General features: G+C 35.6%; 16 protein-coding genes, 1 long non-coding RNA gene and 1 pseudogene across 22 annotated transcripts in view; 7 read left to right on the forward strand and 11 right to left on the reverse strand.

Moving 5' to 3' along the window:
• Positions 1 to 5,699: 5,699 nt before the first annotated feature.
• On the forward strand, positions 5,700 to 14,304 carry LOC133700719 (uncharacterized). Its single transcript, XM_062124357.1, has 20 exons — positions 5,700 to 7,146; positions 7,717 to 7,920; positions 8,398 to 8,502; positions 8,613 to 8,678; positions 8,758 to 8,922; positions 9,172 to 9,246; positions 9,344 to 9,498; positions 9,730 to 9,865; positions 9,960 to 10,029; positions 10,114 to 10,241; positions 10,346 to 10,402; positions 10,752 to 10,937; positions 11,025 to 11,117; positions 11,783 to 11,868; positions 11,964 to 12,030; positions 12,109 to 12,175; positions 12,289 to 12,425; positions 12,734 to 12,825; positions 12,943 to 13,009; positions 13,664 to 14,304. Exons 1-20 carry the CDS (start codon positions 5,920 to 5,922, stop codon positions 13,823 to 13,825), a joined length of 3,345 nt encoding a protein of 1,114 aa, XP_061980341.1. The 5' UTR covers positions 5,700 to 5,919; the 3' UTR covers positions 13,826 to 14,304.
• A 654-nt stretch (positions 14,305 to 14,958) lies between these two features.
• On the forward strand, positions 14,959 to 16,116 carry LOC133700437 (ethylene-responsive transcription factor ERN1-like). Its single transcript, XM_062123966.1, has one exon. It carries the CDS (start codon positions 15,157 to 15,159, stop codon positions 15,988 to 15,990), a length of 834 nt encoding a protein of 277 aa, XP_061979950.1. The 5' UTR covers positions 14,959 to 15,156; the 3' UTR covers positions 15,991 to 16,116.
• Positions 16,117 to 18,215: 2,099 nt separating this feature from the next.
• LOC133701680 (tubulin alpha-3 chain) lies at positions 18,216 to 21,237 on the reverse strand. The gene is made up of 5 exons (XM_062125699.1): positions 20,985 to 21,237; positions 20,148 to 20,362; positions 19,869 to 20,068; positions 19,022 to 19,530; positions 18,216 to 18,756 (listed from the first exon to the last, which is right to left on the reverse strand). The coding sequence occupies exons 1-5, from the start codon at positions 21,095 to 21,097 to the stop codon at positions 18,441 to 18,443; spliced, it is 1,353 nt and encodes a 450-aa protein (XP_061981683.1). The 5' UTR covers positions 21,098 to 21,237; the 3' UTR covers positions 18,216 to 18,440.
• Positions 21,238 to 28,237: 7,000 nt separating this feature from the next.
• Positions 28,238 to 31,028, forward strand: LOC133701857 (mitochondrial dicarboxylate/tricarboxylate transporter DTC-like). The gene is made up of 6 exons (XM_062125996.1): positions 28,238 to 28,580; positions 28,806 to 28,889; positions 29,344 to 29,405; positions 29,507 to 29,868; positions 30,222 to 30,436; positions 30,582 to 31,028. Exons 1-6 carry the CDS (start codon positions 28,461 to 28,463, stop codon positions 30,636 to 30,638), a joined length of 900 nt encoding a protein of 299 aa, XP_061981980.1. The 5' UTR covers positions 28,238 to 28,460; the 3' UTR covers positions 30,639 to 31,028.
• A 1,940-nt stretch (positions 31,029 to 32,968) lies between these two features.
• LOC133702044 (putative disease resistance protein At1g50180) lies at positions 32,969 to 34,986 on the reverse strand. Its single transcript, XM_062126218.1, has 5 exons — positions 34,473 to 34,986; positions 34,306 to 34,368; positions 34,082 to 34,174; positions 33,681 to 34,016; positions 32,969 to 33,402 (listed from the first exon to the last, which is right to left on the reverse strand). The coding sequence occupies exons 1-5, from the start codon at positions 34,984 to 34,986 to the stop codon at positions 32,969 to 32,971; spliced, it is 1,440 nt and encodes a 479-aa protein (XP_061982202.1).
• Positions 34,987 to 38,358: 3,372 nt separating this feature from the next.
• On the forward strand, positions 38,359 to 53,958 carry LOC133700821 (mediator of RNA polymerase II transcription subunit 13-like). Of its 2 annotated transcripts, none has more exons than XM_062124502.1 (23): positions 38,359 to 38,490; positions 38,616 to 38,730; positions 39,957 to 40,030; positions 40,156 to 40,295; positions 40,450 to 40,536; positions 40,751 to 40,838; positions 40,928 to 41,008; positions 41,291 to 41,368; positions 41,442 to 41,521; positions 42,545 to 42,623; positions 42,727 to 43,056; positions 43,233 to 43,292; positions 44,357 to 44,597; positions 46,154 to 46,405; positions 46,862 to 48,214; positions 48,336 to 48,600; positions 48,689 to 48,821; positions 49,007 to 49,094; positions 49,236 to 49,314; positions 49,771 to 50,066; positions 50,537 to 51,611; positions 52,019 to 52,390; positions 52,954 to 53,958. In XM_062124502.1, the coding sequence occupies exons 2-23, from the start codon at positions 38,707 to 38,709 to the stop codon at positions 53,556 to 53,558; spliced, it is 5,880 nt and encodes a 1,959-aa protein (XP_061980486.1). In that variant the 5' UTR covers positions 38,359 to 38,490; positions 38,616 to 38,706; the 3' UTR covers positions 53,559 to 53,958. The 2 variants fall into 2 exon arrangements, with proteins under 2 accessions (XP_061980486.1, XP_061980488.1); XM_062124504.1 differs by having other exon boundaries at positions 42,545 to 42,608.
• A 2,257-nt stretch (positions 53,959 to 56,215) lies between these two features.
• On the reverse strand, positions 56,216 to 56,685 carry LOC133702226 (arabinogalactan protein 13-like). The gene has a single exon (XM_062126513.1). The coding sequence runs from the start codon at positions 56,543 to 56,545 to the stop codon at positions 56,366 to 56,368; it is 180 nt and encodes a 59-aa protein (XP_061982497.1). The 5' UTR covers positions 56,546 to 56,685; the 3' UTR covers positions 56,216 to 56,365.
• Positions 56,686 to 60,088: 3,403 nt separating this feature from the next.
• LOC133700683 (uncharacterized) lies at positions 60,089 to 62,500 on the forward strand. 2 transcript variants are annotated; one of them, XM_062124294.1, is made up of 6 exons: positions 60,089 to 60,354; positions 60,559 to 60,612; positions 60,886 to 61,117; positions 61,551 to 61,818; positions 61,950 to 62,027; positions 62,248 to 62,500. In XM_062124294.1, the coding sequence occupies exons 3-6, from the start codon at positions 60,900 to 60,902 to the stop codon at positions 62,296 to 62,298; spliced, it is 615 nt and encodes a 204-aa protein (XP_061980278.1). In that variant the 5' UTR covers positions 60,089 to 60,354; positions 60,559 to 60,612; positions 60,886 to 60,899; the 3' UTR covers positions 62,299 to 62,500. The 2 variants fall into 2 exon arrangements, with proteins under 2 accessions (XP_061980278.1, XP_061980279.1); XM_062124295.1 differs by lacking the exons at positions 60,089 to 60,354; positions 60,559 to 60,612 and having other exon boundaries at positions 60,867 to 61,117.
• A 435-nt stretch (positions 62,501 to 62,935) lies between these two features.
• Positions 62,936 to 79,093, reverse strand: LOC133701840 (calpain-type cysteine protease DEK1-like). Of its 2 annotated transcripts, XM_062125963.1 has the most exons (32): positions 78,696 to 79,087; positions 78,285 to 78,425; positions 77,242 to 77,492; positions 75,020 to 75,202; positions 74,690 to 74,825; positions 74,255 to 74,385; positions 74,031 to 74,145; positions 72,916 to 73,939; positions 72,724 to 72,834; positions 72,320 to 72,378; positions 71,988 to 72,147; positions 71,508 to 71,781; positions 71,249 to 71,399; positions 71,008 to 71,119; positions 70,747 to 70,912; positions 70,557 to 70,627; positions 70,330 to 70,421; positions 70,003 to 70,165; positions 69,761 to 69,832; positions 69,034 to 69,408; positions 68,839 to 68,954; positions 68,447 to 68,744; positions 67,563 to 67,882; positions 66,975 to 67,326; positions 66,535 to 66,855; positions 66,346 to 66,450; positions 66,094 to 66,222; positions 64,750 to 65,130; positions 64,525 to 64,662; positions 64,116 to 64,352; positions 63,565 to 64,014; positions 62,936 to 63,385 (listed from the first exon to the last, which is right to left on the reverse strand). In XM_062125963.1, exons 2-31 carry the CDS (start codon positions 78,407 to 78,409, stop codon positions 63,709 to 63,711), a joined length of 6,474 nt encoding a protein of 2,157 aa, XP_061981947.1. In that variant the 5' UTR covers positions 78,410 to 78,425; positions 78,696 to 79,087; the 3' UTR covers positions 62,936 to 63,385; positions 63,565 to 63,708. The 2 variants fall into 2 exon arrangements, with proteins under 2 accessions (XP_061981947.1, XP_061981948.1); XM_062125964.1 differs by lacking the exons at positions 62,936 to 63,385; positions 63,565 to 64,014; positions 64,116 to 64,352; positions 64,525 to 64,662 and having other exon boundaries at positions 64,923 to 65,130; positions 66,094 to 66,212; positions 78,696 to 79,093.
• Positions 79,094 to 83,730: 4,637 nt separating this feature from the next.
• Positions 83,731 to 87,306, reverse strand: LOC133701705 (protein neprosin-like). The gene is made up of 7 exons (XM_062125737.1): positions 86,757 to 87,306; positions 86,004 to 86,090; positions 85,641 to 85,901; positions 85,326 to 85,490; positions 85,155 to 85,208; positions 84,906 to 85,052; positions 83,731 to 84,441 (listed from the first exon to the last, which is right to left on the reverse strand). The coding sequence occupies exons 1-7, from the start codon at positions 86,937 to 86,939 to the stop codon at positions 84,064 to 84,066; spliced, it is 1,275 nt and encodes a 424-aa protein (XP_061981721.1). The 5' UTR covers positions 86,940 to 87,306; the 3' UTR covers positions 83,731 to 84,063.
• Positions 87,307 to 98,235: 10,929 nt separating this feature from the next.
• LOC133702045 (uncharacterized) lies at positions 98,236 to 99,681 on the reverse strand (annotated as a pseudogene).
• Positions 99,482 to 101,533, reverse strand: LOC133700622 (uncharacterized). 2 transcript variants are annotated; one of them, XM_062124199.1, is made up of 2 exons: positions 101,378 to 101,533; positions 99,482 to 100,800 (listed from the first exon to the last, which is right to left on the reverse strand). In XM_062124199.1, the coding sequence occupies exon 2, from the start codon at positions 100,776 to 100,778 to the stop codon at positions 99,696 to 99,698; it is 1,083 nt and encodes a 360-aa protein (XP_061980183.1). In that variant the 5' UTR covers positions 100,779 to 100,800; positions 101,378 to 101,533; the 3' UTR covers positions 99,482 to 99,695. The 2 variants fall into 2 exon arrangements, with proteins under 2 accessions (XP_061980183.1, XP_061980184.1); XM_062124200.1 differs by having other exon boundaries at positions 99,482 to 100,816; positions 101,378 to 101,520.
• Positions 101,534 to 103,223: 1,690 nt separating this feature from the next.
• LOC133702055 (uncharacterized) lies at positions 103,224 to 105,575 on the reverse strand. Its single transcript, XR_009843648.1, has 2 exons — positions 104,617 to 105,575; positions 103,224 to 103,741 (listed from the first exon to the last, which is right to left on the reverse strand). It is a non-coding gene; the product is annotated as an uncharacterized LOC133702055 (long non-coding RNA).
• Positions 105,576 to 107,428: 1,853 nt separating this feature from the next.
• Positions 107,429 to 113,439, forward strand: LOC133702054 (lysine--tRNA ligase, chloroplastic/mitochondrial). The gene is made up of 14 exons (XM_062126230.1): positions 107,429 to 107,793; positions 108,140 to 108,358; positions 108,458 to 108,569; positions 108,723 to 108,831; positions 109,135 to 109,192; positions 109,455 to 109,523; positions 110,569 to 110,676; positions 111,001 to 111,093; positions 111,213 to 111,317; positions 111,478 to 111,684; positions 111,925 to 112,019; positions 112,378 to 112,468; positions 112,749 to 112,925; positions 113,011 to 113,439. Exons 1-14 carry the CDS (start codon positions 107,554 to 107,556, stop codon positions 113,101 to 113,103), a joined length of 1,776 nt encoding a protein of 591 aa, XP_061982214.1. The 5' UTR covers positions 107,429 to 107,553; the 3' UTR covers positions 113,104 to 113,439.
• A 4,934-nt stretch (positions 113,440 to 118,373) lies between these two features.
• LOC133702201 (uncharacterized) lies at positions 118,374 to 121,362 on the forward strand. The gene is made up of 2 exons (XM_062126471.1): positions 118,374 to 119,417; positions 120,887 to 121,362. The coding sequence occupies exons 1-2, from the start codon at positions 119,065 to 119,067 to the stop codon at positions 120,948 to 120,950; spliced, it is 417 nt and encodes a 138-aa protein (XP_061982455.1). The 5' UTR covers positions 118,374 to 119,064; the 3' UTR covers positions 120,951 to 121,362.
• Positions 121,363 to 124,811: 3,449 nt separating this feature from the next.
• LOC133700373 (protein MET1, chloroplastic) lies at positions 124,812 to 127,126 on the reverse strand. The gene is made up of 7 exons (XM_062123877.1): positions 126,555 to 127,126; positions 126,239 to 126,345; positions 126,030 to 126,124; positions 125,828 to 125,904; positions 125,471 to 125,591; positions 125,314 to 125,373; positions 124,812 to 125,236 (listed from the first exon to the last, which is right to left on the reverse strand). The coding sequence occupies exons 1-7, from the start codon at positions 126,980 to 126,982 to the stop codon at positions 125,096 to 125,098; spliced, it is 1,029 nt and encodes a 342-aa protein (XP_061979861.1). The 5' UTR covers positions 126,983 to 127,126; the 3' UTR covers positions 124,812 to 125,095.
• Positions 127,127 to 127,711: 585 nt separating this feature from the next.
• LOC133701138 (pumilio homolog 12-like) lies at positions 127,712 to 133,552 on the reverse strand. Of its 2 annotated transcripts, none has more exons than XM_062124956.1 (7): positions 133,230 to 133,552; positions 130,935 to 132,600; positions 130,653 to 130,815; positions 129,583 to 129,746; positions 128,650 to 128,908; positions 128,279 to 128,393; positions 127,712 to 128,199 (listed from the first exon to the last, which is right to left on the reverse strand). In XM_062124956.1, the coding sequence occupies exons 2-6, from the start codon at positions 132,506 to 132,508 to the stop codon at positions 128,286 to 128,288; spliced, it is 2,268 nt and encodes a 755-aa protein (XP_061980940.1). In that variant the 5' UTR covers positions 132,509 to 132,600; positions 133,230 to 133,552; the 3' UTR covers positions 127,712 to 128,199; positions 128,279 to 128,285. The 2 variants fall into 2 exon arrangements, with proteins under 2 accessions (XP_061980940.1, XP_061980941.1); XM_062124957.1 differs by having other exon boundaries at positions 128,274 to 128,393.
• Positions 133,553 to 137,829: 4,277 nt separating this feature from the next.
• The window catches only part of LOC133701824 (chaperonin 60 subunit beta 2, chloroplastic-like), a 4,453-nt gene continuing 3,179 nt past the window's right edge, over positions 137,830 to 139,103 (reverse strand). Inside the window, exons 10-15 of the mRNA XM_062125935.1 lie at position 139,103; positions 138,901 to 139,005; positions 138,656 to 138,748; positions 138,479 to 138,571; positions 138,206 to 138,329; positions 137,830 to 138,084 (exon numbers count right to left, since the gene is read on the reverse strand). The exon at position 139,103 is cut by the window's right edge and continues 71 nt beyond it. Coding sequence (XP_061981919.1) covers positions 138,071 to 138,084; positions 138,206 to 138,329; positions 138,479 to 138,571; positions 138,656 to 138,748; positions 138,901 to 139,005; position 139,103 — 430 coding nt within the window. The 3' untranslated portion in view covers positions 137,830 to 138,070. The remainder of the gene's footprint in view (positions 138,085 to 138,205; positions 138,330 to 138,478; positions 138,572 to 138,655; positions 138,749 to 138,900; positions 139,006 to 139,102) is intronic.

Below are 139,103 nucleotides of genomic sequence, written 5' to 3' on the forward strand. Positions count from 1 at the left end.
AATCATTACATTGGATATGAATAACTCGTATAATTGTTTTAGATAGAAATTGGCATGACGGTTTATCATGCCGTAGAGTAGGTCCCTTAAGATATATTTTGTATATTTATGAGAATATGAAAATCATTACATTGGATATGAATAACTCGTATAATTGTTTTAGATAGAAATTGGCATGACAGTTTATCATGCCTACAATACTTTTAATTTAGGGGATCGTCTTGGATCAAACATATAGCTTTAAAACCTAATAATGGTTGAATCCAAATGCTCTAGGTCTAGCATGTTTTCCAGACTCTTTTAGGCTTAGTTGACCATCAAACCTAAGTTCTTTTGGCATGACATGTTTTTTAAACCAATGTTATCCCAAGCTTAACTAATTGTCAAACTCAAATACTTTAAATTTGATATGTTTGTCAGATCCGTAATATCTTAGGTTTGACCAATTGTCGAATCCAAGTCCTTTAATTTAAGCTTGTTATTTTTGTTAAACCTACATCATCTTGGGTTTGGTTAACTACCACTCTCAAGTTATATGACCCCGACATGTTTGTTAGACTCATATTATTTTTAAGATGTTTTTTTTATTTATAAAAATCTATAACTAAAAATGTTTGTTTATAAGAAAGTTATTGATTTATTGTAATCAATGTTGGCAATATAAGATGTCGAGTCTTTGGAAATGCTAATGTGAGTATATATATAAAACAACTTTGATGTCATTTTTGTTTTCCACTAATCTCATATTTTTCGATAATAAGGGAAATCTGTTTTGTATCCCCGTGGGATGAAATTAATACCTTCTTTCAAGACAACAGAGGGAATATCCAAAAACTTACAATGGTGCCGGATACTCAGAAACAGGAGTCAAAGATGCTGTGCATAGAATACAAAAATTAATTAAATCAAGGTATCCGACACTTTAATAAGACAAAGACAATGATAATTTGGAAACAATATCCTGTGTCTTAAAAAAAAAGAGGATTTAATGTAATAATTCAATGAATCTTGATGCAATAATATTATTTTGAATTATAATTTCATTGGCTTTTATTGATCCTTCTTAAGTATTTTTAGAATTTTAGCGATAAGACAAAATATGAATAACTGCATGGGTTAAAATTTATTTAGAAATCTAAATTAACGTATTTCTTTAAGAATTGATAGCTTTTAAAAATAAAATATTTTTCTTTCCTGGATCACCTCAGCATGATTTTTCATACTAATATCTAGAATAATAGTATATGATTTCAATATCATATTGAAAATACAGTATAATTTTGAAGAAAGGCTAATCACAACAGGTAGCTTTCTTTGTCCCTTTCAAGAGGGATTGCGGGGGCGGGGCTCGCAGAGGATTCAAGAATTAAATTGGTCTACAGGAACATATCTTAACCCCATTTCTTTGCTGAAAAGTAAATTTTTTTAAAAATAAATTATATTTTAATATTTAATAGTGTAATGAAAAATAAGTTAGAAAACACTTTCCAGTATTTGATTATGTCACAGAAAATAAGCTAAAAAATAACTTATTAATATTTTATTTTTTCAAGTTTATTAAAATAATGAGAAACAAATCTTACAAATTAAAAAGTTGAATAAGAATGAAATTGAAAAAAAATATAATTTTATAAATTATCTCAAATAAAATAAATAATAGAGATCAAATCTAAAAAATAAAAAAAAATTGAAAGATGAAAAAATTAAAATAATAATAATTAACATTTTATAAATTATTTTAAATAAAATAAGTAACAATCAAAAGAATAAAGACCAAATTTGATAGATAAAAAATTTTAATTAAAAAATAATAAGGGAAAAGCAAATAATAATTATAAAAATAAAGACCAAAATTAATATAAAAATTAAATTCTAAGAAATGAAATTGAAAAACAAATATTAAAAACAAAATATATATAGCAATAAAAAGTTTGAGGATTAAATTTGATATAATCAGCAAATAATATAACATTTTAAAATTTTTCATAATTTTTAGAAAGTGTTTTCCATTCAAAATAAAAGAAAAACACTTTTTTGGAAGCCAAGCCAAAATTTTCTTTAACTGAAAAATATTTTTTATTGATCAATTTTTTTAAAGATAAATAAATACAAAAAAATTTAGAAATAATCTTTTTAAAATTATTTTTTTGGTTGATAAATTTTTTTAATGATAAATAAATAAAAAAAATTAATTTCTTTTTTAAAAAATAACTTTTCAAACAATATAGCTTCTCATTAATAAGGACACGACTCAAGAAAGACATTACCCATAAGGACAAGACTCGAGAAGAGACGCTATCCGTGAGGACAAGAAAAGACGCGACGCCGTCGATGAGGACAATTTTCTATATGCATGAGGACAAATTGAGCCGTACCTTCTTTGGAATCGGGCGACAGATAGGTGGAGGAGGGCATAGAAATGGGCGGTGTTTCCATGGAAATAGATAAAACAAAATCATTGTAGATGCGTGCGTGCTGCGTGCGTGGGTGTGTGTGGCCGTGTTAAGGGGCGCGCAGATGCTAGATAATTAATAGAAGCTGCTCCTCCCTGCCCCTCCACTCTCCGTCGCGTGCTACTTCCTGCCTGACTGCTCCAACGGAGGTGGCATTGACGAAATGCAAAAGCCAGAGAAAACGGAAATGCAGAAGCAAAAGAAGCGGGAAATTGACAGACGTTATCGACAGAAGAAGAAGGTAAATACCAAGGACTACTCCATTGTTACTATTGACAACTTTTAATCAACTCCACTGCTAATTAATGGAGGTTTTCAATTGAGACCTTAAAATATTTCACAATTAACTCCTCAAAGATTCATAATATTTTCAATTAAGTCCTCGGGGACTAATTTGAGGTCTGTCCCTTTTTTAATTTTCCTTGGAACAAATCAGCTGCTGTAAATACCTAGTTCGAGATCAGACATGGAGTCGACTCTGTAAACGAGGCAGACTTTGCGCCTAACAATCTACTCTGTTTTCTTTATTAACCATGCAGAAAGCAGTGGTACAAACCAAAATAAAGCTGGCCATGACCATGATTGAAAATGAAAATTTAAAGTCCACTGTCCAAAAACTCCAGCAAGAAATCATCCAACTTACAAAGCAGCTGAATTCGATGGAACCAAGGGTAAATTTTCTTTTTCTTTTTCTTTTCTTTTGTTTTTATCAACTGTTGTTCATATGGATTTCAGTATAGAGAAGGAACCGAGCCCATAAAATTAATTCTTCAATTCTTTCTCTGTGTTTTTCTTTCTGGCAGCCAGATCAGACCACATATGATGAGCTGCAGCAAGAAATCAAATACCTGAGGGTTGAAAATGAAGTGACCAAGTGTCTATTGAAAGATACCGACGCCAGTTACATCTCAGACATGATTAAGGTTCTAAAAGAAAATGAAGACATGAAAAGAGCTATAGAACACTACGAGAGGCTCTCGTCGCAGGGTGTGCCTGAAAAAGCTTGAAACATGATCACAGGGCCCTTTCAAGTGGGATTCTCTTATAAGTTGTAGGTGGAAAATAATTCACAACTGGGCTGTGCTACAATAATAAATCTTGTTGATATAATTTTGCTGGTAAGGATCAGGGCATGTACGTACGTAGATGCTCAGCGTGCCTTTCGCTGTAACCGTAAGCAGTATGTATATATGTATATATATATACTGTGCTGGAGCGCTGTGTGTGCGTGGAGTTAATAAAAAACTTTTGAATATATTTTATTCTGAGCTCGATTGATTTCTGATGGGAATTAAGCACTTGCGCGTCTTTTTGTATAAATAGAAAGGAGACCCTGTATTTGTGCGTGTAACCTCTAACCCTTGCCTCTCCTGTGATCACCCCTTGAGTTTAGAAAACCCTACCTATCATCAATTACTGTGCGCGCAGATTGTGATACAACTGCATTATTACTCGTCGTCTTGTGCTCCTTCTTCTCTCCCAGTACCTGACTGCTCTAACGGAGTCGACATTGACGAGATGCATGCAAAAGTCGAAGAAAACGGAACTGCAGGAGCAAAAGAAGCGGGAAATCGACAGACGTTATCGACAAAACACAAGATGGTAAATACTAAGTAGTAAGTACTGCTCCGTTGTTACTATTGGCCAAACTTCTGATCAACAACACATCTAATGTTTTGGTTCTTAATAATTAACGTATTTATCTTCTCCGGACAAGCCCTCACTTGTGTTTTGGTTCTTACTCGTTCACAATTTATATATTACGTTTTCAAAGAGGAGGAGAGAGAGGCAGTCGTGTGCTTGTTGAATTGCCATTAATCCACCACTTTCATTGTTTGTATTACTTTTTTCATCGAAAGGGAAGCTAATGTTAATCCAGTATGTAAATCGTTTTAATATTAAATAGAATATATTGTCTTAAAATAATTTTTTAAAAGTCCAAAAATGTTTTTAACTGTTATTTGGTTACTTCTTGGATCTGTCAAATTAATTTTACTGGTTAAGCTATCATTTAATAAACTATTATTTTAATACTAAAAAAATTATAATATTAAACCCATACTTCTACAACCTATCAAGATTATTTTTGCACACACCAAGTATAAGGTAACTTTCATTTAATTTATTTAAAATTCAATCTAGCCATAAAATTATACGATTTATTTTAAATGTTTATTTGAAAGTGTGATTATTTTAAAATATTTTTCATTTAAAAATATATTAAAATAATATTTTATTATTATTTAAAAATTATTTTTGATATCAATACATCAAAATAATTTAAAAACATCAAAAAAATATTTATTTAAAATAAATAAAAAAATAAAAATATTTTTAAAATATAAAAATAAACATGGTTTTAATTAAGGTACTGAGCTATCAATATTAAAAAGAGTTACTTGATTATTTTTTTCAAATTAATTTTTCCTGCTCACGACACAGCGCGTTATAATATTAGTAAGCACACATGATCGACCTGTGAAAGCTAAAACGACGAGAGAATAAACGTGCGTCATGGATATGAAATCCATGGCGGCCTCCCTGGGCTGGACAAGCACGTACATGGCCATTCCTCAGTTAATCTAATCCCCTCTCTAATACTGTATTGTATTCTCTTACAGTACACACCAACGCCCTAAAGACAAGGACCCGCAAATAATTCAGATTAGATCTCCTCACTATAATACTGCTGCTATACGCTATACATACCATGTATGTATTCTTCCTCTTTTTATACACTTGTATAATTGAGAGTTAAGTGTTTTTAATTATTAAGTGGATATACTACTACTATTATTATTAATCCAGCTATGATTTTTGTCCTCACTACCCATCTTATTCTTTTATCATTCTTAATTAACAGTATTTATTCCTGAAATGCTTTAGAATCTCCTATAAAATATTCTTGAATTAAAAATTAAATTAATTGTGAAATCTTTTTTAATAATACTTAAAACCAACAAATATCAAAGTTTTATTTTTTTAAAGCAAATCATCCAAATGACCGAGCTCATCAAGAAGTAATTTAATTTGATTTAATATAATTTAATAGAAATACCCTAGTGGCTAGTGGTTAAAATCATCTTCATCTTTCCCTCCAAAATCTAACTTAAAAATGAAATAATAAAAAAAACAATCTCACAAAAATAAAATAAAATAAAATAAAATGGGGCAGCCCATTAATCATTTAACCCAAATTCCAGCTAATCCCCTTCCCACCATTCTTTCTCTCTCCTACTTTGCCCTAGTCCCCTCCCCTCCCTTTCTTATTATCCCCTCTCCCTTTCCCCCTCCTTTCCTCCCACCCTCTCTATCTCCCCACATATACCCGTAGAGAGAACACACACACACACACACAATACACTCTCCCTGTCCCCCCCTCCCTCTACAATCCCTAAACCCCAAAAAACCTAGCCGCCACAACCAGCGCCGCAGCCGCAGCAACAAAATCTAATCTTCGGCCACCATGGACGAGTCAACTCAACTCCAGCAAGCGCAACTCGCGGCAGTCCTTGGGGGCGATCCTTCGCAATTCGAAACCCTAATCTCTTCGCTCATGTCATCATCCAACGAAACTCGATCTCAAGCGGAGCTCATCTTCAACCTCGCCAAGCAACACGATCCAAACTCGCTCTGTCTAAAACTCGCTCACCTCCTTCAGTTCTCTCCTCACCTCGACGCTCGTGCTATGTCCGCCGTCCTCCTCCGTAAACTCCTCACTCGCGATGACTCGTACCTATGGCCGCGCCTCTCTCCGCAAACTCAGTCCTCTCTCAAATCGATCCTCCTCGCCTGTCTACAGCAAGAGTCTGTTAAATCGAACACCAAGAAGTTGTGCGACACCGTTTCTGAGCTTGCTTCCGGGATTTTGCCCGAGAATGGCTGGCCTGAGCTTTTGCCGTTTATGTTTCAATGTGTGACGTCAGATTCCGTCAAGTTGCAGGAATCTGCGTTTTTGATCTTCGCGCAGCTGTCTCAGTATATCGGAGAGAGTTTGATTCCCTTTATCAAGGAGTTGCACGGGGTTTTTCTGCAGTGTTTGGGGTCGAGCACGAATTTCGATGTCAAAATCGCGGCCTTGAATGCTGTGATTAATTTTATTCAGTGTTTGGATAATTCGTCCGATAGAGATCGATTTCAGGATTTGTTGCCGTCGATGATAAGGACTTTAACGGAGGCTTTAAATAATGGGAATGAGGCGACTGCTCAGGAGGCGTTAGAGTTGTTGATTGAGTTGGCGGGGACGGAGCCCAGGTTTTTGAGGAGGCAGTTGGTGGATGTCGTGGGTTCAATGTTGCAAATTGCGGAGGCGGAGAGTTTGGAGGAAGGAACTAGGCATTTGGCTATTGAGTTTGTGATTACATTGGCGGAAGCTAGGGAGAGGGCACCGGGGATGATGAGAAAGTTACCGCAGTTTATCAGTAGATTGTTCGGGATACTGATGAGGATGTTGTTGGATATTGAGGATGATCCGGCATGGCATAGTGCGGAGAATGAGGATGAAGATGCGGGGGAAACAAGTAATTATAGCGTGGGGCAAGAGTGTTTGGATAGGTTGGCCATTTCTTTGGGTGGGAATACTATTGTTCCTGTTGCTTCGGAACAATTGCCTGCGTATTTGGCTGCTCCTGAGTGGCAGAAACATCACGCTGCTCTTATTGCATTGGCTCAGATTGCTGAAGGGTGCTCTAAGGTACATAGAATTGATGACTATATTCTCTTGTCTGTGACTTGTGATTAATGTCTCAATGTTATGCTGTTTGATTTTTACTTTATATATACGCATTTGAATTTGAAGGATGTTCCAAGATACAAGAATGATTTTGTTTCTTTCTATTTGAGTTATTTGTAGCTATATAGTACATCACTACAAGTTTTTTTTTTTTTTATAATGTTAACCATTGAATTTGTACATTTGGTTTTGTTGTGTTGAATTTGAAGGAATTAATTGCATTTGCCGATGTTATCCAGTTTTTTTTTTCCAGTAATGTATAGTCGTATTGCCAATGGCCAGTTATTTAAGTTTTATTATGCAATTCAGTACTATTATTTGTATGCATTTGTTTTCCTTGTGTTTTGTGCATTGGATGTTGGTAAGAACCACTCAGTTAACAGCACTTAATGCTCTGATTATTTGATGTGGGAAAATTTGAAGTGGAATTATATTGGGTTTTTAGTTTGTACTATAAACATATGTAGTTCTTTTTTCTTAGAAAGAATTGGGTCTCTTGGTGTTATTATGTTTTGTGTTTTGTTGATGTAGGTAATGCTAAAAAACTTGGAACAAGTAGTTACAATGGTCCTAAATTCATTTTATGACCCCCATCCCCGTGTGAGATGGGCAGCTATTAATGCAATTGGGCAGTTGTCCACGGATTTGGGTCCAGATTTGCAAAATCAATACCATCAGAGAGTTTTGCCTGCATTAGCAGCTGCCATGGATGATTTTCAGAATCCTCGTGTTCAGGTTAGCTATGGTCATTGCTTTGTGTCTTTTCAAGTTATTAATTCTAAATTTTGTATGCAGGATCTTGACTAGAATAGATATGCTTCAGATGATTTCATTAAAGTCCATTCTTTGTTACAATAGCTCTTGTTGCAAGGTCCTTTCAACTTGAGCAACAGTAATTATGAAATATACTTACAAATAGCTTTTAATGGTGAACTTATGGTCAAGTTAAGCTCATGTCACTTTCCCAGCAGCTATACAGTTATATGTATATATAGTTCAGTTCTGTGTATCGTGTGCATGCACAGCTTCATGTTTTTCATGCATGCACTTCAGTATGCACTCCATATTTTTTATTTTCGCTTTTTGTTGGGTGGGGGAGGGGTTTCCTTTGGATCCATTAACATTTAATTTTATATGGAAGAACACAGTCAAAGATTATGCCGTTGTTCTTTACAGTTACTGATTAGTCATCGTATTCTTCTTTTCTGACAGGCACATGCTGCTTCGGCTGTGCTTAACTTCAGTGAGAATTGTACTCCAGAAATTTTAACACCGTACCTAGATGGAGTAGTGAGCAAATTGCTTGTTCTTCTACAGGTATATTCATGGAAGAATATAAAATAAAATTTCAAAATATTTATGCGAATTCACTTTTTTGCAAAACACAAATTTCTTTTATGTCTTTATATTCCATGTATGTGCTGCAGAATGGAAAACAAATGGTGCAAGAGGGAGCGTTGACTGCTTTGGCATCAGTTGCTGATTCCTCTCAGGTAATGTATTATATCCGCTTGGATTCTTAGTTTCATTCACACAATGGAAGATTTGGTCTAATAGTCTCTGGTTTCATAGGAGCACTTCCAAAAATACTATGATGCAGTCATGCCTTACTTGAAGACTATCTTGGTGAATGCAAATGACAAAGCTAACCGCATGCTTCGTGCCAAATCCATGGAGTGCATCAGTCTAGTTGGGATGGCAGTGGGGAAAGAGAAGTTTAGGGATGATGCCAAGCAGGTAGGTTTCTTTACATACATACAACTCTTCCTTTTCTTGGGAACCTGGAAGTGTTTCCTTGGATGAATCCCATTGTCTTTCATGGAGTAGCCTTACAGTCGACCATGGGATAGGGGAGAATGTGTCAATGGTTTGCTCTTGGTTTCTTTTATCACCTGTTTTGTTACCACAGTATACTAAAGTATCCACCCATATCCGGGTCTGGTTCTTATATTTTGGCATGCCTTTCTATATTTATGTTTTTGCCAGGTTATGGATGTACTTCTGTCATTGCAAGTATCTCAGATGGAGTCAGATGATCCAACAACAAGTTACATGCTACAAGTATGCTTCGATCGCCAAAAATTGTGTTGAATATATCTTAAATTTCATCTTTTTTTGAACTTTGTTGTCTCACGATCTTTACTCTATACTGTTTTAGGCATGGGCCAGACTTTGCAAGTGTTTAGGACAAGATTTTCTTCCTTACATGAGTGTTGTCATGCCACCTTTGCTTCAGTCTGCTCAACTCAAGCCTGATGTAACCATTACATCTGCGGATTCAGATAATGACATTGATGATTCTGATGATGAAAGGTGTAAAAATTTTCCTTGAACCTGATCTCATTGAAAGTGTTATATATGAATTTCTTGGTGGTACTCTGCCCAATTGCTTAGATCAATAGTGAAAGATCATTTCAAGCACAGCAGTTGCCAAATTCTTATGAATGTAGCTTCTGTGCTTTCTCTTGTGATCGCATGCATTTAGACACCCAAACACGCATGCAGTCATATTCACATCTTGCTAAAAATTTGTTTCTGTTATAGCATGGAGACTATCACCCTTGGTGACAAAAGAATTGGGATCAAGACTAGTGTTCTGGAAGAAAAAGCTACTGCTTGTAACATGTTATGTTGCTACGCTGATGAGCTGAAGGAAGGATTCTTTCCATGGATTGATCAGGTTTGTTGGTGCAACATATTATCAATTGTTCTATTCTTTACTTATTACAACTTTCAAGTGCCATGACACTAATATAATGATGTTCTACATGCAGGTTGCCCCAACCTTGGTACCTCTTCTTAAATTTTATTTTCATGAAGAGGTTAGGAAAGCAGCTGTTTCAGGTATTGAATTGATGATGCACATTTCTTTTCCTTTGGTTCCTGGTGTCGGTAATACTCACTGGAATCTTTGAATTTCTTTGCCAGCCATGCCAGAACTTCTGCGTTCTGCAAAATTAGCTGTCGAGAAAGGGCTTGCTCAGGGTCGCAATGAGTCTTATGTAAAGCAGCTGTCTGACTATATTATTCCAGCCCTGGTTGAAGCACTGCACAAGGTCACCTGTGTTTCTTTTCATTTGTCTAGTGTCTGTAGAACTGTACATTTATAATTATCTCTATTTAAAGCGATGAGATTCTTGACTCTTAAAATTGATTGCAGGAACCCGATACTGAGATCTGTGCAAGCATGCTGGATGCCTTAAATGAATGCTTGCAGGTTTGTTGTAATCATTATTGACTTTAGTAATGTCACTTTCTTTGCTTTTTCACTGGGTCATGGTTTGTAACTCATCCAGTCATCCTGAATCAAATTCTGGATAAAAATCAGAATTCTTCTGCATAGGTGTGGCATCTTAACAGAGTGATCAATGGTTTTGTGGTTTGCGAAGAAATCTGTCATATAAAATCGTTTGATACCTGTGAAGGGGAAATTGGGAAATGTGTTTTTTTTAATCTTGTGGTGTCCATTTCTCTGCTGCAATCCATGTGAAATCCCCTGCAATCCATGTATGTTAAAATAGGTTCATTGCTGAATGTATTTTTCAATTTTCTGTTTCTTCTTCCAGATATCTGGAGTGCTTGTTGATGAAGGTCAAGTGCGATCTGTTGTGGATGAGATAAAACTGGTCATTACTGCCAGCTCAAGTCGCAAGAGAGAGAGAGCAGAAAGAGCCAAAGCTGAAGACTTTGATGCAGAGGAGGGAGAGTTGATCAAGGAGGAAAATGAGCAAGAGGAGGAAGTTTTCGACCAAGTCAGTATATATCACTATAAGTCAACTGATTTTCCTCTATAATCCCTAAATTTTATTTTCCTTAGTTGGATAACATTTTATTTCCAGGTTGGTGAAATCTTGGGAACTCTGATTAAAACATTCAAAGCTTCTTTCTTGCCTTTCTTTGATGAGCTATCATCCTATCTTACTCCCATGTGGGTAAGTCTTCTGCCATGATCAGCTTCCCTTGCCTTTGGGAATCTTATATTTGCTACTATATTTTCCTCAAGATCTTTTTTCTATGAGAAGGTGATTGTGTGCCGGTAGCTCCTGATACTTTATCTCTTTTGGTTCTTTGTTTGTATTACTTTTTATAAGTTGCCCAAAATATTGGTATGTGAGATCTCTTTGTAGTTCCTTCCATCAGCTATAGTTTAGAAAATATAGAAAGGCTAAATGTTATGCATATCATGTTTCTGTGTTCAATATGAGAATTGGAATGGTGAAGATTATTCCCTTTCTTACTGTAGCTGTTTAGTGGATGATAATGGGGTTGAAAAGAGCTCTAATATTTTGGCTTGAAACTTGGTTGTATTTCAAAGTGCAAAACGCTGAATGTTTATGTTTCTATAACCAATCAGTACTAATTAACACCACCCGCTCTGCATGATGAAAGGTGACATGATCTTGTTGAAACCTGTGCTTATGACAGATTGAAATTTCTATTTCACAAAGGCATAAATTCTAAAGATGATTGCTTTCTCTTGGTGTGCAGCTGTATGAACAAAAATTTATACCTTAAGCAACTGACTAACAACAATGCTGTGAATAGTTCTGCTATTTTAATTCTTGAGTTATTAGGCTGATATGTTTAGTGAATGTAGGGCAAGGATAAGACTGCTGAAGAGAGAAGGATTGCAATTTGCATTTTTGATGATGTTGCGGAGCAATGTCGCGAGGCGGCTCTTAAGTAAGTTTCTAGAACACACACGCACACTCCTATGGACTGGTTATCATTATCTAGAATTTTTTGTTTGATGCAACTGTTACAATGTGAATGGACAGATATTATGATACATATCTTCCTTTCTTGCTGGAGGCTTGCAATGATGACAACCCGGATGTTCGGCAGGTCTGCACTAACTATGATCTGGTAATTGTTTGCTTTAGATTGGCTATATTCTCATCCATATTGTGTGGTTGTTTTCAGGCAGCTGTATACGGGCTTGGTGTTTGTGCAGAAGTTGGTGGTTCTGTGTTTAAACATCTAGTTGGAGGTAAATTTTGTCTGTATCCTTAAGGAGTCAATTTTTTTTACTCTAGCAGAAGTAAATGCGTTGATTTTCTTTTGTATTTCATGAAAGTGATATTTGCCAGTTGTTTTCTCCAGAGGCGTTATCAAGACTTAATGTTGTAATACGGCATCCTAATGCTAAGCAGCCAGACAATGTCATGGCATATGATAATGCTGTTTCAGCTTTAGGGAAAATTTGCCAGTTTCATCGTGACAGTATAGATTCAGCTCAGGTATTCAATCATCTGTCTTGTCATTAAGCATATTGCATTGCCTAGGCATATCCCCTTCCATCATCTGTATGTGATGAGCTGCTGAGGATGCTGTCTGTTTCTAATAGAAAGTGAAGGACAGTCCTACCTATGAATTGATTTTTTGCAACAAAGCTCACTGAAACCCTTATGGCTGTGTTGTGTAGACAAAGGGCTTGTTTTATTGGATCATTAAAAATCAATGTAGAGGTTTTCCATTATGTGATTTGCTTTTGAGTTTGGTGTTTTTTCCAGCATTCTTCTTGATTGACACGCGTCTTGTTTGGCAGGTTGTTCCTGCATGGTTAAACTGTTTGCCAATAACAGGAGACTTGATTGAAGCAAAAGCTGTTCATGAACAACTTTGTTCAATGGTGGAGAGGTAATGACTGGCATTCTCTATCTATCCCCCTAAATTTTTGGTTTTGGTTTATCCATGCTTGTGTGCTTTTACCAATTGCCAACCATTAATAATGAACTCCTTATCATCCATCTACAGGTCAGATAGAGAACTTTTGGGACCCAACAATCAGTATCTTCCTAAGATTGTTTCAGTATTTGCTGAGGTTAGTTTCTGATTTTATGCATCTACCTTGCTATTGTAGAACTTGAATAAATTTCAAAATTTTTGTTTTGATCTCATTGCTATTCCTCAAAAGGTATAGATTTCATGATGCTTTGTCGATCTGATCCAATAGTCAAGTTTGTAGCCATTTGACAAGTATTGAAATGAAGTGAAACAATAACCTGCTAAATCAAATACATTTATTTATGCAAGAATGTCCCCCAAATTTTGCTTCCAGCTTGACTCGGGAACTGCTATCCTTCTTGAATACCAGAGTTTGACATCTGGCAACCTTGGCCTAAGGTTATCTACTTTAATGCAACATTTTGTGGACTCGGATTAATTTATGCACAAAGATATTTACCCTGTCTCAACTCTGGGCTTCCTATATTGTCATTAATTTTACTATACGGTAATTAGCAATCAATTTTCCCATCTGACTCGTACTTTATTTATGTCAAGTCCCTTCACCTAACATGCCAACTCTCAATAAGTACGTGAGGTTTGGTTTATAATTTCCCTGTGATCTTGAAAGGAATTTGTATAATCAATAGATAAGATCAATGCTGGAAATTATCAAATGTTCTTGCATGTTAAATGTGGGTTATGTTTGCAATTTGTTTTTCTCATTGAGGGAATGTTACTGTTCCTGTAGGTTCTATGTGGTAAGGATCTAGCAACCGAACAAACTCTAAGCCGAATGGTTAATCTTCTGAGACAACTACAACAAACCTTACCACCAGCTACCTGGGCCTCGACCTTGTCGGTGTTGCATCCACAACAACAGATGGCATTGCAATCCATCCTCTCATCATAATATCTTGGCTGGCGAGCCCAACTGGCTATGGTGAAGATGCAATCTCCAGTTTGTTGTTAAAATATATTTATAACCCATTCTTTGGATGAGATGTTTCCAATCGTTTGCTTTCTGCAAGGCGTTCTACAACAACCTGGCGTCGGTTTGAATGAGTGAGAGTCGTTGCCATTGAAAATGAATCCGTTTTTGTAGAATGTGTATATTCATTTATAAGTGTTATTTATACTCCAGATTGAGTGGCGGGGGGGAAAGAAAAAGGAAGTGTAGGTATCGTTTGTCCCTTTTTTTTCTTGTTTTATTTTTTGGTGGTGGTTGAAGGTTTGAGGGTTGTCAGTGAAGCAATTCTTGTCGCAGTTTTGTCCCCATTGTGTTGCTATTTTTGGGTTCAAGACAAACAAACACCTTGATTGTGATCATGTATGCACTGAAATCTTGAATTGGTTATTCTTTCATTATAATTGCAATTTTGATTCCGATAAGTAGCTGATATAAATAAATCGATTATGCTATTGATCCCTGTTGACCTGGCAATCTACCATCTTCAGGAGGATTGCTATGAACGGATTTTAAGTTTGGATTTTATTATATTAGCGAATGAAGATATAGTTTGTTTTCAATCTTTATATTTCCCCCTCTTTTTCTTTTTTTTTTTTAGAAGAAAGAAACCTCTAGCTGGGTTGAGTTCTGAATTAACATGCTGGTCTGGTTTAATAACGCTTTCTCATCTAATTCGATGGCTTATTGATGAATTTAGATGTTCTGACTTGCGAGGTTAAGCAAAATCAACTTCCATAGGAAGCTGTTGTATTTTCGTAGTGGAAGAAGATTCCACAGAGTTGTGTCTTTGTTCGATAATGCGAGTAAAGATTCCTCAGAGTTGTGTCTTTGTTTGGTGTGGAAACTCAGATTCCCACCAAGATGGTCTCTCTCTCTCTCTGGAAGGGCCCAATCATGCTCTTCTTTGAAGGCTAGGGCTCCAAGTGTCTTGCCTTCGTGCCTTGCACGATTCTTGCTTTGTCTTTAGGTTGACCAGCTGAAGGAGAGGGACTCCAGCTTCAACCTTGAAACAATTAGAAAAATCGCTTTGACTTGTTGTTTTCCAGGTCTTGATGGCTTGCATGTCCCTGGAAGAGATACTTGGAGTTAAAAATGGCCAAGTCTTGGCTTCAACCTTGATAAATCAGCCATGCTTAAAACAGAACAAATTCAAGGGAAAATGCTGACAAGAAAGAAAGACGAGACCCCCACTAAGATTAAACAACTGGGAAACCACTTGCTATCCCTATATAAATCACCCTTTCTCTCTCTCTCCTCTTCAAAACATTTGCTTAATGGAATATCATCAGTTCCAAAAGCAACCTAAAGGGGTCTCACCTAGCAAACCAAGCAAATTCAAGGAGAGATGCTTAAGCAACAACTCCAAAAACAAGTTCGTTGGAGTTAGACAAAGGCCTTCAGGGAAATGGATTGCAGAGATCAAAGACACTACTCAGAAGATCAGAATGTGGCTTGGGACCTTTGAGACAGCTGAGGAAGCTGCTCGAGCTTATGATGAAGCTGCCTGTCTTCTTCGTGGCTCGAATACTCGAACCAACTTCAACACTCATGTTTCTTCCAACTCTCCTATTTCTACGAAAATTAGAAACCTTCTCAATCGCAAAAGGAGTTTGAAACAAAACTCTTCCACAACTCCCCCCGCGAAATCTACTATTAGAGCCAGCACCATAGTTAGTACCACGAGTGCTTTCAATAGTAGCGTTGATAGTTTTCCATCATCTATTGCTAGCCATGCTACTTATTTCAATGGCATCAAACAAGAAAACCAAATGTTTGACAATGCTTATAGACCAGACTTGAGTGGCTGCTTTGGAGGGCTTGAACCGGTCACTTCTCAGTTCCATCCCTCGTGCTCATTCCCATCTGGGTTTGATCCTCACATTCCATATATTCAAGAAAGAATGGAGCTCCCAAGGGATGTTGGTTTGTTGTCTGATGCATCATCCTGCGTAGAATTAGCCGAATTCGAACGCATGAAGGTGGAAAGGCAGATCTCAGCATCGTTATATGACATGAATGGAGTGAATGAGTACTTTGAGAATGCTAATGATTCAAGTGAGGCTTTCTGGGATCTCCCTACACTCTGTCAATTGTTCTGTCCTAGTTAGTTCTCTCGATTTTTTTGAAATTTGATGCAAGATTCGAGAAAGATATAGACAGCAGCTGTGTTTTGATATCATATACTATATGAATTTGATTCATTCATAGATGAATGAATTCCTTGAGATTTTGCTTTTAATGATGTTACAAGGCATGAACACAGTTATTCATACAAGTAATGTTTCACGCTTCTTACCCATGTTTTATGCCATCTTCTCCCCAATTCTCCCAAAATATATTTGACGAGCACTTATTCAATGTTTCTAGAATATCTCCTTAATAAAATCTAGTGCAATTTATGGCAAATTATTATAACTTAATTTTAATGGATACGAGAGCTCATGTATAGAGTTTTCATCCATTCATATAATCCAAGATATTGGCAATATTGGATTTTAGATAGTAATTACTCATGCTATATTGAGGGGTTGGATCATATTTTTTTATATATATAAAAATATATTTTGATGTTGTTAATGTGATTTTTAGTATAATAAAAAAATTAAACTATATACATATTGAATTGATATTACCTGGTTGATTTCGTAGATTCAAAAATAACTTGAATAACCAATAAAAATATAATTTAACTTAAAAAACCAAGACAACATTTTCTTTTTTAATATTAAAATGATAATATATTAGATCAACTCAGGTTAATTTGCTAAATTCATTACCTAAGTGATGAGACTTTGACAACTCTATAGAAAACAAATAAAAAAATTTATTAAACTCAATTCTCAATTAACTCAATATTAAAGGATGAAATTAAAAATAAAATTCAACTAAAAAAATAACAATCCTCAAACCTTTTTTGCAGGGACAAAATCATCATTTAATAATGGTTTATTAACAATATCTATTTGATCTTTGGCTAATTGTCTTTTGACACAAAAAACAAAAAGGTGTTAACGCGTGCGTGTTAGCCACTCTGTCGCCTTTGGGCGACGCATGTAGATGACTATAGTGGTATAAAAAATTATTATGTCGTGTCATTTGATGCGTCCCAACATTTTTTTTTTTGGGCAGCGCATGTATGATGATGATGTCCAGTTTAGCGTTGATTTATTCTTTTTTTTTGCCTCATTTTTCTCTCATATGCCTTGATTTTCACACTGCATATGAAGAATATCACGACAGCCTTTAAACTTCTTTTCTTTTCAAGTGCATACCCTTTTTTATTTGAAAAAATCACTTTGAATTAGAATTATTTTTTTTAATTTGTCTTGAAGTTTTTCATCTCTTAAATTTGGCCCAACTTTTGATTTTTTTTTTTGTTTTGGATGAACTATAGATTTTATTTGTTTTTTGCAATTTCCTCCTCATTCTTTTTTATTTTCATGTTTGGTCCTGCTTTCTTTTATTGCTGTTTTTTTTTAATTCTATCATTCAAAATTAAAGTGGTTGGGGATTGAGCTTCGTACTTTAACCCGAGTTTGGGACTTCACAGGTTGTGGTTTTTAAAGATTAACCCTGATTTAGAGAATATTCCCGAGTTTGTTTGTTTTTTCATGTTATTAAATTGGGGTTATTTTATATATATATATATATATATATATATATATATATATATATATATATCAAATTTATTAAACTCAATCGACTAATTGACCGGGTCTCAAATTTCTTTTACTTATTTGAAAATCCTAGCATTGTCTTATTTTATTTTCTTTTAAGGTTGAAAAATTTATCCCACCCTAAAGTGTTGCACTAATCACTAGTATAGGTTTACAAGTTTTGTTTTTTTCTTCTAAATATTTGTTTTCACTTCGTTTTGTTGTAATTGGATTTTTTTTATTTTGTTTTGCTGAGTTACATTATTTTTTTCACTATCTGATTCCCACATTAATTGTTCTGAGTGAGTTGATCTATCTCAGTAGCTTGAAAAAAATATTCCGTGTAAATTGTCACCAAGAAAAATGTTTCAGCGGGTATGAATTAAAAAATACTTGTAATAGACTACATTTTGGAGGCAACCATTACTAAGATATCATGTCTCAAATAAGAGTTTTTCTAAGCCCAATAAGCAAATTTATCCACCCGACAAGCATAAGGGAGCGGAGCAGCGCATTCGGCGAGCACAGATGGCTGGGACATTCATACCCTTCGCTTTCAAAAGGGGTGCAGCAGCAGGCACGGACACTAGGAAAGTACCTAGGATTTTATCGAATGCCAATCTGCTCGACATGAGGCAGCAAGAAAGGAAAAGAGTACGCAGAAATAAGAGAAGGCAAACGCAGAAATGACGAATACCTTCATTCTGAAATGTCGAACTCTTTCAACAACCAAAAAAATGTCGAACTCGAAACCATAAAAACACATTAAATAAGAAATATTGTTAACTGTTTTACTGAAGGATAGCGGTGCCACAAATCACAAACATAACAGCTGCGAAGCAAGAAGGGGAGGGTTGGTGGCCAAACCCTCACGGTCCTTCTCGATTGCTGGTGGTAGTAACTTATTCGTAATCTTCATTGTCTTCTTCATCATCTACACCTTCAGCACCAACTTCCTCGTAATCCTTCTCAAGGGCAGCCAAATCTTCACGAGCTTCTGAGAATTCCCCCTCTTCCATGCCTTCACCAACATACCAGTGAACAAATGCCCTCTTGGAGTACATGAGATCAAATTTGTGGTCAATGCGAGAGAACACCTCAGCCACAGCTGTGTTGTTGCTGATCATGCAAACAGCACGCTGAACCTTGGCGAGATCACCCCCAGGTACTACAGTAGGTGGCTGATAGTTGATACCACATTTGAAGCCAGTTGGACACCTGTGGATTACAAGTAAAACCACATTTCAGATTAATGATAAGTCGAAGTCGACCAATGGGAGAATGCCAGTTTAATGTTTCAAACTATCAAAGCATCAAGAAAACAAAAACTGAGAAGTGGAAAATTCGAGATTATCAGTGAAAATAATGTCAAGAATTGTTTTCAATTATAGAAACAGTTTCCCAAAGATGAGATGAACTAGTGGTGCTCACGTATTTTAAACATGACCTTTCCTTAGTTTTCAGCAGTTTGTTTTTTTCTTACCAGTCAACAAACTGAACAGTCCTTTTGGTTTTGATAGTGGCCACAGCAGCATTGACATCCTTTGGAACAACATCTCCTCGGTACATCAAACAGCAGGCCATGTATTTCCCATGCCTAGGATCACACTTAGCCATCATGCTTGCAGGCTCAAAGACAGCATTTGTGATCTCTGGAACTGACAACTGCTCATGGTATGCCTTTTCGGCTGATATGACAGGGGCATATGAAGAAAGCATGAAATGGATACGGGGATAAGGAACAAGATTGGTCTGGAACTCTGTAATGTCTACGTTTATGGCTCCATCAAACCTCAACGAAGTTGTCAAGGATGATATGATTTGAGATATCAATCGGTTCAAATTTGTGTATGTGGGTCTTTCAATATCCAAGGATCTTCGGCAAATGTCATATATAGCTTCATTATCCAAAAGCACTGTCACGTCTGTGTGCTCAAGAAGGGCATGAGTAGAGAGTACACTGTTGTAAGGCTCCACGACTGCCGTTGAAACCTGCAATCAAAGAGAAACCCGTTAAAACTGAGTTCCCTAAGAGCAACTTGTTTTGCCTACCTGAATTCAAATTTGTAATTGTTCTAACACTTGCACACTTACAATGAAGGCAACATATTAATTGACCACAAAAAAGTCCTCGACGTGACAAATAGCAAAAGGGTGTTGCACGCACTATGGGATAACACCCATAATATTTAAGTTATTTTGGCCATAAATTATATGATGCCCTTGAAATATGAACAAGCAGCCATTATTAGAATCATTCTTCCTTCAGCATTGCCTCATAGTGTCCTGGAACAAGGAAGCCAGGGTTTACATTATTTACAAGTACGTACCTGAGGAGAAGGATAAATGGTGAATCCAAGCTTTGACTTCTTTCCGTAATCAACAGACAAGCGTTCTAACAGCAAAGACCCCAAACCAGAACCTGTTCCACCGCCAACAGCACTAAACACTAAAAACCCTTGTAAGCCAGTGCAGTTATCAGCCAACTTCCTCACTCGATCAAGGCAGAGATCCACAATTTCCTTCCCAACTACAAACCACAACTACATCAGTTTAATCCAACAACAATTTAAAAGGCAAAATAGTTAACTAGCAACAATTTCCTTTACCTGTATAGTGTCCTCTAGCAAAATTATTAGCAGCATCTTCTTTTCCAGAAATAAGCTGTTCAGGGTGGAAAAGTTGCCGATAAGTTCCAGTCCTAACTTCATCAATAACAGTTGGTTCCAAGTCAAGGAAAATAGCTCTAGGCACATGTTTTCCAGAACCAGTCTCACTGAAGAAAGTATTGAATGCATCGTGTGCAACACCCACTGAAGCGTCACTGCAAAAAGGCATCACCTATTTTCGGTCAGCAACCGCACCATGAATCCAATCGAAATAACAAACAGGGCAAAAACACACACAATACCATAACTACAACTTTGAATGTCAAAAGATTCACCGATTTAACAAAATACACTAGCTTTCAGTGAATCTCTCTTGAAATGCCAAATCATTACTGATCTTGGAAAAAATATTATGGTTTTTCTACAGTTGATATGTTCGAATAACGTAAAATCAAAATCAATGAAGATCAAACATGTAATTATTCTTAAAATAGAAGAAGAAGAAGAAGAAGAAGAAGAAGAAGAAGAAGAAGATGATGATGATTGATTTGGTGATTTCAACACTTAAAATTATACAAGAGTTTAAGAGCAAAACGATCTTGATCCCATCAAAACTCATGCTTCAATACATGAGTACAAAAAGCAAACATATATAAAAACAAAATACCAATAATCCTATCAACATAAACATACAAAAACAGTAAAAGGTAAAAGAAAACAGAAACAGTATAGAACAGTAAAGAAAGAAAGAAAGAACCACTTGGCTGGTTGATCATCAAACACTAAAAAGCTTAAAACTTGATGAACAGAATTGAAAACCCAGAAAAATAAAGACACCTAGGCATCACTCCATCTGGCTGGATGCCATGTTCAAGACAGTAAAGCTCCCAACAAGCATTGCCTACTTGAATCCCTGCTTGCCCTATGTGTATGCTAATTATTTCTCTCATCTTCTTTCCTCCACTCTAAACACTCAAATTCTCTTTCTTTCTCTCTGTTCAGACACACACAAAAACGCTCTCTCTTTCTCTTTGTTTCTTCGACGTTGTTGTTATAGATCGAAGAAAAAGAAAGGCAGGCTGCAAATGATGAAAAAAGATTTTTATTAGGTTAGTATCTCTATGCAGAGTTGCTTTTTTGGGTAAACTATACTTCGATCCCTATAGATTCCGAAACATTTCATTCCGTTTTTAATTGTTTAAAATTTTAATTAGTCCATTAGATGTCGTTTAATTACTGTTCGCATAAATGATTAACATAGTCTTTCTTTATATTTCAAAATAATAAAAATTTACTTTAAAATTATTCAAATTATAGTTTTAATCATTATAGATTTAAAAATATTTTATTCTTCACCATACATTGTTATAAAACAAAAAAAAACAATTAAAACAATCTATTCATCGTGTTTTGAAATAATAAAAATTTATTTTATATTTTTATTTTTCTAGGCAAATATATTTATCTTCTTCTGTGTTTATCACATTTATTTGTGCTATTTGAGTTCGATCATATTTTTATGAAAACATGAATAGTTATGTTTAAGTTTTTACTATTGATTTTGATTACAAGATGTTAGATTAGATGAGTGATGTCAAATGACAAAGGTTAAATTGTTTTTATTTTTATTATGTGTTAAATCATGATAATTCAACTTGAATTTGATGATTTAGTTTTAATAAACATGACAAGTGTTAAAAACACTATTTTTAAATAATCTCTAAAATTAAAAAAAAATGATTATTTTTGCTAAAAATCCATCACAAGAATCAATATTATTTTTTCAGATCAAAATAAGATATTGTGATACATAAAAGGGAATTTAGAAAGAAAACTTGGAAAAAATGAAAGGAATATAAGGAAATAATGGAGATTCCTTTGGTTTCCATTAACTATTTAATGGGTAGGGACTAAAGTAGACTTTTTAGAAGCTAAAGTTAATGTCGGAGAATTTAAATGGGATGAAAGTGGAAATACTTTTAATTCATAGTACCAAATTATATTTCTTCCACTCTTTCCTTTTTTGCTATTTTATTTTTGAATTGGGCAAGATGACTTGAAGTAGAAACAAATGAAATTTGATAAAATATTTGAAATCCGATTAAAGAAAGAAAAATGGGGGCCATGCCATTTGGCGCGTACTTGGGACCCACGCCGACCTTGCCGGCCTACCCATGACGGCCCATTTGACCTAGAATTTTGTTGGGATTAAGGGACAAAAATGGGAGATAAGGGAAGTTTCTTAGGGTAATATTGGGCATGGGAGAAAAATGGAGGACCGTTTGGGAGGTGGGTGCCGTGTTCATTTCAAGAGATCATGAGCTTTTGTTTCACTTGTTGTTCATGTGATCTTGTTTGTTGCTTTTAGTGTTTTTTTTTATGGTTTTCCTCTTCTGTATCTTACTCCACAATGATTTCTCTTGTATTTTAATCTTTGAATCTTCTACTACAAGAGTTAGTTGTTGTGTGGCATCCAACATCTCACAATCGAAAGAAAGTTGCTAGATTTCTAATTGCATTTTTTGTATCTTATAATTTTGTTTTTGGTTTTAATGTTTCTGATATTTTCTGAACTTTTTTTGTATGATAAAAATAGATTTATTCATAATTGATTTTTAATGCAGCAGCCATGATCATGATCATGGTCACCTGCAAATCTCGAGATGAAGCTTCGAAATCAAGAGCTAGCTTTGGTTTCTTGCAGGGGGTTGGACCAACAGAGCTGCTTTTATTAAAGATGTAACACATATAGTTACAAGTAGCAAAACAATATATATGTGCCGGCTAAATTACAAGGAAAAACACCCTTCTGCCTACATCTCTTTCAATGAATCTGGTTGTTCTTCTCCCCTCTCATTCATATCAGGAACGACAAAATCCCAAGAACAAAGAGTATACTATAAGCTTTGTTTAAATCTGCAGATGGGAATTGATCACAATCAGAAATGGAAGAGCGACAGGGCATCTAAGTCCCAACAATTTGCTGGCATTACAACAACCCTGTGTGTCCAAGTTTGTAGTAGACGAGGACAATGACAGAACATGGACAGTTCATTTTATTTGTCCCCTCCTCTACATATCTCTCTGGTAGTAAAATGAACGAGAGCTAGCTTCTTTCCTTTTTCGCTGTCAAGTGATGGCAAACCACCCTAGATGTATTGTCCTTTTCATTAAGCTTTTGCATGCAATTAGTTACCATCAATTTGATATATATACGATGCAGACTTGATTTAAGGTGAATGGGGTCTTGGGTAAATTTATTAATGAGGTATTTTAAAATATTTAATTTTATTTTTTTTATGCATGGTGTGACATGCAAGTGAGTCTTGGACAATTTTTATTTTGTTAAATTAAATAGGAATAATTTTTATTTTATAAAACATGATAGATAAATACATCTTATTTATTTTTAGAGTTTTTATTGAGTGAATATTATCTTGAACTACTTTTCAAGTGGTTACGGGGCTCTTGCCGGCTCTGACAATAGAAATAAGACCTCAACCTGGAGTAACAGGTAAAACAAGAATATTTACCTACACAAACGCGCAAACACATGGAAGACTAGCACGAAATCTTGAGCAAAATCTTTTCTAAATAAAATCTGAAGCCACTCATACAATTTAAAAAATTCAGGGGATAGAATCGAAGAAGCCACACCATGATATATACACTTGCAATAGTATTCGCACACATTAGCTGCTACTATGTCATCACAAGTGAGACTAGCACGAAGCCTTCATCTTTGAATATGTTTAGAATGATTTTTTAATGGCCTTTTGAATCTCCTACACTACACATCTTGCCTATTTATAGCTTTTCATTTGAGTTTTAAATGCTCAATATTAATTAATTAATTAAGATAATCCTGATCTATGTTAAAAGATGAATTAAAATAGGTGTAATAAATTGGAACTCAGTTTGAACCAAAGCCTCCTGGTTCGAGGAGTTGTCTTTAGCGGTGTTTAAAATTTATAAATTAATAAAATATTAATTTATTTTTTGAATAATATTCTTATATTAATTTAAAATAATTATAAAAATTAACTCAATTAAATCTTTATTTAATTTTTATATGTTTAGGAATATAATTCATGTATTGATTCTATTCTAAATTTTAATTTCTAAAATATATTTTAATCAAATCATACTTAATTAAATCATCCTAGTTTAATTTTTGATTGTTGGTTCTTAGTATGTGTGACCCATTAAATTTTTAATATACTGGTCCAAATATAGATTCTAATTCTAATTAAATCATTTAATTTAGTAATAATTTAACAATTGATTAATTTATATTTAAAGATGATGTGCATCATCTAATAATGTGTTATAATCCCTTAAATATTAGAAAAGTCATTGATAGTTTGACTTAACCTTTTAGTGACCGGTTTCGCAATGTAATTAATTTCATTTCATCAATAATATTCTGATTGAAGTATATCTACCATATTAAATCATATGGTAAACATGCTTAGTGATTTCAATATGGACATAAATGATATCTCCATATAAAATTCTTATGCAGGTCAGTTCAGTATATATATATATATATATATATATATATATATATATATATATATATATATATATCTTATGACAAGCATGCACGTATTAGTTTTGAGCATCCCTTATATCTCAACTTGTGAGAACAATTATTTCTTTCACACAAAAAATAAACATAATATGTATTAGCCTCTACGGCTCTAATAAAAATTTAATATTTAAGAAAGCATCGATCAAAAATATTTTAGGAACAACGTTTTGATGTAATAAAAATTTCATAATTAAAATAACTTTATAATTTTCTTTACAAAATAGCATTGTCTCATGAATTTTATCTTTATTTTAGATTTATAATTAATCTAATATTATATAAATATTAAAAATAAATTAAAATTTTACTAATAATAAATATAATATCCTCGGTAATTTCTCTCCTCACATGTATAATTAAGAAGGTAATTTAATTTATTAACATGACCGTGACCAGTCTAGAAATTTTATGGTTTTGCCGGAGTAACTATTTATATACGAGACATGCACAAAAAGGGGAGACAAAACATTCCAGGATGCCACAATAAAATACCATAATTAGCTGGAAGTCTCTAACTTTATAGGTGCAACTTTTTATTTTTATTTACACCATGGATATTCATCCTTGACCAAATTGCAAAAGAATGAATGAGCACACAAACTAATGCATGTTACAGGGCAAATTAATGTGATGAAAGATTTGGTATAATTAAATCACCATGAGAAACATGTAACGCAAACTCCCTTGTGTGGGAAACTTGCTTGATCATCATGGGTTTGTCAGCCCATCCTGCAGAGACAGACAACAGCCTCCTGGGAGCTGGGACCATCGACAAATTAAGGCACTGCCATGTGCACAGGCAATCTTCACGTCCTGTCCTGGCAACTTTGCTTTTCACCGCTCACCGCTCACCAAAGAACAAGGCCTCTGAACAAATATACGCATGTAAAAGACGCCTGTATATATGCTATCAACCTGCCCAAGATTACATTTGTTTAAAGGCATTAATTAAGCCGATATAAGAGATACGACTTAGAATTACTCATATAAGAGATACGACTTTACATTTGTTTGAAAATGGAGCAAATTGGTTTATATATAATTAAAAAAGAAGGAAGATAAAATATATAGAGCAAATTAAAGCCTAACAGATTGCTGTGGGATGTAAGAGTTTTTTTGAAGGAAAATACTATAAAAAAAACTGTGAATGTGAATTAAGATGCTAGTTGGACATGGGAATCAGCTGGAGATCAAAATAAACAATGAGGTATGCCATGTCCCTTTTGATGGATCGCAACAGCACCTGCATGGGCGCATGCAGCAGCCACAAATCCCTTTTTTTTTAAAAAAAAATTATTATTATTATTTCACGTACGTGTTGCAATCCTAAGCATATTTCTGTTGATACATTTGCATGTTACCTAGTTAAGATTACACCGTGCCTCTGAGCAATTTGTGCAGATCTTAGACATGAAAATTAAATCTTACTGGTTCTAACCTTGAATAAAAGAGTGGATCTAGCAACCCTCTTAATTACATTAAAAAAACACCATATATATAGCTTCAAGCAATCAAGCCAAGATTGTCAAGCATCGATGGTGTTTTGAGGAATATTTTAATCATATTGTATGTATTTTTCTCATGTGTTGCGAGGAGCTGGGAATGCAGTGGCAGATGCAAAACAAATTTATTTTAGACAATGAATCTAAATTTATTTCTTGGTTGTAATTTATCTTTTGCTCTTGTTTTATTTCCTAGCTACGTGTTTCTAGCTGGCCTTTTATCTTTAAATAAAATCTTCACCTGTTGTCATAAAAAAAACACCATAAGAAGCTAGCTCTAAAAAAACCTTAAAGATGTATGATGAAACCAAAGTTATTAAACATGATTTAATATTTATTATCTAATTTAAAAATACAGTTATAGGTTAGATATATTCATTTAAATTGACTCGGGTTGATTTAAAAGCATACTATTTTAATTTTTTTAAAAATCAAATTGAATTTTGATTGGGCAGCCAAGTCATTCATTCATGATTAATTTATATTTAATTTAATTTAAAATCTGATCTAGATTATAAATAAAATTAAAAAGTTATTTATTGATTTATTAGAATACACCGAGTTTAATAATACAGGAGACAATTGCATAGGTTAAGCCCTGCGAATCAAACAATTTTGCAACTAATTTCTTGTATTGTTTTCTCTTCGAGTGTCCCTGTCGTCCTCCTTGTTATGCATTCCCGAAATACCAAGTCCACCAATGAGACAGCTAATCTTTGTCTTAAAATCCCAAGTTATTTTTTCCTCTCCTCGTTACGAAGACAATGGCGAGAATATCGAGAGGGATATGGCTGCATCCAAGGAAAACATTCAAGGACATTATCGTAATTCGAATATTTAAGAAGCTGACGATCCTGGGTGGCTGGGCAAGCTGGGATTCTCGTGCATCGTGGAGCATTAGTTTTATGACAGAAACTTACCGAACTAACCTCACAATACCTTTTGATTTACGCTTGAGACATATTCACTGAAAACGTCGCCCATTCTTTAGAACTTCAGATCTTTGAAATGAAAAAAAAATAAAAAAACCTTGAAATGGATTAAAACAAATCCCAAAAAATCCTAATAATATAAAAGAAATATCCCAAATGATAGCTTATTTATGTGGTGTACAAAATTAGTGCAAATAAAATAGATATTTTTCTATGTTATTCCTGTTTTGAAAAAAAACATAAATTCACTCTAAGAATATTTTATGTTTTTATTTTAATATTTTTTTATCGAATATGTTTATGTCTATATTTATTTTCTCTCGGCTAGAAACATGCCCTCAAGTATTTGTGAATGAAATTACTTATTTATCCTTGCTAATTTGTTAAGGTTAGGTGATACATGAGGGGCTCTGTTGTGTTTTGAGTCCAAGGCAAGTAAAGGTTTGCCTTTCCTCTAACAGGAAGCCTTGTCGAGTCTTTTTTATGCATTATTGAACTAACCATGTCCAATTTGTTGCTGCTGCTGCAAGTTGGACCGACCCTTTTTCTACAATTCAACAAATAAAAGCAACTACTCTAAGGTGGTCAAAATGACTGTCTGGTGCATTCCACCATGTTTTTAATGATCCCCGTGACCTTTTCTCTTTGAAAAAAGAAGAAGGAAAAAAGAGTCCATGGAAAATGATGGGAGTCTTGGGAGTTTGGTTCTTGTGTCCATTTATACTTGCTTTTCAAGAAGCTTTAGAACTATATTATTCTTCCTAAATTAAATTAAATGGAGGATTGTGCTTGTCTAATGCAGCAGAAAACATTTATAGAATATTCAAATTCAAAACACTTTCTCATCAACTAATTCATTTAAAATCTATCCAGTTAATTACAAGTACATGTAAAATCAAATTCAAGAAAGGGCAATATTGTCAATCAATCTCACCAATTCTTGAATTTTTTATGATGAATATTGCTACTTGCTTTGTTCCCACAAATAATCTCATGTCACCCTCCTACACATCCAAAATAGAAAATAAATAAATAAACAGAGAGAGTGATAAATGCCTCCAAAATATTTCATCCTCAACAATATATATTAAAATAAAAATAAAAATCAGGGAGGGTTTTCTTTCTTCCAAGCTTTGTGTAGTCCTATATACTGCCTCCTTTACTTCTCAGTTCTTATATCCCCCCCCTCTCTCTCTCTCTCTCTCTCTCTCTATTTCTTTGCTTCTTTTTGGCAAATCCCAGATTCCCCTTGAGGAGTTTTTGAATCCAAAAAAGAAGGGAAGAAATGGGGGAGGAGAAGAAACCACAATCACTCGGTGTGTGGCCTACTGTTAAACCTTTTGTTAATGGTGGTGCATCTGGTATGCTTGCCACCTGTGTTATCCAGCCAATTGATATGATTAAGGTACAAAAAAGGATGTTTCTTTGGATTTTGGGGGTTTGTGGTTGATTATTTTATGTTTTTGTGCTCTTTGTGATTTGAAGTTTGAATCTTTTTTTAGCTAAAATGGCCTTTTAGATCTGGGATTTGAGGGTTTTTTTTTAAGGTTTTGTTTGGTTTGATGGTGTAAGGTGGTTTGTTGAAGTCTGTGTTTTGATGGGTTTTTTTTTGTTTTTGCGTTTTGTGTAGGTGAGGATTCAATTGGGTCAAGGATCAGCTGGTGAGGTGACAAGGAATATGATAAAGAATGAGGGTTTTGGTGCTTTATACAAGGTTTGAACAATTTACTTTAAATATTGGATTTTTGGTTGCGTGATTTTGATTTAGTTTCTCATTTATAAGATCTGTGCTAAAGGATGGATCTTCATTGCTGTTTAATTTGGAGCTCAGCTATCATTTCACTGGGAAAGGAATTAAACTTTCCAATTTGAATGCTTTAAGAGGAGGTGTGGGTTGTGCTCGTTCGATAGAAAATTGATAGATTAGATCTAATATAATATGTCCTCTAATTTGTGAGATTAATACAAATTTGTAAGATTTGATATTGGTTTCTTGTTTGTGTCTTAATTTTTGGAGATCACCTCAGAAATGCCATCAACGAGAAGCATTTAACTTGACCAATTGAATTCCTAGTGTCCTTTGAATTAAGACGTGTTTTGTTGTTGTTAAATTTAAATCTGGTTCGTGTTGTGTGTGCTCTGTGTCTCATTACCATATTAATGATCAGGGGCTTTCTGCTGGACTATTGAGGCAAGCCACTTATACAACTGCCCGGCTCGGAACATTCAAGTGAGTGTTTGAAAATATTTGTTATCAAACTATAATGTTGTTGTCCATCTTCTAACTTCTAATTAAATCAAGCTTGCTGAATTCCTTTCTGTCTTTGTAAGGATTTTGACTAGCAAAGCAATTGAAGCCAATGATGGGAAGCCCTTACCTCTATATCAGAAGGCTTTGTGTGGGCTAACAGCTGGTGCGATTGGAGCATCTGTGGGCAGCCCAGCGGATTTAGCACTTATCCGGATGCAGGCTGATGCCACTTTACCTGCTGCTCAGCGCAGAAACTACTCAAATGCTTTCAATGCCCTCTACCGAATTGTTGCTGATGAAGGGGTTTTGGCACTCTGGAAAGGTGCTGGCCCTACTGTTGTAAGGGCAATGGCTTTGAACATGGGGATGCTTGCTTCTTATGACCAAAGTGTTGAGTTTTGCAAGGATTCTCTTGGTTTTGGTGAAGCTGCTACAGTGTTAGGTAAGATTCTTTGCATGCATGATATTTATATACTTGTATCAATGAGTATTAATTTTTCAAAACTATTCCATTGTTAGTCATGCACGCATCAGTTGAGCATGGCATGAACAATCACTGGGTGTACATATTACATAGATTTAGTCAGATTTGAAAAGTGAATCTTAGTCTAGCATGGTTTTTTTTTCTGTTTGTTTCTAAAATGTATGCATTTTGTTTTTTACGCCATCTATATTAGGCATGTTCATTGATTGAATCTGACATTCGAATCACCATGTGGCTAATATTTCATCTGAACACAGTAAGCATGATGTGTTTCAATGGCTAACAGCTCCCTTTATGCTCTTTATTTCCAGGTGCAAGTAGTGTTTCTGGATTTTTTGCAGCAGCTTGTAGTCTTCCATTTGATTATGTCAAAACTCAAATTCAGAAAATGCAACCTGATGCCCAAGGAAAGTATCCATACACTGGCTCCATGGATTGTGCCTTAAAGACACTCAAGTCAGGAGGACCGTTCAAATTTTACACTGGATTCCCTGTTTATTGTGTCAGAATTGCTCCTCATGTCATGGTACTTATCTTCCCCCCTCCCTCCTTCCCTCCATGCATTTCTTTGCTCATCTTTCATGACTTTGTCTGCTTAGCTATGGCTGATTGCTTAACTGTTTTTAGATCACCACATAGAGTTCTTATTGCTGAATGTTTTGCATATGCAGATGACCTGGATATTCCTTAACCAAATTCAAAAGCTGGAGAAATCAGTCGGGTTGTAGTTTCCTGCAGAGACGGATTTCGCGATGAGTCAAGCTATCAAAATAACAGCATTTGGTTGTGTACTTTTGTTGTAGTTTCTGGCTGGTTTTGGCGGTTGACACCCTGTTTGACTTTCAAGTCAAACCAATTATTTTTGAAATTCTTACTGTCGAATTTTAAGTAGGATTTCTGAATTTTATGCTTATCAGCACCTACAATTTATAGGGTGTGGAAGGATTTGAATTTTTCATAAAACCCCATTTGAAATCAATAGAGCTCCTCCTCATTTCAATCCTTGAGAAGAGAGAATTAAAAATACATTTTGTACTTGATAAACAGGTATTATGGATCAACTTTTGTATTCTTAAAACCTCGTAATTTGACCTTGGATCTCAGCATGTTCTTCTTCATCCTGCCTTGTGTTTGTTTTCTCTGGATGTTCAGCACCTTAGAAGTTACAAGCCATGATGTAAACAGCCATGAATTGGGTCTAGATAAAGCTAGATTCGGTTCTCGCTGCGAAGTGGCAATATATCAGGCGCTAGTTCAAGTCTCTTTCAGACTTTTCCCAGGTGAGAGTGATTTTAGGCTGTGATGTGTTCGATCCTTTTACTACACATTATGCGGCAGGAGGATGGAGATTGATGACGGGATGAGTTTCTTACCAGGATATATTGAAGGAATATAATATCACCATTATAGTTTGAAAAGAATATCAATATAATTTATATTAATATTTTTTTAAAAAATGTAGAGGTTAATGTGTGTTTTTAAAAATATGGATAACAAAAAGAAAATGGAGATTGTCGATTGCTCTTAAAATGAGTTTCAACTTTATAAATAATATATCAAGATTGAGGTAACCATGCCAAAAATGCTTCTCCCCATAACATTTCAACAGTAAACCTAATTCATATTTTATCTCCTCGTTTATTTAAACCTAATTCAGACAAACCCAATTTATATTTTGGAGGTTTTTAAGAACAAATTGAATGTGAAAATTAAAAATCATAAAAATATTTTAAAAGAAGAATTTAACATGAATTTTAATATTCTCCAATATTTCAATTAAATTTTATGGCATTATTTTTTTAATCTATTAATATTCTACCTATCCTATAATGCTATTACTTATATTATAAAAAATAAGAAAAATAAATACAAGAGAATATAATAAAGAGTAAATTATTATTTAATCCCTTAATTTCCTATAAAACAAATCAAAATAAAACAAAAGAAGATGATGTCAAAATTACCCTCCAGATCCCTTTTCAGTGAAATCAAGACTTTATCCCTAGATGATTTTTTAGTATATTTTTTTGAATAATTTTGATTTATTGATGTATATTTTATTTTATTTTAATATATTTTAAAATAAAATTATTTAAAAAAAACATTCTAACATTACAATACTAAACACGGAAACAGTATTGGGTTGCTGCGACGCCCGCATCAGCCAACATTTGGATTAGTCTATTCTTTACCTTTAATTCTTGCAATTATTATTACAGGCAAGATTAATACACTCCTCGGTCCAAGATAACGCAGCCTATCAAGGCCAGAAACCTGATGCGTTAATTAATTGTCAGCTCTCAGAAAAGGTGGAATCAACACTGGTTTCCTTTAGGCCCTCTTTTCTTCTGGTTCATTAACTCACCGGACCACACTGGCTAACTGCTCTCGGATTTTGTAAACTGGACCCTGCAGGATATATCAGCCCTGTTCAGGGCTCGTGTGGCAGTCAAGAGAAAGGAATCTTCTTGAAGGAAAGTTAAAACGATACCTCCACCACCCGGATAAGCAAGTCCCTCTCAATCAGATTATCAAATTGCAACACTTAATGGGCTACTTGAGACCAGATCCATCACCAATGCCAGTTAATACATGAATATATAGCATAATAAAATCAAAGAAAAATGCCTAAATGTGAACATTAACACAAAATAACATAACCAATGCCAGCAATAGCAGTTGCAGTTGTCACATTAATTCTCAGAAATTTATAACAACACAACCGGCTCATTGATGTTGAGAGAAGAGACAGATTCACAGAAGCAAGAATCTAGTTGTGCAGCAGGTAGAATCTCACATGGAGGCTACTACAAGAAACAGCAAGTGCTGGAACGGAACATATTTGAGAATGGCAGTACCGTGAAGTGCTTGAGTACTACAATCCATGCCACCTATCAAGAAAATGAGTGATTACAGGAACGTGGTATGTTAGAAAGGAGAAATAAGTAAAGCTGAATGTATTGACTAATTCAATTTATCAATACCTAGATTTGGTGCTCGTGTTAATCATCCAAAATATCTTTTCACCTCTGCTGCATAAGATGTTTCATCATTGGGATCATAAATCCCGTCGTATTGGAGACATGGTACATTCTTGACCATCCAGTAGTCTTTCCCCTCCATTGCATGGCAATCTTTGGGTGGAGTCATCTGGCATCCCTGCAAATGACAATTCTTTGAGGTTTTTCAAGTGTTGGATTGCTGAAGGCACCTGTCTCTGTTGCGGGCAAGCTCCTATAGCTAGCTCTTGAAGAAGGGGCAAAGCTCCTTTTTCTATTATAATGGAATTCAATCCAGAAAGAGAAAGCCACTTGAGCTTAAGAAACCCTCCTTCAAAATGCACTTCCTCTTCATCGTATCCACAAAAGAGCCCAAGAGATTTTAAACTGGGCAAAGCTTGAAAGATGTGAGCGAGTTTGAGACTTGGTGGTGCTGCTCTCCTCGAAATGTTACTAATCACTTGTTTGCTTATGGAGAGTCGCCGTGCTATGCCTTCAATAGATGAGCAATTCTTGGAAATGTGGGGAAACTCAACTCCTCTGACTTGGAAAGAATGATGTCACGCACTAAATCATGAACTCAACATGTTCTAAGAATTCCTTTCAAACCAGCTTCATTCAGCTGAACCAAACTTCGATGGGTAAGGTCAGTTAAGTATTCTTCTGCTGTCTCTTCTAACGTCATGCCTTGCTATTATTGTATAAATCCCTCAGCAATCCATAGTTTGATTAGTTTACTACGCCTGATGGAGAAATCCTCTAGAAACATACCGAAGTATAAGAAACAAGATTTGAGGTGGTAAGGCAGATCATTGTAACTAAGGAAGAGAATTTTTGTGACATTCTCAACATGCGGATCACAAACCAGTGCTGAACCGAGGTTATCAAGCAACCTTTTCCATTCGAGAACCACCTTTTCCTTGGTTGCTAGAAGTCCACCAACAGCCACAATTGCTAATCGCAATCCTCCACACCTTCTAACAATGTTATGAGATAATGCCTCCAAATCTTTAGGACATTTCCCTTGAAAGTCAAACTTGAATGCCTTCTTGCAAAAGAGTTCCCGTGCCTCTTGTTGAGGCAGAGGTTCCATCTGATAGACATGAACTAATGAAGATCGTTTGCAAAAGTTAGAGCAACATCCTTGTTTCTTGTTGTGGCCAATAATCTACTTCCGTTATCATTGTTGAACAAAGCATGCTCCACATCTCCCCAGAAGCCAATTTCCCATTCATTGTCAAATACAATGAGATAGTAGATATTCTCTAAGCTCATATATCAAGGATGAGACATACATGGCAACAATGGTTTTAGGGACAAGCTGTTTTTTGCCTTCATAGAGTTTCTTTAGTATGCTCCTCCTTATCATATGATTGAGACACAGTGATCCACGCACGACATCCAAAGTGCTTCTTCACTTTGTGATTGTCATACACCTTCTTAGCCAGAGTGGTCTTCCCTACACGCCCATACCAACCAAGGAAATCATAGTCCTTTGGGATGCTCCGCCTACCAAGTAGAGTATCAAGTCATCTCTTGGAGATTCAATGCCAACAAGCTCACCTTCTTCAATGAAAAGAGATTCTTCTCGGGGATCATGCAATAAGACTGTTGTCGCATTGCAACTTGACGTGACATGCTCTGAAGAAATGAACCGGAATCTTTCACTTCTATCTTTCATTTCTTGAAGTCTTGCTATGATATCTTGAATCCCTGATACCATCTCATGACGCGGTTTCAATTTGCTAACCAAGGAACAGATGCTATACAGGATGGAGCCCATTAATCCACGTTGTTGATCACGATGTTGTGCCGCACAGGCTTCAACCATGTACGTATCAATGACATCTTCAATGCAGTAAGCTACTTCTCTTACTTGTTTTACCCATGCTTTCACACCTTCACTGATTCCTTCTTTATCTGCCTTTGAATCCGCATCTTTTAGGAAAGCCCTGATGATTTCCAGATCGTCTTTGATACAAGCAACTTTTTTATGGACTCCTTTCAGTAGTTTCACTTTGTGAGTTAGCAAATGAACCAACTTGTCAATAGCAAGACTCATTGCTGCATCTGCCATCTCCTTTACTCTTTATCAACTTCGATCCTTTTCTAATACCTCCCTGTCCTGTGACCATCCATATAATCCAAAGTTAGGTTCGTAGCTAGTAACACTATATATATAAACCAACCATGTCCTAATTCTCAAGAAATGAAAGTTTTAAGCTCAAAATGATTTAATCAATAAATTTATATATAAGAGAAGATAAATTTAGTGATTCTTTTATTAACCAGCTGCTGCTACACCTCTTATATAGCCACCCGTGGAGTTGAAGAAGCTTGACAAAAGCAGCAGGCCACTGCCCCACTGATGCAATGAAAATCAGACCAACAGCTTGTGTTGACTAGCTAGCGGTCTGTTGACTTATGGTAGAAAAAGTTCATTAGTGATGTGCAGCCTTGAATCAATAGCTGACATTTATTTTCTCATTTTTTGGATGACTTTAACGAGCATGCTAAGCTTGAAGACTTGAACCCTGCCAACCACGTTGGCTTGCAGAAGATCTGTGTTAATTTAGTTTAATACCCCATTTTGCCCTTGCTTAACTTGATTCTTTGCCCTCTTTTGAGTTAATTACAGCTTAATTTCATGAATTTAATTAATTTAGCGGATTTGTCAATTCCACATTGCTAGGGTGCTGAGCTCTTGTCAATATCCACTGATCGATTTTTTCCCCTAAAATATGTACCCTTTATTTTTTTTAGCCTAATGTTTTTAATTTGGTAAATTGGCCCTGAATTTTTGTATCAAACACAGATCAATGAGAGTCATTAACGATATCTGTTTTTTGTTTGTGTTTTCAAATTTCTGGAAACAATCCAAGTTCTAACGACTTTAAGAATTCCCGTGGTTATGATGAAATTGGAGAACAAGTGAGCTAGTATTCTTTGATTTTCTCTATAAAACTTTGTCATGCAACACCGGCAGGCTGTAAGGATTTTGATGAACTTCACTTCCATTGCTCTTGACTTTCTTACCACAGATGATGAGTAAGATGGAGGACTCGAGGAAAATAAATTTGAATCTTCGAGGTTGGATCTCTGACTTAAGGAATTCTGAGTTTCGGAGAAGCAATAAAAAAATACCAAACACCTTCATAAACTTTTCTGAAAGAAATCCTGAAGAAATTTCTTCGACTGTAATTTTGGAGCAAAAGAAGTGTTGGAATGCATCCTGCTCCAGTGTCACTGTGCTAATTAAGGCAGAGAAGAAGCCAAGAGCCGAGAAGAGAAAATAGGAGCAGCCAAGCTTGCCCTTGAAAAGAATGGTTTTGCTCTTCCTCGTTACAGAGGTAGTATTCGACCATTCAACGGGAGACACAATATGTTCAGAGTGTGGTCTTGTCTTGGAATCTCACTCGATCGATGAAACATCAGAGTGAAAAACTTCTGCGAATGAATCAGGAGACAACGATCCAGTTCGTGTTGATGGATCCACCAATCCTTTATTAACAGATGGTGGTTCGATTTTTGGATGCTTTGATCTAATTCCAGACCTGGACCAAAATGCAGTAATGACATTGATGGTGACATCAACTCTATGCAAGCTGTTGAACTGGCTCATCCGACTAATGAAACTGCCATGGAAACTTCCGTTCTGATCAACAAGAGTCTCCTCTGTGCTTGAAAAAGTATCATTATCAGAGGGCAACGTTGCACCTTGTGCAGACTCGAAAAGATACGCAGCGGCTTTGCCAAACAAGCTTGGCGGCACTTCGAGTTGCTCAAATTTCTCAAGAAGGCTAACATTATAAAAACGTTTTTTTATCAATCTCTGCCCGCGCTATGCTGAGGGTGGAGACTGGAGAGATCTAAATTTTTTTAAAGTAAAAATCATCGATATAAGTTTTCTGTTTATTTTAGCTATCACATTAACTGTAATCATTATTCTATTTAATTTTTTTTATGATAATTAAAGTAAGTTAATAAAAAAATATTATACCTGTTTTTGTGCCATTAAAAGCTAAGAAAATCATAAATTTGATAAAATAATGTTTAAAAATTTAATAATAAAAAACTGATTTATAATAATATTTCAAAATTAAAAAGAAAGTGAATCTAGTAAAAACAATTAATTAAAGTAGGTTAATAAAAAAATATCATATCTATTTTTGTGCCATTAAAAGCTAAGAAAATCATAAATTTGATAAAATAATGTTTAAAATATATTTAAAAATTTAATAATAAAAAAACTGATTTAAAATAATATTTCAAAATTAAAAAGAAAGTGAATCTAGTAAAAACAAAATTATAGACCCAATATAAACACAAATTCCTTAACATGTCTTACATGCTAATCAACTTAGCTACAACGCATTGTAGTTATAAAACTATTAAAATAAGATACTAAGCCTATCCCAGTTCTTTATAATAATATATATCCCAATAAATATTAAAAAATAAAATTGTAAGAATATAAATGAATTTATATGGTAATAATAATAATAATGATGTTAATATATTTAGGTTTTGTTTATTAGCTGGAAAGTATTTTTTTTTTGAAAAGTGGTTTTCTTAAAAAGTAAACTCCTGTAAAGTAAATTATTTTTTTGATATTTGGTAGTGTCATGAAAAATAAGTTGGAAAACACTTTCTAGTATTTGGTTATACTATGAAAAATAGCTTATTAATATATATATTTTTAAGTTTATTAAAATAGTAAGGAACAAATCTTACAAATTTAAAAGTTGAATGAGAATAAAATTGAAAAAAAAATTTAATTTCATAAATTATCTTAAAAAAATAAATAATAATCAAAATAATAGATATTAAATCTAACAAATAAAAAATTAAAAGATGATGAAATTAAAATAACAATAATTATAATTTCATAAATTATTTCAAATAAAATAAGTAATAATTAAAAGAATAAGGACCAAATTTGACAGGTAAAAAATTTCAATTAAAAAAATAATAAAAGGAAAACAAATAGTAATCATAAAAATGAGGATCAAAGTTAATTTAAAAATCAAATTAAATCAAATTTTAAGGGATGAAATTAAAAATAAAAGATTCAAATAAAATATATATCAATCAAAAGTTTGAGAATCAAATTTGATATAATTAACAAATAATATGATATTTTTAAAATTTTCACAACTTCTGAAAAATATTTTTCGTATGAAATAAATGAAAACACTTTCCTGAAAATAAAGTTAAATTTTTTTTTAATTGAAAAATATTTTTTGTTGACTAATTTTTCTAATAAAAAATAACACAGAAAAAATTAGAAAAATATTTTACTGAAAATCATGTTAAATTTTGTTAAAACTAAAAAATATTTTTTTGTTAGTCAACTTTTTACTAATAAATAAATATAAAAAAATTTGGAAAATAATCAACACAAAACAGACGTGGGCTTGACTGAGTTGGCTTGGCTTGAGCTCTGGCTGGGCCTTTCCCTTTCCCTGGAGTGGCGAGGAATCCATCTTGTGCAAAACCTCATTTCAATTCCTTCCAGTATGTTTATTTATTTCTTCAGCTTCTGCTGCTGCTCCTCCTCCTCCTCCTCCTTCTTCATAAGGTAAGCCAATCAAATCACGTCTCTCTCTTCCGATTTTGTTGATTAGGGTTTTTCGTTTTCGAATTCACTAAACGGCGTTGAGTTGTTGACTATATCACTGCTTCACCGTTTGATTTCTTTTGCAGGTTGGAGAGAGAGAGATGTAATTTGTGGAGTAATTTTCTTTTTTGAGCAAAAAACAAAGAAAGCTTTTACAGGTTGGAGAAGGAGGAGAAAATGTGGACCAATGTATTCAAAATTGTATGTATTTTTAATGATTTTTTTCTTACTTTTTTTTTCCAGCTCTGTTATTATTTATTACCGAATGCTCTCTCGTGGTAGTTAGTTAATGAATTGTTTGTTATTGAGTAGTGCAAAGGATTCTTCGGGTTTTGTGCCTGGATGAATAATTGAAATTCAAGTTTATTATTTAGAGAAATGCTAAGTTTTATCGGATGTTCGAGTTAGATTGTTTGTTTGAGGTTGTTATTTGATCCAATTTAATGATGGGATCAAGGTTTTAAAGTTTCAGATGAATTAACTGAAAAGTCATGTGGCATTAAATGTAGTACTTGATTTGTGTTAGTGGTGGCGTATTAGCTGCTTAATTTAAAAAGGAATGCGTTTTGTGTAAATGGATTGCTATGTATGGAGTTCTTCGGGATGTGGTTTTTTCTAGGCAGTGATTGAGAGGGATTTTGTTAGGGGAGAAAACATGTAATGCATGGCGGAAATGAGACATTCTTCTAGAGATCATGAAACTTGACCAAATGAAATGAGAGTTGCATGTATAGTAAAGATACTCCTGTAATGATGCACATGGCAGAATGCTAAAGTGATGGCATCTGAGCTTCTTTATCCAAAATTAGATGAATAGGTAAGTGCTGGTATTGATTCTAGAATTATGCTCCTTCCAAATACACCATTCCTTTGAGCATGTCAAGCTATTCCAAATTACTTTATTTCACTTCGCTTTCTCAAAATCCTTTTCATGCATTAATAACAATTCTTTTCTGTTATCTGGACAAACTTAATGCTTTTTAGATATGAAAAGAAAAAAAAACCTAATTGGCTTTAACAACAGCTTCATGGTTCAGATCCTCTGTTTTCCCTTCTGTTCTTAAGTTTGCCTTGGTCCTTATATGGAAGACTTGTTTTCCCAAAATGGTAGTAAAATATCAAAAGATCTTGGCACATTTGTGGCTAACAACATTTTTTAAGGGTTTTTTTTTTCTTCTTATTGGCTTCAATCTTTGTTATAGCTTTTTTATTTTACATTTGCTCCTGCACATAATGTTCTTATGAATATGAGAATTTCTTTTTCTGCCTGAATGCCTGATCAAACTTGCCACAGAATTTTATTTCCATTTTATAACAATTTGATCTGAATATTTAGTTTTTGTGCATGTCATCTTTGTGTAGTTTGTTAATAACTATCCTTATTTTGCTCCATTTTCCTTTCTTAACTTAATCAACCATTTCTACAGGGTGGTCTGCATCATGTATCATGGTTCCAGTTTCTCCCTAGTGAATCTGATTTGAACTCTTTACCTGATAAGAGGCAAGAATCATTTGCATCCCTTATCTTTGCCTGTGATTTGAACTCAAGAGCATCTATATATTAGAGATGGTACTCACAGTTAGGTGCTAAAAGATCATTAAAAGATATTTTTTATGGTTGGACAGTGTAAAAGTAGAGCAGAAAAACTTTGCTACATGGCTTGTGCTCTCAGCTCATTTTCAGTTGCAGAAGGAGGGGTTTCTAAGCACATGGACCAATTCCTTTGTTGGACCTTGGGATCCATCACAGGGTCTACATAATCCTGGTAAGAATTGCAATCAGCAACCATCTACCAACCACATGGTCCTTGTTTCCATGCATGAAAGAGAAAAACAAACGAATGAATCTGATCTTGTGATCATGCATGGGTTAGGCTGTGTTTGAGGTCTGACTGTGTTGGTTATATAACTTCCTAACAGATGAGAAAATAAAGCTCTGGCTTTTCCTTCCTGGACGTTGCTCATCTGTTGTTGATAAGGCACAGGCTGCAGTGTCTAGATTAAGAGGTAACATTTGTTCATGAGTCTCTGTCGCTGCCACTCCCTTTATTTTATTTTTTTTCTGAAATTCATATTTTAACGATTCAGGCAGGTTATGAATGTTTGTTATCGTCATTACCTTCTCTGCTGTTCGCTTTTTGCAACATTTGTATGGAACTTGAGCTAATGGTGGATAATTATATTATCATGAGTTTAATCTCTTTGTATCTTTCTTTTGTAGTTGTTGCATCTGGAGTTTGGGTGGCTCCTGGGGACTCTGAAGAGGTTGCAGCAGCCCTTTCTCAGTCTTTGAGGAATTGTATAGAGAGGTAAACTTTTGTTGCTTTTTCTGGATATTAAGCATCCAGTATATTTTCTGTTTGAATTATTTAAACTAAAATTATATTGGTATTTACAGAGCATTGACCGGGCATTCATACATGAGGTTTGGAGATGTATTTTTAAAGTACCATCCATCTCAAAGTGAAGGACTTTCCAGGTTGAACATAAATATTTCTTGATTAATAGTAGTATAATTATAATGATGGCAATTTTCATCACCAAAAAGATGATATCAAACAATTTAATGATTTTAGGGCCTCTGCATTCTTTTGGTCCTTGCTGTTGCTTTTCCCCACCTGCCATTCGTTTTCAATCCAATTCATGACTAAACCTCCTAGTAAAAAGGTGTAATATTGTGTTAGGCAGTCAAACTTACGTTTCTTTTTAATAATGTAATTTGGTTGTATTCAGTAGTTTATTTTTGGTGGATGTTTTGCAGGAAAGGACGGCCCACAGTTGAATTCATCTTTTCTGCCTCTGAGGAGGCGATCTTTGTGCACGCGATAATATCTGCAAAGTTGGTGAAATTTCATGACTTAATTGTTTCTAGTTATGATATTGCATTATAACTTTCCCTAATATGTTTTCAGGCATATCCGTGCACTTTCAAATGGTGATGTGGAAAGAGTTTTAAAACAGTCTTCTTCTAATTCCAGTTATAGGCTTCCAGGTTGGTGCACATTATATTTTGGGATTTCTTAGAAATGATCTTATCACATATTTTACAAGAATATTAGGACATCTTCATGGTGATTACAGAATCAGAAAGCCTTTTTATTTTTGTTATGTTTATTATGTCTAGGTAATTCATAATTTCTGGAATGGTATGCAACAATGGTGCTTGAAGATTGGATTGAGCTATGGAACCAATTTCAATTTTTTTCCCTTGTTGTTTAGGGCTTAAGCTTTGATTTACCCTTACTCCAAGCATCCAGGAAAGGGTTTTGTAAGTTAACACAAGTATAATAAGATAAGAAACGCCTCATCTAGTTGAATCATAGCTTCTGGATGGTGTTTGAAACAAGAAAGAGATATGAAAAGGAGTGTCATCACATGTGGATACTGGTTTGAGAAACATAAGAGAAAAAAATTATTGTCTGAGTTTGAACGACTACTTTAAAATACCTACAAGACAGAGCAATCACTGGAAGGAAATATAAATAAACATAAAAGTGCAATTGACTGTGGCTCAGGTAGACATCACTTTTCCTTGTGGAGTGTGGAGAAGGTAGTTCGTTGATGCATGAACATGTTGGGATGTTGTGATTTGTATCATGAAGGCATTCGAAGGATGCCCTGCTAAGGTTTCAGTGTTTTCAACATTCAAGCAATTTTGTTCTTATTGCAAGTATTCAAGGTTGTGCCACATGGTCAACTAGGAATATCTTGGCCATGTTACTGGGAATATCATTTCTGAGTTCTAGACAGCAACATATGTATTTGCAAAGCATATGGTTATGATTTATTTGAGCAATTATTTATCCAGTATTTCTACACTTGCTTAACCTGTAAAATATTCCACATCCCCCTAACCACCTATATTGGTGGTGGAAGGGTCTATCTATGGGCATTTTTTTCACCCACCCTTCCTTCTTTATGAATAGCTGAATATCTTGTCATGTGACAATGTCAATTATGCGTATCTTTTCTATATCAGAATCTCTAAATTGTGTCTTTTGTTTTCATCTTGTAGTGATTGCTTCTCCCCATGGAATTCGTGGTTCACTGACAGGATGTTGTCCAAATGATCTTGTCAGGCAAGTGTTCATGAGGTAATTTTATGTTTTATGTCGAATGCCGTATGTTCACACTTCTTCCTTTCTTTTGGAGTTTGGGCTAATATTTTCTATTGGCAACTTATGTTTTCCTCAACAGTTCTGGCAAGTCTAAGACATTGAATGGATTTATTGGCCAGCCATATCATGTTTCTCAAGGGCCTGGCTGCCAGCTGATGGAGCAAAATTGCTATGTTGAAATTACACTAGGTTGCCCAAGGTCAGAGAGTGACAAGGAATTGGAAACAAACTTGCAGTCAACTAAGAATTCATCCAAGAATCATATTGCAGAATCTCCTGCAGTAAGAAGAGGTGATCAGAAGGTATCACCAGATCACTTATCAGCTTATGAGAAAGCATTTATTTATCCAGTTGAAGCAATTGTTGTCCCAGTCTTGCCAAAATCTTTTGCCAGGTCTTCTTTGAAAAGGTAAATTGAATTATGTTGTCGTTATTTTCTAGTTTTGGAGAGAGGGTTATACTTTTCAAGGTTGGGGGTATATTTATTCTCTAGTTTAATAGATGGGATGATCACAAAACTTGTTTCTGTTTGTTCATAAATGTTGTTATATGTGGCTTAAGCTAATATTGATTTTGTACTTGCAGATTTTGGCTACAAAATTGGATAGGGCCATCACTGCCTGGTTCATCATTCTTTATGCACTGGTTAGTTATGATCATTTTTGGAAGAAAAATCGCTGATACTACTTGAGAAATTATGCTGTTAAAGTTCCCAATTTTTTTCAAGTTAATAAACCCAGTCCATCACTTGCTTTATCTTTTGACAATTATCTATATGCCTGGGTCTTTTTTTAGGTCATGTATGTGCCACCTTAGGTTGTGTTTGCCATGCTTTCAAATCACGATCCCAATGACAGCTTGATTGCCTTGGTCATCTTCATCATGCAGCATTAGCAACTTTTAGCAAATTTTTAGTAACTAGCCTTTTTAATACTGTATCTTAATGGAACACAATAGCAACACTATGACTGGTTAAATATCATAAAAATACCCTATGCTTCAATGTCATAAAATGTTTGTCTACAAAACAATCCTTTTACTGAGATATTTATCTCAAATCTTCAAAAAAGGATAGTTGGATCTTGACTTTTGAAGCAAATGTTTCAAGTTTAATGCTTGATCCAGGTGAAAATGATATATATATATATATATATATATATATATATATATATATATATAATTGAAGAAAATGGTGTGGGGTATGGGGTGCTTAGAAAAAGTGCAAAAACACAAAGTATGAAAGAAATGGGATAGAGATCAAAACTGTTGGTGGGGATTTTTAAAACTGTTGGCATACACTAACAGTATGTAATTTATGGTTGTGATCTGAGAAAGTGCTGTTATAACAGTGAAAAATGGTAATGGGAAGTGATAATCCCATTATTAATGGTGTTACAAAACATTGAATGATTAAATTTCATGGTAATTTTTATGACTGGTTAAATGTGGTTTAGTAGAACAAGCAAGACTTGAATAGATACTGCCTGTCTTGTAATTATGGACCCAGCACATCCTTATTTTTAAGTCCTTGTCATCAACATGAATAATGTTTAAAAAATTATATTGACTTCTCATTTAGTTATACATTCACTTTGATTTTTTCTCTACTTCAATAATTAGTAAAAAGGTTTGGAAACAAAAAAGACTCCTTTCAGCAATTATGGTCTTTAATCTTCAGTTTGGCTCTTACATTTTTCTTCTTTCTTCAGTGGTGGTGATACAGATTTTCTGGAAGGATCTTGGATTGAATCTAATGGATTACGTATGCAGCACAGCTATAACAGTAGTAGCAATAGTAATAGTAGCAGCATCAGCTCCATAATTAGCGGCTCTAGTGATAGTGATTACAAGATGACCACCGGTGAGCTTGAGGCTGATGGTGATTCCTTGTCATGCAGACAATCTGGTTTATCTTCCAATGATCAGATGGAAATTGATGACCTCAAATTGGTACTTCTTTTCATCCATATTCATAGTATTGACTTCTACATTCCTTGAGTTTATTCATTATCTGTAGACAAGGATACCTATGTTTCAGCTGAAGATGAAGATGGTGTTGTACACACTAAAGTTCACAAAAGTCTACATATAATGACATGTCCACAAAATCTAAACACAAGGGACAAGCATCTTTTCCTGTTTTTGAGTTTATCTTATTGGCATGGGTTTTTCTTTTTAAGTGTGCACAAACTAGATAGAAGAATGGTATATGATCGTTTTAGAATGGCACCAAAGGATCCATATAGCTGACCCTAACTAGTTTGGAATTGAGGCTTTCTTGTTGTATAAACTAAATAGAATAAACAATTGTGAATACAGAAATCTCATAGAAGCCTTGAGTACTATAGCCTTTGTCAGCCTAATATTTCACAAGATTATGCCATTTAGTAACTCCTACAGGGTAGTCGTTTCTTGTGCAGAAATTGCCAGTACATAGCTCAATGTATTCTTCACATAGTTGAATTTAGCAAAGTAGATTATGTAATTGCCATTTCATGTTGGCAACTGTCCAGCAGGAATGTATTGTTACATGCATGCACATATACTGCAATCTAACAAAATTATACTTATTGCAAGTTCTATAGTGAGTTGGATCATTTTGTTGTTTCATTCTTGTATTATGTTTCATCAATAGAAGCAGGCTACTTGCCATTCATATACACTGAATCCTTGGATCCTTAGATTCTTGATCTTATTCTTATATCTTTTGTGATTTGTAAAAGGGATGTCTAGGACCTTAATGGTACTTCAGCAATCCTAACAATCCATGATTCTGCCTAAATGCATATCAGCCCATTTTCAACCCTACTTCCAAAGTGATAGAGACCAGGGAGGGTTAGACATGGGTTACTGCTTTTATGTTGCCTGTGGCCTCTAGCAGGGATTTCTGTATGATTGCTACTGTTTTGATTAATATTAAAAATTCTCATTCCTGGAGGTCCCCTCAATATGATTGAGGTGTGAACATTTGATGCTGTTGCCTAAGTTTCCCCTACAACTAAACTATCAATTGCCCAAACTGTGGATTCTGAGTTGGGGTTGAATATGCACTTCCATGGTCTGCTTACTAGATTGCTCTCTTAATTAACTCTCATGTGGTCTCCTCTTGAGCAATATGTGTCTTGATTGAGTTTTATCCTGCAAAGAAGGTATACAGGGGTAAAGAAACCACTCCCTTTAGTTGACTATGGCTGCACTTAATTACTCCTCATTAGAAGTTGTAGGTGATTATGTTCATTTCTTTCATATGTATCTTGTCAATATGATCTAGGCATGAGCCTTTGATGCTGTTGCCTTACATTTTTTGTTAGGCAAGATGGGTTCCTTTTTCATGATTTTCTGGATATGGTTTGAATGGGTTGTGACTAATTAAGGGACACTGGAAAGTGGAAACTTGTCTTTATGGATGATGAATTTAAACAGCACTTGAACCTGTCTTTATGTGTGTTTGTTTTAGACATTTTGTGGGATTCAGACAGATGACTATGCTGGAATTTCTTATGCAGGGTTCTAAGCGTCCTCGAACAGGAATGACTGAGCCATATGGTCCAGTGGGCACGGTTAAAAATGCTCCTTTGCAAGAGTTTGGTTCAGTTGAAGTTAATGCTTCAGCTATAACAGGAATGGCAAATGAGCAGATTGGATCTCGTTGGGATTGGGATGATGACAGGGGTGCAGGAATGGATATCCAAGCTCTTCTCTCTGAATTTGGTGATTTTGGCGACTTCTTTGAGAATGATGATCTGCCTTTTGGAGAGGTAATCTCTTATAAACTGCAAGCGTAACACAGTGCACAACTACGGGAGATATTCATTTGTAAGCATGCTTTTACTAGTGCACACAAATTTTTATTGAATGTTTATCCGTTGAAAGGAATGTATAAGAATTGTAGATATGTCAATGGGAAAACATTTTGTGACACGGGAAATAAAATACTCCATACAAAGCAATGGAATATTTGACACTCAATACAGATTATTATTGTCCTTATGAACCTAGAAGGCATTTCTTTCTGCTGATAGACCTTGATGTTGCATTCTATCAATTGCCAAGTAGCACTAGAATCTAGATGTTTTATTTGAATTGAAGTTCAAGAATTTCTTATCAATTTCCCCCCTGGGAAGGTCTATAATTGCTTTATTGCCTTGTTATAGTAAAACAAAATAAAGTTTTAAGCTTTTCTGGAACTAATTCCAGCCCTTTGTTTTGTGAAGCCTCCTGGAACAGCAGAGTCACAGGCTCTTATGTTTTCTGGTCAAGATTGTGGTGAAGTTGCTAACACTCCTATAGGAGTAATGGATGTTGTGGATCAGATGCTTCCGCCAGCAGCTTTCCCATCTTTCGAAAGTTTTAATCCATCTCCTGCAGTAGCCATAGATGAAAGTGCCAGCAAAAGCCAAGAAGCCACTCACGGTGCTCTGGCATTAGTTCCAGTGAACTGCACTCCACCATCTTCTTCAGGTGAGTTTGATTATTTAATCAAAGCCGAAGCTTTGTTGACACTTGCCCCAGAATATGGTGCAGTTGAAACCCCTACAAGCGAATTCTCCTCATCAATTTTCAGACGCCCATATTGTCCAAAATCTCGCCAAGTGGAGAGCTCAAATCCAAGTTCAAATAAGTATGCATATGGTGCAACACCACCACCTTCTCCTTTCTTTGAAGGATCAAATGAGAAAACAGGTATGCAGGTGAATCTGAAAACAGGTGCTGGAAGGAATGACACAAAAAAATATTACACTCTTGTGGAAAGTGGGAAAGTGCATCTTGATAGAAGAACTTTCATATTTAATGAAAGTCATCCTACAAGTGAGGCGATGGTGCCATCTCCATTATTGACTTCCAATTCCTCAAATACTGCCCAGAGGAATATGAGTGATGGCATACTAGGAGCTGAAAATTTCTTATTTTCTATGAAGACTGTTCTGGCAACTGAAGTAGAATGCATTATGTTTCAAGCTTCCATGTGCAGTATGCGACACATGCTGTTGTCTTATGGTAACCCTACACCTGTAAATTTGAGTAGGTTAAGTGGAAGCACTGTTTTGAATCAGCTGCACGGTGATGCAAGTACCATGACAGACAGCATATCTGGCAGGTATGAAGTGAAGAAAAAAGAATCTATACCAGTTAGAATAGCTGGGGATATGGATGGGGGATTGCTAGATGGACACCTCAATGCACCTGTAGGTGTTTGGCGCTCTGTTGGAGTTCCTAAATTAACAAAACATACTAGTTCATCACCAAATATTGAAGTTAGTGCATCCTTGCCACACCATTCATTCAGCGAGGAAGGAATTCTCTCTTATAGGCAAAGGCAGCAGCCGCTGCAGGAGCTTTTGGATGGCATGGCATTGCTTGTCCAACAAGCTACTTCCTTCGTTGATGTGGCTCTGGATGCAGATTGTGGTGATGGTCCTTATGGTTGGCTTGCATTACAAGAACATTGGAGGCGTGGATTTTCTTGTGGGCCTTCCATGGTCCATGCAGGTTGTGGGGGGGCTTTGGCTGCTTGTCATTCTCTGGACATTGCTGGCGTAGAACTAGTTGATCCACTTTCTGCTGATGTAAGCTTTTGTTTTTCATTTAGTACAATTTATTGTGGGATAATGGTCAAACAGTTACTATATTTCTCCATCTAAGCATCTTTTTCTGTATTATGATGAGAACCACTTTCCTGTTCCTCAGATTCATTCTTCTGCAGTGATTAGCTTGCTGCAGTCTGAAATTAAAACAGCCTTAAAATCTGCATTTGGGAATTTGGACGGTCCATTATGTGTCACTGATTGGTGCAAAGGCCGCTTTCAGTCAGGTGATGGAGCAACCACATGCGATGGACCCATTGGGGAGTCCACTTTTACTGGATGCAAAGATTCAAGCATTGTAACACTGCCTGTTGGAGAACCAATGAGCCCAGCCCTCTCTTGTGCTGCTGGATCATCGTCCCTCAAAGGTATGATAATGCTGTGTTCACGTGCACATCCCATGGCATGTTTGGTTTTTGAATTTACAGGTACTTAACATTTTCTCAATTGCTGCAGCATCCAGTACATTGGATGGAGCTAAAGTGGATGAGACATCCCAAAGGAGATCAAACCAGGAAATAGAGCCAGAGCTGCGTTTCAGGATAAAGCCGACAGTGTTTGTTCTTCCCTCACCTGCTATTCTTGTTGGGTATGTATTGTGATTGGTTTTGATTCCACGTCAACACCTGATAAATTAAGAAACAAATTTAATATCTTTAGATGAGCATTGTGAAGGGAATGTTTGGGATAGCTCTGTGAGTTCAGTTTTTTCATTCAGCTTTAATATTCGGTATCATTGTGTATGATATGTGCTTTTTTTTTTTTGTCTAATAGGTACCAGGATGATTGGCTTAAGACATCGGCAAGCTCTTTACAACTCTGGGAAAAGGCTCCTTTTGAACCATATGCTTCACCAAAACCAGTAAGAGCCTTGCAACCAGTGCATTCTAAGGATACTCCTGCTGTCTGTTTTGTATCCCTGGTTTTTTTGTCTCTGAAAGAGATCTTTTGTGGATTTCATTGTAGATGATAATGCAACTTTATTGTTCGTTAACTTTTGCAGATTAGTTATTATGTTGTATGTCCAGACATCGATCCCCTTACTTCTGCTGCTGCAGATTTTTTCCAACAACTTGGAACTGGTGAGTGTATATTCTTGCCCTGGTGATGTGTCAATTCATCCTGTTCATAAAATACACCCAACCATTCCAATGAGGGGAAGGGTCCCACATACTTTTCTCTTGGAGGAAGAAAGTGATTTCTAGGTTTTGTTCAAGTTCTGCTAACAACTATGTGAGAATTTTGCTGCTTAAAATTTTGTGATCCCAATCTTTTAGGGTTGTTTTTCTTTTGTTAAAGAAATTCCTAGCCTTAGAGGAAAAAAGCCTCTGCTATTGACTTATTCTTTTCACTTGTGTTTCTATATCTAACTTATAAAACACATGTTTCATGAAATTTTCCTGGATTTATCAATGTGTGTGCAATCATGTGTTTTTCTATTGCATATCCTATTTGAGTAATTCATTTAAGTTCAATGGCTCCATGTCATCATGTAAAAATTGGTTCAGTATTGTAAGTGACTCTTTTTTTCCCTTCAGTTTATGAAACTTGCAAACTGGGAACTCATTCACCTCAGAGTTTGGGAAACCATATGGAGATGGATGCTGGGAAATCTTTGTATACTGGTTTCGTACTACTTGATTGCCCTCAATCAATGAAGATAGAAAGCAGTAATGCATCTCTTGTGGGATCGATAAGTGATTATTTTCTCTCTCTCTCCAATGGTTGGGACCTGGCGAGCTATCTTAAGTCTCTCTCAAAAGCTGTCAAGGCTTTGAAAATAGGTCCATCATTATTGGCAAACCCAAAAGAAGGAAGTAGCAGTTCTTGTATGGTAAGTAGCAACTTCTATTTTCCTTTTCTGAAGGATGTGTTGGATTTTTTCTCTCCAATTGCTTTGCCTTTTGTATCCCAAAATGGCATTATTAGTATGGTGTTTTCCAATTCTTTCACTTTTAGCCACCACTGTTGGTGAGAAATGCTCTCCGTGTTTGATGGATGATGTCATTAACTTATGATTTTACTTGTGATATCTTGTATGATTGGAAACTGCTTCCTGAAATCATGTTTTTTATGTGCTTTCGGGTAATCTAGATGGTTTTGTTACTTTCTGCTAGTTTTAAGCTCCATAATCGGTAGAATTCAAATCATGCTGTGTACTATTATGTTGCGTTTCTGTTTCTTGAGCAGGAAATAATATGTTTTTTCGTGGCCACAGTATGCTTGTCTGCATCTTGTGTCAGGCACATAACAGCATGCTAGTAAATTATTCTGTAACTGAATACCTCTCTGATGGTTACTTAGGTTATCTATGTGGTGTGCCCCTTTCCTGAACCTGCTGCAGTTCTACAAACTGTCATTAAATCCTCTGTTGCTATTGGATCAATCATTCCCCCAGCCGATAGAGAGAGGAGGTCTATGTTGCTGGGTCAGGTCAGGAAAGCATTAAGCAGCTTGGCAGCTGTGGATGACGCATCAGCATCAAATGTTCTAGTACTTTCAGGGTTTAGCACTCCTAAATTGGTATTGCAAATTGTGACAGTTGATGCCATTTTTAGGGTTACAAGTCCAGCTCTTAATGAGCTCATCATTCTTAAGGAGACTGCTTTCACAGTCTATAATAAGGCTCGGCGAATTTCAAAAGGATCTTCAAATGATGTTCAGTCATCATCAGCGTCAAGTAGATCTCACTCGGCATTAACACAAATGAGTTCTGTTCCAGCAATGTGGAATTCTTTACCACGAGAGGCTGACATTGATTCTAGATTGAGAGCCGGTACCTGGGATAATTCCTGGCAAACAATAAGGACTGGAAGCTTGACCTGTGATCCAAACAGAAATGGAGATTTTTCTCTTCAAGATGAGATTCACTACATGTTTGAACCACTTTTTATTCTTTCAGAGCCTGGATCTCTGGAGCATGCTGTCACGCCTGCAGTTTTTGGTAATTTAGGCTCTGAATCTTTAAAGATGCAATCTGATGATAGCAGTGGAAGCTTCATGCAAAGTGCAAGCTCAGCAGGGAGTGTGGATACTGGATCTAGCTCTCAACATGATGGATCTGAGCCCACTGGCTTTGGATCTAGTCATCAAAAAGCACTTCCAAGTCTGCATTGCTGCTATGGATGGACAGAGGACTGGCGTTGGCTAGTTTGCATCTGGACAGACGCAAGAGGAGAATTGCTTGACAGCCATATATTCCCTTTTGGTGGAATTAGCAGTCGCCAGGATACAAAAGGTCTGCAATGCCTTTTTGTGCAAGTTTTGCAGCAAGGATGTCAGATACTTCAGTCTTGCTCCTCTCCTGATACTGGCAGTGTAAAGCCTAGAGATTTTGTGATTACTCGCATTGGAAGCTTCTTTGAGCTTGAGTACATAGGTACAAAAGATCCTTTCACATAGTCCTCCATTGTTCTCTATTTGATGGTTACAGTCAATTGATTTGTCATGTCCACTAGTTGGAATAGCTGCTTCACAACTATTTTATTGTTCAAGTGCAACAAGTAAATGGTTTATGAATTCAGTTTAAATAATAGATGTTTTTCATTTTACTTCACTTACCAATTACCAGTAATGGCTGCAGTTTTGGAGTGCCTGTATATGGTTTATAGTATTTGTAACCTGTTGCTAAGTTGCCAGGAATTTATAGTCGCGTGCAACTATTATCGATTTAGCCTGTTGATTGAAGGATTTTCTGATGCTGTAATTATGACATGACCTTTATTTTTGTTCTATCCTTTTGGCATTAAGATTCTGTTATTTTTCTTCTATTATGTGATTAAACAGAGTGGCAGAGAGCCATTTATTCAGTTGGGGGTTCTGAGGTGAAGAAATGGCCACTGCAACTACGGCGCTCAATGCCTGATGGGATGGCTGCAAGCTCTAATGGTGCTTCCTTGCAGCAGCAGGAGATGAGTTTAATTCAAGAAAGAACCCTGCCTTCCTCACCTAGTCTATTGTATAGCCCTCTCTTGAAAGCATCTGGCTATATGAAGGGTGGTTTGGGGCAACCTTCTTCGAGAAAACAGCTTATGGGTGGGCACACTGTTGTTGACAACTCAAGGGGGATGCTTCAGTGGGTGCAGAGCATCACTTTTGTTACAATTTCAGTCGACCATTCTTTACATCTAATGTTTCAGGCTGATATGCCATCTCCTGGTAAGATGATATTCTTTCCCACACTCTCATTCTTTATTTCCCCTCAATGCATTCATATTCAAAGCATTTTGATGCTCTTGTTAAAAAAGTTTACATTCTTCTTCTATTGTTTGCTGCATCTGCTTTTGATGTCTCTTGTAGCTACTTTTTATCAGCCGTCTTATTTTCTTGGATGTGGATGGACGGCCTTGGCATAGTCTTAGTGTCCTTGTGGGAAATCTTTGGTGTGACTTTAGATAATGTTCTTATGTTGGTGTGGTGATGAAGATGCACAATAATAAACATATTTAAAGCTCACATTATGTCGCTTAATTAACGGGAATGGTTTTACTGGGCATGCATGGACAATTACATAGGCACACATGCTTGGTGACTTGTAGGAACATTTGAAATATTTTTAGTGCGGCTTGTTTAGAGGAGTTGTTAATATCTTAGCACATATGATCAAATCCTTGTAATCAGGTGTCTGTTAAGATTTTTTGGAACATCTTTTCCTTCACCAATCAGGGCTGGAATTTGAAACTTTATTACCTTGAGTACTAAAACAGAAAAAGTTTGTGTAGGAGGAAATGGCAGTAGTGTTGGCCCATCAATCTATCGGGAAGGTATCTCTCCTGTCAAGTCTCTTGGTTCAACATCCGCATCTTACATTTTGATTCCATCACCCAGCATGCGCTTCCTTCCCCCAACACCTTTGCAGCACCCCACATGCCTCACTGCTGAATCCCCACCACTTGCTCATCTCCTTCATAGTAAGGGATCTGCAATTCCTCTCTCCACTGGTTTCGTGGTTTCAAAAGCTGTACCTTCCATGAGGAACGACTATAGGAGCGATGCAAGAGAAGAATGGCCTTCAGTTCTTTCTGTGAGTCTCATTGATTATTATGGAGGTAACAACATGACCGAAGATAAAATGTATAGAGGGATTATGAAGCAAGGGGGACGGACTTTAGGCACAGATGGTAAAGATTTAGAAATCGGGACCCAATTAATTCTTGAAAACATCGCAGCAGAACTTCAAGCCCTATCTTGGATGACTGTGAGCCCAGCATACTTGGAGCGACGAACTGCTCTCCCATTTCATTGTGACATGGTTTTAAGACTCAGAAGACTGCTTCATTTTGCTGATAAAGAGCTCTCTTCACAGCCTGGTCGGTCACAGGTATAAGAGAGAAGCAACTTGCTTGGTTTTTCTCTTTCTAGATATTTAAGAAGACTCAGAAATCTCAAGCAAAACTCTGTCCGTGCCGTGCCGCTCTGCGCCGCATCTTCATCCTCCTATGTACAATAAACTGTAAAATGTAAACGTGATTGTAGCCTGCTGATAGACAGCCCTCCTTTTTGAAGGCCTAGAAAGTAAGAAATGAAATGTTTGGGAGGAAATAGTTAGATCTAACAGGTATAGTTTTGACAGCAGATGCTGAAGATGTAAATGAATAGGACAGTTCATTGTTTCTCCAGGCACAGCATGTTTGTAGAGATCTTTAGTATATGTTAGACATTATCACCATTGTAATAGTGTCCATTGTTCTTCATCTAGTTCAAATTTTTATTTTTTTTGGTTATTATTTTGATTCTCTTATAGCTAAGATGGAAGATGTTTTTCTTCCGTTGATAAACCTGATCAATTAATTCTTGCCATTTCCTTTTTACCTCATGTTTTCCATACATGACGAAACACTATACATTAGTTTCAAGTAGTTTTTAATTTTATTGACATAACCGAGCCATAGATATTGAATCTATCCTGGACAATTCAAAAATAAATAAATTAAAATGATGTTGTTTTGAATTGAATAGATTAATTTCAATTAACTTCTTCAAGTTCAATTAACTTGTTCAATTTCTAACTTGAATCAGAGACTCAATAAATTTGAAGTAAACAGTAAAAGAAAAACAATTTCTCGTGTAGAATATTTTCCAAACCAATCCACTTTACACAAAACTAACGGGTTTCGTGTAAATAATGGATTCTCAACAAACCAAAAAATAATTTAAGAGAAAAAAAAGGGACAGGATATGGGTAGCACTAATTTCTAGAGGCCATGGTTTTTTATGCCAAGTCTTGGCGTCCAGACAAAGCTTACCCCAACCAACCACTTCTGCCTGGTGATTCTGGATATGGTCACTTTCACACAAATGATGTGAGATTCCACATTTCATCTTTGCAAGCATTTTTATTCATATATCCTCTGTTTAATTTAGTTGATTATGCATGGGAAAACAAAATTATAATGGGCAGCAGGTGCTTGGATTCCAACTCACTAAACAATATATTAGTGAGTATAATTATCCATGATTAAGGCCATTAGAGAGGTTTACAAAGCTTAATTAATATTTATATGAAGCTTTACAGGGAGAGGGGGCTGCAATCTCACATTCTAGGCTCCAACAAGCATGTGCCATTTGTTAACAATTTCACATCAACAACTGGTTTTAACTGCTGCCCTGCCCTGCCCTGCCCTGCCCTCTTACTCATAATTCTCATAACATTGCTTGATAAAATGCCCACGTCTAATAATCCAATGCATTTGTGGTGTGGTTTAGGGATTGGATGGCCTCAACAGTGATTTTTTTAAAAATAAATTATAGTTGGTGAAATTAATGGGGAACTCAAGGATGGCAGAGTTTAATGACAATGGAACCTTCTGTGACAGAATTTGAGTGATAACAAACTAGTTTTTTCCATTAATGACTATGGTTTCCCTTGATAATCAAAATTGATGGTAGAATTCAGCAGGGTTATGGTGGCATATCATTGTGCAGGGTATCCCTAAAGTTTTGACGGCGGCTATCATTTATCAATGGTATAGTTCATTAGAACAGAGGAAGAATCATGTCTCTATCAAATTGCATAATATTTTTCTTGTGGGGCTATGGTGCATCAGGGCAAAGGGCAATATTTCCCAGGCCATTTAGCCTTCCAAATTGGAATGTGTCACCTAAGTTTTGAGATGCATTTGGCCCTTAGAATCAGAACATCTCTAATGCTTGGAATTAAGGTTTGGTTATTGTTATTTTGGAAGCCCTTCTACAGATTTGAATTGGACAGTGATTATCATAGAGATGCTTCTGCCAGGATTTTGTAGCAAAACAATTCCTTTCCTATAAACTACCAGGCCATTTGATTCTGGACCATATTTCTTCCCATGTTATGAAATTGTAACCATTTCTCTACATTCACATGGTAGGCCATGCCTTCAAATTCAGTGACATTGTGCCTAATACAATCCAAATTGAAGGCCCCAAAAAGCACTGTCTACAATCATCATCTTCACCACACAAATCCAGTAGAATCTGCCAAACTACAGCTCATTACCATCTTTCCAACAAAAGTTCTCAACTCTTTCTTTCACTTGTTTAACAGCAATCTTTTCTTAATGACCCCTCTAAGCCTCAATTATGGAATTTGTTAGAAGGTGATCAAATGGTTGAGAAGAACACCAGTTACTCTCATAAAAAAGAAAGACCACCACGCATTCATTGGAGAAGTAGAAGTAAAAGAAGATTTATTACTAGAATAAATCACAAATACAAGTGAGAGAAGCTCAAGGGCAAGTAGGATACATGAATAATGGATGGACAAAATCCACCAACACAAATCCAAGCTCAAGGCTAGCTAATACTCTAGCTCCACATTCCCCCCCCCTCCCCAAAAAAAAAAAAAAACAGACACAAGAATTATACAAGTCATGATAATTACAATACAAATGCCATCAAAATATATCAATCACACCCCAAGTACATGGCTTTAAAGATCAACAATACATAAATAAATACAAAATAATAAGAAGAAGAAAACTCGCAACCCATTTCCTCTCCCTCTTTCCTTTGTCTCTCCCATGTTGTAGCGTGAAAGATCCAAGATTACAAAAGAGTAAAGAAATGTGATCAGAGAGGGAGAAAGAAAGATTGGTAGGGAAAGAAATGAGAAAAAAACACGGTAAAGCATCTAATGAGTTGAAGTTGGGTGGCTCAAAGGAAGAACCCAAAAGCAAGAGCAACAAACGATGCCAAGAATGTGGGAACAAAGATGGTGGCATCAGATGCTGGGCCTGGTGCTGGTGCTTCGGCAGCTGTTGCCTTTTGCATGGTTGAAAAGGCCATCAAGACCACCATCAAGACAGCAAAGACCTTCATTTTCATTGCCTCCATTTTCTTGTTGTTTAGCGAAGAAAGAAAGACTCTACGATTCCTCTTTGAAATGAGATTTGTTTAGAGAGAAATTGCAGAGAGAGAATGGAGACAACAGCTTGTAGGAATGTGGATGGTAGGTGTTTCTGTGTGGGTGCGGGTGCGCATATATAAAGGGGTAAAGAGATAGATTTTGAAGAGAAATGTGAGAACAGGGTGGCATAGACAAGGGTTGCCAAACAGCTGTCCAATGTTCCTTTGTGGGTCTCCATATTCTGCTGTCTTGTTCGATCTTTCTCAGTCTCTCTCTCTGTTGAATTAATAATTGATTTTTTTTTTTTTGTTGGGTTGTGAATGATTTCATTCAACGTTGTGGGAAATCTACTCTTTTTTTTTTTCTATTGTTTTAAGAAATTGTTGGCCTTCCCAAGTTTGTTGATGGGAAAAACCTTCATGTGGTTGCTTGCTAACATGGTTTGAGTCCTTGTATGGTCTTAAATCATTGGCATGACTTGAAAGGATAATAAATTATTAAGGTTTTGTAATATATATATATATATATATATATATATATATATATATATATAAAAAGATCTTAAATGAAGAATAAAATCTTGTAAATTCTATTTTCAAGGTACACAAATTGGATATTAATTAGATACCAACCTTTTCTTCCTTCTATTTTTATTTTATATTAATTTTATCATAATTATAAAACTTAATTCAAGAATTAATTCAGAGCAAGGTGATTCAAGAAGATTAACCAGAGTTAATTCAATTTTTTTAATAAAAAAAATCAAAACAGTATTATTTTGTGAAAAAAAAAGATTTTAACTGGGGTTCAACAAATCAACTTGAATTTTTAATTTTTTTTTAACTTAAATTCATCCCGACTTCAAGTCAAACAGGTCTTAAATCGACCTCTAGGCAAATTCAAGATGTACAACAGAAATTATATAGCTAGAAGTCCTTTTCTTGTCCCCGATAAAAACAGTGGATGCATTAATTCCAGATCCAGTACAGCTAATTAATCAAATTTATTTTTCGTTGTCGTAATTATATGGTGTGATGTCGATTGACGAGAACAAGTTGTTCTTGCTTGGATGATATAATTGAGGGAATTTATGAGTCGATGTCGACTTAATTTGATGAAACAGAGAATTTTTTTGCTTAAATTCCAAATAGAAAGGGATACCTTAACCGTCACGATATGAACATTCCTATGACGTTAAACGTTAAGGAATGCTTCAGATATGCACCTAATTTTAACCTAACTTGTTGGTACTCTGTCAAGATCAATACCTATTACATTTTGCAAGCTTGACAGCTCTTGCTTGATGCTGTTTTAACAGTAAATAAAACTATGTTTGTGATTCCTTTTCCTTTTCCCCCTCTATCAATGAATTGAGGGCTTCTCAAGTGTTACAAGAACTCGGTCCAACCCGGCTCGTTTAATGTATTGATTCATTTTCAACCCCGCTAGATTGCCGCCGCCGCCGCCGCCCAAAAAGAAAACAGCAGCAGCAGCAGCAAGGAAAGAAGAACATATACTAGGTGATTAAAAAGCATGCTCATGATTCATCATCATCGTCACCAAAGAAGTGGGTCACAGAGAAATAGATCTCGATCCGAACCAATTGAGTGTCTTGCTTTTCGAACCAACCTGACCATTTTGAAATTTAAATGACTCGCGGAACCACTATACTTGTACTGCTGCAAGTGTAACGTTACATTGGTGAGACCTATTGATGCTTTTAAATAAAAGTGAAGCAAATGTTGGTGTGGTTTCAAATCCATCTGCAATGAAAATAAATATTTTCTTGTGTAGTAAATTAAATAAAATAGGTTTTTCTAATAAATTTTAACAGTTAATTTTTTAATTCAAAATATAATTACTTTTTTAACCATCATAATTAAGGAAGCTATGATGGATGAGTTTTATAATGAGTTTTAACATTTATTTTTTAATTTAAAATATAACCATTTTTTTAACAGTCATATAATTTTATCATAATATTTCAAGTCTATATAAACTTGTTATACACAAATAAAAAAGATATAAAAAAATGTATTTTTTTGTCTTTTCTTCTTATTATCCAAGAGGTTTAAAGAGTTTAGTTGTATAATAGAAGTATTATTTTCGTGTAGGTTAAATTAACACATTTAAAACAGTGTTTCACGTCTTTAAACCAATTGATTTTACTCTTTATTTGTTTTCATATCCAAACAACTTATTAATAGTAAATTTAAAAGGATAACTTAGATTCATTTGTTCATACGACAAACCGCATGATTGGTCGCACAAACAAGCATGCATTTAATGTTAAGAAAATTCAAATCTCTGAATTTATTTAGTAACGTGCTAATACATTTTTAAAACATTAGGATAAAAAATTGAATCTCTATTAACACATAAATTAGTTCAAGAACATCTTTAAAAGAAAAAGAAGAAGAAGCATGATTAGAAAGCAATGCACTTCATGATTTTCTCCTATGGTGATGCTAAGAGAGGGGGTCATGTTTGTCTTGAAATTATAAAGGTGGTTGTTATAGCTAGATCACCCAAATTAGACTAATGTGGAAGTACTAATAATAATTAATTCAAGACTAATTACCAACCCCTTTTCACTAACTTGTCCCAAAAGAAAAGAGAAAACTTCTCTCAAACAATAACCAATAAGAAGATAGTGTTTTATACTGTGACATGGGTTATTTTTTAAAAATATTTGTTATTTAAAAATATTTTAAAATAATATTTTTTATTTTTTTAAATTTATTTTTGATATCAGCACATCAAAATAATTTAAAAATACTAAAAATTTAATTGAAAACAAAAAAATTAAATTTTATTAAAATAACAATCAGCTACATTATTGCCAGACACAACACCAAGTATACAAGGAAGTTAAAATCCTATCTGTTAAGCAATCCCTGTGGGAATTTGAATGGTATGACTAGTGATGATGAGATGATGATCTACAATTTCATGGACTAAATTTCAAGACTGAATGCAGCAATTTTCCTTTAAGCTGTTGCCTGAAACTAGCAGTAATTGTTGCAGCCAGTAAATAGTTATAAAAATTGATTTGGGAATTAATTTGGTGTGAGGTTTGATGATGGGTTAGCAGGATTGACCCCCGATACTACCAAACAAAGCCTAAATAGCTAGAAAAATATTATTTTATATTTTCTCAAAACACCAAGGATGATACCTAGTCCTTCTTGCTATTCAATTTTGTTTTTTTTTTTAAATAATAATAATAATATAAATAGATGCATTTAATAACGCAACAAACTGTATATATGAATTAATACAAAACTACTTTCGAGTATTCACAAGCAGCAGCAGGGAACTATAATTCTTTGGCCATGCCCATCTTGGCTTTCACTAGGAGCGGAGAGGAGAGGAGGCAATGCACAAGGTCATGTGCTTGCATCCCATGTCACGTGCAATTGAAGACCTTAACCCAATTGGAGGGAAAGTCATCTGGCCGTCCATTTTACATCGGACGGTCATGATCAAACCAAAAGAAAGCAGTAAAAAAGAAGTTGGAACATAAAGAGCTAGAGAAACAGAAACACAGACTGGAGTATTCAGTTTTTGGTGAAGATAACAGAGAAAGCTCCGATCTTTCAACTTATTGTTCATCAAATTGAAAATCTGAATCAGACCCACTGTTCTAAAGCCTCTAATCTTTCACTCTCTCAATTTTCTCTGGAAAGTCTGTGTTTTTTTCCCTTCTCTCGTTGACCAAACAACAACAAAAAAAGAGAGACTTTTCAAGTTTTTGCCGCTGCTGGAACTGAGCATGAAGTGAAGCGTCTTCCCTGTAATCTTTCTCTCTTTCTCTGTCTGTTTTGTTGCTGAGAAAGTGATTCGATAATTCTTGATGGAGGATTCCAAATTCTTATGCTATTGTTTCTTTTCTATGGTTTCTCAGCAACCAATCAGAGAACAAATTTATGTTTCTTGTTGATTTAGCCTTGTGATTTTATTGACGCGGTATTCTTTTTGTGTCTGTTTTGAAATGCAGGCTAATAGGATAAATTTCTGAGCAATTTTTATCGCATTGACTGGAGATCTTGAGGTCAGTCGCCTTATTTGATTCCTCTTTAAATGGGCTTGTTTTGTCTCAATTTACTGTATTTTCTATTTAGATTCCTCTTTAATTTTCTGTTTTAGAACTCTGCGTGGGTTTCTTGTTTACTCCTTGTGCAATGTTATGTTTGTTCGTGACAAAATTTCCTCTTGAAACTGTTACTGATTGTAAGGGTGTCTATTTGATTGGAAGATTTTTCTCTCTATAGTAGTGAATGATACCCGCCTCACAATTTGTGTGGGCTACTTTTTTGCTGTTTAGAGAGGGGAAGAGAGATGATGGAGAAGGAGAAGGATAAGGAAAAGAAGAGTCAAGGAGCTGGAGATACAGATTTTGTGTTGCAATGGGGAAGTACAAAGAGGCTTAGATGTGTGAAAATGAAAAAAGCCCAAAACTTGGCCAATAAATCTAAACTAAATGATTCTTTGCCCAGGAAGAAACTTCCTTCTCGCGCTGTCACTACCGAGAAAGAATTTCCTTCTCGCCTCATCAAGTAAGAATCCCATTCCTCCTCTCCTCATCAAGTAAGAATACATGAATGAACTTTGCTCAATGCATTTATTTTTTGGTGGTTGTATCCAGTCGGTATCTAGTCAATACACTGAAGAAAGTGTTCAGTTTCTAACATGCTCAAGTGAGCAAATCTGCTTGTTTGCATATTTCATTTACTTAGGTTTGCTTGATAAGTCGTTTTCTTTTTATGATCTTTGGTTTTATGTGAATTACAAAAGAAGTTTTATCTGATCTATAACTGGCCTGGTTGATTAGAAACTGTGGGAAACTAGGAAATATCGAAATTGTGAGAGTATTGTTAGATGTTCTTAGATTACAAAGTTTTCTTTACTTTCATGTCCCATTTGTTATTATCACTCAACTAAATGTGTCAAAAAGTTCTTATTTTACTTTTGGCCTGTGGTTGGATACAGGGATTCTGATTTGTTAACGAACAATCGGAAGTCATCAGTGTTGTCACCGGATAAGGAAGATCGGTACTACACAACAAGGGGATCATTGGGATTGGATGATAATAGCAAGATTTTAGTGGATACTGTTAAGGAAGAAAAGGTTGTTTGGCCCAGACTGTTTATAACATTGTCTAACAAAGAGAAGGAAGAGGATTTCATGGCTATGAAAGGGTGCAAGCCTTCTCAGAGGCCTAAGAAAAGAGCCAAGTTGATTCAACGAACTTTACTTGTAAGTCTCCTCAATACATACACTAAGAAAGGAATTTGGGGACTGTTAAAAATTAGAGAAGTCTTTTCCTTTTCTTTTGATGGGAGCTTGTGTTGATGTTATTTTTTTTTATTTCTCTTTTGTGTTCTCAGATGGCAAGTCCAGGTGCATGGTTATCAGATTTGTGTCAAGAGAGGTATGAAGTAAGGGAGAAGAAGACTTCCAAAAAGGTACTAACTTGTTCTTTTATTTCATTCCATGTCTTGTTTTTTAGTTACTGGTATTTATATCAGATTGTCTGCTTGCTCAGAAAACTACAGAAAAAAGTTAAATAAGTTTGAATTTTGAATTCAAAATGAGCTATAATCAAGATTTGTATCTTTTGCCTGATATCCTCAATCTTTCCCAGCAGAGAGGTCAAATTCATGATTGGTTTTTTATTTGATGCAGAGACCTAGAGGATTGAAGGCAATGGGAAGCATGGAAAGTGACTCGGAATGAGAGATTTTGACCTTTGGCAGTTAGGAGAGACGACTAGAAACAGAAGGTTCCCTTCTTTCTTTTGTTGAAGGAGAAAAAGGAAGGAAAAGAGAAAGAGAATGGTAGAGGTGTCTCTTTCCCACTTGGTTGTTTTTGTAGCTGTTAGCCTGTAATTTGCTTTGTCAGTTCGATATTTGGAATATAAAATATTATTTTTATGTCACCTTTTTCCGTCCCTTTATTGATGCTTTTGCCTGCTTTTTATGGTTCTTTGGTTTGCTTTTATTTCATTTCACGGGTTCCCTGCAGCTACGATTTGCTTTGCATTGAAAATCGAAGGCCACTCAAGAATATATGCTAATGGTCATGGGTTGTAGCACTTGATCACGAAACTGATTACTACTGCCATAGAATGCAGAGATGGGTAATATAAGGCCAAGACAGTAGCATATTCTCCCTGACCAGATTCAGGGTTTATGCCTCATGAGCAGTTTGATGATATATGCATAAACTTCTCTACCTCATTTTAAGTTTAAAGGAAATTAAAGGATTGTTCCAGTCAAGATGAAAGAAAGGGCTTACAGATTACAGTTTGAATTACCACCATAGTCGATGCAATGGTTGTGAAAAAGAAACAATTAAAAATTGAAGCTGACAATTACCAAATCAAATAACAAATGATTATATTGCAAAAATAAAGACTTTTTACAAGTGATAACTTGTTCAGAATACGAAGCACATCAAAACTGCAGCTGAAACCTTCTCCAGCTACCATGCTTTTTGGTTTTCACCTAGAGCTTGCGTTAGTAACTATTTTCCTATTTCTTTTCAACCTTTCTCTTTCCCCGCTTCATTTACATGATCTGACCTATATTTCTTACAAATTACATACCTACACATGTACAATTAACCGTGCCAGACAACCCTCTGAAGGTGGCAGACAAATGATTTAAACCAGTTTTGACAACCCTCCAGATCCGACGCAATAAGCTCTCGCATCTACCTAAGTGCATTCAAATTCATTTGGTGCTGGTAATCAAGTCCAAAAATGGCTTGCTTGCTTTCTTCACAGGCCATCCAGGCAGCTGAGAACCACATTGTGCAGAGACTGCCAAATATACAACTTAAAATCAATCCATCGTAACTCAACATTGATACAGAGAGAAACATGACAAAAGTAGAAAGTTTGGTGTTTTACCAAACTTCTTGAGAACAAGAACAGAAGGGAAGTAGATGCATAGAAGATGCACTGCAAAATGGACAGAAGAAACTCGAGACACAATTTACCTTCGCTCTGCACACTGATTTGTGGTTCAGCAAAACCTGCCTATAGGTGGACATGAACTATGAATAACCCAAGCACTTCAAAATCTAGCAGGTAAGCTCGCAGCCCAAAGGACAAGAAAACAACTGAGCAGCCATCACTGATTATTACAAAGCTTCCAGGATTACAGATGCTTTGGTGAAAATGGAGAGAACAAATGGTGCTTCTTCCCCGGGATGTATAGTCGTGGGTACAACTGTGTAACCTTTTGGATCAGGATCCAAAACCATTTCACATGATATTTCTCGAGAATTGACATAATCTGTCCCGCCAACTGATTCGTGTAGGTAAATGTTGTAGGAAGCACGGCGACCACGAGTTTTAAGAATCCTCATTCCAATGTAGAACATCATTGAATCATGACTGGATTGGTAATTTCTGAAACCAGCTGCTGTTCTAGAGAAACTCACACCCTAAACACAGGAAATTAGATGAAGTTCATGAACTCATTAAAGATATTCAAGTGCAATGGATAAAAAAAAAATCCTCCTGAAAGTCCTTCACTTGAGCACACCTGAGTTAAAGTGATGAACAAGTGAATTGGTAATGATGCATCTGGACCAGTGGCCCTCAATCGGAATTGTGGATTTTGATTCCAGGAAGCATAATCTTGGCATCCACCAGCACTGTAGCCTCGCCATTGGCCATGAACAGAATACCGCATCTCAGGGGGATAGACACGACATACATATATTGACCGGAAGTGGATTTGAAAGTCTTGCCAGGACATCCAAAATATGCCATCTTTGGACTGTTCAACAAGATAGAATTAGGTTTTTGGCAATAATTTAGTCATGCATGATGGTGATCAGAAATGCAATCATTTAGTCATGCATGCCTTACCAAATAGTACTCAAGGACTGTGCTTGTTAACTTTTTTACTCTCCAAGACATGAAAAGGAAAACATGCCAAAACTAAGTACCTGTGGAACATGCTTTAACTTGTGCTTCATCCTATCAGTCCATTCAGGAGATGAGTCAGACCAAGGTCCATTCCACTCTACTTCATTAGCCCATGGATTTCGAATTTGAACAAGCTTATGGCCATCCACCTCTCTTACCTGAATAATTTAATAAGAGTGTCAACTTCCACCAAGACTTCTTCAGCTGGTACAGGATTGATAAAGAAAGATGCAAGCTTGCATTACCTGCAGCAAAGAGTACGCATGGCCCTGCACAATACCACTGGAAGAAATGTGAACATCAGAACCAGATGGACTCCCTGCACCCAGTAGAAAGCCTTCTTGTTTAAAGCGCAACAATTGAGACCACAGTCTACCACTTGCAAGATCAATCTGGGCCTGAGCACTCCGCATGTCAATCTCTTCACCAGCACCTCCAGTAAGGTCCACAAGGGCATCCTGAACAAGCCCGCCTTCCAATGCCTCATAAGAACCATGCAATTTCGCATACGCTTTCTCCAATATAGAAACCCAGAGTTCATTACCCTTCTGGCTGGTAGCAAATGCAGGTTTACCTGGTGATTCACATGGAATCCAATCATCAACAACAACTGGGACCCAGTCACCCTACAAGGAGATTGCAAAACAGAATGTTGATAAGAACATGATAACCAAAACAATTACAACAATAACCAAACAGGAAGCAGTCTTACTAAATATGTCTGTTAGCTAATTTAACAGGAAATGAAGCAACATTAGAGGAAAAATGGGGTTGTGCATTGTATTCAGAAATGAAAAGCAGAACCCAGTAGGGACCAGGTTATAATAGAACGACTCGGGAATGACATCATGCAAAACCACTGTCTATGGCTCTAAAGATTCTTAAGACCTACCCCAAAACCACCTCACCCCTTGAACACCAAGGCCAAGTCCCAGGGAAAGCATTGCCAGTTCTTAAGTGAAGCCCAGGGATTGACGAGACTATGTCAATTAAGTGCCATTCTATTAGATGTAGCCCAGGGGGGCTACATCTAATAGAATGGCACTTAATTGACATAGTCTCATCAAAGGGAGAGTGCTCCACTTAAAGTCTGGCAGCATTGGCATCCAAACAGATGATAGTTGACATCTCTCCTAGTTCCTAGACAGCTAACATGACAATTGTCTACCAAAAGGTGCACTAGAATTACTTTATCACTAAACAATGGGATCTTCTCCAGGCTACTGAGAAACTAGCCAAGTCTGTAAAAGAACAGTTTTGGATACAGGTTTCTCACGCACAAATCACCAGTATACCGAAGGCAAGTCTAACCATCAAAGATTAAGTTCTAGTCAGCAGATAGAGTAATTTAAACAACTTTCGGATGCATTTTCAACTGGTTCTTATTATTTCAATACAACATTGAAAATTGAAAAAAAAATCTACAATACATCACAATGTCTCTCATTTTGCCCCTATAAAGCACAGCCGAATCATAAATCCAAATATCATAAATATATCAAAGGAAAAAAAGCCAAGTAACTGTATTATTTTCATTAAATGCATTATTGAAAAATGTATTATTACCAAAAGAAACTACAAGCTGCTACCTGAATACAAAAGCGAACCGTGTAAATTCCTTCTTCATTATACTCTGGGGTAATAATCACTTCTGATATTCGCGATACCTCCGTTAGAACAGCAACAGCGCTTAGAAACCAACAATCACCTAAACGACCCTATTACATAACCATGACAGTTCTTAAGAATTTTGAGACATTCAATTAAGGTGATTCAAAATACAGAGATGATCAGTGCAGTGAAATAAAAATTGCATGTCAAGCAACGAGGAGAGACCAGACCTGACAAACATCAGAGGGATTTGCAGCCCCAGAAAATAAGCATGGGTGGGAGTCTAGATGGCTTTCCTTAACTATTTCCACAGGCCTCATCCACTCAGAGACAACCTAGTTTTGAACTCCAAAACAAAGTTAGAAAAAAACAATAAAATACACCAAACAGCGTGTAATTACAGAGCCAAAAGAACCAACCTGCAACTTTGAAGGGGGATTTGCAGGATCCATGTATAATGATTGATCATTCGGAGGAAACTCCTGATCAGTAAAATTTGCTTCTCCTCTAGCACACAAGGCTTCTTTAACAGCCAATTCAACCGAAAGCATTCGTTGATTAATTTCTTCTTGGGTTTCTATCCTAGGTTTCCTAAATCTCCTAGCAAAAGAATCAACATCTATCACCACTCCTTCACGATCTGATCTTCTTTTCCTCCCACTTGAATATTGCCCATCCCAATCCACATCATCCCTATCATAAAGATCTACATCTGCAGGATCGCTATCCCACTCATCAACCTAAGTGAACAAGAAAAGCAAAGATTAGTCAAGGACTTCAACCTAGCATATAAAATTGTTTCCATTATTGAAATTTCATGTGGTTCACCATAATAAGAAACATTAACTGCAAAACATACTCTGGGGGGTGAATCTGCCCACTGCCAATTATCTTCATGGTAGTCAATCATATCAAACTCCGTTGAGCCTATCGCAGTGTGAAGAGAGGCAATCTCATCTTCAGTTAAGCACCTTCCCCATAAGAAAACATCCATTATATGCATCTTAGACTCGGCTCCTTCACTGTCTGACCTTCCAAATGCATCCATATCTATTGGTGGCCTAACACCAACCCAAACTTCTGTCCCCTGTTCCCAGATACTACTGCCCACAGACAATGGTAGCCCAGTTTGGTAGCCATCAAAGCCACCATCCATATAGCAAGTTGCTTCACCCAAATCAGCATCAATTGTCATTGTCACAATATGCCACCTGCAAAGAATTATTAAACCCAAGTAACATTGAATCTGTAGATAGATAGAAATGACAAAATGCTGGGAAAAAAATAAAACCCTTGAAGTATAACACATCCTGGAGTTCCAAACTTCAATTAAAGATTTTTTAAAAAAAAGCAAGTACAAGAATACATGGAAAGTAACTTGGAAGCAAAAGCGTAAGACCTCAAGCACTAAGATTCAAAGTAACTTGCAAACAAAAAACTTCCTAACCTTCCATCCGCAATACTTGTTGCACTGATACTCCACTCCTTGGCAACAGTTGTCTGCCTATCACCTTTAGTGATTAATCTAAGCCCAACCTGTCCAGCCTCAATACCTTGCTCGGCACCAGCCACCAGAATTTCCCAGCATTCTTTCTTCTGAAATTCAGTGCCTAGAAGGCAAACTGGTCCAGACTCAGGTTGGATCATAACAGCAATGGAAAAACTGACCTTTCTACTTTGGCATACACTGGGATCGATCTCACCACAGTGCCTGCCACTTGTGGTTGGTTCATCATCAAGAACACATACAGAACCTGTAACTCCGGTCTGCCAGCAACATTAAAAGTTAGTAGATTCATATTTCACAACAGAATTGGTGACATCCTTACACAATTTCAGAAATTAGCTTTATAGATCATGAAGTAGCCGGTGACTCAAGGAAAAATTAGGGCAAATTGAGATATTTTCTTGCAGGTACAGCCCCTGCTCTGCGAAACAAGACCTGGAAAGTCCTCAACTTCCAGAAGTTGGGGCACCGACTTCCTGTATTTTTCTGTTATTCCTCAAGTGTTAGCTAGTTTTTGGGAGGTAAATTCAGGTCTCATTTCACTGATTATTTGTCAGCTACTAATCAGTATATTAAAGCTAACCCATATAATTGCATAACATTTTCAGAACAGCCTCTGCTGCATCAATTGTTAAACTATTAGTCTATCCATTATTAGTCTTGGTTTCAGAAGCCAGATTCAATGTGCAACTAATCTATATCAAATACAGGAAGGTACATCATCCAAATATGGAAGAAATGCCAGCATTCATGTCAGATGATATCAAAAACAAAGGGCAGAAGCTAAACATTGGAGAACCAGTTTACAGAACAGGGCTATTGACCTGCAGTGCTCGGCGAGCTAATTGAGCTGTGCGTATCCTACGGGCAATGCTTGAAACCCTTTCCCGTGCAAAGGAATCACTGAGAACCGAATCACCTCCTACAGCACGCACTGCAGCTGCCATGGCTGCCGCCTCCCTGCTGCCAGCATTAGGAATTGTGGAAATGAGAGAAGCTTCAATCTCCTTCCATTTGCGTTCTTCCTTCTCCAAAAGGGCCTTCCTTCTTTCTTTACCCTTACCCTCCTCTTCACGTCTTTGCATTAAGATTTCCTCTTCCATCTCCTTTTCTCTCAGATAGCTACAAAATCCAGAATGAAGATTTAGAAACATGGAAAGGGTAATTCCTCACGTGGAAGAAAAAAGAAAAAAAGAATATGTGAGAATGTTGTCACCTATCCTGAATAATCTCAAATTGCCTACGGTCCTCTGGCATCCACTTCTTGATTTTCTTGGCACTTAGGTCTGAGAAACCTATGCTATCAAGAAAAAGCCTCAAGCGTACCTCATCCTACAACAGCAGAAGTATAATCATGCATTCTGAGTAACGATAAAATAAATATAGTAATTATCACAAAACCCTGATGTACCTGTACTCTTTCTGCCTGAGCAGTCAAACCAAGCAGAAGAAGTAAGTAACCACCAAATCTGTCCCACATATATACCCATTCAGTATCAATTGCCTCTTCTAAAGCCAAAATTCGTGCATGGGCACACATTTCCCTTCTGTGATCTAAACCACTAACTGATTCACATCGAAATGTTCGGTATCTCATCCTGCAGAAGAAAGATCCTACTAGCAATTCCTCATTTCTTAGACGGTCTCTCAATTTCATTACATCATCCCTAGGAAGCACAAGGTTCCCTGCCTTATCACGTGCAGCAGTAGGGTCCCCAACCAAAAGAGCTGTTGAACTAGCAGATTGCTGAGGTGCGGAATATGTTCCAGACAAAGCATTTCTTGTCTGCATGATAAACATAGTAAATGCATCACAGTTCAGCAGTAAGTGAGCATAAGCTTGAAAAACCATTCGCCATACAAGATAAAGAAAGCTAAAAACTATAGTGGATTATTATGTTTTATAACACATCTCGAGCAGTTGCATGTACACATATAGACATTCACAAATATTTATACATACTAGCCAGGGCATGACCTAGTGAAAACATATATCTCATGGACTCAATTTAACTGTAGCAGGTGTGAGGATTAAAGCATTTTGCCACCCCAAGTTTTCGTTAATCTGAGTAATATATTTAAACCACGCAAATCAGATGCTGACTGAGGATCAGTTTCAAATACAAAATCAAACACACCTTAGTGGCAGATCGTGTAATTGCTTGAACAATGGTATCCTTGCTGAGAAAATGAACTGCATCATCCATCATCTGGAGATGTAAGAGAATGTTATTAACTGAACCCAATAAACATTGCTAGGGATGAAGACACAAAGTAACTCCTTTCATAAAATATTAAAACCAGAATAAGAAAAAATAGTTGCAGACTGACATCAAGTCAAATCAACTCACTGGAGATTGGATATGATCAGTATGCAAACCTTTAAAGTCAGGCATGGACGTGAGACAGCAAACCCGAAGGATACAACAAGAGTAACTGCAGATACAGCAGCACCAGCAAATGGTGGATAAATATTCAAACTGGCAACAACACCCCATCCTTCAGTTGCCAAAGCGATCCCATAAAGCATGAGAAATGCACCGCTGTTTAAGAGGTGATGCACAATCAATAGATATGAATAAAGAATGGAGCTTTAGTGCAGAGAGCCAGCATATGGATATCAAAGATTATAATAGAAAATAAATGACAGAAGAATAAGAAATCCATGAACAAATGAGAGAAGATCAACAGAGAATAGATGACAAACCTGACATTCTTTCCACAATCTGCATGGGCATCATAAACATAAACAGGCAGTACTCGTGGTGAATAAACTACTATGGGTGGTGACAGCAGGACCTGCAGGGACACACATGCGAGAAGAGAGAAAATAAAAGAATAAATGAGAAAAATTAAACCCATTTTGTAAAATGAAAAAATAAAGAATAAATATTACAGTCAAAACTTGAATGAAGCTAATGTGGTGAAACTTACAGTCAATGCTCGTCCAGCAAGAAGAAACAAAAATGCAAAATAACCAACGGATGCTCCTACAAAAGGCTTTCCTGAAAAGAAAGGTAAGAAATTTGAAGTCACTGGAAGGTTGTCATTGTTCAAGCAAGCTATGTCCAAGACTAAGGGGTCTAAGCAAATCATATCGGTTAGTCATGATATTTGTTTTCACCTCCAAACCATCCAACAAGAAATGCTGCCAAGCCCAAAAGAAAAGCAAGGAAACAAACAAAGAGCGTCTGTGTCCTGGTCAAATAGAAATTGTTTGAAGCCCAATGATGAATAACACCAATAGCTAGTACGATCAGGAGAAGAATTAAGAGGAATGCTACTCCTATCTGTTGCAATTGAGGGAAAAAATAAAGCAAGTTAAATAGGTACACTGCATCTCAAAGATAGTAAAATTCAGGGATGCATAAAAAACCCCACTTACAGTCCATGGCTTAACCACAACTACAACAGCAGATATTGCACCAAGCAGAAGAAGAAGACCAATAATAACAAATATATATACACCTCGAGAAAGTTTCCAATCATCGTCTTTCCTGTAAACAGTTTCTACAGCACATTAAATAGCCAAACAAATGCTCACTTGCAGCAGTACAACAATATCCAGTCATGGTTTGAGAAATAAACTTCAGTTATGAATTAATGTTGAATACAATAATTCTCACCATTTAAGCAATCCACAGCAAAGTGATAGCAATGCTGGAATGCACACAAGAGGAAGTAGGGCAGCAAGAAAATCACCCTTTGTTGGAACCTGGTCATCCCTAGATTGGACAACTTCCAAATAGGATACACCACAAAATGCCACAAGAACAACTACCAAAACAGCACCAGGGAGTAAGATAAATCCACATGCTGACCCAGCCAACTTATGATAGACCTAAATTGCAAACATTAAAGACTGAGCAAGTATAGACAAATTACCTGCAAATATCCCAACACATACAGCAGAAGACAGGGAAAACCGATATGTTGCAAACCATGAAACAATTGGTAGCACACCAGTGACTATTAAAGCAATTGCAGATGCCATCACCCAACCAAGGTATGCTGGTGATGCATAAGCAGAACTGAAGCTTTTCTGACCAGTGGTCAATGCCCTGTATCCCAATTCATCTAGCGGCTTTGCAGACACAATAGCACCCAAAGCAACTACAGATCCAATAAATACTATCGTACAAACAATAAGAACAATACCCTAGCAAAGACAAGAAAATTAACTAGAATCAATAAAGGTTTAATTTTGCAAACCAAAGTTCCTAAAGAACGAGAACAATAATAAAAATATTAAAAAAGGAAAGGATGGCAACTTTTTTGAACCATCTACTTCCAAAATGATAGATCTTATTCTAGAATAATTATGTGAAATCAAAGGTGAAGGGTGGAGAGCAAGAAGGAACAAACCTCCTTTGTCCCAGGAGGACGATGATTTCCAGCATGACCTGCAGACTGCACTTGAGGCCAAAAGTGGTAGCCATTGTGAATCCAAATAGGAATTGCAACAGAAAGACAAGCCACCATGAGTGGAACAGTCAAGGATAATCCTAGAAGCATTGATGATTTGCTGCAGAACAGGAAAAAGATTTAAGGCATTACAAAGTGAGTGGTGCACTGCCACACATAACATGTCATAGAATCATTCACAAAGCAGGCTATATACAGTAAAAACAAGGTGCCATGATAGGAAAATTCTAAAATGATAATGGAATTAAGTGGATTATGAATATTTAGCATACCTCAAGAAGGAAAGCAACAATCCAACACCAGTGCTAAGCAGCCAAGCAATAATACCATACTGAGAAACAAAGAGTTTAAAGAAGACATAAGAACACCAAGAATTCTGATGCAAGTCCCATATAATCACAGAAAAAACTTTAAACAGTATAAAGACAGGCTAACAGTAAGAGTATACAGAGGCAAATCTTATATGGATTTATACGCATACACAAATAAACAAAACAAATCCATCTTCCAGTGCAACACAACGCGACACAACACAATAGCAAAAAAAAAAGAAATGAAGATATTGGTACTTGGACTGTTAAAAACCAAATCATAGACTAGCATTAAAAATTTTGGACTTTCGATTTGAATTGAACCATTTAGAAAGAATGAAATTGGGATGTTCAATAATATCTACCTTGCGAGGTTTTGATGTCATGGCCATCTCTTCTACTTGAAGTGACCGAAGAAAAGTCATGATTGAGCAAACAACAAGAGATAATAGAAATACTGCAATCCCAAGCTCAAACTGCAACATAAATTTTTTCATCAAATTTGAACATGCTTTTTGTTTACTATCATTAAAGGAAAAATCTTACACTCCACTCACCTGTTGATGTACTGTATTTATAATTTTAATTGTCTTGGGACGAACAATTGCCACAACAACTGTTTCCACAATGAAGATGAAACTAAAGAGAACCCATGCTCGCTCAGGAGTGCCTGCTATGTGATGCAGAACAAATCTAGACAACTGAAGCCACTTTTCAAGCCCCTGAAGCCTTAGTTCTTCTGACAGAGAAATTTGATTGGGCATAACATTGTCAACGCTATTTGAGTCAACAATTGTGATATCATTATTGTCATGATGATCTCTATCTGCATCCAAACTGCTCCTCTGGAGTAATGCCAGGATAGTGGGATCCAAGTTCTTCTCCTTCAACATCATGGCAAAATTAGGATCCAGTCCTTTATCCTGCAGTAAAGTAGCCAATTCTCTATCACCTTCCCTTGCCCTCTTTTTCAGCATAGATGTAATCCTAGGATCATTCAACCTTTCCTGAAAGGCAAGAGCAAGGTTCAAATCTAACAGTTGTTGATTTGCAGAATTTGATGCACTAGATTCACAGCATTGACTATCAAGACCACTGCTAGAGCAAACCACTAGGGAATTATTCTGATAAAAAAACTTATCCCCAGACATCCCAGCTTCAGGCTCTTGGACAACTGAACGACAAGAACTGCTACGTAATGCTAAACTTGGCCTTCCACTTTCTGTGCTTTTATCACTATTGATCCCCTCATGAGAACTGGCATTTCGACATAGAACATTATTCCAGTTACTAGCATCAGTTGTACACTGCACTGTGGACTGGTTACCAGAATCAACAATGTTACCAAGTGGACCTGCTTCAACACTGCTACTACGTTTTACACTTGAGCCACAACCTTCAGAAGAGCTAGATGAAGTGTTCTGTTCCTTTCTGCGAAAACCCTCTCTGAGACGAATCACTGTGCTCTGTAAGGCATCTCTTCTAGCAACTAAAGGATTTGTGACTGACAAATGACGAGAAACAGCAGCACCTAACAGCACAGATGCTACAACAGCGTAACTAATGCAATGACCCAAATACCTGAAGCAAAGAAACAGGATGTTGACTATGACAAGGGATAGCAACAGAAAACAAATTTACACATGTTTGAGCAAAAGTGTCTAGAACAAACCAGTAATGCACCCCAAAGCATATAAGAAAAACTCGAGATGTGCCAGCAACGAAAAGTGCCACCACACGGCTTTGAAGAAGCTGGAAACAATACAAGCATGCCCCCATGTTCCAATCTGCATAACAATTAACCACAAGAAATTAGCACCAGGGGGGATAGCTAAAGTTGCATAGAAGGCAATGAAGAAGGCAAAACATGAATAACCATGGTCAAAAATAGGATACCAAGAATAATGACAGCAGCTGATGTAATGAACCCAAGCCAGCGTGCTTCTGTTGCTGTAAAACCATATAAAATGGAATAGACGAGAAGAACCACAAGCGAGCCAAAGTATAGAAGGCCAAGATGTGAAGCCCTATAAACACATTGAAAAGATTACAATTAATTAACATATTAGACCGGCTAGGTAAAAAATGTCTAGTTAATAATTTAACACCTCAAAAGGATGTTGAACCATTTTCACCAACCCTCACAACCCAGAGTCATGCACTCTCCCTACTTATCATCAAGCAAGTTATAAATAAAATCCAGTTATCAACAAGACCACCTGAAAAGGTTGCCCCAACTCTAGATATGCTTACACAAGATGAAGATCCAGCACTAACTACTAAGATATTATACAAAATATCTAAGATACAAAGCTTGATCATATGGCTTACCTGCTGGATTGCCGAGGGTATAATTCATTGGGGTTAGGTGGCTCTGGAGAGCAAGGAATTGGACCCATTTCTATACAATCACTATAAGCAAATTTGTATGCCCTCCGCACATACTCATCCACATCTAAGCCATTCCCTTCAGGCATTGAGGAAACAGAAGGAAAAAAAATATTTATTACATCACAATAGATAACAGAAACCAAAGTTTATTGCATCATCAAGATTCAAGTCCTGGAAATCATGAAATCATGTCATCACAGTGCAATTACATCTCTAGAACAAAATGGAAGCAAAATAATGCCTGGCATGAAAAGATAAAGCAAGACTTACCATTAAAGACCATTCGGCAAATAAAGAGCATGTTAATTGCCAAGGCAATAGCTGATACACCAAAAAAGAAACCGGAGGGTGAATATCGCTGAGAAGCATTTTTTCCAGCTGTAACATACACAGCACATAATTCATATGCACAGAGAAGGGCAACAGCCAGAAGAAGAAGAATAGCAACTGCCCCTGTAGAGCCAAAATAAAGAAGTTAAGCCAAAATCAAAAGCAGGAGAAATCAATGACTGCCCCTGTAAAGCCGAAATAAAGAAGTTAGGTCAAAATCAAAAGCAAGAGAAATCAAAGAAAATTTTCAAAGAACAATATGAATGGCTGAGTTATCCAATGATATAAGCAAACTTCAATTCTTAGCACAGATAAAACCCGCCTACAGATAAAGATAGTAGTACTTAACACTGATACAAATAAAAAAAATTATTGATGTGCGGCTTACATGTCTTAATGCCCTCCTTTAGTGTGGGCTCATCGCAAATAGATTCACATGGACCACTAGGCAGCCTACAGATAGACCTACATATGGAGCTCAAGTGCAAACCAAAACCAGCTCTATTTCCATGACAATCCGAGAGTTCTCTGTTAACACGTGGCTTAAGGTAATGGAAGTTCATTGGTTAATGATAGCAGTAATGAGCTATTAAATTCCCAAGACACCCTATTTTGAATGATCTTATATTGAGTTTTAACCGTTTAATCATACCACGTACAAACCATGTTAAAGTTATGGCTACCCTAAGATACTTATTTTAGTTCTAAAATCGACAACTCTAGCTGTCTGTTTTCATTGTTACTTACATATAATTATAGCACTAATCATTCTCAAGCTGAAATGTAGCGTCTACTTATATAATTATATTCCCAAATCAGTGTTCTCAATAGATTTTTATCATCGACTTTTTTTAAAATGACCTTTCATGTGAAAAGCATAAGCAACTTAGCTAGTCATAACAATTTTCCTCTTGTTTGTCATTGAGGTCATTGAGGTTCTCACATCTTTCCTAATCTCCATTTCAGTTAAGCTGCTTCCTCTGCCACTTCCTCGTATTTCCTTTAGTTCCAACTCCCTGATACTTCACCTGAAATAGTTCCAACTCCTTGATACTTTACCAAATTAACTTTCACATTCCCTCTATATCTTTATTTGTTTATCTGAGGAGCACACAAGAGGTTCCGAATAAAGTTATCTTAATGTGACAAAATAGTCAATAGTTGTGCTTTCAACTTTCATAGATGCCATGTTGCTTGAAACCCAAATCAGTGGCTCATTCATGGCAGTTAAAGGTTTTTTTCTCCACAAATTCCAGCAAGAAAGTGAAAAGTTGATTTTTTCTTTTATTCCCAAAATATCTAGTGAATGCATTCCTAATAGTCTCCGAGTCTAACAAAACCGAGTTACCAGACAATCCCTCATTCCTAAAACTTGTGGTCATCAACCCATTTAATATTAGTACACCGTTTCTATCACACGTATCTCAATCTCACCAACAAAGCATCTGCATTGTCTGACATGAACCAATTTATCTCAATACAATACAATGTCAGAGATTTCATGTGCTAATGCTCCCATAACTTCTTCTTTTTCTCGTAGTTATTAAAAAATATATCCAACAAAAAAAAGCCTTTTTCCCAATCACAACATGAGGGATTAACTTCCACAAGCACTATGCTCATTCATTAGCTTCCTTTTAAAATCCAAATTCAATTTTGGATCTCTTATGGAGCATTGTAATTTCAACTTGAAGAGAAATAGATTGATACAATCAAAGCTTAACCATTCAAGAGGATCACCAAAAAAAAACATATGATTGGAGTTTACTTGAGCAACAATTGAAATTCCAGCAGAGAAAATTATTTCCATGGAAGCAGAATTTAGGAGTGAAACCTGCCCCATTCTCAATAGAACGATCTATCTTCCAATTAGTTCTACTTTTAATTAGAAATAAAAAGAGCAGATGGTTTTGCTATTGACTTGAGGAAGTTCTTAACCACTCGGAAACTTGTAAATCACAGGAGTGCATGCAGAATAACATGTTTAACATGAAATTAAATGCCCAATAAAATCAATTTTAGAGAGAATTAAAATGTAAATCTCTGCCACCAAAGACAGACTCGCCATACAAATTCCGCAATGGACGAATAGAGAAAAGTTCGTTTTCCAGCTCAAAAATGAAAACATAATTAAAAGATAAAGAGGGTACAGAGACACATACTTGAACTTTGCCATTGTGTTCTCCACCAGAGCATGATTGAATAGAATGCCAATAGAAGAGCAGTACCAGCCATGATTACAGCCAGACCAATTATATCGCGATGCAATATTACAATTAACCAGCTTCCCCACATGATAAGCATTAGAACCGGAGATACAACAATTATCCATGCCAAAAGAGAGAGAAAACGACATAATATGCCCAGCTGGGGACCTTGTAGGATATATGGCCATTTTCTGGCAAAGATCCAACTGAAACAAGAAATGCCAACCAAGGATGAGATGATGTAAAAAGGACAGAATCCAATAAACAAAGTACACATGTTTTTATAGTAAAACACATTGACTTCATAAATAAGCTGAAAATAGGGAAACTAAAAGAGTGCACAAATGAAGGCTAAACATGGACACAAAGAAAAAGAAACTCTATAGCAGAGGAACATGAATGGTTTACTGATCATACTTCCACCTCTATTCACATGTCATTCTAGGTTCCCAGATATCGACAATGCTACAGAAACAGGAAACAAGTTAAGGATTGAGGCTGAAGGGCACTTTAAGGATACAAGATTGATGTATCAGAAAGTTTTAGAGGAGCCATTTGCAGATCCATGAAAAAAAATAGTGCTAAAAGCTGTGGGGAGCTCTCTATTTTCATTTTGTCTAAACCTATAAAAACATTCTCTTTTTTAATAAGAGGAAAATTTTTTACTTAAACAACTGGCTAAACCAGCTTTCTGTTCCATAGTACATCTCCTGATAATCGAAAACAACCAACTGCTTTTCAATCACGCACCAAATGAAGCCTTGATGTTCAATTAATGAAACATTTAACGAACCACAGAAAGGCTACGATTAAAACCACAATCTGCATTACAGTCCAACATATTATATTAGATGGGACAATGCAACCTCAAATCCTAATAATCAACCATAAATTATTACTTGCTATAAACTCCCACATGAAATCCATGTACTTCAATCATTCTGGCAAGCCTGGTAATAAGATAATAAAAGTTTCCAAAGTTTCCCATCCAGAATTACCTATAAATCCTCCATGGCCTCCAATTCACTGCCCATAGAATCCAACACGAGCCCAAACCCAAACTGGCAAAAAGGGTCCCTGAAATAGCACAGGCCAGTACAATCCCGTGCTGGTCGCCTTCCATGGCTCCACTCTCCAACCTAATGCACACCCACATGCATAAATACCAACACCAATTTTTCACAATACGCACAAAAAAAGAGGAACTGTGAGCCAAAAAGAAAAAAAAATAAAACATATTGCCCAAAATGGAGAACACTAATGAAAGAGGCAATTAAGTGGGTTTTAACTACGTCCATGGAAACATAAATAAAGTACCAGAATTAAAAAAAAAATCATAACCATACTGAAAAGAATTGAAACCCGCATGAAGAAAAGCAATGTAGGGTGCAGAAAAATGGGATTTTTACCTAGTAGAGTGAATTGAGCTTGATGGGCAACAGCATCATATCCTTAATTCATCTAAAAAATGTCAACTTGGAGTACTAATGGATCATAAATTCAAAAGGGTCTTCAAATAATTGAGCTCTAGCTAGGGTTTTGTTGCTTCTATACAAGTGAAGAAGATGAAAAAAGTGGAAAATGTTACAGCTACTTTAGGATTCGGTAAGTTTTGTCTGGTGTTTGATTGATTGGGTTTTATCTTCTTTGAGGATTTCTCAGCTCCGGGGAAGGGGAGAGAGAGGGAGAGAGTAAAGTTAAAAAAAACCCTATTGCTATGTGTGGAATGTGAAGAAAAAAAGATGGGTGTTTTCTTCCTTTTTTTTTTTTTTTTCTCTGGAGAGAGAGAGTTTGAGTCTTTAGACAGAGAAAGAGAAAAACAAGACAAGAAGACTGGAAAACACAAGTAAAGGTAGTAGAGTGGTTAAAAAAATAACAGCTATGTTTCTGTCTGAATATGAACCATGCCCAATCTCAGAAAAAGCAAGTGCATTGCACTCGCCAGTCATGGCTTCAAATGAGGGTTAGTGAGTCTCACTTGCTATGGATTGAGGATGGGTGCGAGATTCTCAATGGTGCATACTTGTTTGATTTTGCAGACAATTAGCCTGAATTTGGAAAAAGAAAGGTGCTTTTTATTTATTTATTTTGTTTGAATTTATTTTTTAATATTTGAGGGTCGATTTGTTGTCATGGGAAGTAATTTTCTTAATTTAGTAGGCAGAGAATTTGTGTTTTCAAAGCTTGATTTATTTAATGAGGTAAAGAATCTTGGGATGGTTTTTTTTTTTAATTCTAAATAGAAAAAGACTTGCGACCAATTCAAGAATCAAGATGATTTGGCAGTCATGTGATGAAACATAGTTGTAGAAATTCTCTTGCAAATCCAAATCCCAATTTGGAATTGGTTGGTGATGTAATAGGATTAAGTTTAATTTGTTGCTTTGCTTATAATTAATGTCAAACTAATTTCTTTATATATAACATGAAACTTGAATTATAAGTTGATAAAATCACCTGAGCTAGCTTGTTTTATATTTTATTTGAATTATGTTTTAGAAGTGTTAGAAAGTATGATAATGATTATTTTTTAAATTAAATTAATATTTTTATTTATTTTTAAAAAAATTATTTTTGATATAACATATCAAAATAATTTAGAAACACATAAAAAATAATTTTTTAAAATATAAAAACAAATAAACTCTATATACTACATTGAAAATAAATGCTGAAACAACGAGAAACACAAAATAAGTAACTCGTTTCCAATTTATCGAAGAAATCTTAAGTCGGTTATGGAGGGACTCGTTAAAATGGCAAGAAAATTATTCATTTAGCCTCTATGCATTGAATTCAAATCTCGCCATTGAACTCTTCTCCAAGAAGTGTATATCTACATTCATAGATGTACTAACAAGTTTGATTTTAAACATAGGTGCCATAAAGAATCTTCAAAGATGATGTGTGTATAAATATTCTTGTCTCGTATAGGTAGTATGGGATGTATGTAAACAGTCTATCTATATACTAATTGTCAAGTACTTGGAAAAGAGGCAATTTTAATGTACGGTCACATGATCGGTTGAAATCGTGTTGGTTTTCATTATAATTTTAAAAGTATTTGATTAAACATAGAAACTTTCATGAATCAAAAGCGATGAAGAGAGAATAAAGCACATCTCGACTAGAACACCATTCAGAATCGCCATCTTGGAGCACTTTCCAGCAAATATATGCATGCAGGATACTCAGAATGATTAGAATCGTTGAAAGATAAAAACTTGACATGATTTAATGTTCAAAATGAGAGTTGTTGAGGATCTTGAACTATGGTGAGAATTAAGGATATAATGATAGGAGCTGGATATCTAGCTGGTATTCAATGCAGAATGCCCCCATGCATGAAAGGCCAGTCCTGCATATTCAACATTGAATAGGTACGAGTAAGGTTAGAGAAGAAGATGAATTTTGGTAGACTCATGCAGCATGGTCAGCATTGAATGACAGCTTAAAGCCTCTAGCTACTACAGAATGGGGAGAGACAGAGAGTTTGTAAAGAAAACGATGGCCACTTTCTTGCATTTCTCTGAACCTTCCCTCCTTTAACTGATCAGAATAACCTTAATTGTTCCTGGTTCGTCGAAAACTGCTACCAATAAATCAAAAAAATCTTGGTAGTTCTCGCGCTTCGGGTCCCGTAAACATAGACAACAAATGACCGAACAGGGACCAGAGCTTTGTGGGATTTTTCCTATATAAATGAGACCGTGCATCATATCTTTTGGATTGGTGCCCGATATTTATTATATTTATGTTAGACTTTTCAGAGTGTAATGTAAATTTATTTTAAAAAAATCATCTGACATCTTAAATTTTTTAGTCGGAATGTGTTCATTCTCTTTAATTAAAATTAAATTTTCAATCCAAAGCAATGTATACGAGTCTCAAGTTTTATTGTGACACTGCTCATATGATGGCCACTGGAGGCTTACATGGTCGTTAACTTCAGGGCCCGTGGGATTAGTCGAGGTGCGCGCAAGCTGGCCCGGACACCCACGATAATCAAAAAAAAAAAAAAAAAAAAAAAAAAAAAAAAAAGTTTTATTGTGACACATATGGCATCAAAACCAGCCCGATCGCAATCTGTGCAGTGAAGTCCCCTGTTCCGGCCTTGGGACGTGAAAATCAACTCTGATGCCAGCACCAAGCTAGCTGATGCTGGTCCCTCTAATGACTGAAAATAGGACGTGCAGGTCTGGGTTCTGCATGTGGTGAGAAATTTAAAAGGCAAATAATATAGTGGTGTCCATGCCTTCGGCCAGATGATGACCCAGTTGCGGTCTGTTTGTTTCAAAGGCGGTGTTTCAGATAAATAAATAAACAAAAAAAAATCGTGTCTGCTTCTCACTCTGTACTTTTGATTTAATGATATTACTTGATTATCAGTAGTTTTTTATAAAAAATTAATGAGTGTATTCATTTAATTTTTGTATGCTTTTTTTTTATTTAGCTTCTTAAATTATAATTATTTTCCAAGTTAATTCTCAGTTGACAATCATTATCATTTATGCATTATGTATCGTTGCCGGGAGTGTTTTATGATAAAACTCGGGAAGAGAACTCAGAACTCCTCAACTCAGAGACCTAGTTTTTTCAGGTTGAGTTGCTGGATTCAATGCTGTCTCTGCCACATGTAAGGCTTCTTTTTTCTGGATTTTCCTTCTCCTTTTACTTGTACGATTGTTCCTTTTTCTTCCAGTACAATTCCCGCAAGAAAAACTCTCTGGTTGCCGATCTGTAGGTGCTAGAAATCCTCCTCGCGTGAGGCCTTCAGCACCGGCCTGTTGCCTGGAATTTCTGCTGCTGCTGATTTCTGGTCCACCCGGGTCCTCGTCATGTTCTTGCAGCCTGCGGTTGCTCTGTGATGATTTTCTTGTTTTTTATTTTTATTTTTATTTTTATTTTGGGATACAAAAGGGGTCCAAGGCCCCATCTTGTCTTTTACGTTCTTTCATTTTTTTATTTTTTTTTTTTGCCAATGTTCACACTTCGAGTCACTAAATAAATAAATTTCACATCGTCACGTCCCATTTTAGGCACTTAAAGATAGTTAAGGAGGTTGGGAATCAGTTATCGGCTGTTTTTTTAAAAAAAAAATTATTTAAAAATGTATTAAAAATAATATTTTTATTTTTTAAAATTTATTTTTAATATTAATATATTAAAACAATTTAAAAATATAAAAAAATTAATTTTTCATGAAAAATAGGCTTAACCACTTGTTTTTTTTGGAGCGAGCCCAAAGAGAGAAAAAAAATCAGTTGAAGAGATCACCTTAATTAACTTTTAAAGGAGCAACTTATGTGATATCATGAAGCCAGATTCTGCAGTAGACTGTTTTTGAGTACATTTTAGTGTACACAACTACACATACAACTCTCTTCCCTGCACTGTGTCAATGCATCACCATGTTTAATTATGTGCTTGTTCATGTGGCTGCGTCGAGGGGAGGGGGGAAATGGACAGGAAGATGTCTATGCATCCATACTCAAGCAGTAATACTTGATAGATCTGGTAATCCTATGCTTCTGCATTGTAGATAGTGCTACTTTGTTGACAGTCTATCAACTATAGAGTTGGTCAGCATGGAGTTATCCCTTCTTGTTCAAAAAAGAGAGAAGGATATCTTGACCAGTGCCATGCCAAACTGGACTCAAGCCTTCTGAACCTTTAATCGTGGAATGCATGTTTGTGGTTTTGAACAAGATTTTTTGACTGATAACAGTGCTGTGGGAAACCCTGGGTTGTTCTCTAGCCACAGCTGAAATATTTTACCTAGGATTTGTCTTGGAACAGCTGGATCTAGTTTGAAAAGTCCATGTACGATAATTTTCACTTTGATTTCTTGGCAGTTCTTAAATCTTAATCAACCCTAAAACAGACCTTGACTAATGAATCTGAGCACTGACATTCTCCACTCTTTTCACATGACAACCCCTATCTCAAAGGCTTGCAGTCCATGTGTTCCTGCACATTCTAGGTTGCTGGCAGAAAATGACATTTTAGCATCTTAATTAATTAATCATGCCGATCTTGAAAAATCTATCTTATTTTATATACTCCACATTAAGGAATCTTTAACTGGAAGCCATTAAGAAAATGGAAGAACCTGCCATGCATTCCGAGGAATAAAGGATTGGCAAAGCAATATATCACCACTTAACTGGTCAGTTTTAGGTGAAGATGGCTGGGTTGTTGAGCTCTCTTTACAAAAAGTAAAGGGACACCAAGAAATGCGCACTGCCATTCATACACTCACAAGCAACACTTGTCATCCAGATAATCTTTTCTTTTTCCTGTTTTTTTTTCCTTGAATGAGAATATTCTTCGAACCTCACAGCTCCCTAGTCCTTTCCACCCTTCATTTCTCTACTTTTGTATTCTAGAGTGGAGGAACAAAGAGAAACATGTGGCAAACTTGAATATTTTGAGAGGGCAAGATAGGAGAGAAGTTGATTCATTCATTAACAAGCCACTCCAAGGAGTGTTAACAAACAAATAGAAAAACAGAGAGAGCAAACAAAGGCCTGTTTCTTTGAGCTTTTTGAGAAACTTGGCCGCTTCCCCCAGCCACTTACAAGGAGAATCTTGGTGAAAAAACATGAGTCAAAACTTCCCGCTTCAGAGATGTCACATGTTTTAGTAACCCAACCTAATAGTAAAAACTAAAAAACAAAAAAAAGGTATACAAGAGAGGGAGAGGCATTGCACTAGGTTGAATGATACATAGGGAGAGAGAATGTGTTGGGGGTGAAAATGGGAGGGTGTTTTACTTCATGGACAATTTTCATTTCTACCAGGCCCCCCATAATAAAAGTAACGGCCCCAATCCCCATTATTGCCAGTTTGAACATCATAGCAGTTAGATTTCTCAGTGAAGGTGCCAATCCCTTTAGGGGCCTTGAGATTGTTCGAGGAGTCAACAACTTGAATATTCCTGAAGTAACTTGCTTTACCAAACCCTTCCTCGGGGAAACGACCACTGCCCATTTGAGTGGAGGTGTGCCGACCATCAGGCTCTGAGTTCACCACCTCACCTCCCCATTCAATCATGGAAGCACTGTCTGCTAGGTATGAGAACAGGAAAGAAGGCCAATAACCCAGCACATAGTCATTGCCAAATTGCATCCACCAGTGCCCCTCCTTTGGATCCTGCAGAAGTTTCAAAATAACCAAGTTAAATGGGTGCTTCAGCGAGCAACGGTGTAGACAGGGAATAGGTGCGGCAGGCCTACTGGGCAAGGCAGTAAAAATATATAGCTACAGTAGAAGCCATGCCTTAAGCACTACCGTGGAAGGTAAATGGCATCTATTATTTCTGTATCAATGTCCTCTTATCAATTCAGTGAGTTGGAAAATCAATGATCAAAGGATAATGCCAAAAGATTCTCAGCACCTGCACCACAATGATGTTCTGACACTCTGGCCTCTATTATTTACATGAAAGTATATTCTAAAATGGCCAAAGATGCATCTTCACATAAATATGAACCATTCAGAGCATCTGTTGCTCTAATTTTATCTTCGGCTCCTATATATTGGAAATCTTACTAACGACTTGGTCTTTAGCTATTCAATTTTGGGCTGAATCTGATTGTGAGGGCCTTGGATTTTACCTTCCAGACAAGTATACTAATATCATATTGGGAATTGCGGTAGCCAGAAACAGGAGAGATGCTTGCACCCATTGCAATCTCACTGTTGATTTGAATGAAGCCTGAGCAAAGGAGATTGTAGCAACCCGTGGCTTGATATGCATCACTCTGTGATATTAGCGTAAGAAAAACAACTGAGTGAAATCTATTCGCTAATAATCCATGAAAATTACAAGATTGATTGAAGGAGTGACAGGATTAGAAGCTCACAGTCCAGTAGGTGAAGAGCCTTGTGTTGTTATCACCATACAGATCTGGACTAACCTGTTTCCATTCACATTGCAAGCATTAAAATAATGGAAGATGCATGGTCTCCATTATAAAGTTCAATCATTTCTGGCCAGTATAGATGAAGTAGGATTAAACTAGTTGGGATAATACCTGCCAACCAGCTTCAATGCTATTGAGATCTTGACCGAAGGAACCTCCCAATATCCACAGCTGAGACAAGCTGAATTCATTAGGTTGTTGAATTTTGGGTTCCCATACGTTGATGGTTGCTTTTGCACCAAAGTACTTCTCCCCTTCCACATAAGCTATTGCATGCTAATCACCCCAAAGAAATTGCCACAGGAAAATGAGCATTTGAAACAAATAGAGCATGACAAAATCAACAAAGTGGGTCGCTAAAGATACTTTAATATGACTTTCAATAAATTTATACGGTATAAAAGGAATAAAAGCAAGAAACTTTACCTGGTGGCCGCTTTCATTGATGAGATCAGGATCCGCGGACCTCGGCTGGGGGATGGCTCTGTGCTTCTTCCTGCCATATCTTTTCACAGAGCTAGCTCTTAAAACATCATCCTCCTTTGTTCTTCTAATAGGTATAGTACCCTCGGGGCATTTATCATTCACATGCCACAGCTGAGTGATAGGATTTTTTGTTTCTTTGGATTCTGTAGACACCTTGCTATCATCAAAGACCCGCCCTTCTGGATGGTAACTAGGTCTCATCTAATTAACCAAAAAGAAACCCAAAACATAAAATCAGTAACAGCAAAAACCAAAAACATGAAAAAGGGATAAACTTTGAAGTAGTGACTGAAAAAGATGGACCTGAATCTTGTGGTCTTTGAGGTAGGGGTGATCAAAAGCTGGCTGATGAGACATGTGAACACAGTCAATTATATCCCCGTCTGGACTCTGTATAGCCATCAAAAATACAAGAGAGATAATGAGAAATCTTGCAGTAATACCCCGAACTTGTCTGCCCAACAAATTACCAAGTCATGCTAGGAGTTAAGTGTATCAGTGAGGTCTTGAGTCCACATGTACATGAAACTACAAGAGAAACCACAGTGCCCACTTGCATTTATGTTTTGCTTGGTTGCTGAGAAAAATGTAAAGTACCGAAAGCAATTAAAATTTGCAGTCTTGAGTAAATTCTTGCTTCTGTTGCTTTCTTTCTTGTTTCAATAACTCTCCAAAAAGGACATCATTATACGGAGAGAGAAAGAAAGAAAGAGAGGAGGAAAATTGTATAAAACATCATTGCTGTTTCAAAACAATATAATTTTAAACAAAAATCAAGAAATTTGATGGCCATCACAGAACAAAAAAAAAGGAGATTTAATGAAATAACATTACATTCTTTACCCATTTTTTAGCAATGAGAAAATGCAAGAAACCGAAAGAAAATAAGTGCAGTGGCTAACCCCATATATCCACTATTAGGCTTAACTTGAGCTAACTTCTTACACCATTTAGCAACCAGAGAGAAGAGAACACAGCTTTAGAAACACATTTTCCCTCACTTTCCCTCACTTTCTCAGTAACCAAACAGAACTTTAAGGAGCGGGGAAAAGGTACCTCAATGCTTTTAACAGCTGGCTTGTTTAAGCGGTTCAAGTGTTTTTGAACCTCAAGTTTCTGTCTTGACACACTCAATCTAGCAGCGCAAGATATTGAAATCAAACCCAATAAGCAAAAAACCAAAACCAACACTCTGCTTCTGCTGAAATGAGCACCACCACCACATCCGCGAGAACCCATCTTTACCAAAAACAAAAGAAACCCAGAAAGAACCAGAGCAAAATATCCCTTGTCCGACGCCCCTTTGATGCAGGTTAAAGCATAAGCATAGCAGCAACCACTACTGCACTACCATGTAAGAGATAGAGGATGTGAAGGGAGCTTGAAAGACTCAAACTCTCTAGGTTATCTTCTTCAGCTTCTGCTTATCCTACGCCCCCCCTAGCTCCCCACTTAACTTTGAAGTGGGTCTCTCCTTGTTGTGCTCTGTTTCCAAAAAAAAAGAAAGAAATCCAATTAAACTCAGCCCACCTCTCTCCCTCTAAGAAAAAAAAAATACTTTCTTTCTTTTTCTCTCTCTTAAAAAACTCTCGCCTCTCTCCCCCCCTCTCCCTCCCTCCTGTTTTCATTAATAAACTCTGTCCCTTTTGCCTCGGAAGAATGTATTTTTTTAGTTTTCTTGACTTATTATTTGTGCTTATTTTCTAATTTAAGAGCGAGGGGCAAGATAGGGATTATACAGGATTTGTTGGGGGTGGCGGTGGGAAAAAGGGGACAATGAGGTTCCTTTTGTCTTTATGAAAATTGAAAAGCCTGCTTTTCGGGACACCCCTTTTTGATTCCCCATTTTGCCCCACTTTCTGTTCAAAATGGATCCCCCACCACTTCCGAATTTCTTCAAATATATGGAATCGATTTCTTAGTTGACATGGAGAAAGAATAGCGTTAATTCTCTCCCTTTTCTTTTTTGAAAGACCACTTTTTGAAAAGTTTAATCATTGGATTTGCAAGAGATATGGCTTCGTTTGTTGACGCGGTTGGTTGATCGTAGTCACGAACAGTTCTTGGAGGGTATTTGATGTTGTAATCTTGTGGAAATTAATTACAGTTTGAAATAAGATTTAATCTCTACCGAGTGGAGATAGATAACATTCAAGGGAAGTAATGATATGGCCATGGAAGACATGCCTATATCCATCCAATTAAGGGAGGGGAGGGGAGGGGGGAATTCAATTAATTAGAGTTCGTTGAGCGGTCAATGTAGTGGGCAACGTCCGGTTAGAGTCAAGAGTCTCCAATTTTTCCCCTCGGCACTCCATGGCAGCGGGGAACCCAGTGGTCTTGCTGTGATTTTACAATCATGGATCTAATGATTTTTCATGTGGTAATATATAATTTATTCAATGGTATAACTTTATGGCAGGAGAAAGCAACTCCGATGCAGATGTCACCGTCGTGCACAGAAACAAACACTCAATGATCCAGGCGGGGGAGTCATTGAGGTGGTGTTTTGTTACTGCTTTGAAACGGAAGTGATGAAAACAGTAAGGATAGAAAAGACATGTTACATGCCATTTTTTTATGCAGAAATTTACTGTAAAATTACCCTGAAAACACATTTATTTTATGTTTTTTTTTCATGGTACTGTTTGTTTTCGCGTCGGGGCACAAAAATGTTTTTTCTTTCTAATTATTTATTTATTGTGTTTTTATATACTCATATTAAAAATAAATTTTTTAATATAAAAAAAAGCACTTTGAAAACGAGAGTTCCCTTACTCCTAGATATATATTTTTCTGACTGTTTTGTCTCTGTACGTTTTATCTTGAAATACTAATTAAAAGCGGCATTGTTCTTTTCTCGCACATAACATTCCGTATATTTAATTAACCATTGTCTCGCGGAATCCGATAAGGAAGGAGAGGGGGGAAAAGATATTCCGAAGCATATTTATTGTGGACAATATATATATATATATATATATATATATATATATATATATATATAATATATCCCGGAGAATCGTTTACACCGTGGCGTCCCATCCACGGTCGTGTTTTTTATGCTATTATCTTCGACAAGGATTCTTCTTTTCTTATCATAATGTTGATTTCTCTGTAATAAATAAATTAAACCGCACTATGGCCTCCACGGTCCATGTCAAGTTTCAAGGGGATAGTTAATTATCTCGCAAGTGATTTAATAGTAAAATCTTGAAATTAAAAAATTTATTTTTCTTATAATTTTATATTGGAGTCCTGTAATTATTAATATTAATAAATATTAAAGGTTTATCTGATTATTAACTTCAAGATCCATAAAAATTGGTCGATATATACACAAGCTGATCTAAATTATTAGTATGAATAAAAAAAGAGTTTTAAGAGGACAACGGCCTTCAAATTCTAGAAACAATCCACTAAACACACACAAAAAAAAAAGTATTAAGATTCAACATTATAAAAAAAATGTTGGGATACGGCACCCTTTTTATAAAAAAATGTTGTTGTTATAGTGGCTCCGAGGAACATTTTGTAAAAACATGGTCATTGTTGTTTTCTTTGCCAGAAAAATTGCAAGACTGTGGCTTTCCCCACTCTTAGATAAACTGTTTGAGAATTGAATAATATAAAAGGTTGGTTAATGCTTTTTTTAAAATATATATATATATATATAGTACATAAACAATATATCCAATATATAACTAAATCATTTAAACGTAGTAAAAAACAAGGAAAAAAAACAAATGAAAAAAAATATATTTGTTTTGTATTTTTTTTTATGTGTAGCAATAAGTTGATATAGACTTGAAATATTATAATTGTTAACATTATGATTATTGATTAAATAGCTGCTATTCAGTTTTATCCCAGTAATAACAAATATTAAAATTAATTAAGAAAAATAAAAGAATAAAATTGTAAGAGAATTAATATCACTGACATATTATTTTTCAAGTGTGAATTGCTATTTTTTATATTATAAATATACATATAATAACATTAAAAAATCTACTAAAAGTGTCTATCTATCATGACTTTTATTTAATTTATTACACAATAAAACATCATCCTCATAAACACACGTGAAAGAGTATTTCTTTACAGTATGCCATGAAAATCTTTTATTTGTTTATTAATCTACAAACTACACAAACACCCAATATCCCGATCATGCATGCAATATCGACCCCTCAATTTACATTTTCCAAAGCATCATAACACAAAACAAGGCATTGCCAATTTGTCCTAAAAATTTTAATTTTTTTAATTAAAATTTAATATGATTTATATATTTTGAATGTTTTGATATACTAATATTAAAAATATTTTTTTAAAAATAAAAAAATTATTAATATATATTTTAAAAAAATATATTTTAAAAAAAAACTACGGGTAATGATAATAGTCTCGCTAGCTTCAGCATCAAAGCGCAAAACAAGGTAAATGGGGCAAGGCAAGGGAGTGATTGCACATGACCATATGCTAGAATCAGTGGCACCCACCTTGCTGCACCTTTCGCTGGCTCCCCCCTACTTTGCCAATCCTGCGAGGTGAGGTGATGTGACGTGTTGTGTTTTTACCCTTTTACTATTCCAGTCCGAAATTTTATTAAGCTTTTATCTTTTAAAAATGTTTTTTTTTTTTTAAATTGTTTAGATTTATATTATTTTAATATATTTTTAATTGTTGAAAAGCAATCGTCATTATATTAAAAACAAAATTTTAAAAATAAAAAATATTATTTTAATATATATTTACATAAAATACACTGTAATAACAGATAAACATTAAATTGATTTATTTGTTTTTAAAGATTAATAGATAAAGATAAATAGGCACATTGTTTGTACGTTTGCGCTGCCACCTCCATTTTCGCACCCAACGGATAAATATTTGAATGGCCGGTAATTTTTAAATGATAACAGTGATGTTGGCAATTTATGGTAATTAGAGAGACCAAACAGGGATTCTTCTTCCCAAGGAAAGAGTCCTCTCTGCCTTCAGCTCCTCGTTTTCTCCCCACCAAAGGCAGTGGCCGAGGCAGAGCGGTAGCTGTCTATTTTTTAATTAAACATTTTTTAATATATTGATATTAAAAATAAATTTTAAAAATATTATTTTAATATATTTTAAATAAAAAATATTTTAAAAAATATCACCACACCATTAAAATTATAAAAATCATGCCATCTTCACCCACCGGGTGAAGGTCATGGTTTGAAGTGCATGTTTGGCAACGTACTAATATTAATTGTTGAAAGTGTTTTTCATGTATTTAATATATTTTTTAATGATTTTAATGTATTAATTTATAAAAATATTAGTTTATATATTTTAAATTAAAAAATATATTTGAATAACAATATCCACGCATTATTAAATACACATTGAGAACTCAAACCTTTAAATTAAAATGAAATGTTCTTTAAAAATAAAAAAAATTATTTTGAGTTGATAAAGGTAGGATACCCGGGCTTTGGCTCGGTTAATATTCAAATTTATTAAAAACATCCGGTCCGAGTTGAGTTTGGGATCAGCAAGTAACCGGGTGGACTATACATCACAGTACACAAACGAAGTGACGTGTACCGGGAAATCAAACGCAATGGTGGGGAGGCCGTAGAACGTGTGGCAGCAACAGGATCCGTACACGTGTAGCAGACTCGTGCAAAGAGAGTTGAGAATTGAAAAATCAGGCGCCCGTGAGTAAACGGCACACGTCACGAGGAAACGAGGGCAGAAATGGAAGAAGGGGATTGAGTACTGAAGGTAAAAAGGACGTAAGAGAAGAGAATCCAATGGGAAAAGAAAACGGTGACCAAGTCATCATTAAGCAACCGTACCAACCAGTATTTATTGTTATCAAGCATTAAATGATGACTTTATCAACTAATTGTCATAATTAAAACCGATTAATGTTGCGAGAACGGTAGAAGATGAAGGTTTTGATCACTTGGGTTGGGTCTACGATGAGATTATATAAATGATTACTCTTATAAACTACTAGTAAATGCTCAAATTAGATCGGGCAAGTGATTATTACTTGCAATTTCCACGAGGAAAGTTATGCATTGTTTATCGATCTTTCATGATTGGAAATATATAAGTTAATATTTAGGCTAATTTTGTTATTTCACTGAGGTTTTTAATATTTATTACTTTTATTTTGAAATTTATTTTAATTTCTTTAATGTTTTTATATTGTTTTCTAGTTGAGGTAGATTATAATGATCTATTTAAAGATTTTACAAACCTCCTCTTAAAGATACTACCATCATTTATTTAAATGTAAGATAATAAGATTATGAATTTAAATTTTATTAGTTTTTACCTTGTTTATTGTTTTTTTTTAAATAACTTTTGGTCAAAAATATATATTATTTTGAACAATTTTTTAAAAATAAATAATTGACTAGTATTGGTTCTCCTTAGTTGAGGTAATGGCATGCTACCAAATATCATATCACATATAGTACCTAAGAGGTGTAGCGTTTGTAAAGAGTTCAAGATCTGCATAGCAAGTTTTGAGTTCGAGTCAGGGCGTGCATTTTTTCTAAGAACTTAGGATAACCGGGGTTTTACTCACTTATCTTGGCCCATAAAATATGTTTTCTAGAAGATAGAGTTTCCTCAAATCCAAAAACAAAAAAATCATATCACATATAAGAATTGTCAAAGATCTTCAAATATTGCTACTCAACCACAGGATTCGTAAGACATGTCAATAAATCCATTCTCTCGATGTATGGAATATTTTAAATAAAATAAAATTAATATTACTCGTGAGAGAATAAAACATCTCAAGGAGGAGGGGGTTGACGGCACGAATCCCTCAAGAATAGACAGGGGAACCCGTGGCCTTTGTGTGATGTGTTGGAATATTACTATTTTTTGCAGGACGGCTAGATGGAACGAGATTATTCCCTTTAAAGTGAGAATATGATATTCTCAATGCATGATTTTTTACAAAAATTAAGAAATAAAATCATTGATTAAATCTCGTCCGAGTCCCTCAACAGGGCGGGGCCAGGAGGATCAAAACAATGGTAATTCGAGTGAATAGATTAAAAAAAAAAAAAGGAATTATTTTCTATCCAGTCGATGATGATGAAAGTTACAGTTACACGAGGTAGATGAACAAACCCCTGTCTTGTACATGTACACGCGCGAGGGAAACACATGCACGGATACATGATACATGTGTGTATTGCTGCGTGTTTCTTCTCTGCCTGCCTGCCTGCATGACAGATCCATGGAAAGGGCGGGCCCCTGTGAGGGACTGTTTTGCATCTCTGTCAGTAGTTGCGTGGCTCTTTTGTTCATTTCCATGACATGGCACGTGGCCATCCCTGCACGCATCATCATCTTCTGTTTGATTTGTGCATGATTCCGGCCCCACTCCCTCCACAATTACAATTTGCATGTGTGTGATTGGCGTGGCCCCCCTGTGTAAAGCTCGTTTATGTTGTATCCCTCTTCTCCCCTGTACAAGCTGAACAAATATTAGAGCTCAATCCGCCAAGAACATATATCTTGATACATGATTATTGTTTTAAGATAATAAAAACGTGTTTATATGTGTTTTTTATTCCATTACATGCTTATAAGTTTGAAGATGAAAAGAAATAAAATAATTAGAGGAGATCAGATGTCGCTGTTGTGGGTTTAGTTACAAGATCAAGATCACCGTCCATCTAAATAGCCAGCCTGCCAGCCAGTGTTGCTGTCACACCCCGCCCACGCATGTCCATGACTCTTCGAGGTTTCTTCTTGTTTGAAATAATGAAATAAAAAGGTCAATTTCCCATCAGTTAAATATTCGGACATGCTGTTGTCGTTTCCCTTCCGTCCATTAGGGTTTTTCGAATTAGTAATAACTACACCACAAAAATATATACAAAAGCACTATGGATTATATCATAGTCAGCCAGGCTATCCGAATGTCATTTGCATATTAACTGGGGTAGTTTAATTACTTACTTTTTTAATTTTACAATAAAAATATTTTTCCATCTTTGACCCCGTTTATTTGCTAGAAAGTAGTTTAAAATGAATTTCGAGAAAGTGAATTATTTTCTGATATTTGGTAGTGTAATAAAAAATAAGTTCAAAAACACTTTCCAGTATTTGGTTATGTCATGGAAAATAAACTGGAAAATAACTTATTAATGTTTTATTTTTTTTCAAGTTTATTAAAAAAATAAAGAACAAATCTTACAAATTAAAAAGTTGAATGAGAATGAAATTAAAAAATATATATAATTTCATAAATTATCTCAAATAAAATAAATAATAATCAAAATAATAAAGATCTAATCTAAAAAATAAAAAAAATTGAAAGATAAAGAAATAATAATAATAATAATAATAATAATAATAATAATAACAACAATAACAATAACAACAATCAACATTTCATGAATTATTTCAAATAAAATAAGTAACAATAAAAAAAATAATGACCAAATTTGATAGATAAAAAATTTTAATTAAAAAATAATAAGGTAAAAGAAAATAACAATTATATAAATAAGGACCAAAATTAATATAAAAATTAAATTTTAAGGGATGAAATTGAAAAACAAATATTCAAAACAAAATATATATTGCAATCAAAAGTTTGAGGATCAAATTTGATATAATCAGTAAATAATATGATATTTCTAAATTTTTCACAACTTTCATAAAGTGTTTTTCTCCCAAAATAAAAGGAAAATACTTTTATAGAAACCAAGTTAAATTTTTCTTTGACTAGAAAGTGTTTTTTGTTGATCGAAAAATATTTTTTGTTGATCAACTTTTCTAATGATAAACAAACACAGAAAAGTTTGGAAAGTGATTTTTTGAAAATCAATTTTCAGAAAATAAACACAGCTTTAAAAGCTAAAAAAAAAACTTTTGATTTAGGGACTTTTGTGTATTTTCCCATTAAATTGCATGGTTAATTATCGACTCTACCCTTCAAAACTACAAAATTTTGACCTTGCAAAAAAATGATTTTTTTTGTCTTTGCACATTTTTTTTTACAGTTAAATTATATATATAACCTTTTGAGTCTTTGACTACAAAAATAAAGCTGCTTGGGAAGGCGTTCTAGTGTTTTCATATACTATGGGTCCTATTTAATAAATTTTATTTTTAAAATATTAATAAATTAATTAAAGAGGCTGCAACGTGTTGTTCACACGTCAACGTCTTGCGCGTCAATCTGGAGACGTGTGGGATATATTCTGATAACCAAAAACTTTCAACTGTCGTCTCATTTAATACATTAAGTGACGATGCAGTTTCTTAGGTGACAAGTGTAGTCGGTACGGAGGCTGTTCAATGGCTATAAGGTTTTTTCTCCTCCCATTCTTTTCTCTATCTTGTGCCTTGGTATTCGTACATTGCTTTAAAAACACAGTTGTGTTCTTTAATTTGTATTTGTTTTGAATTTGATTATTATTATTTTAAATTTTTTAATCAAATACTTCTTAAAATTAATTTTGTTTTCTATTTTGTCCATCATCTTTTAATCTTATTAGATTTTTGTATTCAATTTAATTTTCATTTTTTTAATTGATAATTTTTTTTATTTTGTCCTTTGAAATTTAATATAATTTTATTTAATTTCTAATTTTGGTCTTTGTTTTTTTATTTTTTTATTGCTCTTTTTTTTACCCTTTTCTTTTTTTATTCTATTTTTCAATTTAACCCATGATTAGTTTCTTTCAATTATTTTTTGTGCATGATTTAGTTTTTATTGTTTTTAATTTTAATTTTTTTATTATTTAGAATTTTGCTTTGTATTTTTTCATGTATGCCTTTTACAGGGTAATCTCAGTTTCATAACTCAATCCATCATTTTTTATGATGAACCAGATTTAAATTCGTTCATTTTTCAAATCCTTTTAAATTTTTTTAAAATTTTCATCGTTTGACATTGATTTATTAGCCCTTAAGCTTTGTAATTTGTTTTGCTTTTCTTATTATCGGGTTATTCTTATCTTATATCTCAGGTCGTAAGTTAGTTAAGTTAATTTAAGCTGACTCGAGTTTTTTTTTTAAAAATTTTTAAGGAAAATAAACTTTTAATGATATTTTTTAATTTTCTTATATCTCACTGTGCAAATCAAAGATTAAAGACTTCTTTACCCCATTCAATCTTGTAATGATAAATATATCCCAAGAAATATATCATATCACCCTTGAAAGCATGCTATTAGATTTTAAATTGTTAAGGGCAAAACTATTGTAGAAATTTACAGTAAAATATGAGTGTGTCCCCGATGAAACAATTAATTATTTTATAAGATAATTTAAGTTTTATTTATATTTAATTTTGAATTCTGTTCAATAGCTACTTTAAATAGGGGGACTTTTTTCTATTTTTGGTGATTTAAAAGTATTATATATATATATATATATATATATATATATATCGAGTGCAAATAATAATGTAAATTATGCTTAAAAAATATTCCAAATGCTTATAAAGGTCAAGGAATTATTATAGTTTATGATAAATAAAAAGGGTTTGGACACTCTTTAATTTCTTATTTTTCCCTCTTGATTCTGTCTGATACATTGAATATTATTTGATATCTGCCCTTATAATTTGGGCATTGACAGGGTCATAATCTAAGGCTTAAATCTTCAAGAGGAAACAAACAGAAGAGAAGTCAGCAAAGTTTTGGCACCCAGCACCCCACGAAGCAGAAAGCTAGAAAGCTAGCTCAGAGGGAAAAGGCAGCCCTCCATGGATATAACTTGAAAAAAAAAAGGTGAGGCGTCAAAGATGCCTTTTTCAAGATGGGTTAATGCATATAGTTACATGTAGAAACACGGAAATGAGGCGGAAATGAGGTGGAGCCATTGGCCTTTTTTTCTTCTTTTGCTGTCCATGATTGCGCTATCTTCTCTTTAGAAAAAAAATATACCAGCAGTGCTTCAGTAGTCAGCTCTTAGCCTGCCCAGAGGGCATTGATGTTCCCTCTTATTGAATAATAAAATTCAAGGCCCCACATTAATCTGACACATGTGCCGTGATTGGTGTTTGGGGTCGCCACTCCTAGTTGTTCTCCAATATTTGCTTGAATAATTGGTCCATATTGTTGATTTTCTGTGTAAAATAAAACCGGGTGTTTCACCTTTCTCCCTACCGCATGAACAAAGGGTTGGTCTAGTGGTAAATCGCCTAGTCTCTCTTGGTTTAGAGTGGCCGAGACACTGGTTTTTGCTGGTGATAACTTTAAATATTGTGATTAGGAGCACGCTTGAGAAAGCGGGTGTGGCTGCGATGCAGTTCATATTTTGATGCTTTTAGTTTGGTAACGTGAATTGCACCATAACTGATTTTGATGCTTTTGGTTTGGTAACGTGCGTTCGCAAATGGAATGTCACGTTGGAAGCTTAGAAGGGCTTGCATGCTTCTCATTCCTAGCAGCAAAAAGAAAAAAGTTGTTCCATACCACACGTCATTTCCCTAATCTATCATTTGTCAATAATGGCTACCAAAATCTTGCTGTTTTATAGTTGAGGGTATACAATGTGCTCGTTGCAATTTCTCGTAACACGTTCATGTAGATAATTTATGTTTTGCCATTAAGTCTTTCATTCTCTAAACCAAATGGAATGTATGTGTGGCATGTAGGATAATCCTACCTTGTTCATGTTTTCCAGTCTACGGCTCTGCTGATGTTTATCTTCTGCATTTACCTGTACTGGGAATTTTGGCACAAAACTCATGAGATGATACCTAATGATAAGGGCTTTTGGGTGGGAGTTTGCTGTTGAGGTTGATTTGAGTAATGATCCATGGAAGCTAGAGTGCGTATGATTCCTCTAAACCTCCCAAGTCAACAACCAGCACCATCTTCAATGCAATATCTAATTTAGCATCCGAAGATTGACTAACTACTTTTGTCCATTCTGTAATGCTTTTTCCAGCTTACGCAATTTAAGCAGGAAGGGTAGGAACATAGACAAGCAATTGGACAACCATCATAAGTAGCTTTGGATCATCTGTGGAAATTACGCCAGGCGAGAACAAAATGCCTGCGCACAGTGTCCTAAACTCGGTCCCCATACAGTTCTTCCATGACTCCAAATTGTCAAAATATTCCTATCAGAATACCACATGGATGAAAAAGATAACAATTGCAGCCATAATTGTTAAAATATTTCAATCAAGCACAAAGCATCACAAACATGACTTTCTTCAAGAGATAATGGAGTATGTACGGAAAAGAAAAGCAATGATAATGAAGGTGAATCTGCTTTAGAGCATGGTTAGCGATAACAATCAAAGAAATTAAAAAGTAAAACGTAACAAACGAGCATCATTTTGGTTCCAGCAATGCCGGAGAAGGAAGGTGCAATAGGTATATGTATTTAGCAAAATCCTCATGACATCACATTACATGAGAGTGACAAGGGAGTTGCAACAGAATTTAGTTTTATGTATTAGCATAACATGAACTGCTATTCCTGAAGAACTTCATAATGAGGAAGTTTAATGGCATTCCAGCACGCAACAGCATTGGGGGACTTCAAAGAGCAACAGCAAAAATGCAAAAGATATTATATAAATGGTAATATGGTATCCAGAAAACAAGACTTTCGACATCTAAACTGCAAAACAATGAGAGAAATGTAAGAAAAATATGCTGAGAAATAAAAAATCCAACCACATGTAGTAGACACTAATCTTCGGAGAGAATGTCATCAGGTGTACAATGACTTATCCATGGACAAAATTCACACGGGATGGAAGCTTATGCCCCTGTTTCTGCTTTTGGTTTCTCTTCAAGACCCTCCTTGCTAATGCATTTACAGCAAACTTTACCAATAGGAATAGAAGCAAACTCAGCCATTCCATTACTCTTCACTTCCATGATCGCATAGTCCAAAACCAAAGTCCTCACAATCTCTTCAATATGCTGTTTTGTCACGTCAACATCGGAGTCTTGACAACTGTTGATCAAATCTGCAACTTCCTCCTCTGTGGCAACCTTCAGCCTTTTTATTTGGTTTGTACAATACAGTTTTAGTGACTTAATAAACTCCGTATCAAGGCTCCTTTCAACATACCATGCCCCCCCACTGATTTCCTTCGAGGGCTAACTCTGTTACCATGAAATGTAACCTCCCCTTGTTCTGGATGTTCACCACCTTTTAAATCAAAATTTTGACCTGCAGAGGAGTTTTATTTACCACACTATCTAGAAGGCAGACTTCTTTTTTCATGTCTCTGGTCCAGATTCAAATGTTTGCATCAGATCACATCATAAATGATACATTTGTGGTTCAGTTAGAGACCAAGCTGGAGAATTCAATTCTGGCCATTCTCTCAAGGGATGGAGGTCCTTGTAAACTGCTCATTCCCACTGAAAGAACATCAAAACTGAACTTTATATGTGATATATCAAAAGTGAAGCAGTTTATACAGGATTTTAAAGCATGAAGTTACAATTTTATGTTAGGGTCAAAGATATGATAGACATCATATATGCTCCTTTTGGTGGCCGAGAAAGCGCTATCATAAATTTGGAACTTGAACAACTAAATCTCTATCAACAGTATGAGAAAAATAAAACATTCAAAACTCATAAAAGTAGCGCAACTCTTACGCAGTTTTTCAGATTTTGTAAAAGCGAAAACAATCGAGACCTTTGACTCAGTATTCCTTCATTTGTTTTTGTAATGGATCAAACACTCACAAACAAATGTGCGGGACGGTAAAAACAATTACACCTTTGGAGAGAGAGAAGGTACGGTTGCTCTACATGCAAAAGTATCTCATAAGATCCATACATTCATGCCAAACTAGCCAAATAAGTTTTAATTTTTGAATCTCAATGTATTCCGGTCATCAATGATATGAGAAAGGGGCACTGATAAGGATGATATTATGATTTCATAGATATTACGATATCTAGTTACACTGCAGGCAAAACTTGTCTCGCAACTTCCTTGGTGGCTGGTAAAGGGACATTTTATGTTATTTGCTCATTGACGGAACCCAGTCACAAATCTTTGGATACCAGCAAAATCAGACACAATGTTCAAATTACAAAAGCTTCCTGCAATGTCATTTTGCATGTAATCTACAAGAAACTTGCATTGCTTCTCCCCGTTGGTTTCAAAAGCAAAAAATCCACCAGGTTTCAACATTGCAGCAGCCCCATTGCAAAGATGAAGAAGATAATCTATGCCACTCGCACCACCATCTAACGCGAGTCTTGGTTCATGTCTACCAACTTCAGCTTGTAGTCCAGAGATATTGTCACTAGGTATGTATGGTGGATTACTCACAATACCTACAAGTTGTCCTTCAACATCCTTTAACGGCTCAAACCAAGATCCTTGCCTTACTTCAGTCACATGCTGAAGGCCATACCTTTGCACATTAAACATTGCCACCGAAACCGCGACTGGGCTTAAATCTGTGGCAATAACTCTCCCATAACTCCTCAAAATCTTGCTAATACCTATAGCAATAGCACCGCTACCAGTACCTACATCTGCCCACAACCCTTGTCCCAATTCTTGATTATTGGAAACCGCATCGCTCACTAGATCAACGATCAATTCTGTCTCTGGCCTTGGAATCAAGACCCCTTCTTGCACGCTCAGCACCAAGTCCCTCCAGTGCTCACACCCTACTATATACTGGAAAGGCCTCCTCTCTTCAACCCTCTGCTTCCATAACTGGTAAAGATCATCCAAACTTATTCTTAACATGACATTCTCAATTCCATCAAAAGTATCATATTTACAAGCGGCAAAGGAAAAGCATGAGGAGGAGGAGCGGCTTTCAAGTGAGTCCTCTAGGAGCCAATTTAGCTCCCGGCACAGAAGAGTGGAGTCAGGGCCATTATCAGATTCCACAAAAGACGACCCAACGGAGGAGGCAAGACTTTTTGCCCATCCATGCCATTTTTGAAGGTCTGATGAAGTTACTGAATAAGTGAGCGGCCTCAAAAAGAGAGGAATTTTTGGTTTAATTGTTGTTAAAGATGGGATTGAAGAAGAGAAAATCGATGCAGAACAGCTGCTATAAAAACATGCTCGGCTCAGGCCTAGCTTCATCTCTCTTCCTCAATGTAATCACCTGTCAAAAGCATATTCTGACAGATTAAAATTATTGGTGAACATTTTGTTTCCTCAAGCACTGGATTATTCATTTGCAATGGATATTTGTTTGTTCTCTATCAACCTCATTCAAGCCTTTTGTTTTTGTATATATGGTAACAAGGGTACAAATTATTTTGCAATAGTGTTCTTGGATTGAAAAGGCATCAATCTGATGCTTTCAGCGGGAGCAGGCACTTTCAAACGCATTACCAAACATGCACTTACTAATTAGTGATCAAAAGCTTTGTTATCAATACAAAAAGAAAAGGAACGTATAGACGAAAACCAATTTATAAAGATAAAGATTTAAGCTTTAAGCTTTAACCACACAATTAATTGCTTTTAGTCAAACAAAGAAAACCCAGATTGTGTTTTCAATGAAACAATCCTTATGTACATGAAAAATCTAAAAATCCCAAACCTTTGATGAGATTGGAGTTAGTTCATAAGCTTTGCACCACACACACACGCACGCACACTTTTGTGCTTCAAAAGTCAAAGTTTAACTTTAGACATGAGTTAAGGAAAAAGAAAGGAGTAGTAACAATACTCACCACATGACACAGCCGACGCAGAAGGCCGGACGGCGGAGGTCGGAGCAGGAGCAGGAGCAGAAAGGGGCACCGATCAGTTTGGTGACTGCCTACGCAAAGGCCAGAGAGATATCGCTGGATGAGAGTGTTGAAAACGCTTCGTTTTACTTATAAAGGGTTTTTTTAGATCAAATCCATTTTATTTTGGGGAGATCTCAATTTAGTACCTGACCTATATATTTACACAATTGAGTCCTAACCTCGCATATCTTATCATTTGGATCCTAAACATTTGCTGAATTTCTCAACTGAATCCTTTTGTCAATTTCCCTAAGCATTTCTTATTCCCCTCAATTTTCGTCTAAAAATAGCAATGTATGTTCAATACTCACAAAAACACTTAAGAAGCTAAGAAAAACTATAAACAAAGAAAAAAAAGAAATAGAATATCTAATGATTGATGGTAACTTGAAATTTTTTGGAACTAGAAGGGTAACAATGAAAAATTTTAAACGTAAGGACAAAAGTGTATCATGGATGATTCTATAGGGAAAAAATTAAAATTTATACCAAAATAACCAATGGGCCATATATGTTACTAAGAGGGCGTTTGGCTATCCGACAGCTGCTGATTTTTTTTTTTTTTATCAAATTCAATAATATAGTGTTTGGTTATAAGTAATGGTTGTGTTTTGATGTATGAGACCCATAAAAATTGAGGTGTACAGAGTAGGTTCATCTGAAACAATTTTTTTATGCTTCTTCCTGCTGTGTCTTTGTACAGTGGAGAGTAAACTCCACTGTTTATGTGAGCAGTGAAGTCACTCTCCACTGTTCCGGCCGGTCCGAGTCTGGTCCAAAGCTAAATGCATTGAACCGGGTCCGACTCAGTAAAAAAATTTAATTTTTATTTTTTTAATTGTGTTTTATTCAAAAAATTAGAAGGCAATCCCAATTTTATTCTTGCCGGGTCCAACCTGGTTAAAAAAAATTAATTTTAATTGTATTTTATTAAAAAAATTAGAAGTAGATTGCTTAATGACGTAGCATTTGTAGAATTTGATCTCAACCTCAATTTTGTTCTTGATGATATCTTATTTGATGTTGTTGCGCGCTTAAAAAACCATGGAAAATATAGTCCTTGTTGGATAGATTTCGTACGTTATGAAATTGCACATAGTTTAATGGAACAATAAAAAATATTTGATATCAATATTATTTATTTTATGATGTAATAACAGTACTTAAATCTACAATATTTAAATTAAAAACCATCAATATTAATAAATATTTTTTTAATTATTTTATAGCCTCAATTTAAAAAGCATTCTTTTAACTAAACATATTAAACTACTTTTTGTTCAACCTCAATTTCAACTACAGTTTTAACCAAACATATATTTTTCCAAATCAACCTCAACTAAAATTACTTTTTATAAAATAATTTTTTTAAACCACAACCACAATACCAAACACACTTAATGAAAGGCTTCGACTTTGATTATGAATTTGGATTTTGATTGGGTTAGATTAACCGAGTCATAAGGTTAACCTGGTCAACCAGGTTGGTTTTTTTTTTCTCTTTATTTTTTCTTCAGTGGTTTAGATCTAGATATACAGTTATAAAACAGTGGTTTGAGGTTGAGTAGTTCTTCAATCTTTGTTAGCAGTACATATAGTAATTATTGATCTTCCACATTCATATGAAATCATTACAGAAAGAATGGGTGTATTGAACAGTGATTCTTAATGTTCTTGCTGTTTCTCTAAGCCATATGGATTATGGATGAGATAGCAATTGCAATGGCAAGAGACAAGTTCCTTCCCTTCTCGAGAGAGAATGTTTTCCATTTGAATAGCACACGAAGGAGCAACGCAACTTGCTTTAACTGCACTTGCAAACTGTTTATGAATTCTAACGGAGAGAATCCAGTTTGTAGCATGGTTTAATCATAAACTGTTAGGAACAATAAAATGAAGCTTACACAACACCAGATTCATGTAAAACCTAAAACAACAGCATTCCTTTGGTCTGAACAATCCAAGAGTGGGAAGAATTACAGTTCTAAACAACATGTCTTCTTGATAATTCTCATCAAAATCCCATTTTCACAATGAAATCTTCGAGCCATCTACTCAAAATCATCGTCAGAATCATGTTTCACCCACCATATCGAAATCCTACATCGATCTGCTTGTAGAAAAATGGCTAATAAATATAGAATCACATTAATGCATTCTAGTATATATGCTTTCAAGGTACTCTACCACCAAAGCACTTCACCAGCCATTAGAAAAAAAGTGAAAAATTCTCTTAGTTGTGCACTGCCATCCATCTAATGGGGAATCTGCAAAACTCTTGTTTCTCCACCAGCACAACACAATCTGCACCCCAAGAAAATTCACAAGTCCTTCAATACTGATTAATATGCACGCACACGTGCACGTGTGCCTGCACACACACCTTTGCTAAATTGCTTATAGATTAGCCACCCATGTAAGTTCTCACAGTCCGTTTAACATGCTTATAGAGCACTTACAAAGTAGGTGCTGACATCGTTGCACCATCAAATGCACAACTAAGAAATTTCAGGATGATAACAAGGGGAGTATAGTCTTATTAGGTGCCAAAAGAACAAGATGAAAACCCACTGATGTACACAAAAACACTATAAAAGGACATGCTTGTGTCTACACACAAGATAGAGCAGACAGCTGCAAAAAGATTCATGCATCGAGTGATTTTTTCTGTTTTTCCTTGTTCACAAGGTACATGAAAGTGAGATATGATATAACAAGTCTGTTTGCAACACAATTCTTTTGTGAGGCTGGTAGTAATTTAATCTCCAAGAACAATTTAGTTGAAAGCAACTCAGTCTATAAGCATTCATGCACAGTCTTTCATGATTTATTTCAATTGCTTGAATAGAAATCCTATCCCATCATCTATGACCATACCAGAATTTCTATCAGTGTTTATATCAATAACCAAAGAGTTCTGAGATTTGACACACCTGTATAATTAGAAACAAGATTAAATAAGGATACGCAAAAAAACCTGAATGAAATAAGGCCAAGATCGCAATTTTGTAATGGTCACACGTGTAGAGAATTATTCAAAAGGAACGAAACAAGGATTCCCAAGAACTTAAATATGTACACGTAGTTGCCTATCATATATTTTGCATAGGACCTGTAGTCTTAGCTATAACACAACCATGGAATATGATATTTCGTAAAATCAGAAATAAACTACTTACAACGATTCAGCGCTGTCAACAGCGACTGGTATACAAACAAGATGAACATGAACAAGATCCCTTTAGTTGTCTTACTCAGCTGGAAACTCTCCTTTTTTATGTTGCAGATGAAGTTGAAACGTGTGTACAGTCATCTATTCCAGTCCTCTATCAAGATAAATTCTACATCTGCATACATAGACAAGATACTAAGCAGTCTACAACAAGTTTCTGTGTAAAATATGAAACTTCTTCAACAGAAAACTTGAGAAAGTAGTACGATTAGTGACAATTGCACTTCCAATGAAATCAATCAACAGATCAGCGGTGAAGTTTTCTAGATTATGTATCTTCTATCTCTAATAGGTAAACTAAAACGTTTAAGGTGATCAACTAATTGATCATCAAGAAGATCAGCTACTCATAAAGATCTCATTCATATCAAGAGAAAAGTTGGCGTCTTGGAATTGGAATATAACAATTTTTCAAGGTAAGATGATGTTGGATAGGCAAGAATCAACTTTGGTTCTGCGCAGCATCCTCACAGCAAAAAAGTTTAAGACAAAAAGCAACAATCACCAATTAGTGGAATCCTACTAGATCCAAGTTCAAAACGGACATGGCCCTCAATGTTTTGTATGGCATATGAACACATACAAGCCAGCAAATTCCGAGGATAGCAAGCAAACTTTTCTTTTCAAATCTTCTCCATGGCTATGACCTCAGCCTTTTAACAATGTCATCACTCATCAAGATGCAACCATGCACACATAAACATAAAAAAGAAAGGGGAAAAGCCAGATTGAAGCATCAAAAGAGAATCTTGAAAAAAGCCGCACAAACTCACTACATATACTCATCTCCACTAAATCATTACGAAACACTAATCCTAAAAAACCCGACAATTTCCTCTAAAAAAAAACCCCCACAAAACAAAAGAAACAAATTAAACACATAATACAAGGTAAGGGAGATATATCGAGAGGGAGAGAGAGTTACCGTGCACAAATGATGATACAAATTGGAGTAAATCAGTCAGAGTCATAGTATAAGTATTCAACTTCAGCAGAGGACGAAGAGGAAGAGGCACGATCATGATGATGATGAGCATATGAATGATGAGGATGGTCATCATCATCTGATGATGTGGATTGATAAGTGTAAGAAGACAAAAAGGAATCAGGTGGTGGCAAGCACAGGAAAGTCCAGATGTAAAGAGAAAAACGGCCCAGTTGTTGAAGAGGGAAGCAGCAAACGAGATCAAGAAGCTGGTGACTGCTCACTTGATCTTGTAACCCCATGCATGCTATTCGTTGCCATACGTCTGCTGATTTATGGGCTACTGATAACACAATCAAGCTGTTAAACACCATTTTTCTTCTTTCTTTGATCTCTGATCTTTCTTTTCTTTTTTTTTTTTTTTAAGACAGATTTTTATCTCTCTCTAAACTGTCTTAACTTTCTTTTTTGTTGCCTGTAACTGTAGCTTTGGTCTGGGTTTGGCTGTTACTGTCTTGTCTTTGTTTGCTGGTAGTTTTCAATCTCATGTTGCGATTTTTTCAGATTTAAAAAGATTAGAAGCTTAGAAATTAGAGGTAGTGACACAGATATGGATTTATTTTTTTACTGCCAATGGTCATGGCCAATTTATGGTGGGTCAATTTCCTTGGATTGACAATCAAAGTGGGATTAGCTTGATAGCAAGAAATATTCTGGACACGGATCCATTTGGGACATTACAAGGCTGCTAGAACTGAAACACAGCTAGTTAATTTTGTAAGAAAAAACTGATCCTGTGGACTTTATTCTTGATCTTTAACAACACCGGACACACCCTGGAGGAGCAGTTCCTCTTCATCGGTAATATGTTCCATGCTGTGATGCTTCATGTGAGTTGTGATCATAGTACTTTAGAGAAACTGAATTATATGATATTGCCCTTGTAGTTTGGACCAAGTAAATTGGGGTCATAATTCAAGGCTCGACCTTTGGCTAGCAACACACACGGAAGAGAAGTCGGGTGCACCCAACATTCCAATCTTCATATATATATATATATATATAAAGATTATTTTAATTAAAAAATATTTTTATAAAAATACTTTGCATTGTGCTATCAAAAACAAGGATAGAAGGTTTAACAGTGAAGCCAGTAGATCACATCTGTAAACATTCGATGAATCAAACGCACATAGAAAAAATAAATAAAAAAATCTGCGAGCATAGTAACTGGGGGCGTCAAAGACTTTCCCGTACGTGTCCCTGTAGGCCTATCTTATAATAAAAAAATATATAGAGAAATTGATTTTATATATACCATTTTAGGTGTAAATAACCTGTGTAAGATTGAATCTTGAGATATAATTTCTGTCTTGTCATTGTTTTTTTCTTTCTCTCGAGAAATATTATATCCATATCATATTAGTTTTATTCTCAAAAGTACCCTTAGATATTAGTTCCAACATAAATATAATTAATATAAAAACACATTATTCATTACCGTGTATAAACTTATTTTTCACACCAAATCAACGCCAATCAAATTTCTCTGTTTAATAATAGAAAATATTTTCCCATCAGTTTTTGTATTAATCAATATTAAATCTTTTCTCTAATAATTTAAAAAATACATTACAATGTGTTTTTATTTAGCATTGCGTTTTGCAACCTTTCAAAAAAAAATAACTTTTTTATTTATTTATTTATTTTAATTTAATATTTTTTAAATATGTTTAGATTATTTTAATATGTTAGTATTAAAAATATTTTTTAAAAATAAAAACAAATATTTTGATGGGTAAATCGAAGGAGACCTTTAGTGGGCGGGCTGGTTCAAGACAAAAGGGAAATTCTTGGGCTCTGAAAAATTCTCAAGCTTTCCTCTTCCTTGCAGAGGATAATATCATAGAAGTAGCAAAAATACAGAAAGCAGCAAAGGCTAGGCAAAGACAGAAACAAATGGAGGCACTGAAAATTTGGAGTCTGTCTTCAAAGCCATTCACTCTCAGAAATCTCCTTCACTTTGCTTCTTCCAGCGCTTCTGTCACCACCACCAAACACTCTTATTCCACTCATGTCCTTCGCTGCTGCTCCACCACTTCCACCACCACCACCAGAACTGCCGGCCGCAACCGCCGCCAGTCCTCCTCCTCCTCCACTTCTGACCGTGATGCCATTCGTGCCCTTCGCTTGAAAAAGGTTTTCATCTTTTTTGGTTTTTTATGTGCCCATTTTGTGTTTCTTGGTTGTTTTAGTTTTGTAGTCAATTTTGGTTACTGGGGTGGTTGTTTTTTCTTCTTGCCCCCACCTTTTTTTTTTTTTCAAATTTATTGTAAGGATTCAAATTTTATGCTTTCTTCAATAGAAAAAATAATTGGGATGTTGACATTCTCTTATGAATTAATCATTTATAGAAGGATGCTGGTTATCTCTTTCTTGTTTTTGTGTGGTAATTGAATGATGATTAGTGGTGAATTTTAAGTTTCTGAAGTTTGGATTCAAGGACAATGAGCTTGTTTAAGATTTTATTTTGAATGTTTTGTAGGTTGAAGAATTGAGGAGCAAAGGACTTGAGCCCTATGCATATAACTGGGATAGGACTCATACTGCCAATCACCTACAAGAGATATACAAATATTTAGCGAATGGTGAAGAGTCGAATGGTGAGAGTGATCAAGTATCTATTGCTGGGAGAATTGTTGCGCGTAGAGCTTTTGGAAAGCTTGCATTTCTTACTCTTAGAGATGACTCTGGGACAATTCAGGTTTGCTGATTTCAGTTTGATTCGAAAATTTTGTAAGATTTTTGTTTTTCACCTTGCAAGTTGAGCACAAGCTAAAATTATTAAGTCCTTTTGTTATAGCTTTACTGTGAGAAGGATAGGCTTTTGAATGATCAGTTTGAGCAGTTGAAAGCACATGTTGATGTTGGTGATATATTGGGTGTGAATGGCTCAATGAAGCGCACAGAGAAAGGTAACCTTTTAAATATATGACTAGCTTCGGTGAATGCTTTGCTTCCTGCATTCATTCTTGAACCTTGACATTCAACTTACCTTATCAACATCTTTCTATGATCGTTTGTTTACATTAGTTAAACTTCATTTGTTTTCCTGGCTAATCCTTTAGGTGAGCTCTCTGTTTGCGTGAGTTCTTTCTCGATTCTTACGAAGTCTCTGCTTCCACTGCCAGACAAATATCATGGTCTTACTGATGTAGATAAGCGCTACCGTCAAAGGTAAGGAATGCTCAATTTCTTTTTAGTTTGAGTAACACTGCCTGAATTTTGTGACAAGGTAATGCGATCAAGAATAAATTTTCCTATGGACAGCACTTGATAACTCGTTTAATAGTAGAGTTAATTAAAAAGTCTTGCAGAGGATCTTATTACTATGTGAAAATATTATTGAAAGGGTCTCCTAATTGCATGACAAGGTAATGAGACATTGAAATGATATAAGTCTGTGTACATTTATTTTTCCATTTTATATTTGTTATTTATTTTTTTGTTATTTCCTGCACTCATATCATCAATGTTTAGGTATGTTGATATGATCTCAAATCCTGAAGTTGCTGATGTGTTCCGTAAAAGAGCAAAGGTGATACTTTTCACCGCTCCATGTAAAATTTTCCCTTTCCTTCTCTTCTCTTCATGCATTATATTGTTGAAATTGGAACTGAAAAATTGCAATTTTTGTGATTCTTCTTTGGATTCAACACCCAGTTGCTTTTGTGTTTCTCGATCATCCCATTTAATTATCACCGGAGTGAGACTGTCTCATGCACTGATTTTGTCGCCATGCATAATAGCTTAAGATGTAATGATGCTACTCTTTTTTTTTTTCCACTTTCTGTTGGCAGATTGTTTCAGAGATTCGCAAGACTGTGGAATTGTTAGGTTTTGTTGAAGTTGAGACTCCAGTTCTCCAGGTTCGTTGCTATCCCCACAGTGCTTTTTGGTCTTGGCATCTTTCATCTGATTATCTGTTGTTTTATGGGCAAGACGCAATGTATTTTATTTCGTGTATTCAAAGTTGATTTTGTTTATTGCTGAAATGGCATGCTCAATTAGTCTGGACAACATGGAAGAGTTTTCATTAGGTGTCCTCCCAAGTGTGATAAAATCCTTGACTTTCACTTTCAAAGCTTAAGTGATCTTGATTAGATAGAGACGGGAGTCTGAAAAAATCAGGTTCTAATGCCTTAAGGGTGAAAGGGCACCACCGGAGGTTTTTGGGGCAACCCTTGTATATTTCAAAAACCCTTTTAAGAATGATGAATTTTCCCTGGAACCTTTGCAAAACCAACAGTGGAAAAGCTAAGGCTTGAGAAATCATTAGGCTTGGGCCTGTCTTTGATTAGCATAGAGTTGCGATCTTTTTTGGTTTTACCTTGTTGGGACTTTTGGGACACTAATTGCACATTGCATGGTGGTGTTTGCCTTTGTTGTGGTTTTCATATGGGGAGAGTAGAGGGTTCTCCTTAGAAATAGACTTCACATGTATATGCTGGTTTTCTTTTTGATGTGAGATTTGATTCACTTTGCGTGCTGTTAAGTTGTAAGCTATTGTGTATAGGAAAGAAAAAAGGTTATCTGGTAAAAGGATGGGATCCGCTCCTTTTAGTTTGTTGCTAAAGATATGCATGTCTTGTGTAGAGCATTTAGGGGGGTTTTGGCTGCACAAAGATATGGTTAAGCATCTAGTAGCTGAAGGTTTTTGCTTGAGATTCATGTACTTGGTTTTTATTGTTAAAAATTGTTTTGTATCTTTATCTTAATGATAGTTGTGAGAAAGGAGCTTGGAAAGTTGTTAGAAAATTTCACTTCATTTTCTGTTTCCTTTTCTTTTACATATTGTCATTGATGCTCTCCATATTTATACAATAGTCTTTTGTTATTGCCTGCAATATATTATTAGTTTTTCTTCTACTTTGATGTTTTGGAACTTGGTTTTTAATTGATTTGATCTACTAGGGAGCAGCTGGTGGAGCCGAAGCTAGGCCATTTGTGACATATCACAATTCACTTGGAAGGGATCTCTACCTTAGAATTGCAACTGAGCTTCACTTAAAGAGAATGCTGGTGATGTTATATTCTTAAATCTTTATTACAAACTTCTCTAATAAAAATATTCTATTGGTAAACTTAGAGAAAAAGGGGAAAAGGTGTTATCAATGAGGTGGCTATAACAGGATCCATTGATTTAGAAACACGACAGTGGATCATTTACCATTCATCTCCTATAGCTTCATTTTTTTCAGAGACTTTAACACTGAATCGATTTCCTGATCATGTTTATCTGTTCTCCTTTAAGGGACAGGAAAAACCTCAAGTGCATGTATATTCTTCTTTAATTGGTAACTTTTTTCAGCTTTACTTAACAAAACTTGTAACTTGTAATGGCAGGTTGGGGGATTTGAAAAGGTATATGAGATTGGCAGAATTTTCAGAAATGAGGGTCTTTCACCGCGTCATAATCCTGAATTTACAACCATAGAGGTAATCTCTTGGTACTATCATATCCAATCAATTTCTGTTGTGAACTGTATGCAATCCATTTTGATGTTTTATTTTGTTGAGTGAAGCTCTGATTCATATTGATATTAGCTTGATCATAGATGTATGAAGCATATTCGGATTACCAGAGCATGATGATCATGGCAGAGGAAATTGTCACTCGATGTGCTCTTGCTGTTCACGGCAAGCTTACCCTAGAATACCAGGCAATGACACTCTTGCAACATGAGTTCTGCTGCTGAGTTTATTTTATGTCTCCATGAAGATACTTGAAAAACTTATGCACGTTTTATCAATTTACCACTTAATAACATCTCAGAGAGACTGGTTTTGACTCTGCAAAACTTTTGTACTGCTTCAATGCAGGGTGTAGAGATTTGTTTAGAGCGGCCCTGGAGAAGGGAAACCATGCACAATCTTGTAAAAGAAGCCACTGCTATTGATTTCAATGATTTGGGTGATGATCTTGAAGTTGCTAAAGATGTCACCTTGAGGACTCTTGGATCTGGACTTGAAGGTAAAGACAAATCTGCCATTGCAGCATGTCCTTCTGTTGGGCACCTCGTTAATGAGGTAAATATGCTTTTAGTTTCTTCTTTCAATTATATTCGCAATTTGTTTTTTCAGCCATTTTCCAGTTGAATGCTTCTTCTGTCTTTGGACTTTTTTTGGCGAGTTCTGTCTTCAGGCTCTTCAAAATGCTTTATTGCTCAAAATGTTTAGTGTCTTTTGACATGGGTATATTTATTATATTTTATTTTACAAGATATCTTTTGCACATTCTGAAGATTATCATTTAATTTATTTGGCCAGCTTTTTGAAATCATTGTAGAGCCAAAGCTCATGCAACCCACATTTGTTTTGGACTATCCTATTGAGATATCTCCTCTAGCCAAGCCACACCGAAGGTACAAAAATTTACAAGCCAACGATGCAACTGTTGAAGTTCTTTCTTTTCAAGTGTTATAAAGCATACGAGTATTTGTCACTTAACTATTCATACTTGAACTCCTGGATTTTCTTGTGAAGTTATCCTTTTAATTCATCATTATACTTCATTGACTTAGACTCCAGCATGAACTTGGTGTGGAGCAGAAGCATATTGGTGCAACCACTGCTTTATGTAATATGCACTCTTTGTGCATGCATGTGGCTTTGTTTGCTGAGATGAAAAAAAATAAAAATTGGTTATCATAAATGAAAAGACAATTGTTACAGTTTTTTCTTTAATTCTTTTTGGTAATCTGTTATCCCTTTCCACAACAGGCATGAAGGCTTGACCGAGAGATTTGAACTATTCATCTGTGGTCGTGAAATGGCGAATGCATTTTCCGAATTGACTGATCCCATGGATCAGGTAACTTAAGTGCCAGCTTACTATTTTGCTCTCTCTCATTGCAGCTGCTCTTTCATTTTTAACTATTAATCTTTTCTGACATTTTTGGATATTTAATTTTTTTTCCTGTATGAATTATTTCATTTTGTGCTTTAATAAATGTCTGCTTGGACTCTTATAATTCCATTCTTGTTATTTGGTTAGCATATAGATGACATAAAGCTTCATTAAGAAGAGAAAAACAAATAGTTTCATTTCCATTATAAGACAAGATAAGACTGTTAATTTTAAATGGTGGCAGAGAGGACGCTTGGAAGAGCAAGTGAGACAGCATAATGAGAAGAGAGCTTCGGTTGCTTCAGAAGCAGATGGTGCAGATGGCAAAAGCAAGAAAGACGATGATGAATCGTATGAAGTAACCCTTGATGAGGACTTTTTAACAGCTTTAGAATATGGAATGCCTCCAGCTTCAGGAATGGTATGACCATCTTTTTTGTTCTATAATTTTCTTTATATCTATTTTTACAAGCCAATCATGATGGAAGGAAATGGTTTTGTCCCAGGGACTCGGAATAGACAGACTGGTGATGCTGTTGACAAACTCTGCAAGTATCCGAGATGTTATTGCTTTTCCCGTCCTCAAGATTCAGCAGTAGATTCAATACAACGACTTGGTGGATTGGCTATTGCAATTTCACCCACCTTCTGGGCATCTGGCATCAACACGAAGATTGAGTCGGGCTTTGACCCACTTTAGCTGTGGTCAGACCAGGAGCAGGCAAAACCGGACCTTGTTCAAACTGTGTTGGGTGCAAGGCTGGTTTCGAGGTTCACATGCCTCGTCATCCTCACCCATATTTTGACTATTTAATTTTTTTTAAGACATTACCATTACATAATGATCACAACCATTAGATTGACATTGTTTCTCAAGGCATTGAACTGTGTTTAAACCTCTTTTTTATAAACAAGAAACGTATCAAAAGCATCAAGACTTATGGCCTCGGATTATCAGTGGCAGCAGTAGTACTGAAAGATAGATGGACCTTCCAAAAGATGCATGCATGTCTATCAGTTCCATCTCTTGTTCCATTAGCATTTAAGCATTCCTATTTCGAATGGCAGTTCAATAAAAAAAAAAGCAAAATATTAAAAAAAAAATTCAAAAAAACTATGAGACGCTGTATCACAAGGTTTTTAACGATTGGTTCTGTTAATCCAATAGTTCATGTGTGTTCTTTACGAAAGATCCTTTGTGCAACTGTGTGTGTTTATACACTCCATTAGTCTATTTCACTCTGAGACTTTTGACAAGTTTTGAAGGTTCTAAGTTGGAAACAGTCCACCTTCAGTTACTTCAGTTCATTTGTCGTGCCAGATAGAAGACCATAGTGGGGATTCTGTGGGGCACTGGAGAAGCGAAGAGACATAAAAGAAAAGGAATCGATCATTTATTGTAACTGTAATAACTACTAAGTGGCAAAAATCACACATAAAGAAGGGAGGAAAAATAAAAGTAATGGCAAGGAAGAGGAAGGTGGAAAGTAGAGCAGTGATCGTAGATGAGAGTGATAAAGTTCTGTATTCAGTGTTTGGAAATTTTGCTAGGAACTCTCTCGTTTATACTCTCAAGCTATCAGTCATAAGATGCTTTCATTTGAAGCTGGACAAAGACATGCTCTTGTGAGACCATAAAAAGTTCTTTTCTTTTTTGTTCAATATTTTGTTATCTCTTGATGTGTTGGGATTCATCTTTATTGAATTTGAGGAAAACCCATTAGAGGATTGATTGTTTTGATGCTAATTTTGTGGATAGACGGTGTGTTTGTTCTTGAAAGTCTTGATCTTTATGTATATATAATTGGTTATGATGATTATGCTTTTCGGGCACATATGTGATATGATTTTGGTTTAACCTCATATCAAGTTTGCTAATTTGTTGTTTTGTCTAGAGTGAATTGATTGATCACTGTGTTTACTGAATGACATGAATGATGTTTTTCTTTTCTTTTGGCCCCTTGTGCATTATTTAATGTTTGGTGTCATCATGGAAGTTTAAAGCTATGGGCAACTGTGGAATAGCAATGGTATTTGAATGTTCATAGTTAAAGATTGTATTTTGTTACAATGAGAAAACTCCTAATTATATCAAATAAGAAAATAACGCTTTCCAAGTTGTTATTTTTATGGTTGCAGAATGCTGAAAATCATATTGAAACTTGAATGGTAGTTCTTGGTTCTCTTGATCGCTTTCTTATCCGAGGAGCGAGCAACTGCATTAAATTGGATGAACCTGAGATTGATAGCAGTAAAACCATGGAAAAATAGTGGTGATGATCTTTTCAGGTAGAGATTGTTCAACCGGAGTTCTCACAAGTCTCCTCTATTTATCCTGGGATTATCATGATAGGCTGCAGATGAGTGGTACTGCAGTATCATCTGCATGATTGTTGACATCTACATGATTAGCCTTATTCAAGCCATTGGAAAATACAACATCCCTCCAATGTTCTTATAAATCATCCACTCAGACATTACCATTTGTTTTCTTCAGGAGAAACTGAGTACTGGATGGCAGTGAAGCAGCAAGGTGACAACAGAAGATATCTCTGCCTATCTGCGGGTTTCGCTATGAGTTTTTACTTGCAATCCTTTCTGTTACACTTAAGGAAAAGCACTTGGTTTTCATTTGAAGCATTCTTATGACCTTTGGAATTTTGATTGCTGAAGATGGAAGTAACTCTTCATTGACCATTCGTCTCTCAGTTTTTATGGCACCATAAAGGTAGGTTTTCAGTTTAAGATTACCAAGGTGTGGGAATTGTGAATGCTGTTAAAACCTTCTGAGAGTGAACTTGGGTTGCTGCTGACAAACTGATCACATGCTCCAAGTACTGGCTAAATGCTGGGAAGGCATGGCCTTTTGTTGAAGCTGCAAACAGTTTCTGTGAACACCATGCTATTTTCCCGTCTAGTCATGCAAAATCTGATTGTGATTCATCTTATTTATTTTGTTTTGAATTCTTTTGAAGAACGAGCTGAACAATAACTCCAATGCTAGTTATGAGTCCATGGTGGCCAGTAAAGATGAACTTATCTTTCACAACTCCTGTCAGACAGAGTCAAGATAAAAACAAAAACCTGTGTTTTGCTTTCGATTCAGAAATGGATACAGCTCCTGAAGGATCTGTTCACTAATTTATCTCAATCTTTAAGAGAATTTGTATAGATTGATAAATTGTTTCATGTGATGATAACACTCCATTGATCTGTCCACTCCACTTCTAATCTTGGAAAATTCAACTCTATTCTTTTTATCTCTATCCCACATGGAGAGATCACTTCATGCTGGTCCTATTTCTCTTATCTTTCTCTGTCTGTCACGCTTTGGTGGTGAAGTTTGGTTATATAATAGGCTACATCGCTTCTCAACTCCGTGATTCCAACTTTGTTAGGGCTTCAAAGACAAGATAATTTGTGAGATGACCAGGCAAGTATTATATTTTATCTACCTTGAGAAACAGTTCTAATGTCTCTTAATGCATTAGATATTTACCATGAAGATTGTTGGCGACGACAAAGGCGACTGGAGATGTCCTTTGGTGGCAGAATATGTTGAATGGATGGATGGTTGCTTAGCAGGCATGATGGTTGCCACTTGTTTTTCTATGATGTACAGTTTTGAAAGATCACCCGAGTAACACATTCCAAAACACTTTGTCCTATATGCCCACTAATTGATGGGAGAGGTCCTCTGAGGCAACAATGGAGCACTTTGAGCAGAAAACCTTAACAGCTTCGTAAACCTAGCAAGTCTCAGTATCTATTATTGTAAAAGGTAATACATGTGGTTATGATATCATGCAAGACAAGGGGAGGGGCCAATGCTCCCACAATCAAACACATGGGCATGCGTTTGTCCCAAAAAAACACAGAAAAGGTGTCAAAATTGACACCCATGTTCATGTCACAAACTTTACCAAGGCTGTGTGTTTTTGCTTTGCATCATCACTACCTTTGATTGGCTTCTGTAATAATGTGGTTTCCAAATGTCTAGCATTCGAATTTCGATCTACGCTCCACTTTTTTGACGTGTTAACGTGTTGCACATCTTGATAATGAGTGCCTGTACCTAATTCTATCATCATTAGTTATTTTAAGATGCTTGATCTAAATCTTCTCAAAACCCCACCAAAGACTTCTAATCTTAAGGATCTTGAAACAAATAACAGTGAGATGGGGAATTCCCTACAAGAAATTTGGTGTTTTGATGCTATGGAAACATGAAGGAGTGGAGGGATTATGTGACTAGAGGGGACTTTGGTTTAGCAGCTGGGTTGAGATTGCGACTGTGCTCTCTGTTAAATTTTGATTACCAGTCAAGCTTGGAAAGCGAACATCTAGCTCACCCTTAGGCTCCTTTTACCTCGACTAAAATGTTTGGTTAATCGATATATATATTATAGTTTTATATGAATTTAAATGAAAATACTTTCTTTAAAACTTAATTACAAAAAAATAATATAATTTATATCTTTTTTATATTTATTAAACGTGGTTTCCATGGGATGGTGCTAGAGAAACAAAGGAAAGGAGGGCAACCAATTTGATTGATGGTGGCAGAGCAATGTTGTCAAAAGGTGTATCATGTCATCCATGTTACTCATCAAAAGTTGTGTAAATTATTTTATCTGAACCTTGTTTTTCAATAAAATAATGTATTGTACCATGTCATCCCTATATTTTTATATTTGTTCATGACTAACTAAGTTCTTCTGCTGGTTGTTTTTCACAACTTGGGTCTTTTTTTTTCTTTCTAAAATGCCCTTCAATTTTAATCAAAATTTCCAATCTCATCCACTGAACAAGATTAAAAATGCTTGTAAAAAGGATAATTAGAAATCTCAAAATAAATAAACTATCAACATGGATTAAAAGACCTTTAACTTGTGTTATTCAGAATCGAAAGGGCTAATTTATAAAATCATTAAAAAGGGACTAAATTATATTTTTCTCAAAAGTCGTTTTTGTGTCTGCTAGAAAAGCTTTCTAGATAGATTTTCCATGGAGTTGAGGAGGCAACTAAAGAAAGAATAAAGAGGAAAGCAAATTGAGGGGCTAGCATGAGCCTTTGACTCAATAAAGCAGTAGCTTTGCTTTTGCTTAAAATCTTCTAAACTCCTTAGAAATCTTAATCCAGATAATAAGGAATAAATCCAAACTCTTGAAAGCTAAGGAATAAATCTTCTAAATTTCAATAGTCATTGACTCAAAAAAACCTATATAAAGCTACAAAACTCTAACGAGTAGTCTACTTGATCGTGATTAGTAACTGGGGACCTCATCTGCTTTGGAAACTTTAATGCCTAATCATTGGATAAGAAGATAAGGATGCTTAATTGCTTGCTAGGCAAACCTTAGGAGAATTATAGTGGCCAAAGGTGCTTGTACAAGAGAAGATTAATATAAAAGATAAACAATCTTGAAGCATTATGTTCTTTGAATATTGCTACTTGAGATATGCTAATCAATTAAATGTGATTTGTTTTATACGAGAACAGTATTATATTTGGCAATGCTGTAATCCATGATGGAGGATATCTTCCTACATTTGTTCTTCCCATATCCCATTCCAGTGACCACAATCTTTTATAATCTTGTTTTTACTTTGCGTTTGCATAAAGAATTTGTCAAACCAGCTCATATAACAAGGGGGAAATAATATTTTTCATAATATAATAATTTCTTCTCCTCCTTCTCCTTCTTGCAAAATGACATGTTGGGTGGTGAAAAGGCAAGGCAATTGCCATGTTTTATACTTTATTAATATAGACTATATTTTTATAATAAAATATTTAGCCAGTTACTGATGAATCAAATCCCCCTTTTGGAGGGACTAACAGTTACATTGCAATATACAGAATATTTGGACAGTTGGTTTTTATCTTCCAAATCATAGGATCTCTCTCTTTCTATCTCTCTAAGCTTTCACCTTCTTTTTGTTCTTACATATCTGACTAGATTTCTTGCTCCTTCTTTCATGATTGATTGACAGTGCAGAGGTGAAATGAAAGGGGTAGCATTGTCATTTCCTGCAATATTAATCTTACATCATTTTGTTCTGTCTAGTTAAGATTACAACTGCTGTCTTTTTCTATCATTGAAATAGTGGAAACAGAGGTCTTGTAACTCTGGAAGGACAGTTTTGGAGTCCATTGAGTCTCGTATTTTATCACCAAATACCTTAAAGACTCAAACTTGTTTCTGGGTTTTACTTGTTTCCCTGAAAGTTTTTGACCTGATTCCTCCTTTTGATCTGTAAACTCAAACAAGTGCCCCACTTGAGTTTAATTTTGTTCTGTGTTGTCAATACAAGTTATTTTGCTCTTATGTTCTTCGATTTTTGACTATTTTTTTTGCTAGGTTGACAACAGTTTTGTCTGTTGAAAGATATTATCTTTTGTACCTCGCCTTGTTGGGTTTGCTTGTTTTTCATTCAAATTATAGAAATTCAATGAGGAAAAGTTTCAAGATTTAGATCCATGCTTTTGAATTGGAGTTATGAAATGGGCTAATTTTTTTGTAGTTTGATTGATGATAAAGAAAATATTTTGTTCATGAGGGTTTTGTTCAGCAAGATCCACTGTCCGTCCTTCATTTGCTTTTGCAAACCCTCTCCTAGTATATACACACCAGGACCATTGAAATTGGAAAACAGTCCTCATGTGCCTTCAACTGCAGTTATATCAGTTGCTGATGCCTCCTCTAATGATAATCACGTGCTTAGTGATTCCATTGAGGTGAAGGAAGGGAGTGTAGGTGTTGATGGGAAGCAGCCAGAGTCTCAGAATAGCCTCAAAAGTAGTCTAAAAAGGGCAGCTTTTGATTCCAAAGAGGTTGATAAGAAGAAAGTGCAGTGGATAGATTTCTTAGGGAAAGAACTTGTTGAGATCAGGGAATTTGAGTCCAGGTTTGTATTTTTTTGTGGTCTCTGTTATCTCTATCTACATTTTTCTTGTACAATGCAATGTTTAGTTCTGTATAAAGTGCACTTGCTGAAGTTGATGAAATTTGGGATGGGATGATTGATATGCAGCCCAAAATGTTCCTAATTTTCCATCCGTGTGCTAATTATTGAAAAACAAATGAGGCTATAGATAAATTTGGTGCTAGGAAATGTTAGTTAATGTCATATAATATACTGATAGGCCGAAATTTTTATTGAAAAGATAAAGTCCTATTTGTAGGGATTATGAACACTTGTTGGAGATGGGATGAACAAGTAAGAATGGTTTGATCAAATTCTGTTAATGGTCTCATTGATTAACTGCCTGTAGCACTTCTAGTCCCTTCAGCTATAGCATTTGTTGTTGTTGTTGTTGTTTTTGTTGTTGTACTGGTGTTGAATGCTGTGCAAAGAAGCTTCTTCTAGGGTAAGGAAGGGAAGTTCCTTCTTAAGGCTGCATTTTCTGTGGTGGATAAGTTCTTATTGTTAGAATTGTTAGAAAGCAGTAAGCTTTAATTGGTCCAAGAAAACAATACTCTTACATTGATCTGTTTATAAACGAGGACAATGGCATCCTAAGTTCATAACTCAATGTGATCAGATAAGTTTTTGCTTGGGATGGGCTAATGATTTCCAGGGAACATATGAATAGACTAGAGATGGCCATATTAATCTCCTTCTTTGTGATATCTTGAAGAATGGAAATCCTTTGTTGATTCTATGATATAGTTAAGAGATTGACTTAACAGAAAAGAATATTTAGCAGCATTTTGTGTTCCATTCAATTTTGTCTCTCTTTTAGGTTCCCGACTTCTGTCTTGGTCCACTCTCTTCCTGAGCAGGAATGCGAGGATAGTGCACACATATGATGGTATAAGCTATTTGTTGAGTTTTAGCGATGGTATTTTGACTCGTCTAAAGGATTCTGCCATGTAATTTCTGTCTGTAAAGGATTCAAATCCTTAATTTAATCTGTTACTGCTTGTGCATTAACTGTATAGAAAATTGGCTTGATCAAGTGATTTCAAGCCATCCAGCTTGCATCACATGACTGCAAACATTGTCAAGAACATATCCTGAAAACGTTGACAATCCATTTGCTTGAGATATATGTAATTATTTTCACTTTTTATGGGGCAATTAAGGTCCTAATCCCCTGAATCTTGTGCAACCCCTAGAGGAGTGCAATTGCTTGTCGCATTAGCAGCTCTAATCATATAGAAAATCTGCATTTTTATGATGCATGTTGCAACTTGCTTTTGTCTCTAAACAACACGCTACAATGCTGCTTTTCTAGCATTTCAGTACCTCTTCTAGTTTTTTTTTTTTTTTTAATTCTATTTTTATGGATTGTTTATAACCAATATATTTCATATCTGGATTGTTCCCAACCTAATAATATATCTTTTAATCTGTTTTTCCCTTTTAAACAGTGAAACAGAAGATAGTGACAGTGAAGATCAGAGCAATAGGGGCTGTGTTTGTACAATTCTTTGACATCTATTATATAGCATCCTTCTTGTGCAAGTTTACGAAGCGACTACATCAATTATAAGAGAAAGATGAAAATAATTTGTGACTACTCTCAGTCTATTCATTCCCTAGGGAAGACTCTAAGAAACTGAAGTGGAGTTAGATCAGGTTCCCATTCACTTCTGCTCTGCTGAATCTACCCTCAAATCAAAATATGTCCAGGAGAGAAGTCAAAATAGTTGATGTGAAATGGGAAAAATATTGTCTCTTCCAATTCTTTTACAATGTAATGGTTCATTCATTTAGCAAGTATGACATTACATACAAGTTCACAATCTAACTCCTGTTAAGTCACTTCTTTTATGACATTGGGTACTTATCATCATGTTAGATTCATGATTCCCTCAATGAATTTTATAAAGCTGTTATTATAGCATGTTTCTGCATGAATTTACTTGACCTCCTTCTCATGAAAATTACTAGACTGTGGTTAGAGTGAGTTAACACTGCACCATCTGTTATTTCCTTATCTGATTTTGTTTTACTTTGCATGTGGGTTAATGATTCTGAAGTTGTGTTGATTAGTAGTAACGGATACGAAGAGTAAAATGTTGTGTTTGTTACCATTTTAAACTACCAAAAAGGGCTGAATGAACTTCACAGGCTTGAAGAATGCGAACAAATTGTAGAACAGTTCATTTGGACATAGCATGCCCAATTGGATGCATTCTTGCAATTGCAGCTCTTGACACTTCTAACTAGATTCGTAGAACGCAAGGCACTTGTTACCATTGATCCCTTGTTGACAGCAGTATAGCGAAGCAGGACCTAGTTGTTTGACCATGGATTGAAAAACTCAGCCAAACCTAAACCTTTGCCCTTCAGTATGATCGGCGGGCATTTTGAGATGGTAGCTTGCCTATACGCCCAGTGAAAAGTATGATTGCTATTATTGCAAAAAAGCCTACTGAATATCCAATCCCCGCACCTTGCCATGAAAACCATGAGTCATCTGTTTCTGGTAGCTTTACCGGTGGCTGCTCTGAGTTTGAATCATTCATTGTGTCCATTTGGCCACCCACTGGAATCTGACACTCGAGTTTGTTGTTACTCATTCTTGATAATTGTCAATAACAATAATAATTTTATTGAATTAAAAACAATTAACTACAAAGATTTTATTGTAAAAAAAACAAAAGATAGTTTCTGAAGGTTGCTCAGACCTCCCAAAGAATATATTCAAGGTTGTTCAATTCTCCCATGACTTAATGGATGGTCCCCATAAGTTTTTCCCATTATTTTTTTTTCCATACTTTAGAATTCTACTTAAATAGAAAAAAAAACGAATTCAAATTTAAAATAATTTTAAATTTAAATAGAAGTAAATCAAGGCTAAAATTCTTATGTATAGTTTTGAAACCTGACCCGGCCAGACGGATCGACTCGGGACCCGCCCACCCAAGATTGAAATCGGGTCAGGTTGAAGAAAAAATAGAGGAAGGAAAAATCCGGTGTGACCCGGCAAGACCCGGTCAAAAACCTGGTTGCATCCGTTGATTTTTTTTTACTAAAACGACGTTGTTTTAATTTTTTTAAAAAAAATTGACCCGGGCAACTCGGTCAAAACTCGAAACCCGGGCCGAGTCTAAAAACTATGATCCTAAGTCTGAGAATCACTTACACAAGTGTCATGTGAACCTTTCCATAGATACAAATGATCTTTCTATATAGAATTCTCATATAGGTAAGTTCAGTATACATGTTATATAGCAAGCACATACATGTTAGTTTTACGTATCTTTCATACCGCAACTTATGAGAACAAATGTTTCTTTTCTTAAAAGAAAAAACATAATATGTATCAATTTCAACAATTCTAATTAATATACAATCTTTAATATAATATTGTAAAAAAACATTTAGAAACAATACTTTTATGAAATGAGAATTTTATAATTATAATAATTTTATAATTTTCTTTGTATAATATTTTTTTTCTAATGACTATTTATCTTTACTCAGATTTATTAATCAAATATTATATTTATTAATAAAATATTTTATAAATATTAAAAATAAATAAATATTTATTAATAAATAAAATTAATATCATATTTAACCAACCGATTAACTATAAGACCGATTAACTATAAGGAGGAATTTCGAAGAGTCAATGGCCGTGTTCGCTGGGAACATGTTGTTGTTTAGCAATGAGAACGAGATGGTAGCCAAGTTCGCTGAAGAAGCTGTTGAAGTCAAGCTTCGTTAATGTAGTTGGTGGTGACGCTAAGAGGATGAGGATGATAGTCTTGACACTCACTGATCGAGATGCACTCAAAGCGGTTCATAGACAGGAGGGATTTGGCCACACGAAACCATATTAGGACACACTGGGAAGGTATACTAGGATACTCTTAACATTTGCTTGTGACTGCAGATGCATCTTGTAGTCATGAGATTCTCGACAACATGCTGCTGTTTCTCTTTGGTAGTCATGACACTAATACATCAGTCAAAACATGTATCATGAAGTATCTTGTAGAATTTCCGTAAGAGTACAAAATGTTTTAGAAAGGTCAGTAGGTCATCTTAATTAAAGCATACGGTTTTTTCGAGCAAATTCTACAACATGATTGCAGACAACTTACAGGGCTCATGTTTCCACAAGATATAGCCTCCCCATTCTTGAGTTGGGTTTTTCGTATTTCTTACTACAGTTTGATTCCGTGTGTTAACAGAGCAGGTTGATATTGCCAAGTCTAAAGAACCAGGAGAGTTGTTGAAATGGGTGGACTTTCAGAAAATGAGATGCTCATGGAATGTGATCTCTTAAGTTCTGAGCTGATGCTGCCTATGCGTGGTACTTTTAGAGAGGCTTTAGATGATTTCACCTGTGCAGGTTATACAATCCCAATACGATGGAAGGTATGTACAATCACTCTCCTGTATTCTAGAATGAATTTTATGCAGCAATTGAACAAGTTGTCGAAGTTTGTCAGATTGTCTTGATCATAAAACTTACGCTTTGATCTGCGTGCATCAGCTACACTGGAGTCCTGTCTCAACAACTAAAGACCCAGTTCTCTTCTCAAATGCAGAAGACTTTGATCACTCCAGGTATGAAGGAGCAGGACACCTGCCCCATATTCGCGTGCTCCATTTGGTGGGGGAGCAAGGATTTGCATGGGGAATGAATACGCTAGACCACAAATACTCGTGTTCCTGCATAATATTGTGAAGAGATTGAAATGGGATTTGCTGATTCGTGATGAGAGACTTACATGTCATCCCTTGCCTGCACCATCCCAGGGTCTTCCAATTCGTCTTCACTGACACCAATCCTCAGCCTAAGATCATGGTCACTTTCATAACCATACTCATGTTGAAAGTACAATATTTCCAATTAGTTTGGCTGTTAAATAGTACTATTTGTTTCTCATATTCAACAAGTTCACAATCCAGAACTGAGAATCCTAATTCTGATGTTCAAAGAAACAGGTTTGTCTTGTTCTCATATCTTTTTCGTTTGAATGTGTCGGACTACTATGCGTGTGATTGCGTAAACTCGACTTATGGGATTGTGTAGGCTTGAGTTATGGCTTAATACGAGGGACTCGATACGAGGCTTAATCTGTGAGATTGTTTCATAACATTGGCTATTCAAGAGTCAAGTATTGTGTATAAATAGGATTATAACTCTTCAAATTTATGCAAGTTAATCAAGATGTACTCTTTATGGTTCCTCATTTCTCTTGTAGTTTCTGTAATTTCATTTTAAATTTGTTATTCATAATAGAATTAGGGCTTTCTGTGTAGTGTACAGCAGTTTTACATGCCCGGAAGTTCGACAGGATGGCAGTAAATTCATTCTGTTATATCCAATAATAAAGAAACAGTTTACTTTTCTTGTTTATCCTCTTCAATTTTCTTGTCAAGAAGATTACATATCATAGACTGTATCCAAAGAAGAATCAGGATAACAAGCCAATCATGGCGAATCATATTAAACTTTTTTGAACTCGTCCTAAACTAAAGCTATGAAAAAACAAAAATCAAATTACAAAGGAGTTTTCTCTGAAGCAGTTGGTGGTTTGGCCAGTCCTGGCTTCATGTAAGTTCAGGTGCAGTTACCTCTTTGATTCTTTCATCCTTGGAGCAAATTCATGACTCTATTTCTTGTTGAATCCGAATAGAGATTTAATGGCGTTGATGGCATTCTCGTTGATAAATGATTCATCAAACCTTTTCATAAGAGGTTCAAATCCCTCAGCTGTCCTTAAATTGGATAGGTCAGGATCTGTCCGGATTCGCTGTTAACATTCCAAAACCTCAGATGGTCAGCACTTCATAAACTATATGCTGTTCATGTGCAATTTTAGTCCATTACCTTAAAGTCTTCAAATCCTGCTTTCATCGCATCTTCAAGTGCAGATAGCCCAGCTTGTAACTGTTAAAAGTCCGGGGAAGTAAATGATGCAGCAATCCCATAAATGGATAAAAAGGAAGAGAAAGGGCTACTGTTTTCAAGATAACGAAGACATTACCTGATTAAGCTTAGAATAACAACAAGCGACATTGTAACTTGCCACTGCAGCTTCAGTTGGGTCTGGTTTCGATCCCAGCATAGACTCGAACTTCTCCAGTGCTTCCTCATATTTGGCATTTCTTCATCAATTAACCAAGGAAAAACAAAATTTTAAAAGTATCACTGTGAAGAACTTGTAATGACTTGCAGGCAGTTAAGCATGCTACTAGCGCTTAAAGGGACATCTAATTTGCTGTAATAAATTTGTATGCAACAAATGAATCAGTCCATCATAGAGAACTAGCCTTTGCAAATATGAAATTCAACTTGAACTCAAAAGGAAGTAGAAAGAACAAGTTGAATATCCAGAAGTTACTTGTATAATTGCAGCCCTTCGCGAAGATCCTTCTCTCTTTGTTCTTTCTGCTCCTTTTTTCTTAAGTAATTTTGCATCTGAAAAACCAATCACAAGTCAGAAATGCCAAGTTACTTGCAGTAAGAACTTTTCCTATACAAAGAAACAAAGTGAAAGAGAACACATATGGTATCCAGCTTTGTATCTTTTTCTAGTTACTCACTTGGATTTCTCTCACTCTGTTACTAATGACACCAGAGTTCCTCTCAGCTCTGATAATTTCCTTTTCTGTCAGTTCACCGGTATAATCCATGTTCCCTGAACAGAGTAGACAATAAAGAATGAGCTTCCAAGTCTAGTTCTATGTGCAAGTTTTCATGGGTGGGAGTTTAAGAGTGCACGTGTATGTTCATCAGGCAGTGATGAACTAACCATATCTCTTTTGCATTTTCATGAGTAATGGGCCAATTCTTTGGCGGATGGTGTACATTGTCCTCCCATATTCAGCTGCTGGCCAAATCTCTGTCCCAAACACAGCACTGCATAAGATTTAGAACTCCATAAGTTACATTCTCAAATAAGATTCTTGTCAATTGTTCCAAAATTGTGGTAAAACATTTTTATGATTAGAAAAGGAGTTGCAGAGTTCTTCAAACACTTGTATCTACCAACTGCAGCTCACATTATGTTGAATTGAGTTGAATTGGACTTGATATTTAATTTGGAGAAGAAGAAGGATAAATTAAACCTGGTTGCAATAACTTTATCACCAACACTGAATTTGCCAGTCTTATCAGCTGATCCACCAGGAGCAATAGCATCAATATAAGTAGAGCCATCTCTGCCCTTTGCAAACTTTATCCCATAAGGCTGCTCTATTTCCACCTCATATTCTTCATACTTTTCTTCTCCTTCACCTTCACCTTCACCTCCACTTCCACTCTCTGCAGATTTTGATGTCTGTGACTCAGTTTCTGAAGCTTTAAGGATTGAATTTGATGGTTTTAGCAAAAGGGTATTGCTGAAAGCTGTTGAAGTGCTGAGAAATGAGTAGGTCTTGGATAAAAAGTGAGTGTTTTGAGAGAAAAGGAGTGGGATTTGCTTGGCTTGGACACTACTTGTTGGTAATGGTGATGAAGAGTAGAGAGAAGGATATCTACTTGGAGCTAAAGACATGGTTGGTTTGTTCAACTACTGTTTTGCTTTGCTTCAGCAGCTCAATTGCTTCTGCTCGGAATGAGAAGTACTGCTGCTTTCCATTTGGAGGGTGGGGGAGAGAGATGCTGAGAGGCAGAAGGAGAGATTGGCCTCAAAGAAGAAGTGGCTCTAATGAGCTCTTTGTGCTCTTGTTCAATAATGTTGTGCCACGTGTCATTTGTGGGAAAGGTATGACTGGATCTTTTGATGACACGTGGCCCACCCTCATTCTTGATTATGGAGTGCTATGCATTTGAGATTACCAAATATGGGATTTTCCTTTCATTTTAATTTTAATTTTAATTTTTAGCCAGGAGGAGGAGGATATTCCTTCTTAAAAATCCCAATATATATATACCCTATCAATGGTATAGTTGATCTTGTTGTCTAATGAAATTTTTTTATAAAAAAAATCACAAGTTTTCTTCATACTAATGTAGTCAAAAACTTTTTTGAAAAGACAAAACCCATTAAATTGTTAAAAATAAATTTTTATTTTTATATCACGAAAGAGATAACTCTCTTGGTTCTTGGTAGGAAGGTGGAAAATCATACAAATGATCACAATTATATTTTATCTATTGAACATGGATATTAAAGCACTTTGGTGCTAGGATTTGAATGAGAATATGAAGTCAATCTCACAAGGAACGAAATTATTACTTCATATATATATATATAGAGAGAGAGAGAGAGAGACAACAAAGATTATATGGTCAGAAAGATGATTACGGGAATGGCAATATTAAGACCTTAAATATTTTATATGACAAATCCAAAGCCCTAATCTTGGCAAATCTATGGACACGAAATGTACATCACAAAGATGAAAGTCAGCATGGAAATCACGTAGCTTACAAAGCTCCTCCAACCTGCAATCACCCCGCCAAGCCTTGACTCTTGAGCTCCCGTCCAAAAAAAACTGATATTGCAAGTAACCCACAAGCTCAAAGAACTCTACACCTTCACATTTCTTTTATTCCCAGGCAAAGGAGGAAAAAAAAATCTGATCTACAGACGTTCGGATCCTGCATCATGCGAAATTCTCTGTTTTGATGATTAATAAACCTTAGAAAATTCACTTTCATCTGTTCAAATGAGCTGTGGATGCATCTTTGACAATTTTCTCTCATGTCAAAGCATCAAAATCTTGCAACCAAATCTACAGGAACTTCTTCTGCAATTGAATGCAAAGCCTGCACGACCACACAAAAAAAATCAGAAAGGGCAAGCAGAATGTAGACAATGCGGAAGAGAGAAGTTGTATGACCTTACTCGCAGATTACTTCTTCAAACTATTACTAGATAGGACTTTCTTCCCATAAGGACTAGTTCGAAGTGTAGGAACATGGGGTCGTATAGCCTCCACCAGAGCAGTATGAAGAGCTCCCTACTCCACAAGTTAAACAAATCAAATAATGAAATTGAATCAGTTTAATTTAATCAACGAAACCCCCACCCCCCCCCCCCCCCCCCAACAACAGAGATCAGAAAATAAGACTACAGTCTCCAAAGGGGACTCCAGAAAGACAACGAAAAGAACAATCCAAAAGCATATAATAATTGCAAATCTTTCTTCCAGGGGAGAACTGCCAGGCACATAATTTTATTGGAAAAAAATGTCGATTAAAAATCAAAATACAAACCTTTGATTGTTGCAAAGCTGCCTGGATAACATAATTACCAAAAGGATCTTGCATGACTTGATCCAGGTGAGCATTATTTATCAGCTCCCGGATAATACGTGTCCGGCGCTCCTCTCCTGCATATTTTAGGCATTTCTCTACCACATTGCTGCTATATTTCTGAACAGACAAGTCCCTATAATTACCTTCCAACTGACCAAGAATATCAGTTGTTGCCCAGGGAAGTCGAAGCTCAAAGACAAATTGCACAACATAGTTCCTGCAACATTGAAACACTTCAAATCTCAAGTGTTGCAAATCCAAGCATGCATTAAAAGATGGCTTTTAAATTCCTCATAAGAGGGCCATTCAAGCACTCATCAAGATGTAGTGCCACAAATGCTTTTTGGTCTTGCCTTTCTTAATTCCCCAAAGTACTTGATGATTTCAGACCATAAACAGAAATAACAAGTCTGCATCTCACAAGCAGAGATCGGAACACCAAATCTTAAGAACAACCACCACACATGTGAAATATGTAGAGCATGGAAAAGAAGGAAAAAATTTGGAAGTGTTAGAGCAGGGTTTGAGTCATTATTTGATGATGAGATTGTGAAAAAACTTGTTATTTTGACCAATAAATTTCACAGAATCAAAAGGTCCTCTATCAAGCAAAGCTAATACTTCAGTAATAGTCCCACATTATTCACTTTTGATTCTGAGCCTCGAAAATAAAATGCAGAATGAAAGAAAACAAAGAGGATCTGGATAAAACAGAAGTTCATTAATACATGTCACCCTTTATTAATAACTACTTAAATCATGTTTAGAATGTGAAACCACTTTCTTCCATGGAATTGTGCAAGAATGAAAAATTCAACACACCTTTGTGATAGACAGGCTTGAGAAAAGACACAGGGAAGAAAGCTCAAAGAAAAGAGAAAAATATAGTACCCAAATGGATCTTGTGAAAGGATCAGAGCATTTGACGTGATCTCAGAGACTAAACGACACCTTTGCTCTCCCTCAGAATGGCTTAGGCATTTTTGAAGCACGCAACAGCCATGGCGATCCGTTGCAAGTTCAATACAATTAGCAGTTGTAGCTTCAAAAAGGAACTGCAAAAGAAATCATCATCAGTGTTTCACATAGTGCTAAATTCTGGTTTATCTGTAAAGCATGTAGGATTTATAACTAAAAGAAGCATCATTTGCTGCATCTGCATGGAAGAGTTAAACAATTGTTGGAAGGCAACAATTTTTGTCAAGGAATGCCAAGGTTCCTAAAATTGAAATCATTCTTCTTGAATCGATAGATGGTATGCCTCAAAGAAAACAAAAAATTTTAAAAAAAAACACTGATGGATGGATCTTAATCGATGTCCCATTCCTTTTTTTTTTCTTTAAGAGGAAGCTGGTGTTTGCATTCTTGATCCTAGTAATATCAGAGTAATAATTTTTATGAAAAAAACTTGCCCAAGAATAGCAATTTAAGTCACCATAACCTAGTTACACAAATTTCAGAATTTTATTAACATGATAAATAACACGAAAACGAAGATAATTAAATATAAGCAATATGTTAATAAAAGTAGAGGACAGTTCTTTCTATATTGTTAAGGGTAGTTGCTGCAGTACAGAAGTAGAGAACAACATGCTAAAGAGTACTTCTGTGGGAAAATTAGAAACAAATGAATCTCAAGGAACAAAAGTAAGAAAACAGGGTTATGAAAAGATGAAAAGATCAACTATAAGGGTGAAGAGATGATGGATGTCCATTACTCTAATGGGGATGTGATCCAACTCAAGTTGTTCAATTGAAAGAACATGTACCAACAATAGTTTTACCTCTTGTTCTTTCATTTCAAATGCTTTGGTAAACAAGATTTAAAAAATCAATTTGCTTCTTCACATTAATAGTTTTGAGGGTTTCAGACAATAAGGCTATGAGGATAAATAATCTGAAAATATAACAAAAGTTCCAATTGCCGAAGATATTCAGGTAGAAAAGATATGTGGCCTTACATCAATGTATTCAGGCATCAAACACTGCAAGCAACGCTGGGCTACATGGTTACCATTCATATTTTTTATCAAGGTCACTATACCAGGCTTCAATGCAGAGACAACCATGGAAAACTGCTCTGGGGTCTTAAGGGTTTCGATAACCTTTTGAACAGCTCGAGTCCTGTGTTTAAAAGAGCAGTTCAGAAAATAATTAAAGCATGAAAGGGGAACACCATGAGTTTTGAATGCACAAGAAAATAAGTGTGCATGCGCGCGCGCGCACAAAGAGAGAGAACAAACCCATGCATATCACATGAAATCCGAACAAGCTCCCCGGCTTTTCTAGTGATAGCACGAAGTATTCGCATTCTCTGATCCTCATCGCATACTTCAAGCAACTTCTGAACAAGGTAGTTCCCAAAAGGGTCTGTCATTAGCTCAACAATGTGATCAATAATCTCAAGAAAAATCTTTTCAACATCTTGTGGGCTCCCCTCAGAAAATTTTCTTTGCAAGAAACGGCAACCATGCTGGTCCTTTGCCATGAGATATATTCTACCAGTTACTTCATCTACTGAGTTATACTTCAAAGACTGAGAACTGAAATTACAGCTTTTTAGGTCTGTAAAATCAGGAGGTATATCCCATGAGGTCAAATGATCCAACTGAAAGCACCCAGCAGTAGGAGCAGGTAAACTATGGAGAAGGTGACCATTTGATAGAAATTTGCCATGATGGTTGAGATGGGCAAGTGATTCATTGCCTCCAGCTGAGCCAAACTTCAAAGCTTTCAGTGTGTTCAGTCCTTGTGACCTTGTCAGAATCTTTTCAGGAAAACTCTGTTTTCCTACTTTGTCCAAAACACGTATACCATTCTGTGATTGGTTCAAACCCCTTGAGACAGCATAGTTGCTACAAAATGGTTCTTGATTAGACTGTTGAACTTGGTGTGAGAATGGCACCTCCAAATATGGTTGCCTCACGTTCCGACTCATCAGCTTGGTTGCAACATTTCCATTTGCTTGAATAGGATTCTGAGCTTCCAATCTTTGATTATGGAGTTGCTGCATATATAGGTATTGCTGATGCATCCTGTAATATTGTTCTTCTCCAATATTCCTCCAGCTAATGTGAGACTGGTTTAATTGTTGTGAATGTAAGTAAGGAAGTGGAGACTGAACATCAGTGAAGTATTGTTGATGATCAGACATTAAAGGAAAATCCATGCCTGGGACAGCCACATTGGAAAGCAATTGAAAACCTTGCATGCCATGAGTTGGTGACAAGGCCGTGGAGAAATTTTCAATTGGTTGAGGCTGACAAAAATCAGTTGGCACCTTCAGTTGTCGGGCATCAAATTTTAAGAAATTTGACTGTTCTTGACCAACTTTCGCAACATTAAACTTGTCAAAACCAGAAGTTAAATTATTTGGTGATCGGAACAGAGGGGAAACCATCACTGTTGAGTCCATATTTGAGAGTGAACCATTCATGGTGTTTGTATATACAGCAGGATTAGGTGGGGATTTACAATTCACCAAAGGACTCCCACTATTAAAACTCAATTCTGCAAATGCAGATGTCAAGGATTGGTCATCTGGCAAATTTGCTTCATCTGATTGGAGATTCTTGATAGGATATTGTTGAGTATTATTTGCTGAAAATTGTCTGTCATTCAAACTCCCATTGCTTTCAAGTTTCACAGCAAAAGCCCCCTTGCAAGAATTCAAAGAAATGGGTGCCAAGCTACCATTTAGAGGTGCATTCTTAGGTCCAGCATCAGCAGAATGCTGATTTGCAGCAGTAGCATTTGGTATCTCTCCAAGAAGCTTCTCAAATTCATCAAACTCTATTTCAGTTCTTTGATCTTCCATTCTGTAAACGGCAATGCGCTCAAAAACTCCTTCCTAACAATATCTATTAGACAATGTAGATCCACAAACTAGCACTTCAATGCAGCAAAATTCTGAACGACAAAACACCACCCATTAGGATCACAATAATGGTAATAGAAAATGAAAAATACTAAATTTTCCAAAAATAACCATCACTTCACTTCTCACTAGAAGCTATCACCACCACAGTCTCAGCCATCAGAAATGGATTTCAAAGAAGCAAAATGATAATAATAAGAAAAATCAAATAACAAGAAGAAAAGGACTGTCACATAAGTCACGACCAAAAGATTCTATACTAGAAAATCAATGAAGAACAAAACCCCAGTTCAAAAAAGAGACCCCAAAAATGACTCTAAAACCATGATCATCATCATCGATCAAACCATTAAAAAGACCACTACTTTTCCTCGATTTCTACGTCCAAACAGGAAAAAAACAAAAAAGCACAGAAATCTATGCTTTACACAATTCCAATAACCATAATTCAGTCAAGTTCATCAAAAGAGCCAAAACCCAGATGATTAAAACCATGATCATCATCACAAACCATAAAAAGTTTCAATCTTGACAACAAAAATCAATAAAACAGACAAATCAAAAGAATCCCAATTCAGCTCAAATGATTTAACAACAATGCAGAAGAAAAACAGGAGTGAATGAGTGATAAAAAAAAGGCATAACATGCATACATACATACCAGTGACAGAGGATGATAGTAAATGAAGAAGAAGGCATTGGAGGGGGGGAAAAGCAACAAACTTTATAAGAGATGATCGGTTGTTTTTGTTAATTAGAGTGAATTATTTAGAAAGAATGCAAAGAGAGTGTAAGTATTTGTTGGTAAGGTGAGGGAGAGAGGCGGCGTGAGGAAGAAGGAGATTTTTTCAAGTGTGAGAGATATAAAAGAGATGGAACGGTTATGGCATTGCCAAATTTAAGCATAAAATAGAATTACATTACAACGATATTACAAACATATATTTCTACCATTACCATAAACCATAACCATAACACACACCACCCTCCATCTATCTATGAATCATCCATGCATGGAATGCAATGCTGCTTGCTTATATATATTTATTATTTTATTATATGCTTTCTTTCTTTTAGGTTTGTTTGGGTCACTGCTCCTCATTTTTTAAAAAAAAAAAAAAAAACAGGTAATAATAAACTTGTAATTGAGTTAATTCAAGATATCCATTGAATTTACAATTTAAATTATATTATTTAAATAAAACAATAAAAAAATTAAAAATATTTTAAAAAAAATATTAACTTTTCAAACTTGAGACTAAGATTATTAGACTTGAAGTACTCAATTTAGACAAATCATAAAGTTTAATTCTCAATAAATTAAATATTAAAAAATAAAATTGAAAAAAATAATTTTGATTGTCATTAGGATTAAAAAAACAATAATTAAAATAATAAGGATCAAAGTTAAAATAAAATAATAAATTTTATATTTGATTGAAAGATAAAATTAAAAAAAATTAATTTAGTAAAAAGACAACATAATTCAAAAAAATAAGGGTCAAAATTGACATAAAAAAATATTTTGATTGAAGGATAAAATTGAAAAGAATAATAAATTTTACAAAAAAAAACCCATGAAAAAAATTAGAAATGAAAACAAATTGAAAAACATAATATCATCAATTTGAATTGAATGATGAAATTAAAACTAAGAAAATTTTTACAAAATGATCAAGACAAAAAATTAGAAATCGAATAAATGAGGATCAAATTGAAGAATATAATATTTAATAAATTAGGATAAAATAATGAAATTGAAAATAAATAAAACTTTTACAAAAAGATTAAGATCAAAAATTAAAAATCAAAAGAAGAAGGATTGCAGTTGAACTACCAGCGACCAAAATAGTTAAATTGTAATTTTCAGAGAGGAGAGGAAAAAAAAAGATTCATCATTGATAAATTAGATCACCACCAGAGACACTTACCACGCTAAAAGAAAGAAAACACAATAGTGTTTCCAATGACGTGGTGAAAAAGTATTTTTTGACGTTAGGAGACGTTGCCCAAAAGGCATGAGTGCCTCCCACACACCTCCAAATGCACCACACATAAGGTCTTTTTTGTTTTTTTTATTTGTTTAGCCAAACACCAAAAATGCTTTCGAACAGATTTTATAATTACAAAAAAATCATTGTGAAAAAACTAAGAAGCCCCTTGATTCCAAGTGTAAAAATTTTATTTTTAAGAGTATTTTTGTTATTTCACTGCGTGTTTTAATTATTTATTATTTTTTATATTTAGTCAAATGCTAAATTATTTTTCAGCTGACATTATAATAATAAAAAAATCATTATGAAAATACTAAAATGCTTCTTGATCAATGTCTTCTTTTTTTTTTGTGCTTCCAATCGTAATTTAGTCATTTCATTATGTAATTTAGATGGAAAATGACTTATTTATCCCTGGTGGATTTTATAATGACAAATGAATCCTATAAAAAGATTTTAATGCTATTGATAACTAGTGCTAAGTTTTGTGGATATAGAGATAAAAACATTGTTACATTGTTCTAGTGAACAATATCAATAGATCTGGAGCTACAATACTTTTCAAAGACCAATTAGGTTTTTCTAATATCAAAAATATTTAGAAATCCATGTGAAGTTATTATCACGTAATATTTGTGTATTTGCTATATATATATATATATATATCATGATTTTAAAAATAGAAGCAACAAGTTAAATCTTCATGAGCTATAAGTTTTTTATTTTTTATTTAGTAAGGTCAAGTAATTAGTCAAGTATTATATAAGATTTGATCACATTGGGGCATGAATAAATCTTGTAAATTGAGTGTTTGTTTGGTATTGTATTAGCTTAAGTTTTTCAATTTATTTTTGCTTAAACAGATATTAAATTAATGTTTTTTTAGATATTTTTTGATGATTTAATGTGTTTATATTAAAAAGAAAAAAAGAAAACATTATTTTAATGTAAATTTAAATGAAAAGGGCAGCTTGGAACACATTATTAAGTAGACAATAGACACTTGGTTGTTTTTCACATCAAATTTAAACGAGTTTTGAATTTCTGATGCATATACATATATAGTCTTACCACAGCATACATGTGTTGTGAAGAATTAAAGTGCTTGCCAATATCACGAGAGATTACTCTGGTTGGTTATCATTCTATCTAATAATAAATGTATCTAGAAGATATGCCACTGATGAACACTCCAACTCCAAGGATTCTCTTTGGCTCTCGGTTTAGTTTTAGGGTTTTTTTTTTTTTATAACTTTCCACTCATCCTTTTTCCACTTGAAGAGGAGGAATTACACTTAAATTCCTTCCAGACAATCTACCCAATTGCAGTCGTTCTTCATGTCGTATCCAAGCAAAGCTGCATGTGTCTTGCAAGACAAATAAGATGCTGTTTGGTATCAGAGACCACATTATTGTGTTGGGAACTTTGGTAATGGACAAGAGAAATCAAACAAACAAAAAAAACAATAATCAGATTATAACCACTAATATCAAGAGAAGAAAGGGGGCAAAAAGATCAAAACTTTAGATGGATGGTGTATTGCATTGCTATAGTTCTTATGATCATTCAATGGATGGATATATGTGCATCATGATCCTTACTTTGTTTGCTTATGTTGACAAAGACTCTGCCAGAAGACTCTGTTTCTAGCTGCAATTCTGTTTGATACTTGTTTTTTTTTCAAGTGTTCTTCAAATTATTTTTATTTAAAATACATTAAGTTGATGTTTTTTAAAAGTATTTTTTTTATTTTTCTAATGTAATAATGCTAGAAATGAAAAATAAAATATATAAAAATATTATTTTCATTTATTTTTAATTAAAATAAAAACCTGCAACGCATTACCAAGCACAAACTTAACCTGGTCATTAATTTGCTTTCCCATTGGAGCTAAAACACATTGGGTATTGATGAACATGCACGTCTTGCATTGGCATTAGCTATTACTTTGTTTGGGTAAAAGATTGAGCTTTGAATGGTCATCCAATTCAAGACCATGTGATGAAAACCCTAATTGTACTCGAAATATCCTCTTTACATGAAAGGAAATGGGGGAAATGCTGAGCATATGGAGTCATTTTGAACCCAATATGGCACTCCCCATTACTCATTTATACGTTCTCAAACCCTAATCATAGATGAAAAGTTGCCCTCCATTAAGGATATTCCAGCGCTTCTTTCTTCTTCTTCTTTTATCATCATGACCAGTAGCAGTTCTTCCTCCGTGAAAAAAACCAAGGTGTGCTAACATTTTGTTAAAGCCCATCCTGTTCTAATTTCTAAGATCTAAGTTTACTTTTCTAGGATAATAGGAAAATAATTCACACAAATAATCACAAAGAAATAGTATGATTTGATTGGAAAGACAAAGGGTTAAATTCATGAGAGCATACGAAGACATGTAACCTCTATCACCTAATATTAGTAATTAATTGGCTGGACAACAGAGGAAGAGTGTGAAAATAGAAGGAAAAATATTAGTTTTTGAGGGAATGTGAATAAAATAATTAATGAAAGGGAGACTGTAGGGGAGGCGGGGTGGCGGGGAGTTCGGGTCCATTATTAACTGTTATAACAGAATTTATTGCTTCTACTCTCTATCTCTCTCCCCTATACCCTTTCCCTTTCCCTTTCCGAAGTACTTTTTATCATACCCCTTCAATGGTGTGTATTTGTGCCAAAGAGAGTATGGGAGGAACACACTGTGCCTCTCAAATTTCTAAAGCAATCCCACCAATAGATTATAGGCTTAAATGAATCTCCTCTGCCATATTATTAAAGGATTGCTGTGAAACTGGACTGGAGGGTTGGAGCATGGAGGGGGACACCAGGTCTCCTATGAAGGCAAGATAAAGCTCAGCACACCAGACCTGAGACCTTCCCTTTGCGCAGCAGCGCATGTATTTCTTACAAAATCACAAGTTCAGCTTCTCTTTTCCCTGTTCATAATGGATTGAGGAGATTGAGTTCCCTTCAAGAAAGAGATAACAACCTCCTTCCTTTGAATCCCTGTTCATAATTTAATTCTCAACATTCAATTATGACTGCCGGTCTTAATCATATAGAGTGGTAGATGGTTCTTTATATAGCCCATAATCTACTCTGATTACTGTATTATGATTGCCACCATCAAGTTATTTCTCAAATTTGTGGGGATGAAGCTATAAACTCTAGGTATTTATTGACACCACAGTTAACTCAGACTAACCATTAATGGTGATATCAACAGATCGTCAGATTTAGCAATTGTGGAGCAACGAGAGCATGAGCAAAGATAAGACTTGCAACTCAAAAAAGGGTTCAAAATCATTGCAATTGTACAATTAATTGCAGAATAATACAGGCCGTATTCCGGCAAGCTACCCTCACCAGAATCTGTAATTTCTACCAACATTGGTAATCAAATTTACAAAAGACGCATTACCAGTCATCAAACTAAAGATCATTTGCTTCTATGAGGGCCCCTGATCTTATTTGATCCTCTTATGTGTTGCACAGCTGCCTTCCTAGTACCCATATCCTGTAACAATAATGCAAGAACAGAAAACTCAGTGAGGCAGTCACTTGAGAAACAGAGCACTTAACGGCGAGCAACACGGGCAGCACAATCACACAAGGTTTCATAGTTCAGAAGAACAAACCTGAGTTATCCATGGGGTTGCCAGCAGGCACTGATTCAGGCTCCTTAATCTCAACAACTACACAGTCGGACATCAAGAACGTCTTTGCTACCGATGATGCATGCTCCAGGCAACATCTGACCACCTGAATGATAGAAGACAGCTAACACTCAGTATATATTTAAATCCAACAACACACAGCTTCTGAGCCAAAAGAGACTTCTAACTTTGAACTCAAACACCAACAGACAAATCATAAGCTGACCCTCAATATAGATCAGCATGCTAGCTCACCTTTGTTGGATCAATGATTCCAGCAGCCATCAGATCTTCATAATTTCCAGTTGCAGCATTGAATCCAAATTTAGGATTGTCAGTTGAGAGCACCTAAAAGAAAAGGAAATGATCTTAGCTGCAGCTAGTTCTAGACCAGACACAGTACCAGAATTTGACATCAGCAAATTTAGATACCTTCTCGCTGACCACACTTCCATTAACACCAGCATTTTTGGCAATTAACTTCAGGGGGTAGCTCAGAGCTCTCTTTACAATGTCTGCTCCCACCTGCAATCAAGCAAAAGCAATTTTTAAGCAGCTCGGAAACAAAATCTACACAGAACAAATACAGATCATGTATAAGTTCCTTTATATCTCATCCTACGAGTTCCTTAACAGAACATTCTATAAGTTCTTAAAATGATGATTTAGCACATTACCTTTTCTTCATCGTTCTCAAGACTATCCTTGATAGCATCCACCTTTGATGCCAGTCTCAGCAGGGTGCACCCACCACCAACCACAATACCTTCCTCAACGGCTGCCTGAAAACCATTGAGATGATACTGACTGGATGGTGTCCAAATAATTTAACTAAGAACATAAGAACAATACAGACAAAGGTGGTGTAAGATAAATTACC

Source organism: Populus nigra, chromosome 8 (assembly GCF_951802175.1).
Source record: "Populus nigra chromosome 8, ddPopNigr1.1, whole genome shotgun sequence".
Taxonomy (NCBI): Eukaryota; Viridiplantae; Streptophyta; class Magnoliopsida; order Malpighiales; family Salicaceae; genus Populus; species Populus nigra.

Coding starts and splice junctions, on each gene's coding strand:
- LOC133701840 (XM_062125963.1), bottom strand. CDS start 78,409: ATGGAAGGCGACCAGCACGGGATTGTACTGGCCTGTGCTATTTCAGGG. Junction 71,120..71,248: donor TGCTGTGGATTGCTTAAATG/GTGAGAATTATT, acceptor AACTGTTTACAG/GAAAGACGATGATTGGAAAC. Junction 64,015..64,115: donor TGTTCATCACTTTAACTCAG/GTGTGCTCAAGT, acceptor TCCTGTGTTTAG/GGTGTGAGTTTCTCTAGAAC.
- LOC133701705 (XM_062125737.1), bottom strand. CDS start 86,939: ATGGGTTCTCGCGGATGTGGTGGTGGTGCTCATTTCAGCAGAAGCAGA. Junction 86,091..86,756: donor CAGCTGTTAAAAGCATTGAG/GTACCTTTTCCC, acceptor ATGGCTATACAG/AGTCCAGACGGGGATATAAT. Junction 85,209..85,325: donor GCATTGAAGCTGGTTGGCAG/GTATTATCCCAA, acceptor GAATGGAAACAG/GTTAGTCCAGATCTGTATGG.
- LOC133702044 (XM_062126218.1), bottom strand. CDS start 34,986: ATGGCAGATGCAGCAATGAGTCTTGCTATTGACAAGTTGGTTCATTTG. Junction 34,017..34,081: donor GTTCAACAATGATAACGGAA/GTAGATTATTGG, acceptor GATCTTCATTAG/TTCATGTCTATCAGATGGAA. Junction 33,403..33,680: donor ATCTTGTTTCTTATACTTCG/GTATGTTTCTAG, acceptor CATCTATTGAAG/GCATAGCACGGCGACTCTCC.
- LOC133700719 (XM_062124357.1), top strand. CDS start 5,920: ATGGACGAGTCAACTCAACTCCAGCAAGCGCAACTCGCGGCAGTCCTT. Junction 8,923..9,171: donor TTAGGGATGATGCCAAGCAG/GTAGGTTTCTTT, acceptor TGTTTTTGCCAG/GTTATGGATGTACTTCTGTC. Junction 11,869..11,963: donor TGTCGCGAGGCGGCTCTTAA/GTAAGTTTCTAG, acceptor GTGAATGGACAG/ATATTATGATACATATCTTC.
- LOC133701857 (XM_062125996.1), top strand. CDS start 28,461: ATGGGGGAGGAGAAGAAACCACAATCACTCGGTGTGTGGCCTACTGTT. Junction 28,581..28,805: donor AGCCAATTGATATGATTAAG/GTACAAAAAAGG, acceptor CGTTTTGTGTAG/GTGAGGATTCAATTGGGTCA. Junction 30,437..30,581: donor GAATTGCTCCTCATGTCATG/GTACTTATCTTC, acceptor TTGCATATGCAG/ATGACCTGGATATTCCTTAA.
- LOC133701680 (XM_062125699.1), bottom strand. CDS start 21,097: ATGAGAGAAATAATTAGCATACACATAGGGCAAGCAGGGATTCAAGTA. Junction 20,363..20,984: donor CCAGATGGAGTGATGCCTAG/GTGTCTTTATTT, acceptor GCCTTTTTGCAG/TGACGCTTCAGTGGGTGTTG. Junction 18,757..19,021: donor ACTGTTCAGTTTGTTGACTG/GTAAGAAAAAAA, acceptor TGTAATCCACAG/GTGTCCAACTGGCTTCAAAT.
- LOC133702201 (XM_062126471.1), top strand. CDS start 119,065: ATGAGGGTTTTGTTCAGCAAGATCCACTGTCCGTCCTTCATTTGCTTT. Junction 119,418..120,886: donor ATCAGGGAATTTGAGTCCAG/GTTTGTATTTTT, acceptor CCTTTTAAACAG/TGAAACAGAAGATAGTGACA.
- LOC133702054 (XM_062126230.1), top strand. CDS start 107,554: ATGGAGGCACTGAAAATTTGGAGTCTGTCTTCAAAGCCATTCACTCTC. Junction 108,570..108,722: donor AATGAAGCGCACAGAGAAAG/GTAACCTTTTAA, acceptor CTAATCCTTTAG/GTGAGCTCTCTGTTTGCGTG. Junction 110,677..111,000: donor TTCACTTAAAGAGAATGCTG/GTGATGTTATAT, acceptor TTGTAATGGCAG/GTTGGGGGATTTGAAAAGGT.
- LOC133700821 (XM_062124502.1), top strand. CDS start 38,707: ATGTGGACCAATGTATTCAAAATT. Junction 38,731..39,956: donor GGACCAATGTATTCAAAATT/GTATGTATTTTT, acceptor CCATTTCTACAG/GGTGGTCTGCATCATGTATC. Junction 41,009..41,290: donor CAAAGTGAAGGACTTTCCAG/GTTGAACATAAA, acceptor GATGTTTTGCAG/GAAAGGACGGCCCACAGTTG.
- LOC133700622 (XM_062124199.1), bottom strand. CDS start 100,778: ATGAAGCTAGGCCTGAGCCGAGCATGTTTTTATAGCAGCTGTTCTGCA.
- LOC133701138 (XM_062124956.1), bottom strand. CDS start 132,508: ATGGAAGATCAAAGAACTGAAATAGAGTTTGATGAATTTGAGAAGCTT. Junction 129,747..130,652: donor TGATGCCTGAATACATTGAT/GTAAGGCCACAT, acceptor TTTCTTTTGCAG/TTCCTTTTTGAAGCTACAAC. Junction 128,909..129,582: donor CTTTCACAAGATCCATTTGG/GTACTATATTTT, acceptor TCAATGTTGCAG/GAACTATGTTGTGCAATTTG.
- LOC133702226 (XM_062126513.1), bottom strand. CDS start 56,545: ATGGAGGCAATGAAAATGAAGGTCTTTGCTGTCTTGATGGTGGTCTTG.
- LOC133700373 (XM_062123877.1), bottom strand. CDS start 126,982: ATGTCTTTAGCTCCAAGTAGATATCCTTCTCTCTACTCTTCATCACCA. Junction 125,374..125,470: donor GTTATTCTAAGCTTAATCAG/GTAATGTCTTCG, acceptor GACTTTTAACAG/TTACAAGCTGGGCTATCTGC. Junction 125,237..125,313: donor CAGGATTTGAAGACTTTAAG/GTAATGGACTAA, acceptor GAATGTTAACAG/CGAATCCGGACAGATCCTGA.
- LOC133700683 (XM_062124294.1), top strand. CDS start 60,900: ATGATGGAGAAGGAGAAGGATAAGGAAAAGAAGAGTCAAGGAGCTGGA. Junction 61,118..61,550: donor TTTCCTTCTCGCCTCATCAA/GTAAGAATCCCA, acceptor GGTTGGATACAG/GGATTCTGATTTGTTAACGA. Junction 61,819..61,949: donor TGATTCAACGAACTTTACTT/GTAAGTCTCCTC, acceptor TTGTGTTCTCAG/ATGGCAAGTCCAGGTGCATG.
- LOC133700437 (XM_062123966.1), top strand. CDS start 15,157: ATGGAATATCATCAGTTCCAAAAGCAACCTAAAGGGGTCTCACCTAGC.